At 34.6% G+C, this 128,248-nt stretch overlaps 11 protein-coding genes, 1 non-coding gene and 2 pseudogenes across 18 annotated transcripts; 7 read left to right on the forward strand and 7 right to left on the reverse strand.

Moving 5' to 3' along the window:
* Positions 1–1,641: 1,641 nt before the first annotated feature.
* LOC132269571 (heat stress transcription factor B-2a-like) lies at positions 1,642–4,189 on the forward strand. Its single transcript, XM_059770840.1, has 2 exons — positions 1,642–2,203; positions 3,722–4,189. Exons 1-2 carry the CDS (start codon positions 1,913–1,915, stop codon positions 4,055–4,057), a joined length of 627 nt encoding a protein of 208 aa, XP_059626823.1. The 5' UTR covers positions 1,642–1,912; the 3' UTR covers positions 4,058–4,189.
* Positions 4,190–8,173: 3,984 nt separating this feature from the next.
* Positions 8,174–15,789, forward strand: LOC132316523 (choline transporter protein 1-like). Of its 2 annotated transcripts, XR_009483930.1 has the most exons (11): positions 8,174–8,544; positions 9,862–10,220; positions 10,531–10,676; positions 11,116–11,299; positions 12,741–12,814; positions 12,894–13,007; positions 13,231–13,587; positions 13,842–14,102; positions 14,291–14,518; positions 14,905–14,978; positions 15,116–15,243. XR_009483930.1 is itself a non-coding variant. In XM_059814998.1 (10 exons), the coding sequence occupies exons 1-10, from the start codon at positions 8,348–8,350 to the stop codon at positions 15,299–15,301; spliced, it is 2,106 nt and encodes a 701-aa protein (XP_059670981.1). In that variant the 5' UTR covers positions 8,175–8,347; the 3' UTR covers positions 15,302–15,789. The 2 variants fall into 2 exon arrangements, 1 of the variants encoding a protein (XP_059670981.1); XM_059814998.1 differs by lacking the exon at positions 14,905–14,978 and having other exon boundaries at positions 8,175–8,544; positions 15,116–15,789.
* A 601-nt stretch (positions 15,790–16,390) lies between these two features.
* On the forward strand, positions 16,391–17,023 carry LOC132281527 (uncharacterized). Its single transcript, XM_059783228.1, has one exon. It carries the CDS (start codon positions 16,391–16,393, stop codon positions 17,021–17,023), a length of 633 nt encoding a protein of 210 aa, XP_059639211.1.
* Positions 17,024–17,764: 741 nt separating this feature from the next.
* LOC132281533 (uncharacterized) lies at positions 17,765–28,091 on the reverse strand (annotated as a pseudogene).
* Positions 28,092–44,715: 16,624 nt separating this feature from the next.
* Positions 44,716–50,783, reverse strand: LOC132316531 (uncharacterized). Of its 3 annotated transcripts, none has more exons than XM_059815011.1 (6): positions 50,218–50,325; positions 49,733–49,792; positions 48,617–49,546; positions 47,929–48,453; positions 46,778–47,239; positions 44,716–45,055 (listed from the first exon to the last, which is right to left on the reverse strand). In XM_059815011.1, exons 2-6 carry the CDS (start codon positions 49,757–49,759, stop codon positions 44,744–44,746), a joined length of 2,256 nt encoding a protein of 751 aa, XP_059670994.1. In that variant the 5' UTR covers positions 49,760–49,792; positions 50,218–50,325; the 3' UTR covers positions 44,716–44,743. The 3 variants fall into 3 exon arrangements, with proteins under 3 accessions (XP_059670994.1, XP_059670999.1, XP_059670991.1); XM_059815016.1 differs by lacking the exon at positions 50,218–50,325 and adding an exon at positions 49,898–50,037; XM_059815008.1 differs by lacking the exon at positions 49,733–49,792 and having other exon boundaries at positions 48,617–49,574; positions 50,218–50,783.
* A 1,076-nt stretch (positions 50,784–51,859) lies between these two features.
* Positions 51,860–60,217, reverse strand: LOC132316548 (allantoinase). 2 transcript variants are annotated; one of them, XM_059815027.1, is made up of 16 exons: positions 60,081–60,217; positions 58,809–58,902; positions 58,351–58,471; positions 57,421–57,494; positions 56,964–57,040; positions 56,541–56,577; positions 56,380–56,465; positions 55,939–55,998; positions 55,478–55,611; positions 55,142–55,268; positions 54,624–54,779; positions 54,422–54,532; positions 53,217–53,327; positions 52,541–52,639; positions 52,267–52,411; positions 51,860–52,148 (listed from the first exon to the last, which is right to left on the reverse strand). In XM_059815027.1, exons 1-15 carry the CDS (start codon positions 60,165–60,167, stop codon positions 52,283–52,285), a joined length of 1,503 nt encoding a protein of 500 aa, XP_059671010.1. In that variant the 5' UTR covers positions 60,168–60,217; the 3' UTR covers positions 51,860–52,148; positions 52,267–52,282. The 2 variants fall into 2 exon arrangements, with proteins under 2 accessions (XP_059671010.1, XP_059671015.1); XM_059815032.1 differs by lacking the exon at positions 60,081–60,217 and adding an exon at positions 59,621–59,862.
* A 4,620-nt stretch (positions 60,218–64,837) lies between these two features.
* Positions 64,838–76,451, forward strand: LOC132316561 (general transcription and DNA repair factor IIH subunit TFB2). 2 transcript variants are annotated; one of them, XR_009483931.1, is made up of 15 exons: positions 64,838–65,194; positions 65,696–65,863; positions 66,894–66,962; positions 67,438–67,531; positions 67,725–67,825; positions 67,963–68,008; positions 68,092–68,151; positions 68,443–68,511; positions 68,768–68,851; positions 69,272–69,355; positions 71,103–71,188; positions 71,914–72,004; positions 72,976–73,066; positions 74,731–74,811; positions 75,091–75,109. XR_009483931.1 is itself a non-coding variant. In XM_059815041.1 (15 exons), exons 1-15 carry the CDS (start codon positions 65,082–65,084, stop codon positions 75,390–75,392), a joined length of 1,356 nt encoding a protein of 451 aa, XP_059671024.1. In that variant the 5' UTR covers positions 64,839–65,081; the 3' UTR covers positions 75,393–76,451. The 2 variants fall into 2 exon arrangements, 1 of the variants encoding a protein (XP_059671024.1); XM_059815041.1 differs by lacking the exon at positions 72,976–73,066 and adding an exon at positions 75,258–76,451 and having other exon boundaries at positions 64,839–65,194; positions 75,091–75,165.
* Positions 76,387–76,459, reverse strand: TRNAV-UAC (transfer RNA valine (anticodon UAC)). Its single transcript has one exon. It is a non-coding gene; the product is annotated as a tRNA-Val (tRNA).
* A 422-nt stretch (positions 76,460–76,881) lies between these two features.
* Positions 76,882–78,651, forward strand: LOC132316588 (tetraspanin-19-like). Its single transcript, XM_059815063.1, has 5 exons — positions 76,882–77,125; positions 77,352–77,451; positions 77,659–77,739; positions 77,846–77,950; positions 78,051–78,651. The coding sequence occupies exons 1-5, from the start codon at positions 76,959–76,961 to the stop codon at positions 78,156–78,158; spliced, it is 561 nt and encodes a 186-aa protein (XP_059671046.1). The 5' UTR covers positions 76,882–76,958; the 3' UTR covers positions 78,159–78,651.
* A 95-nt stretch (positions 78,652–78,746) lies between these two features.
* Positions 78,747–82,135, reverse strand: LOC132316574 (sphingolipid delta(4)-desaturase DES1-like). Its single transcript, XM_059815051.1, has 3 exons — positions 82,021–82,135; positions 81,633–81,950; positions 78,747–79,823 (listed from the first exon to the last, which is right to left on the reverse strand). Exons 2-3 carry the CDS (start codon positions 81,780–81,782, stop codon positions 78,990–78,992), a joined length of 984 nt encoding a protein of 327 aa, XP_059671034.1. The 5' UTR covers positions 81,783–81,950; positions 82,021–82,135; the 3' UTR covers positions 78,747–78,989.
* A 964-nt stretch (positions 82,136–83,099) lies between these two features.
* LOC132316580 (E3 ubiquitin-protein ligase AIRP2-like) lies at positions 83,100–88,452 on the reverse strand. The gene is made up of 5 exons (XM_059815056.1): positions 88,114–88,452; positions 86,382–86,532; positions 86,226–86,292; positions 85,910–86,144; positions 83,100–83,592 (listed from the first exon to the last, which is right to left on the reverse strand). The coding sequence occupies exons 1-5, from the start codon at positions 88,191–88,193 to the stop codon at positions 83,382–83,384; spliced, it is 744 nt and encodes a 247-aa protein (XP_059671039.1). The 5' UTR covers positions 88,194–88,452; the 3' UTR covers positions 83,100–83,381.
* Positions 88,453–99,336: 10,884 nt separating this feature from the next.
* On the forward strand, positions 99,337–107,040 carry LOC132281540 (asparagine synthetase [glutamine-hydrolyzing] 1-like; annotated as a pseudogene).
* Positions 107,041–110,755: 3,715 nt separating this feature from the next.
* On the reverse strand, positions 110,756–112,904 carry LOC132281550 (CBS domain-containing protein CBSX5-like). The gene is made up of 2 exons (XM_059783247.1): positions 112,555–112,904; positions 110,756–111,605 (listed from the first exon to the last, which is right to left on the reverse strand). The coding sequence occupies exons 1-2, from the start codon at positions 112,902–112,904 to the stop codon at positions 110,756–110,758; spliced, it is 1,200 nt and encodes a 399-aa protein (XP_059639230.1).
* A 6,513-nt stretch (positions 112,905–119,417) lies between these two features.
* Positions 119,418–121,240, forward strand: LOC132316596 (stem-specific protein TSJT1-like). 2 transcript variants are annotated; one of them, XM_059815083.1, is made up of 4 exons: positions 119,418–119,745; positions 120,120–120,360; positions 120,479–120,599; positions 120,882–121,126. In XM_059815083.1, the coding sequence occupies exons 1-4, from the start codon at positions 119,534–119,536 to the stop codon at positions 120,896–120,898; spliced, it is 591 nt and encodes a 196-aa protein (XP_059671066.1). In that variant the 5' UTR covers positions 119,418–119,533; the 3' UTR covers positions 120,899–121,126. The 2 variants fall into 2 exon arrangements, with proteins under 2 accessions (XP_059671066.1, XP_059671058.1); XM_059815075.1 differs by having other exon boundaries at positions 119,426–119,745; positions 120,866–121,240.
* The last annotated feature ends 7,008 nt before the right edge of the window (positions 121,241–128,248 follow it).

The following is a 128,248-nucleotide window of genomic DNA, read 5'->3' on the forward strand; positions in this document are numbered from 1 at the left end:
CACTTGGCAGTCAAAGCAAGTTAGCTACCAACTCTATTTTTGCCACTTTAATTATACCCACAAAGCCCTGCTATGGTGCCTGCTGTTTTCATAAACTAAACTGTAAATGTAAAGAGGATAATTATTTAAAGTTTGAAAGTGATATTTACGCTCTCGCTCACATTAAAATTAATCGAAATTTTTTAATTCTTCAACTCCCACACAAAGATAAACGGTGAATACATTAATTGTTTCCTCTCATTTGTTGAACAAATTTTTATTTAATTTAATGTCTTATTTGAAATACTAGGTTTAGATGTCAATAATCATCTTCCTTATTTCACCAAAAATAATATATAAAAACAAAAAAAAAACAAAAACAAAACAAAAAAGTTTTAATCACAGCCATTAATTAACTTCATTCAGAATATGATAATGCTCATTCCCCGTCTGTGTGATCTATGAAGAGTAAGGACATCTAATACAGGTGAGGCTCATGGAATCAAAGTCTACCAATTATATATACACTTATATCTTCGTATTGTACAAAGCTTTTTTTTTTCTTCTTTTGGGTACTAAGCTTTATATGTTAATTATATGAGATGAAGAACACTGTTCCTTAAAAAATAAAATTAAAAAAAAAAAATTGAAGAAATTTTTTAATATATCTGACATCACTTTACCAGACAATTCCAAAGTTGGGTCAGAATTCGCGGCCCCCGCTTTCAGATTTCATTCCACACGTTGAATGCGTTGGGGGTAACATATGAGTGGACATAACTTCAATGCACCTAAACCCTAAATTCTCCATTTTACATTGATAATTTTTCTTTTCATTTTTGTCTACTATTAAGAAATAAAACATATAATTCCATGTTTGGAGTTTTGAACCTCAATCAAAGTACTATTTTATTAATTTTATTTTTTAATTGATACTCACATATACATATTTCTACTTAGATTCAAATCCTGACATCTTTTAAAAAAATATAAATTTAGTATTAGTTACTATTATATTAATTTAAAAACTAATTTTCAAACCATTTTATTTAAAGACTAGTCTCCATGGACATCAACAAATACAAAATAGAATATTTGACATTTCATTGATACATAAGCATTCTAAAAGGATACATGATTTGATAATTAGTGTATATCATTGTAGAATTGTAATTAGGTGACTATATATAAAAATAATAATCGTTCATGATCCATGATGAATGAAAACAATTTTACCTCCATCACGCCAAGAGTATATTTGCATAGTTCTTATGATGTAACTAAGGAAAATATCAAAATAATATATAATTAGAGTGATTGGTTGTTCCATCCGAAACATCTTGCATCTTATTCCAACAAGATGCATCTCACGATAATAAAAATAATAAATTAGAGTGATTGGTTGTTTGATCGAATTGACTTGAATAACATGAGATATAGTAGCTATTAAGTAGCATGAGATATGCTATAGTACCTATTAAGGTGTACAAGCAATTTAACCGTTAGATTATGAGTCCTACAATATGTGAGTCCTACAACGTGATTCACATGATCTAACGGTTGATCTTGCGTCGAATCGAGTTTAATATATTTTTTAATTATTAGTCTAAACTCTATATAAGTCTTTGGGGGTTAGGAGCACGTTATTGTAGTCCGTGTCACTGTCTTGAACCAAAAACATGAAACTTCCATTCTTCTACGTAGCCATTGAAACCTAGCTCTCTCCTATTTCTTATTAAAAATCTTCATTAAAAAAAAGTCCACTGTTTGGAATATTTGTGTTTTACGCATGCAGCAGTATTTTCTTGAGGGAGATCCAGCAGAAAGTGTAGATAAAGAAATGACACCTTCCACAGCACTAGTAGTTTCCAAGGAGGTGGTCTAAGCAGAAGGAGAGGTACTAAATTAAGGAACCGTTTGGACGCACTTAATCATGTCCACCGACATGGCCGACCGGGGGATCATTAGCCGGAAAGTTGGCCCGTGGCCCAAGTCAAAGTGTCCGGCTCCGTTTCTATCAAAAACATATGATCTTTTAGACGAAGAAGAAGAGATCAGAGGTACAGGAAGATCAGAGGCAAGTGGTGGCCGGAGGATCGTGTCGTGGAATGGCGAGGGCACCGGCTTTGTTGTGTGGTCTCCGGCAGAGTTCTCGGAGCTCATGCTGCCCAGATACTTCAAGCACAATAATTTCTCAAGCTTCATTCGTCAGCTTAATACCTATGTACGTCACACTCTTAATTTCCTCTCTCTTTGTGTGATGTATATACATGCATACACACATATGGATGATATATGTAGTTGCATTCACAAATATCATTGATCCTGCTTCAATTAATGCATACCAATAAAAACGGTTCATATTTACTTCATTACACATCTAATCAAACTTATTATGCTTACACAACCCCTCATTCAATCTTTTCAACAAAATTTAAATAATTAGATTATTAGGGTAAGTTTATTTATTTATTTTTAAAGTAAGCAACCCACACTATTCCTTTTGCCCACACTTGGGACATTTAGGACTTGAATCTATATATATCGAACCATCTCCGTTTTCTTCCATTTATTCTAAGGCGAAGATACAAGAATTCCTTACTCAAAATCAAAGAACTATTCATGAGTTGTTGAATAGAAATAAAGAATGCTAATCTTTGATAATTTTATTGATTATTCCATTGTTCTCAAAGGGTCTATTCAACCACTTAAAATATATAATGTGATAAAAGAATCAATTAAAAAGATTGCATAATTCTAATTTGAAATAACCTATTTTGATGAGAAAGCACCATGGACTGGTAGATTAGGGTAGTGATATTAATTTGCACTCCATTTTTTATTTTTTTGTTAGACCGATACATCAAATGGTAGAATAATGTGGAGAAAATAAGTTTTGAGAAGAAACGAGATGTCTAGCTCAAAAGTGCTTTTTAGTACAAGTTCTTGGAAAGAGAGGTAAAAGGACTAATAGGAGTCAAAAAGCATTACGATATCTCTGAGAGTAACAGAGATCTGAACCTCGTGAAAGTTTCAAATGTGTGATCTTCTTCTATCTCATGTGGGTCCCATGGTCAGTGTTTTAGCTCCATCTGGTCCCACTTGAGGAGGAGTCCGTCGTGATCCAAAGATCTCTGCTCTGAATTATTGGTGATGGACTAATTCAATCTTAATTACTTATTGGTTTCAACACATTAATTAATGGCAAGTGTCATGTTAGAATAATAAGTGTTCAAAGTCAAAATAGTAACACTCCGGTCAAAATAGTAACACTCCGGTAGGTTCCTTTTGTTTTAGGAAACCAACTTTGACTAAATTTCATCTTTTTTTCTCCCCTTAAACCGCCCCACTTGAATACAAACAAAAATGTCAGGTTCTTTAGCCCGTGGCATCTTCAGAATATAAAATTTTAAGATATCTCCTAATATAATATCTCAGTTTTCTCACTTGTTATATGTGGTAATGGGACGCACTTAATAAATTAAAAAATAATTTAGATTGAATTACACTAATATCAAATTTAATAATATAGTCTAATCATATCATAACATAACATGTCAAGCTAAAAAGAAGTAGACTCGACAAGTCGCTTATAGAATGCCGACTACTAAGTGAAAACTTTCTACTTCATTAGGGAAGGGGGAAGCGAAGGACAATGAATATGTACTTGGCATACATAGATTGTCACATGCATTTATTTTTGAGTTTGAGTCATCTGTCTGACTCTAACCTTGCAAAACAGGGTTTCAAGAAAACAGCATCGAAACGGTGGGAATTCCAGCATGACAAGTTCCAAAAAGGGTGTAGGCATCTGCTGGTGGAGATCAGCCGGAAAAAGTGTGAGCCCAGCGCCTTTCCGGCATACCTAAAAGCCTCTTCTGAAGAGAATGCAGCGTCGACAGCGGCGGAGGAGAACAATCGTCTCCTACTCATGGAGGAGAACAACAACCTGAGGAAACAGAGGCTCGAGCTACAAATGCAGATATCACATTTCAAAGCACTAGAGTTGAAGCTGTTGGAATGTCTCTCTCAGTACATGGGTAATCATGATCAATGCAAAATTCGGAGGCTATGTTAGATTTATATATATATATATGCTGAGTGAGTGAGTGAGTGACATGTTTAAAAAAAATGCCAAACAGTGTCTTGTAGTATTGTTCATGGCATGCTTTTCATCCAGCATTTTGATAATTTGATCATCAAAATTCAATGTTGGTAGTCAAATATCCATAATCTCATAAATTCAAATAATCTAATGAAACTTATGGGCTGATTTTTCTTTTACTCAACAAGATGGAAAAAACATTCCCTAAATAACATTTGACATCACAAAGGGAATTTCTTAGACTAAAATTTATATAAATCACAATGTCTCTAATTCGACTAATTTTGAGTCGAGAACAATATCACGATGCACTCATTTGGTCATAGACCATGTTTGCCATACAAATCCGAGAAGAGTTGAACCTGAAATTAATGGTACGGGTGAGACGATGTTTGAGGCGGGTCACTAATATTATTAAGAGGTTACATAAGTCATGATTTATCAAAATAAATCCAATCACGTAACTTACTTATTTAAATGATATTCTTTTTTAATTTGAAATGATAAACATTTTTGATAATTTTGTTGCAAAATTATCAAAAATATTTACTTAATAGTATAAGTTAGTATATGTTAATTTAACTAAGTTACTTTAATTATACAGATCAAGATAAGTAATTCTCACCAAGGAACTTGTGGTCCAATAATATATTTTTTATTTTTCAAAATGGATGGTGAAGATTGGGGTTTATAAAGGACAAAGTGGGTGTGTGAGTTTCTTGTTAATGACAATAAAAAAAAAATAAAAATTTATAAATACAATATTTCCTCACGTGAACTAGATGATTTCGAACTAGAGAAAGGGACCAAAATAAATAAATAAATAACTAAAAAGTCCCAAAATCCTCCCATTGCCCATCCGCCTCCTCCCCGCTTTCGCCTGCTCCCGACCATGGCCGCCGCCTCCTGCCACCTCCTGCCACTGCCCACAACCATCTCTCTCCTCTCTAAACCCATCAACAATATACCCATCCCTGTGACATGTATGAAACTCACTCCTCCTATACACACACACACACACACACATACTCTGTACTCATAGGGCTTCGATTTCTTCTTGTTTAGCTAGGGCGTAGCAAGCAGTAGTGAATATATGTATAATCAATGAATTTCTTAAGAACCCGAAACGAGGGGCTAATCATGGCAACCGACTCACTCTTGACAAAGGCGGAAGACGAGAAAGGGACCGTGATTCAATTTTCCTTTCTACTAATTCACATGGTATCTCTAGTGATCATAATCGCAGACCTAAGGCTTCAAAGCCAAAGGGCAAGAACACTTCTGAAGAGAGCTCATTATCCCATTTTAACAGAGATAGTGTGTCTACCTCTGGGGTTCATTTTGATCTGTACAACCATCCAGATTTTGTCATAAATTACGAGAATGCGAAGTTTTTCATCATCAAGTCTTTCAACAAAGACAATGTTCACAAAAGTATTAAATACAGCATTTGGGCTAGCACAACCCTTGGAAACAGAAAGTTAGATGCTGCTTATCGTGAAGCAAAGGGGATGAAGGGTCATTGTCCAATCCTTCTCTTCTTTTCGGTACGTTACTTGAAGTCTGAAACTCACAATTTCTTTGCCCTACTTGCCATAGCTGTTGGAACAACTTGGATGACTTGGGATTTATTGAAACTATTCTAAGCAATCAGATTCTTATCGAATGAAAAAAAGATAAAAATGAGACTAAATTATAATTGTTGGATAGAATACCTGCTAAGTAGTGAGCAGCTATTACATCAAACCCAGATTAAAAAAAATGAGAGAGAGAGGGAGATAACAATTTTAGAGAGAGGAAGATATCATGAAAGTAAAATTAAAATCAAAAGATAACAATTTTAGGGAGAGGAAGATATCATGAAAGTAAAATTAAAATTAAAATTATTAAATTTACTTTCTGTTTTTTACTTTTAAAATATTAAAAATAAAATCTACTTATTAAATATTATTAAATTATAATTTTACTCTTGAAAAAATTAAAAGTTAGAAAATGAAAACGTTAGTAAAATGACTCAAAAGTATTTTTCTTTGACTTTAAAGAGGTGGAGTGGAGTTGAGAAATTGTCAAGTACTTTGTCAATCTAATCTGAGCTCTGGTAATAAACTTATTCTTAATTTATTTCTTAATTTATTTATTTTTTAACACTGATAAACTTATAAGTTTATTTAGACTACAATAACTCCTTTCAATCTTATTTGGATTAGGATTAAACAAGTCATGAGTCATGACACAACAAAGATTTTTACACTGTCTCCTCTCAATCACTGAGAATCTTAAACAACTACACTGTCAAAATTCCTTTTTTCCAAACATTCATACCAATTTCTTGTATGACAACAAAAACAAATTATATATTTAAAGTTTGATGAGTACCATTGGGAGTCTTCACCCACACGAGCAGTAATATAAATCATCGTGTAACACTATTGCTATACATGCACTTTATAAATAAAAAAAAATAAAATAAAGGCTTAAGAGTAAAATTTCCTGAACTGGGAAACTTGCAACTGACTGAACTTTTAAAAATGCAAGAAAGTATGTAAAAAAATTACAGATCACCCATCTGGCCAAGTTCATGGGAATGTTGACCGTTAAAAATAATTGACTTATTTTAAAATACCATACTGTCCTTGGACGCATGAAAGGACTAAAATGCCCTTAATTTCCATCATCCAAAGGCAAGCTCACCGCTGCCATCACGCCGCGAAGCATCCTCGTCGGTGCATGATTCTTCTACAGAGCTGCGACAAGTCCATGGCAGAGAGCTCCGCCGACTGTCGTGGCCCGCTCCTTGCCGATATGTTCAGTCCATGCTCTCTGTGAAGCCATCACCGTCATCGAAGCTTTCTGTTGTGTTGCCCTTGCCATTTGTTCAGTCCACGTCTCGCCGGGCAGTATTTCACTAGTTCAGTCTCGCCGAGGTCACCGAAGTCGGCCATATTTCTTCCTCACCGAAGTCGATAGCGGAAGACAACGCTGAAGACCAAGTTGATGCCGTCGTTGTTCGCCTGCCTCACCGTCACCAAAACCCAAACAACCCCACTTGATCTGAACCCGAATGAATAATATAGCAGATCCCATAGCGGTGTTGATCTGACCACCAACCACAACCCACTACTGACCGAACCTAATTTTTACCTCCATCCCTACCACCATCACTAATCAGATCTACTCACAAACCCTAATTTCAAAGACAAATCCAACCCACAAACTTCGGTACATGATCACTACAACAATCACCATCATGCCGACCCATTCCACCAGATAATGGACCATCACAGTGAATCACAGTCGTCGATTCTAGGTCACCACCAAGAACCTCTATCTCGCTTCGATCTCTGAACGAAGACAATGATAGACTGAAATCGTTCTGTTCGAAGACGACGATAATGGTAGTTTTTGACAAGGTCACTGTAATTTCTCAGCCTAAAAAACTAGCAGAGTCTGTGAATGAGGGTTCGTAAGTGGTCTGTGAATGAGGGGCAGGGGAAACTATGAGGCGGCAAGGATATGGCGCGATTCCGGCGATGAGGTTGCTCGGTATCGAGATCCGTCCACTCGACCACCATTTTTTGCAACAATCTTGGCCGTATCCCTCGCCGTCACTGAGCCACAGATTGGGCTCCGGCGACTAGCAGCGGTGGAATAACGCCGGATCCGTCACTGCTGTGCCAGTCTCTGATTTGCGCCGAAATCACAAAAACTCACCGGATCCAGCGGGGATGGGCTGGTGGTGAGTTCATCATATGTTATATATATATATATATATGTATGTGTGTGTTTACACTGTTATCTCTTGTGTTTACCACATCAATAAGTCAATTCAGGGCAGCATCGTCTTTTTATTTTTCGGTGGCCTGGGCAAATTGTAACAAATTAAAAATTCAGGAGAATTTCTTATAGTTTCTGGAGTGAATTGCAAAACTCCCATGATTCAGGGGTATTTTAGACTTAATCCTAAAATAAATTACAGCTTTTTAAGAAGATTAAACGCTCTATGGACAAATATCGAAATAAACTCCTTTTAAGGTTAAAACCACCTTCTAAAGGGTCCCACTCCAATGAGGGAAAAAACAGGAAATTCCATACCGCTTGTCAGTGTTTTCACACACTGCCATACACTACATTCTCTATCAGTTTCTTCAAGCTCCCCAAATCAAACCTCATCTCTTTCCTTCTACTGTTACGAATATTGATACGCGCACAATTACACACATATTTATGAATTCGTATAACTGATATAGGCAAATTAAGGTGAGAATGATGGGGACTCCATTGGGCCCAGTGATAGGAAGGTACCCTTCATTGAATGGAAGTACTGATCGTGTGAGTGGGACTGAGATCATAATGCAAAATCGAAAATGCAGAGATGTTCCCTTTCTCATCCTCTTTATTGCTTTCTGGGTTGCAATGATAGTCAACTCCAGCTTTGCCTTTAATCAAGGTAAACCACTAAGGTAATAACCAAATTTCTCTCTTTCTACGCACACAAACACACACATTATCTGAATCACTAAAATGGGTATGCAGTGTTATGATTTACATATATGTGGTTTTTTTTTTTTTTTTTTTTTTTTTTTTTTTTTTTTTTTTTGGGTATTATCTCTAGTGTTTTGAACAACAATTTTGAATATAAAGTTTCCTGATTTAATGAACAATTAATCATTTTTAGGAGTAATTTACCTTTATAGTTGTGCAATTGTTGCGTTAAATCTGTCATCTTCGTGTATGGTTTGTAATTTAGTTATCCCACTTAGTTGGATGGGTGTTACAGGGATGGATTGACTGCAATTGAATTTGAGTTGGGTTAAAACCCTAATATTAGAATGGTGCTTTCAAAAATTTTAATCCCGGAGTTATTGCACGTTAGTTGTTGGTGTGGATTATATGTGACTTCTCAAGATTAAATTGTACATGTTGATTACGAGTTCCAAATGGCTACTATTTCCACCACATATACTGCTGATACCAATCCAGCCTACCAGAACACCAAATTTCATACTTAATACTAACTATTATCATTTTGTGTTTAAGAATGACAAGTGCAGATGACGTTAGTATAGAAGTTCATGAGAAAGAAAGAGTTTCAACTTATATCATGATTATTGTGCTACCACAAATGATATCCACCTGTAAAATCAGTTTATGGCTCAACTGTCCAACTCAATAAATGATTGTTTGGTTGTTTGATAATTTTACAATAAATACCTTACATATGAAATTATTAAGTTCTTGGAATATGCAATTGTTTAATTGTTGTTGGCAAGGATGGGATGCACTTTTAGTGCCTTCTAGAACAGATACATCTCAAAGAATTTTGTTTAAAGAGTTATTACAGCAAGACTTTAGATGAATTTGCTTATATCGGATTAAAGGAATTGCACTTGCCGCCCTTTCTTGATCATCCCATCCCTTCAAACACCCCCCTGGGCACAATGAGATGAAAAATTATATTGTTTGTTTGTCTGTGTATACATCCAAGTCAAAACATTAGTTCTGACACAAGTATCTCTGTCTCTGTCTCGTGATTCTGGTAGACTCACTAGCCAATGATTATAAACCTTATTGAATGGTTTCATGGTTCCTCTCAGTACAGTTATAAACATAAAAGTGAAAGTGGGAGGAATATAAATAATACACGTGCTCTGAGGTGTTGTTCATAATCAATCTCCCAATAATGATATTGACATACCCCTGCACATATATTTTTTTTATTTATTTATAAATATTCTTCTATCAGTTTCCATGCATTTTGACTGTGTATATTTGACCAGGTTAACATATGGTTTAGACTACAAAGGGAATGTATGCGGAGACAAGCATGCAGATCCTGATCTTCATGTATTGGAACTCAAATATTGGGTAAATCCCAACCAGGTCTATCAAAGTGGCTTGAAGAATAGCCAGTTCGACCTAGAAGATGCTAGAAGCATCTGCTTGAAGAACTGTCCTATCGCATCAGAAGATTCACTCAGATGGGTCTGTGACTATCCACAGGGAGATATTCACCTATCAATGGATCAATGGGTTCAAAGGAATTATGATTATTTCGATTTCCTTACGCCAGATATGAGAAACGCTTCCCTCCAACTTCAGGGTCCCTGTTATCCTGTCCTTTTTCCAAGTGTAAATGGTAAGTGTCCAAGTGTTGGTAAACTTGTCTGTTTCCATCACAGCTTTCATGCCAAAGTTTATAATTTGGATAGGCATGTGACAGCTGCCTTGGTCCATGAAAGAAAAGTTCAAGTTGTATCACGGTATCACCTTCCTCTTGTGTTTCTGTGTTTTCATTTTAAGCATCTATGTCAATAGTAGAGAAAATGGAGCCATTTTCAACTCAGTTTTTGTCCCACATCATCAAGTTTTTGTTTGTTTGTTTGTTTGTTTTTTTTTTTAGAGTATCAAATTACATGGAGATTTTATTTTGTTTTAATTTTCAACAGTTTTTTGGAGGTGCCAATTTATTGCACGGGTGTCAAATGTGTCTCTGCTGCAATGGCACCTGATGGGCGGAGTAACTATCAATGAAGATATTCTAATAGATAAATCAATTCACAAATCCATCAACTCTAGATCTTCTGTATTGAAGGTAAGGAACTGGAAGCCTTATAAATTAGATGAATAAATGAAAAGTTATTCTTACATTCCTATTTACTTTTTTACTCAATATGATAAATGCTTGAGTTGCAATGTACATCATGAGTCAGATTTTCTAGCATATGATAATAATTCTGTTATGGTGCTTCTGAGAATTTTATTTCATTTACGGAATAGAATAAAAGAGAAATTAATTCTTAGATCTTTTCTAGCCTCGTCTGTACTACAATCACAAAAAGAGAGATTTTATCCAAGTAGCCCATCTTGATATCTGATGCTATAGTCAAAACTCCAAAGTATCTGTCATTTATTGCAGTGACCAATACATGCTCTCATTTTTTCCCTGATTATGTGTTCTCTATCTTCTCGATCGGCCATAAATGACACATTTTCTGACAGTCTGAAAAGATATAATCTACTTATTTCCGCAGAGGTATGTTGCTGATATTGGAAAGGCATGGCCAGTACTGATTGTTTGTGGAGGAATCATACCGGTGTTTTTGTCTGTGGTCTGGCTGTTAATGATTCGACATTTTGTTTCTGGGATGACTTGGATAACAGTCTTCCTCTTTAATGTTCTTATAGTATCAGTCACCATGTTCTGCTACTTAAAAGGTCAGATTTATGTTTTGTTGCCTTTTCTTATTGCTATTATATTGTGTTAAGGCCTAATTTCAATTACTAGTACTGCGAAGTGCTCTATTATTTTGAAGGATTTATACTTAGTCTCCTTGGATCCTAAGATTGCATTTAAAGTGTAAAATAGAAACATCAATTAAATAGTAGAAAATATGGCTTATACTGCACAACATAATTGAAGGTAAGCACCAAACTCAATAGAATAAGGTGCAAGAAAACCACATCAACTATAGATTATTCACACCAATGAAAATATTTTAGTGATGGTCCTAACTGTCGCTTGATTTGACTTTCTTTTAACAAATTTTACAAAATCCATTAAAATAATTTGCTTTAATTAAACATTAGAACCTGGAGCACAACAAAGCAGTATTCAGCCATTGGACAGAGTGCTTACAAACTTCTAAAACCTATTATCGTGGGTTGATCTTAACTTATGTTTTCTGTTAAGGAAATTTGATTTGAACAGTATCCATTAATAAAAAACCTAATTTACGTGATTGGCAAGCATAGGATTAGTACCGGACATCTTACGGATCCCACACGCTAGACAAAGCAAATATTTGGATTATGGAATGGTCGCATGAATGGGTGATATTTGAACATCTGATTCTACTTCATTCCTGTAGAAAAGTTCTGTAACAATACCTGTAAAAAGCTGAGATCTTGGTCCAATATCATTTCCAAATATTATTTTAATTATGGGAACTATCCACCCATCTTTTGGCTAGTGTTGAACTTTGATCCTTTCTTGAGTGTTTTTAGGTTTTTGAGTTGATTCAAACTGCCAAGGCTAAGTAATTTAAGCTTTGGGTTTAGGTTCATATATATATATATATATATGAAATTGAGTTAATCCTTTCGGATAAAGCTTTGGCACTTCGCAGAACCTATTTTGTGGCACTTTAACAGACAAGAATCATCTGTTCGATGTTATATTATTAGATGATTCTATGTCATATTATACCTAATTAAGACATTAGCTCAAGCCCCCCTCACGTTTTTGGGACTATCGTCCTTATTTTCTTATTTTATTTTTTAAAAAGGTACTGCTTGATAAAATAAACAAAATTCCCCTGCTCATACATATCTACTGATATGCCGATGGTAAATAATTGAGCTTTTGGGTCCATATACCTTCTTATTTTATATTTTATTATTTACAAAATTCCTGCTTGATCAATAAAACAAAGTTCCTCTGCTGTATGCATGTCTACTGATATGCCTGTTGTAAATATTTTCCTTTCTGTATTTTCCATAGCCTGCATATTCACCACTTCTTAATAATATTGGAGTAAGGGATTCTAAATCTTTATGGAAAGTTGCAGTTCCAAGTTTATTCGGTTATACACCTCATTGATGCTTTGCAATCACAATTGGTTTAAAGCTGAATTCCATTTTTAATTTGTGCTTGTAGCTGGATGGATTGGGAATGATGCCGTGTCCCCAATCATTGGTAAACATGATCCTTATTATCATTTATCTGGGAAAGTAAGTGCCACATCAATAAGAAAGCACATTTATATGGGAGTTTCAATTTTTTATTTCATTTTATTCATTTTTTCTACAGGAGCTAAGTCACCTTCGTGGTGTTGCAGCTATTATGACCATTGTAATGGTCATCGCTGTCCTCTCTTCACTTGCGATTGTCAGGCGCATCCTTATGGCAACATCGGTCTTGAAGGCAAGTATAATGATAAAAAGTGTTTGCTAATAGTGTAACATATAAAAATAAAATTGTTTGCTAATAGTGAAATATTCCTTCTTTATTTTATTTTTTTCCTTGTTTATTTCAAACTTCTAAAGTTTGTTAGGTAGGTTTAAGATCCTCGTCTGGTTATATGAACTAAAGTGAGATTAACTATGTAGACCATGTAATTTTGTGACACCACTTGATTTATATGCAGGTTGCTGCCAAAGTAATAGGAGAAGTGCGAGCTCTCATTGTTTTTCCTATCATACCATATGTTATACTGGCAATCTTTTACATGATCTGGTTATCTGCTGCTCTCCATCTTTTCAGCTCTGGAGAAGTCCACCAAACTAACTGCAAGTCAAATTGTTGTGCTTATGATCTTGGTTCTAAGCAGGTGAACTGTGATCGCTGTTGTGGTTATAGCATCCACTACACTCCTCATATAGGAGTTGCCATTGCTTTCCACCTCTTTGGGTGCTATTGGGCCACACAGTTTATTATAGCATGTTCTTGTACTGTTATTGCAGGATCGGTTTCCTCTAATTATTGGGCTATTGGTGAAACATTGGTAAGCTGCTAGACCATATATAAGAACATCACTAACACATCATTATCTGCACAATTGATTCAGATAGCGCCGTTGATCTGAGTATTGGAGTTGTGGAAGTTCTGCATTGTAGTTGACAAATTTATACAAATTATTTGACAAAATTGGGATTATAAGCTCTTAACTCTCCCTCTCTCTCTCTCTCTTCAATTTTCTAACAAAAAAATTTATGCTCATAACCTCTCCAAGTAAAAGGCATTACTTTTTTCATGCAGCAAGAAGTTCAATTTCTTCCAGTCTTTTCTTCAATGAAGCGGCTCATGCAATACAGTCTAGGATCTGTGGCTATAGGCTCTTTAATTGTTTCATTCATTGAATCTATACGCTCTATACTCAAGTCAATCCGCCGGAAACTGAAAGTTTTTAATGCCAGACCTCAAAATTGGTTGGGAAAGATGGCATTTTATTCTTCTCAGTGCAGCCTTACATGTATCGACTGGAGCATCAATTCTGTGAACCGCAATGCCTACGTAACGGTAATTCGATCTCTTGTAATATTATTTTTCAGTTATAAAATCCTATATAACTTGATATGAATTTGGATTTGGTTATAAATTTTCAATATAAATTTTATTTAAACCAAAACTTGTTTTTTCCACTTAAACAAGTCATACTAAAACTTTTAGGGCAGTTGATTTTTTTGAATTTCTTCTTCTCTTTGCAGATTGCCATAATGGGTGAAAATTTCTTTACTTCTTCTGCAATTGCAACAAGGATTATCAGGAATAACATTCTTCGGATAGGGAAGGTGAATGTGATTGGAGACGTAATTCTTTTCCTTGGAAAATTATGTGTGAGCCTCTCAAGTGCTCTATTTGCTTTTCTCATGTTGGATACTCAAAAGTACAGATCTTCCCACAAGAAGGTCTCCTCACCACTGTTTCCGGTGCTTGTAAGTTTTCTATCATTCAATCATGTTTCAAAATTATATTTGATTCAACAGTGAATGAAATATGCAGCTCTTGCATATACTGGCTTGGACTAAGAAAAAATAAATAAATACTGGCTTGGGTCCTATGTATGGATAAAAAAAACATATCTAGAGATAAGAGTGAATAAGATTCAGATTTAGGTAGTATGTAGACTGCATCCTCTCTTCTCGTAGTTGTTATTGATATTTTTTTCTAAAATTTTACAGAATAGTTTGTTAATAACCATCTACTCCAAAAGCTTAAGCTATTAGAGAGGGCGCAACTTTTATATTTATATCCTTCAACACACCCCCTCACGTGTGGCCTTCTTTTTGATCCAACACGTGTTTTTCAATTTTTTAATTAGGGTGACGGTGGGGTTTGAACTCGAGATCTTTGGCTCTGATACCATGTTAATAACCATCTACTCCAAAAGCTTAAGTTAGTGTTTCATCTTGGTTCTTAGCACTTCAAAGATATTACGCTATCATTTATCTGTTATTTCCTTCCATGTTTTTTTAGATACTGAAAATGAATTAAATACCAGTAAAAAGTTGTTAATGGCTGCATTTATGCAGGTATGCTGGGCTCTCAGCTATGTTGTTGCAACCCTTTTCTTTGCAGTGGTAGAGATGTCTATAGACACCATAATCCTTTCCTTCTGCCAAGATTCTGATGAGCATCAAGGAACTGCACAGTATGCTCCTCCCCTTCTTATTGAAACTTTCAATAACCAAAATGAGTTGCAAAGATTGACCCAGTGATCTTGTGCAGATATGTGCATATTCATGTCATAGTTACCCAATTTGTTATATATTTTTTATTTTTTATAAAAAAAAATAAAAAAATGGAGGGTGTCCCTGTCCCTAGTGGGGCAGGATAAATCCCTTCGGAGACCCACAATCACCCCCAAACCATGGCTATCGGGTAAAACCACTCCAACTCGACTGCCCCATGGAAGTTCCAAATTGTTGTTTTTACCGCTCAAAAATGTATTGAGGCACCGTGTGTGTTATTTTTTCAGGCTTTGGTTTCCTGTTTTTCTGACTTCTCTGGTTTATTCTTTCTTTTTCTCTTTTCCACACCTTATATAGTGATTCTTGAACAAAATTATAGTCCATTTAAAGATGGAACTTTTTTTACCCTATTTTGACATCAGCACTTGCACTAAATTGTACTATTGACTTCATAAATTGCTGTATCCTTTGAAATATATCTTCCTTCAGTTACTATGAGTGGAAACATTAATCTATAGTGTGAAAAATGGCCATAAAGATCTAGAACTAAGTTGGGTGAAAATCAAATCATTTATCAAGAAATATTCGTGATATGTGGTGCATGCAACCTGTATTATTATTTACTGTATATCTTATTTATTGATATGTGATACTACCAAAGATTGAGTGAGCTGTTGCTAGCATGTTTTTGCTTTGGGTATAGTTGTGTTTTTTTATTTTCTTATTATGTTAGTATTTTACTAGTAATGTAATCAAATCCTATATATTAAATTATTCAGCTCAAAATTTGTACAATTTAAAATTTGGCGGAGTTTGGAAGAGAAAATGAGAATGCATGTGTGAGAACGGTAAGAGGTCTCTCATTCATGTTGGATCTGTTTCTGGGATTCCCTTATTTGGAAATCATAAAATTACGTTAACAGAACCTGATACTTCGCTCACACAAGCCTCATTTATTGGATTCTAAGAACTGCAATTCACGGTTTTGTTGCCTCCCCTATTTAGGCCTCTCTCTCTCTCTCTCTCTGAAACAAGAATTTAATGCAGTCATGGAAAACTTCAGGTATATAAGGCCTTCTAGGATTAGGTCACTCAAAGCACTGTGGTTAGCTAACAATGGCAGCATCAAAATGGGCATATATGGCCTTCATGATTATATTAAGCTTAGGAATCAGCTCTGCTTATAGAGTACCACCCACAGCCCCTTCCACCACCACCCCCACCACCGAGACCAGGCATGCTGATAAGCCTGATAGCCAAGAACCTAATGGAGTATGGTCATGGGGCGCAGGTATTGGTTTGACCCCTGGTGGGAGTTCTGTTGATGCCTCAGGCAATGGCCAGGGCAGTAGTGGGGTGTGGGGTAGCATTGGTGGTCAAATAAATTTTCCTGGGATTGGCGGTGGCAGCTGTAATGGATGTGGCGGTGGCGGAGGAGGAGGAGGTGGTGGAGGGATCACCATACCAGGATTGGGACCTCTTTATTGCGTACCGGCAAGTTGCTACAACAACGGTCATGGTAGTAATTGTAATGCAAATAATGCAATTGGTATAGGGTTTTGGTCAGCACAATCTAAAATGTCCACCGATGGAGGAATCAACACCGAAAATGGTGGGCCAGAAGGGTCCTCCAACACATCCCCCCATGAAACCAATGGCAAAGTTTCATCCGCAAATAACAATGGAGCCCATGGTGACAACTCGGCTCTTGGTCAGCTCTTGGAGCAACCCGTTAGCACAGGTCCTTAGGGTAGTTCTGGTGTAGGCATTTGTCATGTGGGTCTATGCATTGTAATAATAAGACCTCCTAGTTCAGTTTTAATTGAAGCCGCATTCAAATGGTGAAAACAAGTGCTCAAATCAATCATAGAATAATGGATGTATTCTTCACACACACACACACACATCAGATACTATTTTATGGCAAGGCCAACATTTCCCAATTAACTTGCAATAGGGATTGAGATGGCCAGCTCAATCATCTATTGCAAAAGTTTAATCTCACAAATACAAGCAAGTGGACCAAAATTTCTTACACCATATTATGTTATCTAAATCAATACTTCTGAATTTGTTACACTAGTTAAATGAAAACCTTGTTGTAAAATGACAGATATAGCCTTGAAATTCAGGGCATACCACTTTGCTTTCAAAGAAAACACAGTAAAAAAGAACAAGCCAGGAGGGAAAGGACTGTAACAATTTCCACAAGCCTCTCTAATGATTTTGAGGTCATCGGAACAGATCAAGGATCCATCCCCAGCTATTCCCCAGTGAGCACGTTAGGTCGTTTTTTCTTCATGGACTAAAACTGCTAACAAATTATTAAACATTTGAATACAGTCTTCACAATTTAAAGATAAATTATTCTGATGGTTAAAAAGTGGTCTCAGGATGCCGTGACCGGAAAATCTCCGAGATCTCTTCCCTGGTTTTCAAATTCATCATCCCCACCAACGGAAGACTCAGGCTCCTGGGGTGATTTCTCAATGGGTTTCTCAAAAACGGCCAACATTTTTCCGGCATAACAACTGCTTCAGCCCAACTTTTAATTTCATCTTTTAAAATGAATTAAATTTGCATTTTGACATCAATGGTTGATTTGTTAGAACTTAGCACAGATAAGAGGACCTTTTTTTTTTTTAATTTAATTTTTTTGAAAATTCCATACACGTAGGGATGCACACAGAAACTACAAGAAGCTGCATATTGTGGTACTGAAAAATATATACGTAGTGGTATATTACTCATGTATGTCAATATTTTCTGCTAAATAAACAATAGGAATCAGCTTAGGTGTCTTGCAATGTTGTAGTGAAATGCGATGGATATTGCCGCTCAATTTGAAGAAGCTGTCGTTAAAATTAAGTCTCAAGTATTTCTTCATCCAAATCGGTCCATTCTAGAAAAGCATTGGAATCCTCCTCCCTGCATCTTACAGATATCAGTCTGTCATACTTACACAATTCTGACGGGCCCACACCATGGACGTGGTGAACATCCACCAATGGTTATAAAGTGATTCTGGTTATACTTACACAATTATGACGGGCCCACACCACGGACGTGGCGAACATCCACCAATGGTTATAAAGTGATCCTGGGTAATACCATGGTCTGTGTCCTCACCAATCACCATAACCTCCCGAAAATAATCAAGTTCTCCGCGTATAAATTTATCATACCGCAGCAAAATGCACTACTTACCTTCCTTTTCAAGAGTGAGTGACAACTTGTTGCAGCATTTTTTTGGCTATTTGGAAGACCTCTGATACTGCTCTTATTCAGTCGGACCCTGATTTTTCCATATTGGACAAGGACAGTATCGTCATCATCTGCAGGTTCTTCAACTACAGTAGCCAACTTACTTCCTAATCCCTTTGCATGAACTTGTTCACCAAGCTGTGGTGTATAAGAGCGGACATCTGCATCTTTAACAGAGAAACCATCAGTAGGGCAACGAGTTTCAACAATGGATGCAATTGCAGACTCTGCTTTCTTGACAAGTGAATTGAACTGATCAGCTCTTGCAGATCTAAGCTGATTCTCAAACTCCTGATTTATTGTTTCTATCTGAGATTTAGCAGTCCTTAATTCTCGTCCAACCTGTCGGGTTTCCTTAGCCTTAAGAGCTACCTCACGCCCATCAAGATCTTCTGCCTCATGTCGGATCTTCATTTAAACAAAAGAAAAAAAGGAAGTCAAGAAAATAATAAGATGTCATTACGTAAAGGAAATTACAGTCTACGCGCTGCAATCAAGAAACCTCAATGACAATAAATTTTACATTAAAAAAAAATGTTAAATGTACATAATGTAACTTATAAGTGATAAAAGTGCAGTTTTGTTAGGAGAATGCAAAATGGTTCCTGTTGGCCTGTGTGTCACAGTAATGGCATATAAGCACAAAATTTCTGTAAAATCCATTCATGATAATTTCAAGAATCATGACCGTGACAATAACTGAACCACAGGCTCCCTAAAAATTGGCCATAACTGGCAATTATAAATGAAGTCATGTTCTCGTGGGTGGATGACATTCTGGTTGCATTACAAGCTTCAATGCCAAAGTTACTAATATAACAGTAAATCCCTCAAAGAGGACACTTAGAAGTCAAGGAAGCTTGATAACCAATCTTATAAACAAACACCTTACAAAACAGTCACACAGCACTGTAAATTAGCTGAAAGTGAGTCAGTTCAAATACTAAATTGACCCAATGCTTCATATTTAACACAACTCAACTAAGTCCAATCCCAATTCTTAGGTTGTCCAATGTGTATCTCATATTAAGAAGTAAAATGAAGCGTCAACAAAATACCTACAGGGAAAAAATTATAATGAGAACTTTACACTTCAGCTGAACCTTCATGTATAAAGGGATGCAGCTCGCCTTGCCTGAGATTCTAATCTGTTCCTTTCCGCTTCCGCTGCTTTTCTGGCATCAACCTCTCAACCCATATTTTGCCCGTTCAATTATTTTTTCATCAAAGTCAATTGATTTGGCAATAGTCAAGGCATTTGAGTCACCCATGCTTCCCCAAAGTATCTTATAGGTAGGTTGTAGAGTCTCCAGAGAAAATTCCATTGCTGCATTTTCAAATAGAGTGTCCTTTTCTTCCAGGCAAGATAAATCAGAATAATGGGTAGTCACCACAGCTAAGGAAACGCTATCTTTGAAATACTGCAAGATGCTAGCTGAAAGCGCCACACCTTCTGAAGGATCAGTCCCACTCCCAATTTCATCAATAAGGACAAGCGATTCTTTTGAGGCTACTTCCAAAATCTTACAAAGCCGTGATAGGTGCCCACTAAAAGTTGAGAGACTTTGTTCTAGAGACATCAATTGAAAAATATGAAGTTCAGAATAACATGAAACAGTTTTTACCAAACAGAAACAGAGAACTAAAAGAAAACCAGAACACACACAAACACATACATGCATACATATATATATATATGTAGAGAGAGAGAGAGAGAGAGAGAGAGAGACAGCTATTACCTGGTGATCTCCAATAACTGCAAGAACAAGATCAAACCATGGAACCCTTGGTTGGTTTTTAGTAGGCAAATACATACCAGCCTTCAACATGACATATGTCAAGCCCAGTGTTTTCATGGATGCAGTTTTGCCTCCCGTATTAGGTCCTGAAATCACAACTATTCTGGTTTGACATCCAATTTTGATGTCAACAGGCACAGGAAAATCCGATTCACCAGATAATACTTCAGAAATTATCACACATTTTCTCTCATCCAAGGCAACTGCACTCCTAGATTTAGATGAAGAAAGATCTGACAGACTCCTCAGAGAGATCACAAGAAGCAGTGGATGTTGTATTCCTTTGATGTCTACTGATAAAGAATGGCCAGTTCTATTAGATTTAAAACTCTTACAACTCTCTGAACTTAAAATTGGACAGACCCCATTAATCAATTGAGCACGACCAGCTCTGGCAAAAGCCAAGTCAAGTTCAATAATTCTATCCAACAAATATTTGATATCTATTTTTGCTTCTGCAATTCCCGATGTAAGCATGCTCAAAATGGCTTGTTCCTCAGCCTTCTCAGAGTTTTGAAAGCCTCACTTCCATGTTATTCAACTCCACTGCCTCTCTAGGTTCCATAAAGTATGTTGCTCCAGAACTGCTAACATTTAGGACTACACCATCTGGAAGCAAAGATTTGTGGGAAGCCCTAATACCAACACACATCCTTCATCGGCGATTAGTTATCAATGGTCTGTCAATGCCACCATCCTGAAATATTCAAGCTGATAACAGAGAATCTAGATTTCCCATGTTCCTCTTCTTTCAGACCTAATAATCTCCAAGTTCTCACTGGCTCTATCAAGGATTTTTGAAAAATTACAATCTATACAAAATCGTATTTTTTGCTCCAACTCCACCAGGAAATTGCAATTCTGGAGGATTTCAAACAGCGAAGAGTACCTGTTCGAATATAGACAACCTAATGAAACTGCCCATATTTTTAACTAAATTAGATTTTAATGCAGCGGTTCAGTCATAAGCTAAAGGAAACAAAAACTGAAAACTAGATTCCAAATGTGGCAATCCTTCAAAAACAACTTTAATTTTTGAACATTCTTACTGAGACACCATGACGGTCGATTGTCATTAGATAATGTATGCTTCCCCCAGATTACGTCAACTGCCAAACAAAAAACAATACCTAAGACATGCTCGGATAAAGAACTCTTACACACACAAATAGTTCAAAGAACAACTTTTGAAGCCTGAAACATTTTCATCTTACATATCTTGAACCATATTAAATTAGAAAGCTGACAGAATTTTAAACGCTTAATCCATCCAGAGAAGGCGCCAACTCAGAAACTTTTTGGTAAAGTTTTGGATATCCATTTCCGACATGGGAAGTGATCATAACTAATTTTGCAGGCATTTATAAATTGCAAGCTTGAAAATCAGTTAACAAATCGAAAAATTGCAATTCCAGAAATAAACTGCGTAATACGGTAATACACATAAATACACACAGATTTACGTATATATATATATATATATATATCGAGGTGTATGTAATACAAACTCAATGCAAGTAACAACAGATTCGTATTACCTTTCATAACAATCACCACTCAAAGAAGCCTCCTCCAACTGCTCGGACAAAGTTCTCGCCGACTTCAGTGTTCGCTTCACTGCGAAAACCTCTCCACTCCTGACCAATTCGCCGGAGACTGAAGAATTCACGATCTCCGACACGTCCTCGATTCCTGTAAAATCCAACTGCTGAGGAAGGGCCATCGTGGCGGTGGTTTGGTCCAGAAGCTTCCGGCTCTCCTCCAGGCTTCGGCTAGAACATTTTGAGCGGCGGCGAAGCCCATGGTGGTGGAAGTGAAGGCCGAGACTTGTTTGCAAACGGAGGGCCATTCCAGGGTTTTCAAGGTCTCGTTGTGGAGAGTCTGAGAGACTGACTAGGTGCGTCGACTCGGGAGTGGCGGACAGAGAAATGGGCGTTCTGATGGATCGGTGATTGACTATAAGGTGGTGATTTGGAAGTGTTTTGAACTTTTGATGATTGTGAAGCTATTCCAGAACTCCATTTGGGGAGGCTTTCAATTTCTAAAATTCATTCCACTAGATTCACTTTGAAGAATGCTTTGAAGAATGCATTTTGATGTAAAGAATTTAAAACAAAAAAAAAAAATTTAGTAAGTAAATTTGCTGGAGCCCTTTTAACTATTAACATAATTTAACTTCACAATTATATTTTTAAAAAATTATAAATAATAATAAAGAGTTGAATTAAAATATACAAAAAAAGGAATGAAAATTATAAATAATACAAAGGAGTGATAGTGTGAAACTACTAATGATACTATTAATTGGCACAGTAAAAATCCGGTATACGGGTAACCCAACCCATTCAACATGCTAAAAGTTTTTATTTTTAATTTTCTTGGCTACATAATAGAAGTTGAAAGGGATGGAAAAAAAAATCCAAAACCAAAGAAAGAGATGGGAGGAAAAATATCTCATTTTTATTTTTATTTATAACTATATTGTTATCTTATCCCGTTAATTTACTCATTTTATATGATTGTGTACGATTTTATTATTTTATTATTAAAAAATCATTTATTTTTAAAAAAAGTAAGTAAAATAAATAAAAATATCTATGAAACATGTTTTTAAAGTTTGATAAAATGGCGAACTGAAATTTGTGGACTGTTTGCTTGTTGATTTTGCATTTGCTAGGTTTGGGACATATATTGGAAAAACATTTTAAGAATTGTAATCATACACCAGAAAATAAGAGAAAAAAATTTGTCTTTCTAAAATTTTACATAAAATTTGTGCTGATTAGATGATCTAACGTAGAGTCCTAGATTCATGGTACATTTGAAAAAGTTTGGCACATTCTGGAGACACCTTTTAGTTGGACGTTGAAAACCTTACATTTTACGGAGATTTAGAGAAGGACACAAATGTAATTTTTGACTTTAAAGTTATTTTATACGATTTTTGGCAAATTTTTTAAAAGAGCTTTGATTTTGAAAGTGCTATTTTGAAATACGGGAAGAGTTTATGTATTTTAATAAAACTTTTTAAATGACAAGTGTATCAATTTTATTATTTAACAAAAAAAAATATAATTCTATATGTATCCCTATAAAAGTCCCTTTATTTTTCTTTCCAAACTCTAGTGTTACAGATCTGGCCTCTGCATTTTTTTTCCCCCTTAATTGGCCTCTGCATTCTCGCCTCTCCCCTTTCAAAACAAAAATATACATACATTACGTATCCCCTTCATACTCAAAAGGACGGATCTAATAGAGCATTCAATCGGAGGGAAACCCAGAAGAAGATTCTTGTTTGGCTTCTCTTCTTTGTTGTTCAAACTCCAATAAATCATTAAATTGCAGAATCCTAAGTAAATCACTAAAGGATGAAAACAATATATATATATGTGTGTGTGTGTGTTGCAATCTGTAATTCATTTTTTTTTTTTTCGCACCTATTGTCAAACTCATTACCATCCATCATATGTTTTTTCCCTTTAATTTTATTTTGTCTCAGTTTTGCTGTGGGTATACACAAGTAGTATGTGTATATATATATTATATGATTTACTTGATGATGGGTATAAAAAAAAAAAAAATCTCAAGACTAAGGCATAATAAAAGACGGACGATCACTACCAACAAACACAATGAAAATAAAATTCATTCTTTAGGTTTTTTTTTTTTTTTTCACCTCAAAATTGAATTGGGAAAAAGTGAACTTATATGGAAAGCATTGTTTTTTGTTTTGTTCTGTTTTTTTTCTGCCAACAAAATAAAGAAAATAAAATTCCTTCTTAAATTTTTTTTTTCACCTCAACATTAAATTGGGAAAAAGTGAACTCATAAGAAACGCATTGTTTTTTTTTCCCGGTAAGTAAAGATAAAGTTGTTTTTAGTTTCCTTTTTTTTTTTTTTAATTTATCAAAACACTATAAAAAAATAAGTTAAATATATATTACGTTGAAAAAAAAATAAGGAAAAAAAAATAATTAAATAATTGACTGTAGGAATAATTTATTTATAGTAGAATTAATTTTATTATTTAGATCATTTTATGGGCATCAACTTGGTATAAATGATTGATTTTTTAATGGCATATTGAAACACTGTTATAAAATTTCTTAAAACGCTTTTTTATTATTATTATTATTATATACATGGCTTATTACAGATAAATTGAATGAAGGGCAAGATTGTTATGTTAGTAGTAAAAGAGCTTTAGCAAACTCTTTGCCAAACAGATAAAAAAGCTCTTACAGTATTAAAAACTCTTCTATAATAAAGTTTCCAAACACTAATATATAAGTCAAATAAGAGTGATTACTTCTACTTCTCTTTTTCTTTGGTGTAAAAGGAAAAGTAAAAACTATGCCAAACGGACCCAAAATGAAGTGGTCTGTTTACTACTTTTGATCTCCAAGATGCTATTTTAACGTGCTCTAATGTGGAGAGGACAGGAATAATTATGGTTTATGCTTATACTAGTATTTGTTTAAGAACGACGAGACTGATGATCATCTCTTTTTTGAACTTTCATTTTGCCTGGGAAGTTTGGTGTTATTTGGATTCAATCTTTGGTTTAAAATTCTCCCTCTTGACTAATCAGTTTCAAGCTAGAAAATACATGTTGCTGAAAATGTTCAGCCAAAGAAAGCGAGATTTGAAAGCTTAGAAAAGTGTTCGAACCCACTCGAAGCGCATCTGATTAGTTGGAAATCTTAGTCAATTCGTGAACAACTCCGAGATTAAACTTTTGTAAAAGGTCAAATACAAGTCCGTAAAACCCCCAAAGTTGGAGTCTCATATGGAATGAAAACAGAAGGAAGAAAGAACTTGACTCCACTGCTCTACTCATTTCTTTCTTCTCTGCGTGCTTGATTTATGCATTCTCTAATTCTTACGTATGTTAAGGCGACAAGAAAGCTAGCATAATATGACATAATCTTCTCAAGCAAAATTGCCATCCTCTAAAGGAGGAGCAAAATTGTATATCGATTCGCCATCCTCACTAGTAGAATTGTATATCAATATTTTTTTTTTTTCATAGTTGGTACTCACACATACTATGATCTTTTTTTGAGACTTGAACCCCTGACATTCCTTTGGAAAGTAATAGTTTGATACCGCTAGGCTACTGGCCCGTTGATAATTGTATATCGATTCATCATCCTCAACCATAGGAATAGGAACAACATGAGCAACCTGCATATGATCCTGAGTAGGAGCAGGAGCAGATTCTCTAATTCCTACGTCTGTTAAGGCGACAAGAAAGCTGGCATGGTATGACGTAATCTTCTCCAACAGAATTGCCATCCTCTAAAGGAGGAGCAGAATTGTATATCGATTCGTCATCCTCACCAGCAAAATTGTATATCGATTCATCATCCTTATGAGCCTCATTAGGATCAATAACAGAAATGACATCATGAGCATCCTGAGTAGGAGCAGGAGCAATAACCTCTGTAGAAGCCTCATCATGAGCAATAACAGAATGAGCAACACAAGCATCATCTGTAGGAACAGGAGGATCAGCAACCTCAGTAGAAAGCTCACCAAAGGCTATGGTAAAAATCTCTCCAAGAAATGCTATGAGGGTGTGTTGTATGCCCAATCCATTGGTTGCCTGAAACAAATCCCACTTCGGTTAATAAAGGCTATAAAGTAAATATAATTGCGAAAGTAGATAAAATTCACAATTTATTTTCTATAAAAAAATTATTTAGTAAAAATATGGTATTCAGTCATGTCCCAAGAGTATTGTATTATTATATAACAAGAGCACAAATCTAGGTTTAAGTCTTAGCCTTCTCATCAATGAGATGTAAAGGCTAAGAGCAACCGGTTCAAGGGCTTGTTTGCTAGCTCTGGAGTCAGTGTTGCTAGTATGTGAATTGGTATAAAGCAAGCAATCTGTGGGACCCAGAGGAAAGCTAGCAAAGCACATCGCAACAGGTAACAAGTCCTTTGCGAGCCAAACAAGCCCCACATGCCCTGCAGCAACGGCTCTTGTCCCTTTTTCTTTTCTTTTTTTTTTTTCTTTTTTTTTTTTTTTTCTTTGGCCCACAAGCAACTGCTCTCTTCCCTTTATTTTTTGTTTTTTTTTTTTCTTTTGGTTTTTTTCTTTACAATTTCTTTTTATATGTAATTTATTTTTATTGTAAAAAAATAAATTTATGATTTTGATTATTCTATTTTATTTTTTATTTTGAAATAAATATTTATGATTTCTATTTCTTGGTCTTTAGAAAAAAATTTAAAAAAAATTTGTCAACAAATATATATGATTTTTTTAAAACAAAATATCATATTGTTAGAAATGGTTTTTTTTTTTTTCCTTAAGATTTTGATTTTTTTTTTTTTTTCTTTAAAATTTGTCAACAAATATATAAGAAAAAAATTGTAAAATAATATTTTATTCATCACAAACATACAATATGAAGAAATACATTTTACTCAATATTATCGTTAAACCTCTTCATTGCCAAATTTATTCCACAAATGCTCCATAAGATCTCTCCTGAGATCTCCATTGTTTTCTACATTGCGAATCCTACTGAGGCGAGTGGAGATGTGTGCTGCCAAAAATGATCGGTCTCGATTATATTGTGGAAGGTAAACCGACTCATCCGTTGGAGGTGTCCATTCCAAAATGTTAGTGTCGCCCTCGTCTTCTATGATCATGTTGTGCAATATGATGCACGTTTTCGTTATTTTGCTTAGGTCTTCTTTCTTGCAATAACATACTGGTCCATGTGTTATAGCCCACCTTATCTGCAACACACCAAATGCCCATTCAACATCCTTCTTAACGGTTTCTTGTCTTTGAGCAAACAATTTCTCTTTTGGTGCGGGATGGTTTGAATCAAAATTGCCCACTTAGGGTATATACCTTCAGATAGGTAATACCCCAACGTACGGTGATGTCCATTCACCTCGTAATTAACTGGAGGCATTGTACCATTAATGATACGATTGAATAATGGGGAATGATCTAAGACATTCACGTCATTGTGTGAACCAGCTATACCAAAGAAAGCATGCCAAATCCATAGATTTTTTTATGCAACCGCCTCCAATATGAGGGTAGGCTTACGACCTCTCCCCTTGTGTGTGCCATGCCACCCTTTAGGGCAATTCTTCCATTCCCAATGCATACAATCTATAGAGCCAAGCATACCTGGGAATCCTCTTTCTTCCCCTTCTTGAAGTAAACGTGCAATGTCGCTTTCGTTTGGCAAGCGTAGGTACTGCTTCGCATACAATGCAATTACGGCATCACAAAATCTCTTCAGGCTTTCGATCGCAATGCGCTCTCCAACCTTTATGTACTCATCACAAAGATCCGCTGAAATTCCATAGGCAAGTATACATATTGCTGCTGTCATCTTCTGTATAGGGGTGCACCCCATACGACCAATAGCATCGGGCTTCTGTTTGAAGAAGTTGTCATGAGTTGTAATATCGTTCAAAATGTGAAGAAACAACTGTCGTCGCATTCTAAACCGTTTACGAAAGTATTCAGGTGGAAACACAGGATTTTCGGCGAAGTAATCTTTCCAGAGTTGTTGTGCTGCATCCTCCTGATCACGTTTAATATATAGTCTCTTCTTTGGTTTAAATAATGCTTTTAGATTCTCAGGTGTAAAAATACCCAGAATCGTTTTGATCCTTTTTTGATGGAATTGATAAACCGTCTCCCAATCAGAATCTGATGAATTTTCTAAAGAATCAGATTCGGAGATTTGAAAAGATTGTGATGATGATGCCATTTTTTTTCTTATATAAAAGTTGAGAATTCAAAGAGGAGAAAAAGTGGTAGTGGAATCAAATAAGAGAAAATATGGACTTGAGGAATGAAGGAAGAGAAAATGGGCTTGAGCAATTACAAAAGACTAAATTAGTGGTTTATATAGTCGTTGGAATATAGCCGTTAGAAATATAGCCGTTGGAATATAGCCGTTGGGAATATAGTCGTTGGGTATACAACAATCTCTATAAATACAACACTCATTTCACTCAATATTCATCCTTCAGCACTCATTTCTCTCATCCTTCGACATTCATTTCACTAAATCATCATCATTCGACATTCAATGGATCAGCGACCTCCATTTAACAACCCTTATTTTTAACCAATATGGAAACTTCGAAATACCATCTCAATTCAATTCTGGGTGGCACTCTCAAGATCCAATCCATTCTGAATATACATCTCAACCCCAATTCCAAAACCAAATTTATCCAGAATACACACCTTAATTTCAAATTCCATTTTCTCACCCTTACACAACTCAATTCCAAAATCCATCTCAACAACCCCCATACACACCTCAATTCCAAAATTCCTCTCAACCTTCTCAATCACAGCCACCCTCAAAGAAAAAGGGTGGGAATTGGTCCGAAGAAAAAGATATAGTATTGTGCAAAGCATGGATCATGATTGGTGAAGATCCAGTGACGGGTACAGATCAAAGTATGGGTACATTGTGGCAACGAATTCAACGACATTGGATTAGGCAATTAGGAGACAAGATAACTGAAAAAAGATCACACGGTGCTCTGATGAACCGTTTTTCAAACTTTCAACGTGATGTAAACAAATTTTCAGGATACTACAAAAATGTCCACGACAATCCAGTCAGTGGTTACAACGAGTATGATATGGTAAGTTTTTACTTTGTACAATATTTTTTTATTCTTAATTTTAATCCAGCTTATTAATTTCAATGATTATTTATTTTTTATAGATGAATGCTGTTAGAGAACTATATAAACTTCAACTGAAAAAAAAAATTTAAATACGAGCATTGTTGGAATGTTCTTCGGGATTCAGAAAAATGGCAGATGCATTGAAACGTTAACGAAAATCCAACTACACGACCAATGAAAAGAGGTGTTGATCTTGATATTAATGAGCCAAGAAATTGGTCTGAATCGACTCCAACAACACCAGGTTCGTCAACTCCTACAGTATCAACTCCAGGGTCGGTAAATCTTGGTGATGACGATACACCAGTCGATTCTGAAGGTTCGAATATGTCACGTCCCGAGGGACAAAAACCAAGGAAGATTCGTAAAAAGAAAACGCCATCTCTTGAAGCAAGTATTCTTAAACAATTGGAAGCTGTAACAGCACAAGGCGTCATGTTTGGTGAAACAGGTGTGGAAGGAGAGCGAATGAGACTTCAACTTTCCATGGAGAAATAACGGACTAAGCAGCTGGCGATAGAATCAAATTTGGAGAAAGAACGGACTAAACAATTAGAAATAAAAACAAGAGAAATGATGGCTAAAATGGAGTTTGAAAGAGATATAATGCATCAAGATCCATCGAAGACTCTAACAGAAGCATCAAAGGCTTGGATCATTGAACAACAAAATCAAATCTTAAATAAACTAAATGGAGGTGGTGGTCATATGTAATTTATTTATATTTGTAAGAAAATACGCAATGTCTTTTTATTTTATTTATTTAATTGTGAGAAAATATGTAATGTCTTTTTTTATTTTATTTATGTAATTGTGAGAAAATATGTAATGTATTTTTTATTTATTTAATTATGAGAAAATATATTAATTTAAATGTATTAAAAGAAGTATTCTATTCAAATATATAATAAATAAATAAATAATTCGAGTGGTTGAAAAAGTAGCTGTTTTAAAAAATACAAGCAAAAATAATAAAATAATAGATATCAATTAATCCATACCGTGACTAAAATATAGCAATATATAATAAAAAAAATATCAAGTGGTTGAAAAAATAGCCGTTTCAAAAAATACAAGCAAACAAAAAAATAAATATGTTTTTAATTTTTTTTTACTCATAATATTAAATGTATTAAAAAAGTACAATAAAAAATAATAACGTAATAAATATCAATTAACCCATACCGTGTAAACATAATAGCAATATACTATTGCTAGCCACATCAGCACAATTGTTGACGTGGCTAGCAATCCAACAAAGCTTTGCTAGCACTATACCACTTGCCCTAAGACTTGAATGATCATATAATAATATAATAATTAAGTATGATAGAAAAACGTCCTCAGTATAGCGAAATAGGCTGTTGCCTCAAAGCGTTAGAGCGGAGGCTTGCTTACCAAGAAGCAAGTACTGAAGGTTTACAAAATGTCAGGTAAGTAGAACATCAGTCGATACTAGACCTATACTATACATATTAAATGTGGCCAACTCCAACACCAAAATCTGATTATTGTGACAGCTTAGCCCCATACTTGCATTGTAGTGGGCGTAGTCTTCTTGGCTACCAAATGAGGAGGAGATTCAGAAATAGTTTATCATCGATTTTTTAAGTTTTATAAAAGGTAAATAACACTCAGATCCCTGAGATTAGATCATTTATCGGCTAGAGTAATATTTTGATTTTAAATTTAACTTATATTTATTTAACTTATATTTGAATTAGTGGTTTAACATTTCATTTATATCCCAAATATCAATTTTTATTAGGTCATAGTACTTTTACTTTTCAGGCGTTAAATAACTATGTTTTCCTTTGACCTTGTTGACTATTTTCGTGACCAAATTATCCCAATAGACACCTTTACTCTGCTTCCTACTACACAGACTATCATCCCCAATTCACCCATTAATCCCACACAGTACTTTTGAGATATATACACACACATACAAAACAGCCATATATATATATATATATAAATATATATATATAGTATATACACATATATACAAAACAACCATATATATATATATACACACACACAAACGGATCGATGATGGGTTAGAGAGAGAGAATTACCAGTCCTCTCTATTGGGTGTAACGACAGGGCAGTTCTTCGACCACGCCGGCCTCATGTCCTTCATTTCCGCCATGTATGAACACGGACGACCTGGTAATTCTCTTTCTCTCTCTAAAATAATTTTGATTTAGATTTTCGTTTGTGTGATCTGATTATGTTTTTGTGCGTGTTACTTCTCTGTTTCAGTCGCTCCTGTTTGAAGAGTGTGACCACACAGTGAATCCGGCAAACGGAACCGTCAGACAGCTCTATTTCGTTTGTGTGTGATTTGATTGTCTTCCGACGCGTTTAAGCTTCAAGATCTAACTCTCACCTCGCGATCCAAGGCGCCGAAACGGAGACGCTCTGACTGCGTCTTGAAATTGCAGTTCTCCGATCTCGATCTCAGACTGGCAAATTTTCCGGCCAAACTGTTGACGGTGGCAGGGAATAGAAAAGGAGTTTCATTCCGACTGTCTTACTAATTCGCTTGTCGAAGACAAATCAATGTCTTTCCCTGAAGACTTTTGTCTTTTTCTGGGTAAAGTAATTCCTCTCTGCCGGGGGTATAGAAGGAGAAGTGGCATTCCTTAGCCAACAACCCATTTTTGGTATTTTATGTCACATATAGGTTGTAATAAAAGAGTATAGTAGTTTAGGAGATCAAGGTGGAGAACCAAAGCTTCTGAACTTCTTCTAGTTTCTTTTTTGGTGTAGTTTTATTAATTAGTTTCCACCGGAATATTGAAATTCGGTGAGTTCTTATATTTCACGGGGCACAAGATTTTCCTGTTTACCAAATTTCACGGGCACATACAAGGAGAGGCAATAGACGAAATAGATGAAGTAGAGGGGCATTTATGTCATTTAAGATTTAAAGTATTTTGTATTAAAATTTTGAGGGTAAAAAAGTCCATTCGGATGTGTTTGAGGCTAAAAAGTAAATTAGAGTGTAAGTGAAAGTTAAAACCAAAATCTTCATCTAGCTGAAAAAATGACTAATCTCAAGAGATGTCAGTGTAATTTACCCTTTTTTAAAAGGCATTGGGAATTAAACCTAGACCAAACATCCTTAGGCCAGTTGAGATTGGTTTTTCTTAATTCTTATTGTAGGTGCAAAATTTCGTCAACTTTTAAAAGTCAAAGAATAAAAGCTACACACTCAAAGAAAATAATAAAACAATGCAAACTAGAGACTGAGGTTTCAATGTATATCTTTTTTAAAGGCGAATACCTCTATTTATACAAGTTTTGATGGTAAAATTAGAGTTGGACTCGCATTGCTTGCCCTCACGAATCTTTCGTAAATGATGATTTCCTTATATAACTCTTCCACATAAGAGTCCTACTACAATTATAGTTCGGCTGGTTGGTGAATTCACATAGGTAGGCTATCCCCATGGCAGACTATGGATTGGGCCGAAGATATGGAATTGGCTTAATTTACTTTTTGGGCCGAAAGACCAAATCTTTCCATGCATTGGGCCTAACTCATTGGGCTTTTAAGGTTAGGTGGCCCAAGGAAATTATAGTGAAAAATGTATTTTGGTGACATGGGTTATTTTAATTGGATAGAGAGATTTTTTTCCCTGATACTTTGCCCCCAATTCCCTCCTAAATAGAGTAACAGTTCTTATTTAAAAGGGAATTGAATATGTACAATTGCTATAAGTGTAGAAGACGGTTTGGTTCGTGGCTATTGGCATTCTGTCTCAACTCCTTTTAAGGCTCTCGCTTCAGTGCTTGGACTTCTATCTTCTTCAGGTTAGTTTGTGTTCTCTTTATAATTCTGTAATATAAGTTCTAAATCTGCTCATGATCAAGTAAAAAGTATAGATACTAAGACCATGCTCTCGGCGTCTCCTGCCCTCATTAGATCTCCTCCCCCAAAAATCCTTAACCCCCATGATGTCTCTGGTGACTCCAGAGTGAGAGGAGATGATTCTTCACGTTAAGCGGAGGAATCAACTTTTAGATCTAAGGAAGCACTTTCTAAGGCCGAGAGGGATGTGATTCTGTCACTCCGTCCTCTCAAGGTCTCCATTGACTCCGTCATGGAGGAGTTTGAGATTCCAGAAGGGATGGAGATAGAAGAATACCCTTTTGACGCCGACTTTAGTTCCGGTGAGGGGGTCGCCGAAAATGAGCTACTTCTGTCGGTTGGTCATCTCAATGCCCTTCGTTTGCCTTTACATCCTTTTTATCATTTAGTCTTGAACAAGTTAGGGATTGCACCCCTTCAAATAAATCCCAACTTTTTTAGAATAATTTCCTCCCTTCTGGTTCACCGAAGAATAGAAGGGATTGATCATGGGGCATTGCATTGTATTTTATGCACATTTGTTGTGAAATGCCAAATTGTCATTGTTGAGATTGACTTGTAAATTAAATGTAAAGAAATCTCCAAGTATGACCCCAGTTCTCTCTTATTTCATTATGTGTTGCATGGCTCAAGGGAGTCCAAAGTTGACACCTTAGGCGACTTCTACTGAACCTCCGTGCTTACCCCTTCAATTATTATTTTTCAGGTCACGGTAAGGACGTGGTTGAGATGGACCCGTCACAAGTGTAATTAGGATTGATGAATATAGTTTTTTGTAAACTTTGTGTGATTAATGCTTAGTTGATATGTATTCTTTCATAAAGAATTGTAACTATGGCCATGGAGGCCTCATTATTTTGTAAACTTATTATTTTGGATATGATTCATTCTTGGGGATATGTATGTAACGGATTATGCCGATTTTTGATTTTTAAATGATGAATCAAAGACTCGTTTTGGTGTTTAAATGTGTTTGTCGTTGGGTTAGATGATGTGTATGGATTTTTATTTCATGTTTATGCAATTCAGATTGCATTTGTACGGGTTAGAAAAGTTATTTACTCGATTACTTCATTTCTGGGCATCATCTAACCGGTTAGATGCTCCCATCTACCCGGTTAGATGAATGGGGCAAAGAGGGGGTTAAATAGATATTTCTCCATCTAATTGGTTAAATGGAATCATCTATCCCGTTAGATGAATTGATATTTGCACATTGACTCCATATTTCAGTATAATCACCTACTTACCCCCAGACTTCAACAAAAGCATAGAATAACCATATAAAATGACAGTTTTACCCCTGATTAGTTATGAAGCGATAATAAATGTACCAAATGACAAGTTTACCTTTTTTGCTTATGTATCCAATGATGATGTGTAACTTAGGCCTATGTATTTAAATCCCAACGAAAAATGATACTTATAAGTCACAAGAACATTAGTGCATTTAGAAGTGCAAGACGAATTTTTAAGGAACTTGCGATTTTGTTATGGTGATTGGTCATGATTCTCAAAAGGGAAATGATATTTTTGACAACTTTAATACCGACTTAAAAAGTTTCATTATGGTGATTGGTCATGATTCTTAGAAGGGAAATGATATTTTTGATGACTTTAATACCCGACTTAAAATCGAATGAGGTAAAAATATGACGTGTTATTATAAAATTTCAACTTAAATAAGCATTATTACTACTCCGGTTTGTTTTCATAAAATACGTCAATTTTCCTTTCCTTATCTACTCAATTTTTCATAACTCCTTTCCTTATTTTTTCAGTTTTCCATAATCGTATCTTCTTTTTCGTTTTCACAGTATCTTTCATGGTACTCAAATAGAAAGAATTTGATTGGTATAAAATCTAGAACAAAAATTGTAATATTTTTTAATTTTTCAATGCTTTGCATATTTTCTTTAAATTCCTCTTTTTGTTTTTGTTTCTGGAGTCACATAGATCATTAGTTTTGATCATTATATCAATGAACAAATGAATATTTAATTATATATAGGATATGCAATCTTAAGTATCTATACGTTCGAGATCGAGATGCAATGTGATATATATATAAGTATCTATACGTTCGAGATCGAGATGCAATGTGATATATATATACAATTTGATATACATGGTGATTAAAATTTTAATAGTCAACAAAGATACTATATTAAGATGAAACCTAAAAAATGAAATAATAGTTAACAAAGATACTATATTAAGATAAAACTTAAAAAATGAAATACAACTTTTCAAATAGTTAATTACCTTATATTTTAAAATGAGTCCCGTTATATTTGACACATAAGTAGCCACATCGACTCGGTGATAAAGTAGTAGATTTTTATTTATCAAGTTAAATAGCACTGCTCTTCTTAAAATTGTCGTGAATGGATTTTGTGCAAATATGCCATTTCTATGACACATGGGCCAGCAGGGAATCGTTTTGCATTCTCCCAACAAAACTACACTTTGCAATTGTATCACTGGTATCATGTACATTTAACATTTCTTTTTGAGGGAAAATTTCTTGTCATCGAGGTTGCTTGATTGCAGCTCATAGTCCGTAATTTCCTCTACTTAATGACATCTTATTATTTAGCTGACCCAACTGCAGAAGTTGCTTAAACACCGGGTAATCCTAAATTTTTTCGGAAAGGCTAATCCTAATGTTATTATCATATTAAAGTTGATAAGAATTTAACTTTTCACTTTTCACTTTTCACATTCATTCATTCATTCTTTCCTTATCCCTCGTATCAACCACTCTATCAGTAGAGAGAGCACTTGAATAAACAGAAAAAAACTTCAGGTTTTAACATTGCTTAGTTCAATGTTAAAAGTTCAAGGTGGCAACTATTACATTTGTTTGAAGATAAAATATTTTTTAAAAAATAATTTTTTAGTTTTTGGTGTTTACTTGTCGTAAAATATTTACGAAGAAATTATAAAAATATTTTAACAAAAGTAAATTACTCATTAATTTTCGACAAATTATCTTACATGTCTCACTCGATGGACGCAACCTCAACTCAATCTACACGACTACACATTTGCCAAATATCAAAAAAGTAAAAATAAAAAAAAATTTACTTCAAAACAAAAAACCTAAAGTTGCCGTGAATTTTCATTATCATCCGGGAGAACAAAAAAAAACACACACACACACACACACAAATTTACCCAAAAAAATATAAACAATACACACCAATCTCAGTGCTGAGGTAAACCAATAATAAATGAAAATGTCATCTTTAATTATCAAATTTAATATACTTAGATAGATACCCACTTACCAAATCAGAGATAATAATTTAATTATTATTTATGATTTGGTAATTAAGTAAAATGTATTTATTTATTATTAGTTCACAACAACGATCTCCAAAAAAAAAACAGATAGTTGGTGTGCTCTGATGAACCCAAAATCCGACTTGTGGAAATTGTTACACGTTGGTTTGTTCATTTTTACTGCATTGTTTAAATACATTCATACCACTTTGCTTGCTAAGTGCGATGTATTGGAAATGTTATTGTAAACGAAAAATAAATATTAGAATTTTTAGCTACCATATTGACAACATTAGTTGTAAAAATTAAGACGATCAAAAATATTTCTAAAAAATGTTTTTTAAGGGACGACAATGGAAACACTTGTGGCGACAATGGAAACACTCTTTTCAAGTGCTGTGGAGGCGAATAAAGAGCTGACTAAGCAAAATGATAATTCATAACCAACCCAGGAGGAAGTTTCTCACGCCCAGTAAAAAAATTTCTTTGATATATATATATATATAGAGTAATGATCTCTTGCTCCTTATGGAGCAAGAAAATTCATCCGTACTTTTTATAGTGATCATTTAATCTAATCTAACGATTATTATAGAAACCTCCATACATCATTTCCTTTTAATATAAGACCATTGTTACTATTTATAATTTCTAAATTTAATATTTACATATCACTAATTACAATAATAAAAAGGCAATTACTCCCAAAAAAAATTGAAACCTCTTCTTCTATGGAAATCACGTCTCTCTCAAACAAAAAATTACAAGAGACAAGAAAAAAAAATAATAAAAAAGATATTTTAATCCATTAAATTTTAATTATGATTCATTTTTATTTACTTATGATTATAAGGAGACAAAGGCGGTAGAGAACTTGCAAATTCAATTTGTATGGAGAAAGAGAAAGTACTAAATTCAATTTGTATGGAGAAAGAAAAAGTACTCTTGTAGGTCTTTATTTGAAAGAGACGTTATTTTCAGAGGTGAAGAGTTTTCTATATATATATTTTTGAATAATTACCTTTTATTATTGTAATTAGCGGTTTGGTAAATGTTAAATTTGGAAACTAGAAATAGTGATACTGGTTTTGTATTAAAAGGAAAGAATATAGGTGGGTTTTTATAGTGAACGTTAGATTAGATCTAATGGTCTCAATAGAAAGTGCGGATAAATTTTCTTACTCCATGGGGAGCAAGAAATCATTACTCTATATGAGTTTTCTATATATATATTTTTGAATAATTACCTTTTATTATTGTAATTAGTGGTTTGGTAAATGTTAAATTTGGAAACTAGAAATAGTGATACTGGTTTTGTATTAAAAGGAAAGAATATAGGTGGGTTTTTATAGTAAACGTTAGATTAGATCTAATGGTCTCAATAGAAAGTGCGGATAAATTTTCTTACTCCATGAGAAGCAAGAGATCATTACTCTATATATATATATATATTAGATATATGAGTATATTTTATTTTTCAATGTTGCCAAGTGAAACTTGTAAACCAAATACCAAAAAATAAAAATAAAAATAAAAATATTTTACCACAAACGGAACCTAATTGAACCTCAAAAATACTTGTGCAAGAAACATAAAATACTTAAATGAAAAAATAATTTAACATACTCGTGAGAAAGTTAATATCCCCACCCACCTTCATGGGGATATTTGTCCCTATTTTGTTTCTTTTTTTGCCAAAAAAAAAAAAAAAAGTCTTGCTAAATTCTACCACCTCAAAAAAAAAAATTGTGGGTATTAATGCAATTTCGAAAACATCCTCCCTAACTTCTCTCTTAATAGTTCTCACAAATCAAACATCAGCCATCCATCCACAAATCAAACATCAGCCATCCATCCATCCTACGAAATTGCTATAGTACTTATAAATTAAAGAGATTAAAACACATAGGAAAGCAACATCTTTAATTTAAGACACATAGGAAAGCAACATCCTTGGAAAGCAACACCTGCACCTGCACCTGCACATGCTTCAAGCGCCTTTCCCATTTTTGCTTCCAAATATACACCGTAGCCGGAATATAACATGGCAAAACACCCAGAACAGATCTCAGGCGATTATACCTAGGGCTGCAAGTTGGGCTGGCCCAACCCAGCCCAGCCCCAACCCAATCTCAACCCGAATCGGGTTAGGTTAGGCCAACCCGAATTGTACCTAACATGGGTTGTGGTCATAACCCGAACCGAATATTTTCGGACGGGTTGGGTCGGGTTGACGGATTGAATTTTTTTTTTTTATATATATATATAATTTTTTTTTTTTTGGAAATTTATATATATTATATTATATATATATATGTATATTATATATTTTTTATTATATTATTATTATATATATATATATGTGTGTGTATATATATTTAGGGCAAATCGATTCAGCCTCCCCAATCGCCACCTCCAACTCTCTTCTCGTTCCCAACTCTGAACTTGCCTTCTCTCTCTCTCTCTCTCTCTCTCTCTATCTGCAACTGCAAAGTACTAAATCTACAAGAATCAGAATTTCGAAACCTATATATTTCAGTTTATCTATCTGTTGCAATAATCAAAAGTTCAAAACCGAATATTCTCAGTGTTAATTTTATTTATTTATTTTAAAACCCAGATGTGGTTCCTCCAAATCACCACCACCACTTGCCGGAATCTGATGCCAACTGCAGGGCTCCCCGTCCGCCTCCACCCGAAGAAGAAACCGTCAAAGAAGTGTTCTGCGAAGGTCTCAAAGAGACGGCCGTCCTCTGGCGAAATCCCCGGAGCGAGAGAGAGGAAACCCAGATCTCCGGCGAGGAGGCAGGCACCATCGCCGGAAAGAAGAAGCAACATCACATCGAGGCCGGCTCAGGATCAAACAACCACGACCAGACGGCTCAAGAAGAAGCAACCCAGATCTTCTGCAAAGAGAGAAAGAAAAAGAAGAGAGCGGAGAGAGGAGAGAGAAATGAAAAAAAAATAATAATAATAATTAATTTTGGGTTTTGGGTTACCCGAACCCAACCACCCGAATATGTCTGGATTTTGACAAAACCCAACCCGAACATAACCCGATTTGTGAATTGTATGACTAGATTTCAAAATTTCTAGATTGGGGCTGGGCTGGGCTGGGCTGGGTTAACCCGCCCAAGTTACAGCCCTAATTATACCCAATGTTATCCGGTCACCCTTTTCATTTCTGAAGAGGTACAAAAAATATGCCCCCGAGAGCAGCCCCACTGTAGCAGCCACACACAGCTCGGAAAAAACCCTCACCATAAGCATAAGAAATTGGAGAATTGATGCTCTATTACTGGTATTGCTTTTTTCATCATCCATGACCACCTTAGTAGTTTTACCTTTATCATCACCCATCACCACCGTTCTTCTCTGCAACTCTACAAACCAGGGTTTAATTTTGGGGCGCAGTGTCAAAAAAAAGAAACAAAATTATAATTTAAATAAGAAGAACAAAAAAAAAAATTACATACGTAGCAAGAGAAAAAGGAAAGAAAAATTTAGAAGACAATTTTAAAAATTAAAATTCTTAGGAGGGCATAATATAGAAATTAATTTTCTTATAAATGTATAAATTAAAATTAAAATTAAAATATTTTTATACTACAAGGTTTCATTCATCCTTCTCTCTTTCCTTCCTTTTAATCTGAGACCTATTTCCAGGTTGTTTAGCAATCCAGGTTCTAATTACTTTAGTTCCATAAATATTACAGAATGAATTTTCTTAAAAGACGTGTCTTAATTAATTATGTTGCCATCTAAAGTCCTTTTGTTTTATGCAATGCCATTCGTAAATGCACTCAAACTCGCTGCTTATCTTGCTTATGTGGCCTAACAAGGTGAAAGAGCTTCCCGGTATCTGTTCTTGTTATTACATATTTGCTGCAGCAGGAATCCCTTTCCATTTGGGGGTATATTTTCTTTTACTATTAAAGATGCAAGAAAATGTTGATCTATATTAGGAAAAAAATTTCTTACACTCCAAATAATCTATCTTTTTTTCTTTCTATCTTCTATTTATAGAAGCTTACACTTGTCCATCTTATATTTTGCCCCTAAGTTGCAGGTTGATGGGCCTTCTCCTTTATGGGGCGGTCCGTTTACACCAGACAGGCCTTAATGGAGGCCTGTCATCATTATTTTTGATTAAATACAAATTGGGCCTGAACTATGGACCTCTCGGATGTGAGCAGCCCAATCGGTTGGGTCTATTGGGCTGAGCCTGGTCCGGACCAGGCCCGTTCGTATTTCCCAACTCTTCATCTGCCTCTTTAATTTCGCCGAGCGAGATTAGTGTAAAATGACGACGACAAAGGCTGTGATTGGACCTGACAGCGTGGGGGATGTGTACAGGTGAGTTGGGTGCTTTGGTTTTTGAATTGCCATGATTGTTTTTGACTCCTAACTTCCCCCACATGAAGGCCTTAGACTTCTATAAATTGAAGGTGACTTTGCTCATTTCTCTCTCTTGTCACTATCAAGTACCTCTCTTGCAATCCCCGTACTCCAATCTTCGAGCTTTGCTGCCTTCTTCGTCAAGGTTATTTTTTTTTTAACCTTACACCCTTTTACCATGGGCATTAATGTCAAAGCCCTTCGCCTTCGTTGTAACATTCCCAACAGTGTCACCACCCGTCTTTACTTGGACGATGAGGGTGTCAGCGAAGAGCGAAGTCAGAATTTTAATTCAGAGGGGACACAGTACAAAAAATATATATATAATTTAAATAAGAAGAACCAAAAAATAATAATAATAATAATTACATACTATATACATCATTCTTAAATGCAAAAAGAAGAATGTTAAGAAGTAGGGGGCCAAAAAAAATTAATAAGAAAAAAAAAAAAAAAAAAAAAAAGGGAAGAAAAATGAGAAATTTGAAAGGAAAAAAAAAATAGAGTTTGAGTAAAGAAGGAAAATTTAATTTTTTTTATAAAGGAAATCAAAGGAATATTAAGAGTAAAAGAAAAAAGAAATAAAAATTTAGAAGACAATTTTTAAAATTTAAAATTTAAAATTTTAGGAGGAGCATTATATAAAAAAATTCTTATAAATATACAAATTAAAATAAAAATTACTATATTTTATAATAGGCGGGACTAGGCCAAGGCCAGGAGGGGCATGTGCCCCCTCTGGGTACACACTAGTTTCGTCCCTGGTGCCAACACCGGAAGGGACCTTGAAGATGATGAAATTTCAAACCTTCAATATCCTGCACAACAATAATGGTCCCCACATAAAGTTCAAATCCACAAATAAAATAATTTGGAACTCTAGCATCCTTATAAAAGTGAACCTACATTCATCTATGTTGCTTACCATCCATGCTCATATATATTCCATAACATTCCTCAATTCATTAGCAATTTCTCAAACTCGGATTTCCAAGGCATAAATAACAATTCTAACACATTTATGCATTTTTTGTCCTTTTTTTTGAAAAAAAAAAAAAAAAAAATTCTCATTTCATTCATTGTTTTCTTTTTCTTTTTTTCAATAAGAGTTTTGTGCAATGTTTGGATTCCTTAAACTCTCTAGAAAACCCATGTAGCAAGCTTTAGGTTAATGACTCCCAAACTGGCTGGTTATAGGGCATTAGGTGTTGAGACACCCCAAATAACTTAATTACTCGAGTTAATTAGGCTACGAATCAAAACTAACTTTCAACTTTCTTTTTTCTAAGTTCTCCACCTTTTTACATGAATCATCAATGCTTAATCAGGGCAGCCCTAAGATTCTAAATATTTTGATAGGCCCTAGGAGAACTTTCAAATGTGAGGCCCTTGAGTTTCACACGCACAAAAAAGAATTTTAAGAGTGCGAAATTTTAACACGATGTTTTTAAATTTTATACCTAATATAATTGTGCCCCTATGCATTGTGCATAAGACAATTAACTAATAACTATAAATCTATCACCACCAACAAATAATTGTGCGCATGTACATTGTGCATAAGACAACTAACTAATAAGTATAAATCTATCACCATTAATAAATAATTGTGTGTCTGTGCAGTGTCCTTAAGACAATTAACTAATAACTAAAAATTTTTATTACCACCAATAAATAATTATGCGCATGTACAGCGTGCATAAGACAGCTAATTAATAACAATAAATTTATCAATTAAAGAGTGCGAAATTTTCCCAGGCACAAAATAAAAAATGAAAGAGAACAGAAAATTGTAGCTCCTTTTACATTCATTGTTTATATAGCTACTAAAATTTGATGATTATATATGACAAAAATATGTGGTAATGAGGTATATATATATAGGAGGCTGAACTTGTAGTACTGAAGAAGTAGTGGGACTTTTAGGTTACATGTGTCATCCACCATCATATATAGCTTTCTCTTTCACTCTTTATATTAACTACACTGCACTTTGTGTGTGTGTTTTTTGGAGCCAATTACCCACAGTGATTGATTGATCATTGCTACAGAAGACCTGTGAAAATTAATCGAAAAAACCATTAACTTTTGTTTTGTTAAAGCCTGCTCTTGATTCCCATGTGTTTGTACATTCTGTTGGCAAGTGCTTTGACAGTATTATTAACTGAAATTCTAGCTGAGCCAACTTCAAATAACATCAATAATGGTGGTATGTATCTTCATATAAAAATAAAAAATAAAAAAACCCATAATTTGGCACTTTTAAGTATGAGCTTAGAGATCGAAAAGTTAATTATTATCTCAACCCACTAGAAGGGATCCTTAATTTTCGTGGGATTGAATGTGAAAACGCAAAAAAAAATTATGAGGAGAAGGGGTATGGTTGCTGCTGTTGTGAGATTGAAGTGGACTTGGGGAGAGGGAAAAAAAAAAAAAAGTACCTGCCATAGATTATGGACTCGATCGCCATGAAAGACACATGTAGAAAGGCACACATTTATTAAAATACTAAGAGAACCATAATATATTCATTCAGCTTTTGATAGCCATCACACACAGTGACACACACAAAACCCTAGCTACTTTTCACTATTGGAACAAAGGTAAAGGCCCGAATCAAACGAACAAAGTTGGAACAAATCAAATGATGAGATGAACGAAAGAAAGAAACATATATAAAAGATCGATTCATGCAAAAGGAGAGAGAAGAGAGAAGAGAGAAGAGAGAGAGAGGATGAACATACCTTGTCACCAGAGGAGGAGTGTCGAAGCAGATTGTGTCGTCTGAAACTTGCCCTAACTTATTTTTATTTTTTATTTTTTCCATCCCCTATGGGCCTCAAAATTTGAGGCCCTCTAAAATCTGAGGCCCAGTCAACTTGGTCCAGGGCCGGCCCCGTGCTTAATGAAGCAAAAGTGTCAGTTACTCGGTAAAAAACCAATCTAATTTTGTATACATACCTATCATTATGCCATGGTTCTCGAAATTTCAAAATTTACCAACTCATCTCAGTCAATTACAAAGTAATATCGAGCTTATACCCCCACAGAATGAATGTAAGTGTGCTTTTGAGATGACTGATGAATAGGGATAATATTTCAATTTTGACCAGGTTTGTTTCAGAAATGGGGGATTTTGAGCTTTTTTCCTTCACACATTGGGGTTTTGGTCTGATCATCACAACTGGGTTTCTGTTTTGAAGGCTGAGATATGAATGTCTGATGGGTTGACCTTGATCGGGTCTGAAATTGGGGTTTCTAAGTTTCGTTTATAGTTGCAAGTGTTTCTATTAACATCACGATTCTATTAGTTTTTTCACTCTTTTATAAGCATTTCATAGTTTTCTCTCTTTTTTGTTCTGTGTTTATTGTGGAAGAGTTGATGAAGATGTCTGGTTCTTAGTTTATTTTGAAGTTATTTCCTTCACACATTGGGGTTTTGCTCGCATTGTTACTATAGTTTCTGTTTTGAAAGGCTGAGATATGAATGTATTTTATGTGCTGAGATAGTTAATGTGATTATGATGCTTGTATCATATATATATATATATATATATATACTCAGACACACTAGTCTCTTTTGAGACTTGAACCCTCTTTTGGAAAGGAAGAAATTAATACCTATAGACTACTACCCGTTGGTTATTTTTTATTTTATTTTTTTTTCTAGGTGGGTCAGAAAGTCCAATTGCACCAACATTAAGATAAATAGCAAATGAGGCCAGATCTATGATTGATACGCCCGCCGGTGGATGCTATGAGATACTGCACGGTACTGGCTTTTGTTAATTACAAAAAAAAAAAAAAAAAAAAAAATGAAAGCTTTTTGAATTTTTGCTTTAGAAGTAAAAAGTATATTCGAAGTATCCGGATATGAATGGGAGATTTGAGTGCCTTCACTGACTTCTAATCCACCGTCTTCTTTGATGTCATTGTCTGCAGCACAGAGTCCATAAGAAACCTCTTCACCATTGCTGGCCTCTAAAATAGACACACTTAGAGTAAGGCAGTGGAATGGCACTAGTTGAAGTTCATGCTTTGGCATTATCAACGGATGATTTCACATTGGTAATAAACCCTAAAAAGCAGAGCAGTGAACTGCAGCTCTAAGCAACTACTTTTTAGCTGACTAAAAGAAATTATATTTCACTTTATATAAGCAACTGTACAACCATAGTTCATTGGACTTTCCTGTTCAAACTTTGCAATGCGGGGATGGTTTCTCAATATTTCAAGGGCGCATTCCTTAACAACCCCAGTGCCCATGCCATGTATTATAAACATAACTGACTTAGACCCTCTTGCAGCGATAGCCATGTTGAGGTGGTGAGAAGCTTCCTCCACTCGCATGCCACGTAAATCCACCGTGTTCTTTGATGTCTGCAGCACAAGTCCATAAGAAACCTCTTCACCATTGCTGGCCTCTAAATAGTCCCTCAGTTTTCTGCTTTGCTGGCCCTGTAAAATTAAAAACAAGTTTGATCGTTTTATCATTTTTTTTATTCAATTAAATACAATGATTCAAACAGATTGCCAACTACCAGCTATTTAAGCCCAATCCTTGATTCTATGAAATGGTGAGACGATTGATAAGATGGCCATATTTTACATCAAAGACACATATCAACTGAAAATGTCTAATCTGCATCAATCAAATCCCCAAGGAGTAGGTATTCTGGCTAGCTGCCGACATGGTATGGAAATGATTGTGTGGAATTAAGACAATACACAACTCAAGCACCATCATGCAAACATTGTTATGTGTGTGTAGATTATTTTCTGTGATAATGCTCGGTTAACTACTGTTCTCATTTAAAGGGTCAAGCACAAGATGCAAAACAATAATATGTTATCCTATAATAAAAGTGAAATTTATTCCCTAACTTTTGAATGGCAAAAGTGCCCCTAGCAATTTACAGATTTTGGTTCAAGTCCAAGAAAAAAAAATCAACTTGACACATATAAACCATTTATGTGTGCATACAATCATAACTTTAGCATAAAAAGTAATCTCTCAGATAAAAACCTCTAATCAATACCTTGGCTCAAGAACTAAATATTACCCTTAACATATGACCACCTCTTAAATCAACAAAGAAAGTTTGACCCTAACTCTTGATTGAACAAAATTGCTCTTATTATTTCACGTATTCTCAATTAAAATTTCTTATTCGGTTTTAATTTTGTAGATTAGACCAAGTCGCAGATAAGGATTAGGACCTTGGAGAGCTGTGAATGAGTGAGAGTCAAGGCAACTACCAAGGATCGGTGAAGAACCAAGAGGCAGCCAGTCTCTTGTTCCTCCAAGAAGACTGATTCCTTTGATTAAGGGACATCCCCTTTCTATAGGAGAAGAGGCACGTGCCGACAACTATATTACCATGAATCATGGTAAATGTTCCAAATGTCTTTCATCAAGGTATTTGATCATTATGTAAGATGAGGAACCTTAATGTATACACGGATTTTACTTGGAACTCTCAAAACACTTACTGGGTACTCATATTGCATCTTGGAGAACCCTCAAGCCAACCAAACCACATAATCCCATCCCAAGATTCCAGGAACCAAAAAGTTTGGGCCATGAAGTAATCATAGCTAACTCATGACATAGTGGTCATTACCATGGCTTTTACTTGAAGAATCCTCAAAACACCTATTGGGCACTCATATTGTGTTTTCAAGAACCCTTACACCACCAAAACCACACAACCCCAAGATTTCCAGAACAAGGTAAGGCCACAAAGAAATCATAGACTCCCTCACAACATAGAGGTCATTACATGCATGCACCGACACCATGACGCATGGACTACACAATGAAATGAATAGATTACATGCAATTCACTTGGACCATATAATACACTGGCCTGTGACACAATTGCATAACCACAAATTAATATCGTATAACATGCCATAGTCATTGGATGATTTACTTGCGTCTTACAGATATAAAATTATGACGGGCCCACACCAAGGACGAGGCAGTTATAAAGTGATCCTGGGTTATACCATGGTCTGTGTCCTCACCAATCACCATAACCAAAGGATCATTATCATTTTATTGTGATACGCCAATGGCATACCATAAAATAATCAAGTTCTCCGCGTACTGCAGTAATGATAAATGTGCCAAAGAACATATAAATTTATCATACCACAACAAAATGCAGTACATACCTTCCTTTTCAAGAGTGAGTTAGAACTTGTTGCAGCATTTTTTTGGCTATTTGGAAGACATATGATACTGCTCTTATTCACTCGGACCCTGATTTTTCCGTATTGGACAAGGACATTGTCATCATCTGCAGGTACTTCTACTACAGTAGCCAACTTACTTCCTAATCCCTTTACATGAACTTGCTCACCAAGCTGTGGTGTATAAGAGTGGACATCTGCATCTTTAACAGAGAAACCATCAGTAGGGCAATGAGTTTCAACAATGGATGCAATTGCAGACTCTGCTTTCTTGACAAGTGAATTGAACTGATCAGCTCTTGCAGATCTAAGCTGATTCTCAAACTCCAGAATTATTGTTTCTATCTGAGATTTAGCAGTCCTTAATTCTCGTTCAACCTGTCGGGTTTCCTTAGCCTTAAGAGCTACCTCACGCCCATCAAGATCTTCTGCCTCATCTCGGATCTTCATTTAAACAAAAGAAAAAAGGAAGTCAACAAAATAATAAGATGTCATTACATAAAGGAAATTACGGTCTACGTGCTGCAATCAAGCAACCTCAATGACAATAAATTTTACATTAAATAAAAATGTTAAATGTACATAATATAACTTATAACTGATAAAAGTGTAGTTTTGTTAGGAGAATACAAAATGATTCCCTGTAGGCCTGTGTGTCACAGTAATATGGCATAAAAGCACTAAATTTCTGTAAAATCCATTCATGATAATTTCAAGAATCATGACCATGACCATAACTGAACCACAGGCTCCCTAAAAAATTGCCATAAACTGGCAATTATTGGGGGGATGACATTCTGGTTGCAATACAAGCTTCAATCCCTAAGTTAATAATATAACAGTAAATCCCTCAAAGAGGACACTTAAAAGTCAAGGAAGCTTGATAACCACTCTTCTAAACAAAGACCTTACAAACAGTCACACAGCACTGAAAATTAGCTGAAAGTGAGTCAGTTCAAATACTAAATTGACCCTATGCTACATATTTAACACAACTCAACTAAGTTCAATCCCAATTCTTAGGTTGTCCAACGTGCTTTTCATATTAAGTAAAATGAAGTGTCAACAAAATACCTACGAGGAAAAAATTATTATGAGAACTTTACACTTCAGATGAACCTTCAGAACCATACCTCATGATAGATATTCATAATCTCCGAATAAAGGGATGCAGCTCGCTTTGCCTGAGATTCTAATTTGTTTCTTTCTTCCATTAACGACTGATATAGCAAACCTTTCCGCTTCCGCTGCTTTTCTGGCATCAACCTCTCAACCCATATTTGTGCCCGTTCAATTATTTTTTCATCAAAGCCAATTGATTTGGCAATAGTCAAGGCATTTGAGTCACCCATGCTTCCCCAAAGTATCTTATAGGTAGGTTGTAGAGTCTCCAGAGAAAATTCCATTGCTGCATTTTCAAATAGGGTGTCCTTTTCTTTCAGGCGAGATAAATCAGAATAATGGGTAGTCACCACAGCTAAGTAAACTCTATCTTTGAAATACTGCAAGATGCTAGCTGAAAGCGCCACACCTTCAGAAGGATCAGTCCCACTTCCAATTTCATCAATAAGGACAAGCGATTCTTTTGAGGCTACTTCCAAAATCTTACAAAGCCGTGATATGTGCCCACTAAAAGTTGAGAGACTTTGTTCTAGAGACTTCAATTGAAAAATATGAAGTTCAGAATAACATGAAACAGTTTTTACCAAACAGAAACAGAGAACTAAAAAGAAAACCAGAACACACACAAACACATACATGCATATATATATGTGTGTGTGTGTGTAGAGAGAGAGAGAGAGAGAGAGAGAGAGGTATTACCTGGTGATCTCCAATATCTGCAAGAACAAGATCAAACCATGGAACCCTTGGTTGGTTTTTTGTAGGCAAATACATACCAGCCTTCGACATAACAGATGCCAAGCCCAGCGTTTTCATGGATGCAGTTTTGCCTCCCGTATTAGGTCCTGAGATCACAACTATTCTGGTTTGACATCCAATTTTGATGTCAATGGGCACAGGAAAATCCGATTCGCCCGATAATACTTCAGAATTTATCACCCCTTTTCTCTCATCCAAGGCAACTGCACTCCTAGATTTAGATGAACCAAGATCTGACAGACTCCTCAGAGAGATCTCAAGAAGCAGTGGATGTTGTATTCCTTCGATGTCTACTGATAAAGAATGATCAGTTCTTTTAGATTTAAAACTCTTACAACTCTCTGAACTTAAAACTGGACAGACCCCATTAATCCATTGAGCATGACCAGCTCTGGCAAAAGCCAAGTCAAGTTCAATAATTCTATCCAACAAATACTTGATATCTATTTTTGCTTCTGCAATTCCCGATGTAAGCATGCTCAAAATGGCTTGTTCCTCAGCCTTCTCGGAGTTTGAAAGCCTCACTTCCATGTTATTCAACTCCACTGCCTCTCTAGGTTCCATAAAGTATGTTGCTCCAGAACTGCTTACATTTAGGACTACACCATCTGGAAGCAAAGATTTGTGGGAAGCCCTAATACCAACACACATCCTTGATCGGCGATTGGTTATCAATGGTCTGTCAATGCCACCATCTTGAAATATTCGAGCTGATACTCTCTTCAACAGAGAATCTAGATTTCCCATGTTCCTCTTTCTTTCAGACCTAATAATCTCCAAGTCCTCACTGGCTCTATCAAGGATTTTTGAAAAATTACAATCTATACAACATCCTATTTTTTGCTCCAACTCCACCAGGAAATTACAATTCTGGAGGATTTCAAACAGCGAAGAGTACCTGTTAGAATATAGACAACCTAATGAAACTGCCCATATTTTTAACTAAATTAGATTTTAATGCAGCAGTTCAGTCATGCTAAAGGAAACAAAAACTGAAAACTGGATTCCAAATGTGGCAATCCTTCAAAAACAATTTTTATTTTTGCACATTCTTACTGAGACACCAGGACGGTCGATTTTCATTAGATAATGTATGCTTCCCCCAGATTACGTCAACTGCCAAACAAAAAAGAAGACCTAAGACATGCTCGGATAAAGAACTCTTACACAGAGAAATAATTCAAAAAACAGCTTTTGAAGCCTGAAACATTTTCATCTTACATATCTTGAACCATGTTAAATTAGAAAGCCGACAGTCTTAAACTCTTAAGACATCCAGAGAAGGCGCCAACAACTCAGAAACTTTTTGGTAAAGTTTTGGACATCCATTTCCGAAATGGGAAGTGCTCATAACTCATTTTGCAGGCATTTTTCAACTTGTAAGCTTGAAAATCAGTTAACAAATCGAAAATTTTCAATTCCAGAACCAAACTGCGTAATACAGTAATACACATAAATACACAGAGATTTACGTATATATATATATATATCGAAGTGTATGTAATACAAACTCAATGCAAGTAACAACAGATTCGTATTACCTTTCATAACAATCACCATTCAAAGAAGCCTCTTTCAACTGCTCGTACAAAGTTCTCGCCGACTTCAGTGTTCGCTTCACCGCGCAAAGCTCTCCAATCGTGACCAATTCACCGGAGACAGAAGAATTCACGATCTCCGATACGTCCTCGATTCCTGTAAAATCCAACTGCTGAGGAAGGGCCATCGCGGCGGTGGTTTGGTCCAGAAGCTTCCGGCTCTCCTCCAGGCTTCGGCCTAGCCGAAGCCGACCACCTTGAGCGGCGGCGAAGCCCATGGTGGTGGAAGTGAAGGAGGAGACTTGTTTGCAAACGGAGGGCCATTCCAGGGTTTTCAAGGTCTCGTTGTGGAGAGTCTCTGAGAGACTGACTCGGTGCGTCGACTCGGGAGTGGCGGACAGAGAAATGGGTGTTTTGATGGATCGGTGATTGAGTATAAGGTGGTAATTTGGAGGTGTTTTGATGATTGTGAAGCTTTTCCAGAGCTCCATTGCAGTAGATGAAATTTTAATTTACAACGTTTCTGGCTTTTCTATACCGTATACTGTTGTGCTAAAAAAAAAAGTATTATGTATTGTTATCTTATCCGGTTAATTTCCTCCTTTTATATGGTTGTGTACGATTTTATTTAATTTTTTTATAAAAAAAAAAAATTATTTATTTTTTTAAAAAGTAAGTAAAAAAAATAAAAAATCTATGAAACATATTTTTCTGAACTATTTCCCCAACGTCCTGTTTATCTCTTTGGACTAATCCAATCAGTGTAGTGTTCACTAAAATATATATATATATATATATATTAGAATTTAGAAACTTCGAGCCTATTGAGAGATTTTCCAAGCATATATTGTGCATTGTTTTAAGATTTTTTCTCCATGAATTCTGTTTTTGATGATTAATAGGATGGTTTTCTTAATATCTTATAAATTCAGAGTGTTCGAATATTATCACGTGAAACTTTGTTCAATATTTGATTTTTATTATTGTTTCATATCAAATTCTTCTTTGGTACTGTGATCGAATCAATTGAGAATTTTAATATAAAGTTTAATGTTACCTTGATTTGGCTAAAGACATCCGACCAAATGGAACAATTCATCCTCGTCATTCCATTCTAGCAAATCTGAACTTATATTTATGTTGTTTGGACTTATATAAGTCTTCTGAGATTTAGAATTAGTTTCATCGTGATTTTCACAAAATCTACACCACCATTAGTAAACTATTTGAAATGGTCAACTGAATTAACTAGTCTTCTTAGGCCATCAGAAAAGAAAAGAAAAAAAAAATTAAAAATTCAAATTACGTATTATAAGAATTATAAAACATTCTTCATTGCTATCAGGACCAGTTCAGAATTATAATATCATAGCGTGGCAATCAAATTATGTAATACAAGAAAATGTGATAATGAAATTCCATTTATCAGTAGACAATAACCTCCTGAATCACAAGGGAAATTATCATATATAGTTAGCATATATATATATATATACACACCTTAACATCGCTACGATAATACAAATATCATATATATATATATATACACACACACACACCTTAACATCGCTACAATGATACAAATATCATAAGAGATTAAAAAAACAAAAAATAAATTATCAACCCAACTATCATACCAAGTATCTTAGAAACAAAGCAGCCATAAGTTTTTGTTATTTTTTATTTATTTTTTTATCATTAAATCGACATAGAGGCAAAAATATCATTTAACCCAACTATCCCACTGAGGACTTCTACAAATTAGTAGTTCGTTATTGTCTTCTTAAATATGTACAACCAGGACAAGTTTTCCTATATATATATATATATATATATATATATATATATCCAAAAATGCTCTTATGACTCAACTGTTTGATCCAAGAGAGTGATCAAATGTTCTGCTGTATTGCATCTGCCACCTTAACTTTAACCTGATTCAGCAATGAAGAGCAGTTTCAGACATTATCATAAAGCAGACAACTGAAAATTTGAAGCACAAATAAAGGACAAAATAATTAAGTCGAATTTCAAAGATATCATGAGAGCTACCTGCAACTTCAATTCTTCATGTTGCGAGGATTGGAACACCACAGGCATCAGGAGCGTGCTTCCCCTCTTTGAAGACAAGGTTTCCTCTAAGAAAAGTTGCCAAAACTTTACCAGATATTCTTGAACCCAAGTATGCAGAGTTACTCTATACAGAAAAATTGGAACATTTTAAAAGCTAGGTGATGACATTCGAAACTTTAAAAACAAGAAGTGGAGAAAGCGAATGAATGAGTTCAATTGCAAAAACATTAAGAGATATAAAACGAACGCATACAGGATGCTTAATGTATACAGGATGATCCTCATTCAGGTCAAACTCGGCTTCTGGGTCCCATACAACAATATCTGCATGGTTTCCAATTGCAATAGTCCCCTGCACAGGTTCATTATACCATGGTTATTAACCACCTAAAAACATAAAATTTGGAATCATGCACAAACTTCAAGTGAGCTTTCAGTAAGTCAGCCTAAATTAAATACTTATTTCATATGCTAAACTCTAGTTCTCATATCTGCACATGATGATTCAGCGAGCCAAACCAATCTTGAAACAGAGATTAGTTTCAAGGATTATCTGTCGGCTTTAATGTAGCAATTTCAGTTAATGGTGCAATTCAGATTGATTACTAACTATAATAAATATGATAGCTTCCGGGACTTCTTTAGGTCAGTGTTTGAACTTTGAACTATTTATGTTGCATGGTGGTGGCTAAGGAAAAATGGAGTAAATAAATTCGAAAGTTTCATAAAGAAGGAATTGCTACTTGCACCATTCATGTCATGTCAAATGGTAGTGGTTAAAACGAAAGAATTTTGTTAGTCTTGTAGAGATGAAAATGCTGCTTCAATAAGTCATTTCTTTTTGTGATGCTAAATCAACCCGATGAAGTTGGAAGAGCACTGATTGATTTTGGTGGATAAAATAACACAAAAACAACTGAGAGCATTACCTTCAAATCTTGGCCAGCAAGTTTGGCAGGCTTCTCACTCCACCATGAAGTTAACTGTTCCAAAGTGATTCCATATTTACGCCCATATGACCATGTCACAGGGAGAACAAACTGCAGAGACTCGAGAAAGAATAGCAATTAGTCTTTGGAACAAGTGAGAGAAAAAATCACATCAAGAGAAATATGAAGATAGTATGACTGACGTTTTAGAATGAAGTTATTCCTACAATTTATTCCATCATTTCACATAGATTGAATGCCACAATAGAACTTATGGACACTCATGTCAAATCAATATTGAATTTAAAGCCTCAAAGAATGCACCTCATTGCTCGCAGTTTATCATACTTCAATACTATAAAACTCGAGTTCAGATTTTCTCAAATGCAAGGCATGATGCATAGCAGCATAGCATGATTTATACCACATATAATAAGATTCTACATTGAATTTGAGTCTTAATTATATTTAGTATAATTTAATCTTCTAATGATCAAATTTATTTATTTATATTTTGGTAAATTATTAATATGCTAGACGTTAACTATAACAATCGTCCCTACATAGTATTTTGGGTCAACTTATGTTATTACATCTTCGCGTATAGTCTTTTATTGGGCATAGAATAGTCCTACTTACTGGAGTCAACAGTATAGAGTTTTTAGAGTCATAGTAAAGAGATAGCATTATCCATATAATCTTTTAATAGAATGTAGTAATGAGAATTTGAAGTTGTATTTGTGTGATGTGTTTTAATCCTTTGAGGATGATTGATAAGATTTTATTCGAGATGCTCAGATTATTTTCTTCTTCACTCTGGTTACTAATTAAAAGTTGTTCTATTGCTTTTGTGTATCATAAATTATGCTGCTTTAGAAAGAATTGTCGATGAGGCAAATCCACTATTTGAATGAAGCAGCTTTGGGAAGGTGACTGCACAAGCACGAAGTTGCATAAAGCATTCTAAGGAGGTCTCAGATCTTCAGTATCATGATAGCTAATCCAAAAATATACTCTTAAGGAGTTTGTCTCCTTACTGAAAAAAATATCATTAGCACATAAATCACCAAACTTATACTAACAGTGGCAAAATTCATATTAAAAATAAAAAACTTCTACTTATAATGAATGGAAAGCTTTTGCAGAAGATATATTATAATATTGGAAACAGGTTGTCGTATATACCAACAGTTAAGTGCACAAACCTGCAGAGAAGATATGCCGCCCCATGCCTTCAAAAAATTACCTTCGTCGAGGAGTTTGAGTTCTGGCACAGTTGGTGAATGATCAGAGCTTAACATGTCAATTTGTCCATCCTGAAATATAGTATATAAATTGAGTAAACCCAAATGATGGTAGAATGAGAAATGCCAAAGACAATATGCAATATCATAGAATTGAAAATACCATCAAAGCCTCCCACAGTCTTTCTTTATTGGCTGAATCACGGATTGGAGGAGAACACTTAAAACGAGTATCTCCATCTTTAATTTCTTCTGCTGAGAAGGCTAAGTAATGGGGACAAGTTTCAACAGTAATGCTATCGCCACTACTTTTTGCTTCCTGAACAGAACATATAAACGAGGATATATCTTTTAGCTCTTCATAAAATGTATTGTTAAAAAAATTTCCATAGAAAAGAAATGGAATTAAAATTGACTACGAAAGCATGTGTTAGTGAAAATAATGGGTTGTGGGAAACATAAGTTGATTAATCTGCTTAAATACGATGCATGCATAGATGTCGACTCTCCCTAAGGTCATTTAGATCCTAATCATGTTTGACGACTAATGTGGAGCTCACATGGATCAACTTTCAGAAGTATCTACAAAGATGCACTTATCACCAAAAAAAGTAATCCAATAGTGGTAGTTTGTAATTTCTATTACTTAATATATACATACCATAGGAAACTATGAATTACCTTAATAAGATCTAAAGAAGTTTTTGCATCAGACAGATGAACAACATGAAGATGAGCTCCCTCAGCGGGACCACCAGTTCTCGTGTCTTTTGATACTGTTAAGAGCTCTCTAATAGCTGCTTCTTCCCTAAATATAGAAGAAATGGGTGAATAAAGAATATCAAATGCCAAATATTAAGTCTTTATAGTGTATTACCATGTCCTATATCCGCACTGACAAGGCTTTACTTACTACGTGACCATATATATACAGATAACAAAGTGCACATATAAGTTGCATGAGTTTCAAAAGTCCACATAAATTTTGAGGAAGGGGAGGCAAGAGCAATATGGTACCATGAAGCAGGCCTAGACTTGAGATATGTTGAATACGACCGAGCGTCAAGGTCCAAGTATCCTTCGTGTTCTTGTTGTTTCTCTGCATGTACAAGTAAAGGTCTTCTGTACTTGGCCAATATAGACAGTCCTTCCTGCAGGAGAATAAATAAATCAGCTTTGCAAGAAAAAGGTATTTTCAGTGCAAAAACATGACACCAGTCAAATTGTTCATGTGATTAGAAAAATGAATCTGCATCCAAATAAAAAGTATATTGCAGGAGGCCATCCCACACAAATATGTGTATGTGCGTGTACGCATATCAAGTCATGGGAAAATCTGTTATTGAGACAACACTTTGTAAATGCATGTGATCAACTCTTAAGATGTAATTCAGGGGGAAAAAACGTTGAAGATGTTATAGCAACTCTAATTCATTTTACAAGGAATATCAGATGATTTAGATTAATCATCTTCATACCTTGATATGGCTCGCATTTGTCATGGGAAAGTCGTTGATCCCTGAAGGACACATAAAAGACTACAGAAAGAACAATCAACTGTCAGTATACCAATTTTTAAGGAACACTGTTCAAGATTAACGGCAATCAGTAAATAGAAATAAAGTAACAATCTTCATATAGTTTTTGGATTACAGAAAAGGTTTCATCAAAAAGCCAAAATGTTTACAGAAAAATTTATATCATCATCATCATCCTTGCCTTAAAATCCCGTATAAATGGGATCAGCAAAAATTATATATACTGCTGAAAATTTTTCAGGACATATTGATCCATAAGTCCATCAAGCGTAGAGTATTGTTCAAGGGGGTTGCACAACAGGTCATTTATTGCTTAAATTGACATGTTTATGTAGATATCATAGAAAAGTAATTTAAAACCTCCCTCAATTAGATGTATACCTTCAAACCAAGAGCACCAGCCTTTAGAAGATCCTCTAGAGCACTTGAATTAAATGCATTTTCAGGGACTAGACCTCCCCAGAAACCTGCAAATTATGGAATTTAGAAACAGTAGATTCTAAAATTATAATTATCTTTAGTCCCGAGTGCATATGACATACCAACATCAACATAAATCCTCCTTTCAGCAGCCTCGATCTGTCATGCAGGTGTCCAAAAGATTATCAGAAAAAGGCACTAGCATATCATGCTTTACTACAGCTGCTAGGATTATATTTATAAGCATGCATAAATTTGGACAAGTAAAATAGTGAATTAGTAATATAAAATAGGAAGTTGTCAGGAGCTTGCTCCCTGAGTGTTTAGCAGTGTAAGGGAGAATAGACTCGAATTGATTTTCGACTTGCTCCATTTGCCATTGTCAAAAACTTCCTTTTCAGGAGAGTACCATTCAAATGACGATGCAAATATCAAGGAGACTAGAATGATGATGACGGAGAAAAGATCTCTAGAAATGATTAATAGAAATCAGAGCCCTAAGCAGAAGGCAGAAGAGGAACTAACCATAAGTCAACCCTCCATACCTTGAGTTTAAGAGTTTCTTTGGAAACTGTAGAAGGGAAACTATTAAGAGGCATGTCAATTAATGTTGTTATCCCACCTATATAAACACAATAAAATATATACTTGTTAAGCAGTGCATTTAAAACACCAGATACAAATTGATTTTAGAAAGTCAAATGGTCAGATATTGCATCTAAAAGAACATGAACCAGCGAATGGAAGCAAAATGAACTAAACAAGTAAAAATATTGCCAATTCATTCCATAGATAACCCAATGCATCAGGATTTCTAAAGCAGTAGACATGTTCCTCAGCGTTTCTCCCCCTCACATGATTTAAAGCATTAGCTTAAGAATAATCTATATATTAATACTTCTTCCGAAGAAGATTGGTAGAGAATTATATATTATACATTCATCACAAAGAAAATGATTTTATTCTTTCACAAGTACCCATAAAGTACCAAGATCTACATACCAGCAGCTGCTGCTTTAGTCCCTGAAGGAAACCCTTCCCATTCTGCTCTTCCAGGATCGTCAAGATGTGCATGCCTGCCACAAATGTACCATATTTTGTTCATTTACATGGGCAAAAAGTTACATATCATGAAATTAGAATACCGGACAAGGAAATCTGAGGAATGTTTCCCCCTTATTAATACCTCTGGAAGTACTGGAACTTTTTATTCCAAACGAAATTCTATTAATTGTAAAAATAAGAATTCAAGACTATACACATTTTTTTTTTTAATACATGTTCATATATATGTTTCCTGTATTTCATTGATGTTTAATTTGTGACCTAGTGACTTCATATACTAAGAAGAAATTGCAGCCTCTCATTTCAACATACACTGTTCATAATTCTTTTATGGGCAATCGCCTCAAAAGAAGTGAACCAATTGGCAGGTATGTGGTAGGAAGAAACCAAAATATGCATCTAATCCAAAAAAGTGAAATAAAAATAAGCCTAGATTTAACATCAAACATGTATACCACATGAGCTCGCATTTCGTGGAAATCATAAACAAGTTTTCCTTGCACCATACATGCACAATATGAATAAGAACATGAGGAGGTACACTGGAATGTACAATGCAGAAAACTTCTAAAGCACAACGACATGTCTAAAAAAGCCCTTCTAAGGCCAGGGGAAAACATTTTTACAATGAAGCAGCACTCTCACACACTTACTGCAGCAGTTTAAATCTGATTCCCACTGCATTTCCTCATCTTTGAAATTTCTTATATGTTAATGTTTCTCACAATCTGTATAAAAACCATTAGTTTCACCTAGTTGTTCTTACCCAATTTTCACCATCTCTCTACAATTGAATATATATATATATATATGTATGTATATATATTTACAAGAAGATAATACGAGAAGATAGTTGCCACATCTTACACATCAATCAAACCAGGCATGACAACAGCATCCCCATAATCAATCACTTCTCCGCTGTTGAAATTCCCCTGCCAATCCTTTTCTTCAACCATGGATACAATGTTCCTTCCCTTTATCTCAACTGCTTATTTCCACATTTAATAAAATAAAATAAAAAAAATGATCAGCCGTACTTGGAAAATATTAGTCCTAAAAGTGGTATAAACTAGAACAATGAAATGGAATATCAAATACCAGGAAATGTAAATTTATTGAGTACAGATATATAGCCAAGAATAAACAGATAAAACACCTCATGCAACAAATAAACAATATTATTTTATAAATAAAGTAATAATAATCACTAACTCGTTCATCTACTATAACTGTTTCTCAAAATTAAAGAAGTTTATGAAAATCAAAGATGTATAGTCCTACAAGTTTTGCATTTGAACTACATAATCACTTCTTAAACAGACCTGATCCAGAAATGATCCCCTCTGGTGTCACAATTCGCTTACTTCTTATCCAATAATGGTTCTGAGGAATAAGGCTACACCCACTTTGAGATGGCTGTGACACAATTAAATTTTTTAGCATAATGTTTACATAGTGAAATTATTCAAATTGCAAGACTAAAATTGTGATTATAAACAGGGTGTTGATACCATCTAGAACCAGAGCAGTGCAAGTGAAATAGTGACTCGTGTGACCAAATTACTCCTAAAAAAAGAAGCAGCTAATGCATATGTGTGCGTGTGTTTGTTGTCCAATTACCAACAGCACAAACTAAAATGATAACTGTGATCCACAGAGTGTTCATGTTTATAAGATATATAGATACAAGTAATGAAGCATTAACATGGAATGAAGTGATAAGAAATCATTTTTAAAAATTAAATATAGTAGAAGATACTTATGATAGAAAAGGGTGGAAAAATTGAATCCATGTGGGCAACCCCGTTTGTACAGGATTAAGGTAAAGAATGATAATGAGATTAATATAGTTGTTCTTCCACTCCTGTAGCGACAACTTTCACTTAAAAAGATTGACACCCAACATAGGTTGATCAATTTAAAAGTGTTCAAGCAATCATAATTGATGAGCTTCAACCATCTGATTCCTATCTGTATGCCATAGAAATAAATTATATTTTATTGAAGATCATCAATTTTAATTCGTTTTTGACACAGTTGATGTTAAATTGAACCCATTACATACTTGGTTCCAAGCCAGAAAAGGTTATCAAATGACTTGGATAATGAATTTTCTGTTCTTTTTAGTGCTGACCGGGATAAATCTGCAGAGGTAGTGCCAACTGCTTTGTCCTTTTCTTTCTTGTCAGCGTCCAAAACTCCATTCCAAGTGTAGAAGCAAATGAAGTCAGTTAAGATTTCTGTTTCTAAACACTCATTAATATATAGCTGTCAACCGAAACCTGATACTGATTGTAATTATCAATTTGTCATCAAAGACATGCATATATGTATACACACATATATATTAGATATATATACAATATACACACAATATATATATACACACATATACATACATAGGGTAATATATGAATTATCTTAACAGATTGATGATGACATAAAATCTGAAAATTGAAACAAGAACATTATCTGTGCAATAAGAGCAGTAATCACACGAAACTTAAAAAGATAAAAAAAAAATTCAAATATGATTACAATAAAAAGAAGAAAGTAATTAGTAACACATAGGTAGGGAATTATGAGAATCAAACCTCCTTTGAAGAGCTCCGATAGTAAACGAGTAAAAAAGATGCAAGCAGTGGTAGCAAAGTTAGAAGCCTCCATTTCAACTCATCCATCTCTGCCACCACTCTCTCCTCTCCCTCTGCTGTTTCTGTCTCTCTTATATGTAAAGGAACCAATAGGGGGCCACTCCATCTTCTGTGGAAGCGACAAGTTAGAGGCCTAACCGAAGGGCCTGCGGCCCAATGGTAATAGTCACGGACTCACGGGGACAAATTAGGGAGTTTAAGTAAAAAATTAATAAATAAAAATTGAGGACAGGAGATTGCACTACCGCGGGTTAAACTGATGAATCACCCACCAATGGAATGATTCTGACCTAAATCATATAAAATGGGAGTGGAAGCGAATTCAAGAGCGGGAGTATAAGAGTGACAAAATTAAGTCATAAAAGTAAGAATTTGAGTTAGAATATGTGCGAAACGTGATAGCGAGAACACGGTCAGAACATGAAAGCGACACCTCTTGAAAAGGATTGTGTAACTTAGATTCTGACTTAACATTTTACTTTATTGGATGGAGACGGAGGAGATGGAGTATCAATAATAAATTTTGTTACCATAATAATAATGTGAAATTCTCAATTAATAATAGTATTTTACATTATTTTAGTATGCCTAATTTAAAAGTGTTGTTTGATTAGTTTAATTCTTAATAATAAAACACATATTCAATTAACTGAGTTTGACAATAGAATAAAATTTTAAGTTATAAAAACAATACTGAATACTAAAAATTTTAAAAATATATTTATTTTTATTTTTATTACTTAAAAACTTTAATACTTAAAATTTAATTTTTACTATTTAATTTTCAATTTTATCAAATAACACCCATCAAAATGAATTTTGTGGAGAGAATTTTAATTTCCAATGGGTCAGAGTATACAAAGTGATTACTAATTTACTTTTCGAAAAAAAAAAAAAAAAAAGTGATTGCTATTTTGTAATTCAAAGTTCACTCGACACGTGTTATGCCATAATTTGAGGGTGACTTAGTTACGTACCACCAAGTGGATTTGATCATCGTTAGCCTCTTGCTTTTATCGGTAGAAAATTAATAAATCCACGTTTGGATCCGTTGAATTGACAGTGTGGGCTTTTGCTGGTAGGTTTTGTTGCATCACCACTCGCATTTTTTGGGAAGTGGTGTGGTATCATCCTATCATTAGGGTTACAAGTTGGGCGGGTCTAATCCAGTCCAGTCCTAACCCAACCTCAATCCGAATCGGGTTGGGTTGGACTAACCCAAATTATACTTAACATGAGTTATAGTCAAAACCCAACCCGAATATTTTTGGACCGGTCGGGTCGGGTTGACGGGTTGAGTTTAAAAAAATTTATTTATATTTTTTTTTGGAAAATATATATATATTATATAGATATATATCTATATATTATTAAAAAACAAAAAAATTTTAGGGCAAATCATTTCAGCCTCCCCTGTCTCATTCTCAACTCTCTCTCTCTCTCTGCAACTTCAAAGTACAAAATCTACAAGAATCAGAAGTTCAAAACCCATATATTTCAAATCTGTCTGCAAGAATCAAAAGTTCAAAATCCATATATTTCAGATCATTTCAGATTGTTCAAAAAATCAAAACCCATATGTTTCAGTTTCCATCGCCGGCTGTTCCAGTTCGGGCCGTTCGCAAGCTTCAGCCGTCTCAAGCTTGCCCCCCTCTCTCTCTGCAACTGCTAACTTGTATGTATGGGTTTTATTTTTATTTTTGGAAGTGGCGGCGGCGGATCGGCTGAGGACGGCGGCAGAGAGAGAGAGAAAGAGAAAGAGAAAGAAAAAGAAGAGAAAAGAGAAAAAAAAAAAAATTTCGAGCAGAGAGAGAAAGAGAAAGAAGAAAGAAGAAAGAGAAAGAGAAAGAGAAAGAGAAAGAAGATAGGAGAGAGAGAAGAGAAAAAAAAAAAAAAAAATTCGGGCAGAAAGAAGAAAGGGAAAGAAGAGAGAGGAGAGAGAGAAGAAAAAAAAAAAAAAAAAAATTCGGGCAGAAAGAAGAAAGAAGAAAGAGACAGAAGAGAGAGGAGAAAGAAAAGAGAAAAAAAAAAAAAAAAAATTTAATTTTGGGTTTTGGGTTGGGTTCGGGTTGAGCCCGAGCCCAACCCGAATTGTCTAAGTTTTGACAAAATTCAATCCGAGAATGAACTCGATTTGTGAATTGTGTATCTAAATTTCAAAATTTTTAAATTGGGGTTGGGCTGGGCTGGGCTAACCCGCCCAACTTGCATCCCTACCTATCATACACGGCCAAGTGATCATATTTTTCGTCTAAGACCAAGTTTTGAATTATCTTGTTTAACATTGTTGTTGTTGGTGTGTGCATTTTCTTAGGGCGCGTGGATATACTATTATATTTAATTCATTATTCATGATCGTGATGTGAGTGAACAAGTGGAGAAGATTCCTTCGGATTCTTGAGGCGGTGAGATGTCATGCACCATTAAGGCTTTAGAGTTTGCAATAAAAATAGTTAAAAAATAAGAGACGATGGTGGATTGGAGTCATGTTCATCATTTTTTATCGATTCAAAATTTCGACTGAAAGGCAGGAATAATTGTTTTTATTCAATTATTGATATAATTATAAAATCTAAAGATAACATTCAGTTACACTTTTTATAGTATGCAAAATTTAATTTGCATACAACTATTTTGCAAAATTGTACAAGGTGCCTTAAATTGTCCTTTTTAGCGTTTACTGTACAACAAGACATTTTATTCAGTGACATAACTGATTGAGTATTCAAGCACTCTGAAGAAGGAGTATCTGTGTTGGAGTTAAAAAATAAAAAATAAATACACTTAGCCCTCCTTTGGTACATATGTATGAAATGGAATAAAATATCTATTTCAACCATTCTCTTGTTTAATATAAAATTTAAAGTTTGAATGATTATTTTCTCGAAATGAAAATTCATTGTTCATCTAGAGCCTGAACCGATGAAATATGGTTAATCTATTATCAAGTTAAACTTAAGAAAATCAAATTTATAACAAATTATTTCGTTCAAGATCGCCTTTCGCCACCACTACCATCACCTTCCACCTCCACTATTTAGAATAGTGATTATTCTTTCATTCTTATGTTATTTTATATTTGTAACCAAATAATATAATATTCCATTCATATTATATTCCATTCATGTGTATCAAACAAGTCAATAATACATTTGGAGATAATAAATATATATATATATATATTACTACCTAATATTTATTTATGTTTCCATCTTTATTTTTTATTATTCTCTAATTATTTTTGCTCCTTAGATCAATATTGTTGAAACTAACTTGGACTCGTGCAATGATATGGACGGATAGTACTATTGTTCTTACAAGTTCATGTACTACTTTTTTTATTTGTGTCAGCCCAGCCCAATTGAATTTATAGTATTTCTATATATAAAAAAAGAGTTATAAAATTTACAAAGGCCAAATCTTAAATATAAATTATATGAGCAAGTCCACAAATCATGGACATACCCAATCACAAAAGAAATCATAATAAAATATAATAAGGCATAGCCCAGCAAACCAGACATATTGTTAGTCCATAAAAGAAGACCTAAACTCTTCGTGTGTAAAACACTAAGGTATAGGTGGATGGATATCATGGATTATTATTGTTAATCTAGTGAAAAATTGATTTTTTTTTTTTTGTTAAAAATAATAATAATAATAAATAAATAAATAAATTGTTGATGACTTGATGGTTTCTTGTTAAATTGGGCAATTTACTATATAATAGATTAATAACTAGTCAGGGTGGAACACATATGTCTTACTTTCTAATGTGAATTTATTGATAAAGAATATATATATCTTGCATTCTTGCAAGTGTTTGTTTTAATACTTGTATGAAACATACTTTTAGTAAATTTTTTTATTGTGAAAACACGTTAGAGTTTGAAAATATAAATGTGTTAGAAGATTATGAATTATTAGGTTTAATTGAATGCATGATGCATAAAAAATTTGTATTTAGAATATGGATAACACACTAAGCTATCATGAGTTTAATCATTTTTAGCTCTCCCTGTTTTGTAATTATGGCTCTTGACCTTTAATATGAATGCACACAATCATAATCATCCACAGGCTCCTCTCGTCCAGAATTACAGGACTTTCATTTAAAACCATGAAATAAAATCCAGTATGGTTAAAAGTAATTCATATATAATAATTGTTTTAAAAATTCACAAGGTAATCTTAAGAGGGGGGGGGGGGGGGGGGGGGGGTTAATTAACAACAAATGAGAAGAGTACTTAAGAAAATTAAAATGAAAAGGATAGTGTTTGTTTTGGAGGAAATTTGATGTAATCGCCGGTGATAATCTTTTTGAAAGGGAGCACATTGATAATTAATACGTGATCGAAAATTGAGTTTAAAAATATATTTTCAAATGATATATTTTTTTATAATAATTTAAAAATTGTCTAGAAAATTGAACCAAACAAACCTTCTCTCTCAGTGTTAAATGTTACGTTCGCTGGGCCTGTCCGGAGTCCAATCTGGAAACCCAAAGGGGTGTCCGTTTTCAGTTAGGGATGGGAACTAGAAAGTAATACATGGGCCTATAGGACAATTAGGGCTAGGTTGGGCCCATCACCAATAGCAGATATGGGCCTGGCAGCGCCCGAATTTTCTTCTCTCCTGTGAGTCCCATTTCCATTTTGTCATCTCTGTCAAATAGAAGCCTAATGAATACACATATACATACAGTTGTGTGTGTGTGTGCCGAAATATAGACTCGAGTGAATCTACCTGAATTGAGAAAAGCAGCGAATTTTACATTAATATCAACAATTCAAAATCACAATTACTTGCAAATCATTTTATTGATTGTTACTTCCTCAACACACGCATTTATAGAATTCTAATTCTCAAATTGATTGGAGTAGAGACCTCTCTCCATTCAGTTTACGCTTTGATCTTCGAAACAAAACCCTAATTTACAGGATGCCTCAAGTCAAGATCATCGCGAAGAACTTCATGGACATGGTCGCCTCACTGCCTGCGATGAAGCTCGACAACCTATACAAGAACGCCTTTATTTGCGAAGCTATTCTCAGGTTTCCTCTCTCTCTCTCTCGTTTGTCGATGCAGCCTTTTGTAAGTTACTGAATGATCATATTATCGCTATTTTTTGAATGTCTAGCATGAGAATGTGATGGTTTGAACATTATTTTGATCGGGTTTGGTTGCTGGGAAAGTGGAGGAAAAGAAACAAAAGCTGAATTTTCATATAGTTGTTTTTGGATAAGTTGACTGGAATTTTCGTTATTTTGGGTACTATATGAGTAATGGTGTAGTTTGAAATTGCTTGTGTTACTATAACAAGCAAAGGAATCGAGAAATAAAACTTACCTCATGTGCTTGCTTAAATTGTAATAAACATCATTGACAGTATGATATCAAACTTTTTTTACAGTATTCATTATGTTCTAATCTTGGTGGGCTGCAATTAAGAATTCCTCTAGAGTTTAATGAACAAAGTAGGATATTTAAGTAATTAATGATTCATTACTCAAGATTGGCAATTATACTTTAATTTGTGGGTTTCTCGTGCTTAGGTCTTTGCCACCATTAGCCAAAAAGTATGTTTTGCAATTACTGTACATAGATGTACCAGTAACAGCCAATTCAATGGAAGAGTGGGTGCTTGCAGACGGATTCTCAAAGCATAAAGTAGCCATTGATAGATTGATTCAATTGAGAGTATTGGCTGAAACTGTTGACAGGTATGCACAGCATCCTTGCTTGTTTTTGTGGTAGTCTTAAATTTTGGTAGGCGGTCTGTACACTCTTGCTTATCAAATGACACATTTTCTATGAACTACCAACCATTATGTAAAAACCCAGGATAATACACCTATACAACGATGAGTTCAAATACTTGCTACTTATGATATGTATTGCTATAATTTGGATGGAAACATGATTACATAGAATATATGTGTATGCATGCATTATGAGCAATAGGAATTCAAATAAAGTAGAGTTCTACTTGCCTGTTTGATTATCTCTCTCTCTCTCTCTCTCTCTCTCTCTCTCTCTCTCTATCTATATGTGTGTGTGTGTGTGTATATTTGGGTTTTTACACATTAGATGGTATGGACACATACACTGAAGACCTATAGATGCGCCAGTACAATAGGTAGATTAGTTTGCATAGAAGGTGAGAGGCAAAGAGGGTGACCAAAATTATCATGGGATGAAATTATTAGAAATCATTTAAAAAAACTAAATATACGGAGTGAGGTGACTTAGTAAGAGAAAAGAATAGAGAAAAATATATGTATGTGGCCGACCCAATTTAAGATGATGATGATTTGGTACCCAAAAAAAAAAAAGAGAGAAATGAAAAAGATGATGTTGAAGCAAGATGGAACATTATTTTTTAATCTGATTGAGCATAAAGGAAATAAACATGAAATGGAGAGTGTATTGCACGGTATGACCATGCTCTTGAATAGTTACTAAAAATGTTCACGTGGAAGGTTAAAACTGTGCCCTCTTCTTATTCATTCGTTTTTGAACTGAAGCATAAAACTTCATTTTTCTTCTTATCCATTAAACTTTTCCGTCTACCAAACCAGAGATAACATGTATGCTCTCCTTTTCCTCCCCTAACCAAACATGGCATTAATAGCATAGAATGGATGCTTTGAAAGTTTGAATCTTGTAATAACATTATTATTTTTTACTATTTGAATTTGACCCTGTATTGTTTTGCCTACCTATTAGCTGAAGTTCTTATTTTACTGGCAGGAAAAAAGAAACCACTTACAGACTAAATCCAACATTTCAGGCTAACCTCCAGAAGCAATTGGTACATGGGTAAGCTTGAGATACATGTGTGGTTTTTATTTTTTATTTTTATATAATAACTGCTATATGCTTTTGATGTGTTTGTTCATTCTTACTCCCTTTTATTACACTCTTTTTTTTTTTTTTCTTTTTTTTTGATTAAGTGGTTTGCTTTTTCTTTTTATTTTTACACAGTTGGCTGTAACTTTATATTGAATATCCTTTTTTCCTTTTTACTGTATTTATTTCCTTGAGTTCATTGTTAATGTATATCAACCACTCGAGTTAGTGAGATGTGACTTGCAGTATACTTGAGCCAAGTTCCCACATGTAAGCTTTTGTGTGTGTTCTTCTGTCTACATTTTATCTTTGACTTGAATAAACCTGAAATCATTATCCTGCTCAGCATATGTTTGACTTATTATAGTTTTAAAGATGTCTTACCCTCATAGGTGGTGTTTTACTTGAATGAATACATGGATGACCTTTGAATTGGATGCTGCAGTGGAGTTTTGCCAAGGGAATCGATGCCTTCAAATATCACAGTGAGGCTCCCTAGTTTGGAGGATCTAGAGGCTTACGCAATTGAACAATGGGAGGTGTTGTGAACTCTATCTATACTTTTCTATTCCGTGTCTCATTTGTGGATGAGTATTCAAGGATAGGTTGGCTAGTTCCTACTTGTCATGACAATATGTCTACAATGACAAGGTGTACTTGGTTTATACAACTGGTCATTTTCAGTTTATGATGTTTTGGTCTCTTTAATGACTTGCAATTTTGATGAACCAGTGTTTCTTGCTGCACCTTATAAATTCCACCCTAGCTGAAAGGACGACAAATTTCAGCTCTTCTATGATGAAAGTTTTCCAGCGAGGCCTTTTGAGTCAAAGGTGTTTTTACTCTCAATATGTTTATCACATCTTTCTTGCAAATTTTCCAAGCCTCACTTTTTATTTGTGTACTCTAGAGAAAGAGGATATAGTATCACATGTATAGTTTTATGTTTGTATTTGTGCCTTTTCTGCAGAGACAAAGAGACCCCACGATTAACTGAGAGTGGTTTTCAGTTCTTGGTATGAATTACCTTAACTGTGTCCTGATTGCAGTTGTTATGAAATGTCCTACTAGAAACTGTACTGATCTTTCTCAATAACAGCTGATGGATACAAATGCACAGCTTTGGTACATCATCAGGGAATATATCACCAATGCTGAGGTGTGTATTCTGGAAGTCCAAAAAATGTGCAATGCATTCTGTTGTTTCTATCCAAAGCAAAACAAAAGAATTAGCAGCTTGCTACTTGTCAATGATATTATTTCCTTTTATCCCTTATCATTGAATCAATATTTTTTTCCCCAACTGCATCTGTTGTTTCTATCCAAGGGGAGGTAAATTAGCAGCTTAATATTTGTCAGCAATATGGTTTCATTTTGTAGGTACGTTTCTCTAGTTAGTGCTTTAATTATGATATTCACTATCTATTTTGTATTTCTCATTTTGGTGTAGGAGCGAGGTGTCGAGTCAGCAGATTTGATATCATTCCTGCTGGAGCTTAGTTTCCATGTCACTGGGGAGGTATTAGATTCACATTGTTTATTCATTATTGGTATCAATTGCCTTGTTAAAAGCGCTTGTGAAGTATTTTATTTGTTGTAAAACTGTGTGCTAGATGCTGTTGTACTTTGTTGGCTCATAATAACCTCCTGAAAATTAAGCATCCATTTGATGAATATAATTTTGCGACACAGTGTTTGACTTTCTCGAGGTATAAAACTTTTTTTTGCAAGGCAGTTTCTGAAAAATGGTTCTGGTGCTGGGTTTTCATGTGTAGGCATACAATATGAACACTTTGACTGATTTTCAGCGAAATGCAATCAAGGACCTTGCAGACCTGGGACTAGTCAAGCTCCAGCAGGTAAAGCGTCTACTATTTTAATTATGTAGGACCTGCTTGGTTTAGTTTTCTAGAAGCAGTTTTCAAGAACTCAGAAAAATGGAACACTGTAGAGAACTATAAAGACAATTATCTTTAAAGAGCTCTTTTTTTAACTGAGCTTTCATAAACCACTTTTCAGAAATCAACCAAGCAGGTTTTTTTACAGTTTTCTGATTTCAGTTCTCTGAAAATAGATAACTGTTCTAAAAATAACTGAACAGTTCTCAGAAAGCAGAGAACTGCCTTTTATAGTTCTCTAAAAACAGTTTTCTGTTTTCTGAGTTCTTGGGAACTGTTTTTAAAGAACAGAACCAAGCAGGCCTGTAATGTTTCATTATTTTGCCTTTCACACGTGAAGTGTTTCTTTACTACTATTCCTTTAAATTTGTACTTGTCCAGGGTAGGAAAGAGAGTTGGTTCATCCCCACAAAATTAGTTACCAATCTCTCAATCAGCCTATCGGATTCCTCGTCAAGGAAACAGGTATCTCTTGGGATTTAACTTATCATGAAACTACAATGGATTTGATTATGTTAATATTCTTGATTTTTCTGTTTTTCTTGGAAGTACTTGCACTTGAAAGAGATTCAAAGAACTTAAATCGCCCCTTATATGGTTAATCAGTTTTTATTTTGGCAAACTTACTGCTTGATAGAAGTCATTGTTTATCAACTAGGTCAGATACATTATTAACTAACTAATGTGTTCATGGCCCTACTTTAAGCTTCAGTATTGCTCAGAATACTGAAGGCTGCAGCATAGCTTGGTTTCTGTGATGTACCTTGGTAGCTGCTGATGAACTGTAATGTGTGAAAACAGTATAAAAGTTCTGATGAAACAAGTTTTGAAAAATGAACTGGATGTCCATTAAAATATTGAAAAGTTATTCTTGTAATTTTAAACGTTAATTCACTAAAATACCAAATTACATGTTAGGATGGTAGATTGGTAGAGTACATTAAAAATTTGAAAAGTTCCTCTTGTAATTTTAAATATTAATTCACTAAAATACCAAATTATATGTTAGGATGGTAGATTGGTAGAGTAAATTAAAAAATACACTTCATAGCGTATCATATGGCCAAAAAGTTTGTTCTCTATGGTTGATTACATTATTGCCATTAGAATGAGATATAAAAATAGGGTTGAGATGACACCAGCTCATCTTTATGATATAAGGTCGTTAAGTTTTGTGTTGGAAAGATGGTTTTTTTGGTATACTTAGCATTTAGTTGAACTTATTTTTGTTTAGTGGTTTAGCATTTTGGAGGTATACTTGTTGATGTGCAAGCAAGAAGAGGAGCTTTCACTATGGTTTGTTAGAGGGATTTATATTCATCTTAACAGTTTTGTTGGATTTGTCGCTGGATTCTTGTTGGCATCTATATTCTTCTCTTCTGCTGTATACTAACCTACTAACCACCCCCACCCCCCACAACCCCACCACCCCCCCACCCCCCCCCCCCCCCCTCCCGCGCCCACCCTAAATCCCCAGTTGATGTCTCAATCTTGAGACAGATTTCCCTTCTATATTCTTCTTGTCTGCTGTCCTCCCCACAATCACCAGTGTTGTTCTTATCAGGTGTTGGGGTGGGGGGGGGAGGTATATTTTAACAGCTCAGAGATGTCTTTCCAGACAAAGTGTTCTGCTTTTTGCAAGGAAATTTCATCTCTCTGGAATAAGAAATTGAGTGATTTGCGTTTGTTTGGTTCAGATTATCTCTCTTGGTTTTCTGTCTATTTTGCCATGGTCAGTATGGTGATGCCAAAGTGGGACATAAGAATTAATCTGCCTTATTTGTGGGGCACATGTAGTGGTGCAGGAGGCAACATAATTTCTTACAGCAGGGAGATGTTTTAGCCAAAATTTTCTATTGCATAACCATTTGACATGTTAATATGTTTTCTAACAGCTCTGACTTATCCAAAAAAAAAAAAAAACAACAGCTCTGAAGAATGTCATCGAATGAATCATGTCTATTAGTCGGAATTATTTGTTTTTGCTTAAGGACCATGTCCATTTTCTTAACCGGTGCAGTCTTTGGCCATCATTGTACATGGACAACCCATCTTTTCTTAACCTCCAGTGGTGACTGGTGACTTTAAATGGATATGATTTTATATTTCGTAATGCATTTGAAAAGATATAAAAGAAAAATAAAAAGAAACATATGGAGTCTAGTGGCAAAACTACTGACCTTTTCTTTTTCTGCCCCCCATCCCCCTTCAGGGATTTGTCGTTGTGGAAACAAACTTTAGGTTGTATGCCTATTCAACATCCAAATTACATTGTGAGATCTTGCGCCTCTTCTCCAGGTATTGCACCAATTTGTTTGATAGATAGTTTGTGTGCTTTAAGTAAAAGTTATCTTCCATCATGAAAAATGTATAGCTATTGCAATAGTACTTTGCCTGTTAATAGGAGTGTTCAAAAGTCATGATATATTTTATATTGATTGCTATAAATTATTTTATCCATTTTGATGGAAACTTTCATAAATGATACGGAATGAGTAATGCTATTGAGGAAACTTATAGAAGAAATCCACTCTGAAATGATTAAAAAGATATCCAGTCTGTAAAACTTTCTTTTCATTCTTAGCCAGAAGTTTGCTTATAAACATTTCCGGACCTTGCAGGAATGCCACATTTATGCAAAATTATAGTGCACTTTTTGGAACCTTTCTTGTTTTTCTACAAAGCTACTAACATTGTTCGGAATTCATGTAACCAACCCGAAATAGTTGTACTTTAAGAATTTTTGGTAGAAAGGATTTTCGGCCTACTTGTTCAGAGTATTAGGATCCAACTTCCAGGACATATTAGTAAAGAGCTAAAACTATCCAAATTCGCGATTTCATAGAAATCTTTTTTTATTTTTTATTCATTCGAATTTACTTTAATTGTTTAGCAATGCTTCTCATCATGCTTCATCATTAGATACTTGCAAATAAACATTGTCACTTGCTTGCTTGGCTTGAGAAAGACATTGTTTTATAACTTCTCATTCATCTCTGAACAGAATAATGGTGAAAATGCAGGATAGAATATCAGCTTCCAAACCTCATTGTTGGTGCTATAACAAAGGAAAGTTTGTATAGTGCTTTCGAAAATGGCATTATGGCAGAGCAGGTAAACATCAATTTCAAGTTGGTCCATAATATCTTCTTATACTTCTTAAAGTATCTTCACAGTTCATTCGCCTGATAAAGTCTATCTCTCAACAATTATGACATGGGTTTCTTAATTTTGCTGCCTAGGTAGTCTAGTTAGTAAATTTGCCAACAACGTGTGAATTCTTTGCTTTTTATTTGTTAAACATACACAACTTTCCCTCTAGTTTGTTCCACTCAATCGCTCCTTAACCTTTTTCACCCTCACCTTCCTTATTATTTCAGTCTTTTATATTATTGAAATGAAAATATAAGAGAAAAATAGTATACGTGTGATTGATTTTTTAGTCACAAACTTTTAAACAAAAAGTATGTACCATATTTTACTAACTATACGCGTACTCTCTATAATAGTAAAATACTGTGGAAAAATACGTGGTCGTAAATGTAGGAAATATATATATATATATATATATATATATTTTTTTTTTTTTTTTTTTGCTTAAAAACCTTAAAAATTTTGGCATAAAAAAAAAATTCGTCATTAAAAGTCCGAGCCCACATATACTATCTTTCTTCTCTTATGCCTTGTATATTTTCATTTCAATTTGTATTTTTTTACTATTCATTCCAATAATATAAAAAAATATAAATAATAAGGAAGTATGGAGTGTATATACATTTCTAGAATCAACTTTGCTGAATTTACTAACTACGCTAGGTAGTATGCGTATGCGCTATTCTCTCTAAGCATAAAAACAACTAAATCAGTCTGTTCGGTCCATCTAATCCGTTTAATCAATATTGAGCTATAACTTATAATTAGTGGCATGAAGTTTTTAGAGGGGTCAAAAGTTCATTTTGGTTTCTTCTCTTGTTTGAAGAGACCGGAAATTTTCAATTAGAGTTCTAGAGGGCTCCAAACTAATACTATGATTTTAACTTCTGTTTTTTTTTTTTTTTTTTTTTCTTTTTTCTTTATGATACAAGTTGAAGAAGATTTATCATGAGGGTGCTGTCATTGAATGAAGCCTTTTTAACCATTGAATTGAGAGGCTATCCTCACAATTTTGCGCTCGAGGTTAGTGAAAACACCATCATTGTATCTTTTCTTATCCTTAAAATAACATGAAAAATGAAAAAAAAAAAAAAAAAAAAAAAAAAAAAAAAAAAAATACAAACTAAAAATTAGGAAATACAATCTAAATCCCGGGGAAGAAAAATAGAGAGAAGCACACAGCATGCCAAACACCAAGAATCCCTTATTTTTCTCTCTTGAGTTATATTGTTGTGAATAATAAATATAAGTGGAGAGAGAAATTAAACAAGAACACAAAGGTATTACATGGTTTAGCCTTTAGGGCCTACATTCACGACACAAAGAGGCCAAAGGGCTTACATCATTGTTATAATATTCTCTCTTAATCTTTCTGTACAATGATCACCTCTATTTATAGTTAAGAATACGAACATGTGATAAATATGATATAGGAAAGATTCCCAAAATCATCTCATGATTCACTCATATCAATATTCTATCAAGGAGTGATTTAAGGGCTTAAATCACTCTTATAATGATATTCTCCAAACATAACATCTTCCAACACTCTTCCTCAAGTTGGAGCATGTATGGAAATAGCTCCCAGGTTGCATATCAAATCATGAAACGGATTTTTTTCCACAATAAAACTGCTGGAGACATGGCAAAGGCGAAGAACAATGATACTGAACACACCAGTAGCCCAATCAAGTCACAAATAGTACTGAACACATTTTGAAAGCGAACAACAATGCTACAGAACACATCGGCAGCCCAAACAAGTCACAAATAGCACCAACAAACCCTTAGCGCATTTCAGACGCAAAGGGAATACCCCAAAATAGGGGTCCGAACCTAGGTAGAGATCCTCCCTACACTGTCGCACAGACCAAGCGACTACCACAGGGTTTTTCAGTAACTAGGCAGTCGTAACAAGAGCGAAGAGAGAAATTAGGCTTTGTATAATTATGTAAATAATAAAATTTAAGTGAAGAGAGAAATTAAACAAGAAAAAACACAAAGATATTACTGGTTCAACCACTAGGTCCTACATCCACGGCACAAAGAACCCAAAGGGTTAACATCATTATTGTAATATTCTCTCTTAATCTTTTTATACAATGACTACTTCTATTTAATAGGTGTGAGAATACAAACAAGTGATAATTATGATATAGCTTATAGGAACGATTCCTAAAATCACTACCATGACTCACTCGTATCAATATTATGTGAAGTGATTTTAGGGCTTAAATCACTCCTATAATGATATTCTCCAAACATAACATCTTCCAACATATATAACGGATTACTTTTTTACACAAAATTTGGTTTGTCTAAATAAGAATAAAAAGATCCAAATAAAAGTTCTCTATTGACTTTGAAGGGGCTGCATGGAAAAGTGTGTACTACTGTCTTTCTTCCTTCTCGCCTTACAAAGTGTGCCATTGGTAATGATTTGCCTTTTTCGGTGATTGCTAATCTAACTGACACCCTAGTCATAATGCCACCCACGGCTTTTTTTCCAATTCCATTCCACGACTATATGGCGATTCATCTCAGCTGCTCCTTTCTGGAAGCTTGCAATGGAGTATTTTGATTCTGAAGTTAAATCTGAAAAAGAAAAAGAAAAATAAGAAAAATTATTTGTTTCTTTTCTCTAGAAGTCATTTTCCTCTTCAAAATTTTGAATTGTGGATTTGCAGATAATTTCTTTTCTTCAGCAGAATGCACATCCCCGAGTTGCAGAGAGAGTACCCTCTGTACCAGAAAATGTCACTGATCAGGTTTTGAAAAAATTTCTTTATTGTTTCTCAAATGTGTTTAACTAAACTGAATACTTTTGCTTCCTTCTTTTGGTTCAATTATGATACTTGTTGTCTCCATCATAAGTAAATTCTGTCTGCTCGTTGGTCTGTCATCAAGTTCTTGGAATAGATTATATCCTTTTGTCAAATGATAACGATTTCCGAGTGACTCACATGCAATGTTTCAAGAACATGCATGCATGTGTGTGTGTGTGTGTGTGTGTGTGTGTATTATTATTTTTTTTTTTCTTGTGACAGATAAGGTTGTGGGAATCAGATCTGAACAGGGTTGAGATGACACCAGCTCATCTTTATGATGAATTCCCTTCGAGGGTAACAATCAAAAACATCTTTACCATGATGTTATTTATTGTGTATTTTGTCAATTCCTTATTATCTTATGAATTTGTTCCCTTATCTTGCAGGATGTCTTTGAGGCTGCTTGTGACTTTGCTCGGGAATATGGCGGCGTTTTATGGGAGGATTCAAAAAGGATGCGCTTGGTAGTGAAGGCAGAGATACACATGCATATGCGAGAATTTCTGCGTCGCCAAAAGTAATAGCATCGAAATTGAGTTCTGGAGAGGATATTTTTGAATGGGAATTAGATACCTAAAAAGCGTAGATTTTGTCAATAGTACCAAAAGAATTGGAAAAAGAACATGAAACATGTTATACATGCATTAGCAAGTTTCTATGGTTTGACCAAGTCAGTCTAGTGAATCCTTTTACTTGAATGCTCACAATTCACAATGCATCTTGGTATCATTATGAAGTGATTCGCCCATCTGTGTTTGGGTGTCTTTTGGAAGAGGTAGTCCAACTACTTCTCTTATTCAGTGCCATTGGCTACCAAACATATTAGCCTCATTCAGTCCGCATTTTATAGCAGCAGTAGAGGAATTATGTAGCCCTGGGGATTATTTTAGACAATCTCGCAGTTTAAGCTCATATGATGAGCTTCGTGTGATGCCTGTATGATATTGTTTGGTTTGTGAAGTACTTATTTATTTTGGTAAGAAGAATCAATCTATCTTGAACTCTCGAATGATTAGCAAACTCTGAATGTCATTAGTACAAATCCAATAGGCAACAACAAAATAAAAGCGACCGACATATGGATCTGATTGGCACGGTGATTAGAAATTTTGAAGGAGTGCGAGCATACCCACAGCCACAGTGGCCTTCAGTTTGTGTGGCCATCGTAAATGAAATAATTTCTCAAATGGTTGGAGCTGAATGAAGAATTTGTTAGAAGGCCTTTGTGTTGTCAGGTCATTTCTTGTCCCTCCCAAAGGAGTTTGAATTGATCCCTTGGCTTGTCATCATCGACTTTATAGCAAGTGTAATAATACCATAAAGTTAAAATTCATCATGTCTTCTCACCTAGTGTGGGTCCTCTTGGGATGGAAATGATTTCAGAAAAACTAGAAATGTTTTTGTTTTTGCTAAATTATTCTGCTAATGAAAATTGAATGTTGACAGTACTAGAAATTTTAAAAGGTAAAATTAAGTTTTGGGGAAAAAAAAAAAAAAAGAAAAAATTTGAAATAATGTTGCTGCCCAGGATCGAACTGGAGACCTTCAGTGTGTAAGACTGACGTGATAACCACTACACCACAGCAACATTTGTTGTTTTATGGAGTAATATGAATTTAGTTAACTGAATAATATAAATGTTTCCCAAACTTGTAAGCATAAATCACACAGCTCAAACAAAGGCTTTAATAGTCAGTGGCCATTCCAAAGCATTGTACTATATACGACACCCCAAAAATAAAATTGAACAATAAACAAACCTTGAATCCAATATGGCTAAACCCTTGATCATGTCATGTTAGTAATTTTTTTTTTCAGTTTTGTGAGCAAAGGGATGCTATCATTGTTTTACTTTCTAAAATGTGCCCCCATCACTATTTGCAGACTTGACAATTAAACCAACAACAAAAAAACAAACAAACACAATTTCTCGGAAATTTCCTTTGCTTCCACTCACTCATTAAAGTTTTTATTTATAATTCAATTTGTGGAGACAACTTGAAAGAAAAATGGAAAATGGTTAAGAAATCTTACTTGTATAATTATATCTAGTCATGCTTTGATCAATGTAAAACTGGCATCTTGAGATGGTGAGAGTTATGAAAAGTTGCATTCAGTCTTCCTTAAAACTAATGAATTCGATTATAGCAATCCTTGGGATTGTAATGATTCTATATAGTTTGTGTATGATTAAAGTTTGGCAGAAAGATGCTGAGGGGTCATCAGTTGATCATCACAATTCTACTTTTCCCTGGTAAAAGCTCTTTCTCCAACTTGTGCTACTTCATTAACACACGCACAAACACAAACACACACACACTACCACTTTTAAGCTGTCATTAAACAAAATTAGTAGCATAGGCTATTTTTGTTGAATATTTAAAGAAATTGTCTTTTTGGTTGAATATTTTTTAAAGTTCTCTCACTTTTGGTACTAGGTAATTGAATTTTTATTTTCTTTTTTCTGGGAAACAATGCAGGTTTATACATGCTTTTCTTGGCATTGGCATCAGCTTGTGTGCAAGTACATGCCTTGGTCATTTTGCTGCAGATACTGCAAATGCATATTACCTCTCTTGTGTATCCTTTCTATTGAGCTTTTGCTTCACCTTTCCCTCTTTCTCTAAGGCATCACCTGGGACTCAAAATCAGGAAGAAAGGAAAGGAAATGAAATTATAGAGAATTTCGTTTTCTATTGTTTGGTTGTGTTGGAAAAACTGTGAAAAAGAAGAGATCATAATAAGAGTGTACTTCATTTATCTTGGCTGACCTTAATTTAGCATCAGTACATGCTTATCATCTTCTCGCTTCTCCTAATCGAGACTGCAATTGTATCAGATGTATTTATAAATTCTGACTGGGACAAGGCATGCATTCCTCACAGTTTTCCTCTTTCTTCCCAATTTCTCTCTTCATTTTCGCATCAAATGTCATTACTTCGTTACCATCATAACTCACTGTGGTGCTTTCTAGGACTTGCCTGATGATCCATCAGGAAGGTTTGACAATTTCAAAGATTTTGTGAAGTCCAACATCGACGTTTGTGTATGGATTGGGTTGTTGATTCTTGTAGCACAGGTACTACGTTCATGTGTCATGTACTCGTGTTCATGCTATGAGACTGCATAGCTGCTTTTCAACTAATCTATAAAGCTTTTCTATACGCGTGTCGGTGCAGGGATTTTCAATCTTGTTCGCCCTGGTTCTAAGAACTATCCAAGAAGATGAGGTAACCAGCCATGAATTCACTCCATCAAGGCTTCCACTTCTGCAGCATCCTGTCTGAACAACTTCTGAATGTTAACGTCTCCAAGAATGAAGCCCAGAAGACCATTATTGAATCAAATAGTATTTTTGTTGATTTTTCATTATTATTACTAATTCGTAGTTCTATGTCAATGCGTTACTCAGCATATATCCTGGAGATTAGAGATATAACTGGTGTTTGGAGAGACCGACCTCAGAATAATCATTTATGAGAAAATCTGGTAAAGTAATGTTCATATATTTAATGCCATAAGAAAAAATCTGGATATGCAGTTTAACAGTTTGAACTTTGAATCAGTTGGGTGACTCAACTCAAGGCAAAAGAAGCCTTGGAAAGTTTTGAAAATAATTTGAGGAAAGAGGATTGAGTATGAAACAGTTGAATCCAAGCACAGGAAGAGGGAACTTGATCTACCATTTTGAGAATTGTGTTTTCATGTTTGTGTAAATCCGAAAGATTAAGAAAAACTGTAAAACATGTTTTTGTTTTCATTCTAATCCACAAAAGCACATTTTCTTAGAAAAGCAAGTAAAGATGCGCAGAACAGAATTGTCAAACAATAGGCATAGAGAAAGAGAAACTGAGTTTTAAAAGATGAGACATAAATTGGTAGAAGAACATCTTTCCATTTCACATGTCCCAGCAACTTAAATCAGATGAGAAAAATCATGGAAACGAATGAATTAACAACTCACTTCTTAGTCTAAAAACTACAGCATATAAAACCACCTCTCAAGAACTCTACAAATAATGACAACTGAGAAACAAATAGGTAGTGGTATATCACAGTATCTTCACTAAAACTAGAAGGAAGAGGGAAAGGGGAAAAGAATAATAATATGATTATACCTATTCAGATTTCTGGGTGGCCTTTGTGGACAACATTCTCTTCATCCGGCTATAGGGCCCAACTGTACGTTCCATAATATACATGTAAATTACTTGGCTCCAAGAATTATACGACTCTAAATCCTCATAATACTCTGGTGCAATCTCCTTCACCTTGTGAAGCTTACTTCCTGAAATCCTTGGAAAATCATGATGCTCATTGTGGTAACCTACGCTCCATGTCATAAGATTTAAGGGACCGTAGTAAGAATATGTCTCTTGGTCTGTCTTAAAGACATAATGTTCGGAGATAAAATGACCAGCCATTGGGTGCATCCCACCCCCAACAAATGTGGAAAGGATCAGATAGCCAAAAGATTTCCATCCCCAAAAATAAACCATGGCAGCATCGAGGCCCAGTTGAATGACCAAATTGATGAACTCCCATATGCCAGGGGGTTTTGGTTTCAGAAACAGAGGCCTGAGAGCATAGAAGAAAAGTTGCAAGAGTACCCATATGATTTTTGTGACGACATTTGTCACAACATGGGCTTCAGCGAGGCTCGGGATATCCATGTCTACACCATCCACTCCTTGGAAGCGATGATGCTCAAGGTGGTATTTTTGGAAGGTCACAGACATGGGAACACCAATGGGGAGGTTAGCAAAAATCCCTAGCCAACGGTTGTAGACTGGAGTAGAGAAGGCGAGGTTGTGACTGAGCTCATGTATGGCTAAGAAGAGGTTGTGGTTGAGAAAAGAGCCAAAGAAGTAGGCCACCGTCAATATCTTCAGCCAGCCTGCATTTTGGAGGAAAGTAGCAGTCCACAGCTGAAGCAAAACAACCAGAGTAATCTGCAACACCAGTGTTACGAGGATATCAACAAAAAATATCACACCTAGTAGACATAATCACTTGAGTTCAAATATGTTATACGGCAATAATGGTATATTAGGCTCATGATTTTTAAATCAATGAACAACCATGACAAACATTGGGAACTAAAAAAAGTTTCGAAGAAGTTTATCCTCCAAAAAGAAAAAAAAAACAAAAAAAAAAAAAATTCATGTTCTTGTATCTTTTCATAAACTCTTAACTTCAAATATTAAGGGTCATTCATCATTGCTTTGTGCAACCACAAAGCTTGGACTGACAAGCGTAAGGACAAGAATTCGAGTTTGAGAGAGCCACTTTGCATAATCTCTCTCTCCCACCACCCCATGTAGGTTGGACATACACCAGGAAATAAGCTTTTGTGGATTTAAATTTTTCAACGATATGTTAAAACAAAGTTTCATTATAATAACTACATGTCAAGGATTTATTTTTACTTTTTGGTTCTTTAGGTAATCACTTCCCATAAACCTCACATTTCCAGCCGCCATCGATATTTATGCAACAATGGAATGGAAAATTTTCTTTCTACCAACTTAAGGGGAAAAATCAATATAAAATTAGCAAAATCATTGAATGCACATTTATTTTAAAAAATAAAATAAAATCTCAGCAAAAGATGAACCAAATCAGAGTGGCAATAAAAGCATATAATAGATAACAACATATTCATCCTAATCTCCCTTTCAAAAAAAAAAAAATTCATCCTATTCTCGCAAAAAACTTAATTTATCTTTCTCAAATAAGTATGGGCATTGTATCAACACCCACGCAATGCAAATTTCCCATAGCCAATAGATTCTCCCAATTTTATTGAATATTTCTCGAAAATATCACAGTTGACTTTTTTTATTTAATGAAGAGCAAGAATTTGCCATTCAGTTAGTAGTAAGTCACTCGAGCTTTCAAATGTGCTTCAATGTAATTAGAAGCATATTACTATGGCAATACATCCATGGTCAAACTAACAAATGATATAATTATCAATGTTATTACTGGATTATGAACAATACCATTACCAGTGCAAAGAAAAGAAAAAAATAAATACTCAAGGCATATTATGTATCAGGAAAAGCCACTCCATATCTCAAATTATGCATCAAGTAAATCAAAATCTGAAAAATAACTATATTTCGAAATGAAAAAAATAATCACTTTTTTCATGGTAATGCTATGGCTGTAATAGCCCCTTCCGGATGATGGATTTATTTTGCGGAATCACAATGTGTACATTCAATTCAACAAGATTTCCTAACTTAACCCTTCGGAAAATAATACATTCAATAGACACGAAGGAATAACAGTGAGATTTAGGAATACATTTGCAGGGAAAAAAAAAAAGTGTGTATATTAGATGCAAATCGTTTGCAGGCCCCTAAACAATTTTAAACCAAAATAGATGCACCAGATTCAAAGTTTAGTAAAAGCCATAGACGGAGCTTCTCGTGGAATGGAAGAGAGAGGTTATGAACATCATCACACAATAGGAAAAATTACGAAATCCGTCAATGATTAACCAAAAAGGTATTAAATTGATTACCTATATTTGTATGAACAAAGTAACTGCTCAATTCCATTCCCAGATAAATAACAAACAGACAATGTTTTGAAAACTAAGATTGAAACAGACCAAATAAAGATGGAAACTTTATGGTGATAGATAGTCAATCACGCACATTTTGCAGATTCAAAACCCAAATAGGGACGACATCAATCCAAGCAAATATAACTAAACATACATACATACATATATATATATATAGATGTACCTTGAGGAAAGCCCAGGGATCAGGGCCGAAGAGGTGTTTGATCTGAGGGTAGCGAGAGAGGATCTGTCGGCGACGAGAAGCGTGGGGCTCATCTGTGTAGGACCAGAAGAAGTCCGTCGCCATCACTCCCTCTCTCTCTTCCCCTCCCATCTCCTATGCTCTTCTTCTTCCTCCGCGCCTGTCTGTCTACACTCCCCCTTTCTCTCTCACTATATATACGAATGTATAATATAGGAGACTATGAATAGAGTATATCCTATTTTTGAAAATTTCTTCTCATTTATTGTGAATTTGAATTATATACCCATTCCTTATCTGCTTGTAGAAAATAGTTGGTAAAGAAATTCAAAATTGCTAAAACGTAGACACCTTGTTATAAAGGGACCACGTTCATGATCTCTCTGTTCACTCACGGATGTGGTAGGTTTTACAGCTGGGATGGGGGGACGAGACTCAAATTTCAATCTCCCCGCTCCCCTCTTTGCACGTGCTTTCTTTGTTCGAATGAACAGCACGTCCAAAATTAAATAGGGTCAAGTTGTACGAGTATTGAGACAGATGGAAATGTTGTTTGTAATGGAGGGTCAGGTCATGTGGATTCACATGCATCATGTTTGGATGATATGACTGCTATTGCGCAATGGCACCTGTCATCATAAATAAAATAAAATAAAGAATTTCCGAATAAAATAAAGAATTTCTCGGATGACAGATTGACGAGTGTGTTCAGACTATGGAGTGGCTTCAATTATTATTTTTATCTCTGCTATCTGTATTCATTCTCTAACAATGTTGTGTGTGTTACAAAGTTGCTGCTGCTCCATCAAGTCTTGAGAATTTCCCTCGAACACTTTTGCCCATAAGAAAGGAGAGCTTAAAAAAACAAATAAATAAAATATTTGTATACAAATTTATGACTATAACTGTAATTTGTACCACATTTCCTTAACCAACAAAAAAGAGAAGAATATCCCTTCAATTTTCCAACCTATTTATTTTATTTGCCACCGCATGTAAAATCCTTCATCAAAATAAAATGACTATGCATACATTGCTTTATTAATCAAATCATCTGCTGGAGTCATTGGGTACTAGCCCCACGCACAATGTTAATACGAGGACTAGAAATAGGGAAACTTTTTCCTCTGCTTTTGATTATTCTAGGCCGAAAATCCATACCAGAAACTATACCTGAAATTCAAATCTCAAATCTCAAATCTCTTCACGATCACGCTCTATTTGATCGAAAAAAATCACGACCACTAATATGTTTAGATTATACAGTGTTTCTGCAAAGAAAAGCTGCACCAAATACGCGATTTACATCAAACTAACAAAGGGGGCAAGCCCAATTAATAGAAACTGTCTTGAACTGTGAATATATCTGGATGTAGAATATAACTTTGTCCAAACAGAGTTAAAACTAAATTAATGTCATCTGTACTTGTACATTACATGAACGGGAAAGAAAAAGAAAACCACCAACCAACTTTTATTCAAGCTGTACAAGCATTTACAGTTTCACTAAATACAATTTATAGACCCCTTCTAATTAGACTATCTCAGCTTCAACCCCCTGCCCACAGTACCTCAGGCCGGGTTGTTCTATTAAAAAGCAGAACAAAACACTGCATTTTTTTTTTTCACCTAAATTGACCGAATGAATGTCGGTCCTTATGTAAATAAAAGGAACATACAAAATATTAATATGAAGGCTGCATTTTAGATGTCAGGTTCGTAGCCAACTGCCTACCTTATATGAGAATCATAGGTGTCAAAAAGCGTATCGGGAACAATAAGAGGCAGCTTATCTATGTACATGAAAAGCCTTCTAAGATTCTCCCGTGTTAGTGTCGCCGTGTCAACTACATCCCTGCTGTCCATGAATACCCAAAGATCCCCAGAATTTACTCTCTTCAGACTGTCACGGCAAAAGGGGCATGACTGTGATCTTGTTCTCCTGCAACAGTATATAGCAACAAATTTTTAGTCTCGTTTATACCATTATATAGATGAATTGATAAATTTCGCAATCTTAGCCCCAAGAACATTTAGAAGGATTAATGGACTAAATAAAAGCAAATGACTTCCAGAACAGAAACCATCAAGTACCACATGTTCAATCACCATAAAATTTGTTCCATCCAACCAGCATGCTTTCATGAAGTAATGTACATGACATGGGGAACAGAAACTCGAGTCTTAAAGAGGAAAAAGCATCGGATTTCTAGTATTCTCTCATCTCTGGCATAAAATCAACCATGGATATTTTGTCATCACCTTTTGGTAGTCATAAAAGATCAATCAGCCAATATGGTGGATCAAACAAACAAAAACAAATAGAAATTTCCTTGTTTATTTAATACGAATATTACCTAAGAAATTCGTTTTAAACATCATCCAATTTCAGCAATTATCATTTTTTAGACCAAATTCAACAAGAATCCACAAGTTAACATCATCCAACCATATTAGATTCACATATAAAAATGATGTAATGGCTTTGTGCTTCCTTTGAGGCTGCCGCGTAATGCCCCTGATTGTCAAATTAATACCCAGAAAGGGGAAAAAAAGAAAAAGGACAAAAATAATCTCCATTTTAAAAGAGAGAAACCCCACTATCATAGCTCTACATCAACCCTGCTTAAAAACTTAGATCTGTATGAGTCCATGCAACCATACATAGTTGACTTTGAAAAAAGTATAGGGCCATCAGAGTCCATCATAGTAGCAGTTGGCTTTGCTTAATCATTTTATAGCCTTTTCAAATCAACCATAGTCCAATCAATCAAAATTTGCCAATAAATTATCTCTGATAAATGTAAAAGCTCTCTCCCCAACATCCGACATCATCTATAATCTACTTTCAATTAGATTAAAAATAATAACGAGAGGATGTCACTGAGGAGGAGGAGAATAATTCGGCATTCATGTAGAGGGAAAATAGAAAATATATAAATAACAAACATGTACTGTACCTTTCCTCTAGAGGAAAGCTAACCAGAAAATGACAGACATTTAGTAGTCTGCTCAAACATATAGAACCTACTCGAACAAGAAAAGTTGGTTGTCCTCCAAAACTATTTATAGCAAATGAAGATAAACTCTCAATAATCAAGGTCCGTCTCCCAGTTCTCTTAAGTAAATCACACGAAACTCCATATGTCATCTCAGGTCATTGTGACTCTGTCTTACCCCTTGAGAAATAAAAAACAGTATTATCACATAAAACAACAGTACCCAAACATCTCGTAGGGAACTGCTGTATTACCATTTCTTCTAATAAAGAAACTAAATCTACCCCATGTAATGTAAATTAACTTAAAGACCAGTAGTAAATATGTGAAAACAGGGATTTTCATATATCATACTGTATTAGGAAATCTTACTTCCAAAAACAATTACATAAATTAATTAATTTGTTTCCGAGAAATACAAGTCTACAGAGCAATTATAGAGCAAAAGCAGTGTAAATATAGAAAACACGTACATAGAGAGACCTAAATTAATGATCCTTTATTGCAATGCACTAACATATTCTTTTTTCTTTCTACAATCTTGAATTGTATCCTCCCGTATTGAGATTTCTGGTTTCATCTTTTTATGGTTCCAGATAGTTCTAATAGTTCAAGTTAGGTTGCTCAACAGTATCATTAAAAACTTTGATTAATTTTAAAAGAAACCAATTGATTTAATCTCAACGTGGTCCCAATTCTAAATTTTACAGGAAAAATAACAAAACTTCCAAGGTGTAGTACATTAACTTTATCATTGTGTTACCCTTGAATCAAATAGAGGAAAATTCTCAACCAGCTTGCGCAATAATAGTATCTGTGGGTTACCCTTTCTTTAGCACATGCAACACACCAACAGCGAGATTTTCTCAAATTGTTAAAATAAGGGTTGTAAGGTGATTGGCAAGCCAAAGGATAAAGCTTAAATAATTTTATACTATCCCCTACCAATCTTAATGTGTGACCATTGCTATCCTCACAAGAAAGAAAGGAAAAAAAAACTCATACTCTGCCTTCATCAAAGGGTAATTTTTTTTTTTTGGGAGGTAGCAACACACGCACGCACCACATTGCCCCGTGTGGGGCTTGACCCGCTCACCTCCCCTTTGAAAAGAGGGAGGGATAGTAATCCAAAAAGAAAGAACAAACAAAAGAACACAAACAAAACAGTTCAGAATGACATCTACTCAGTGATAGTAATCCAAAAAGAAAGGAAGAAGGGAGAGAAGAAAGAGGGAGGGAGGGAGGAGGGAGAGAGAGTACCACTCGCGGTAGCATTTCAAGCACATGGCGTGGTTACAGTTTGGCAAAACAATCTTGCTGTTCATCTCCATGCAGATTCCACATTCTTCTTCTCTTTCAAGGTCTAGATCTGAATATTGCTTGTGTTCTTCTTCATCTCTTCTTCTGTACCTTTCCATGCATACTGCCTTCTGTTTTTTATCTTCTGTATCAGTAACTCCCCTTTGAAGTTGCAGTAAAGAGGGATAAATAACCGCTGCCCGCAGAAAGTTCATATATCAGAAGGAAAATGGAGACAAAAGGCAGCAGCAAAATTATTTCATATGCAAAAACTTACCATAGAATTCTCTAATACTTGCTTTTCTTTCATGGGTAGACATGCTTGTGCTGCCATCAACATAGACCTATAGCACGAGGCAGCAGAATCAGCAAAATTTATGATTGGCAAACATTTCATAAAGCTAGAAATCCATCCGTACAAACAAGTTTCAACCTTGTAAATCAGGATTCTCAACAGTCCAAGGGCACCAGCAAGGTGGCAGTCTGTCCATTGAACTAGAAAAAGGAACAAGTGTGCAGCTGGACTGTATGACATTCTCATCTGAAGGCAGGCACCATCATATTCCCTAGAAAAATCAGACGCCCTGCACCACACATTGCAGTATAAGAATTCCACAAAACTTTAATGGAAAAGATAGACCAGTTTAGCTAGTTAATCAAGTCAGTTATAGAAAATAAAATGATTAGAGACAAATTTTGGTAAAAACAAAAGAGACTATACAAGCCTAGACTATCTGCTTATGTAGGAAAAGCCATGCCTCATTCCATAGATAATAGTTCCTCTACCCAAAAAGGAATAAAAAAGCACATATAGAGCATCAGAGCATGAAGGAGTGTAGAAACTTAACATCTCTATTCTCTTTCTCCCTAAAACTGGATCTCTTAACAACTTCAGGTTTTTGTCAATCAGAGAGTTGATGAAACAACTACTCGAAAGTTACACAGTACAATATTCTATGATTCTTCAAATACACTGGAAATTCTAAATGAATGCAAAAATCATCCTTAATTTCAGTTGTCTACAAATGGACTGGTCTAGACTCTGGCATTACAAAAAGAAACTAAAACTACAAAACATGACAGTGCATTGAAGGGTAACATGCAGATTAGGGCCACGGGCCACCGATTAACTTCAAATGGCATATTCATTTGTTAGCATCCAAACCAGCGGGTCAGGCCACGGCCAGTAGACACATTCCTTGTAGCTACACTGACCATATAATGACTTTCCACTGCAAACCAAGCTGGCTGATGATGAACCACATGTGGGGGCCGTCTTGATTTGAGTAATTTATTTGAGTAATTTGAAATGTCTCTGCTGACTTGTTACAACACGTATATATCACCCCACTTCACACAAGCGACTAAAAAAACCTTGGCTCCTAGTGCTTCAAGATTTCAAATAAATTTTAAGAAAAATATCAGATGGAACAGGTTGGCCATTTAAACTCGGGTGAACAAAGTTTATCATGAATAAAATTATAACTCCCTTTCAAGACAATCATTTCAAATATTTCAGGGAATGACCTTAGAAAGTAGAAAGACATGCTTCAATGTGGCTTGAGCAACATAATCACCAGAATCATTTCCACAACTGAAGTAGAACAACCACACCTTACACATTATCCAGCAAGGAGGCAATAATAGAATAATCACAACCACACGCTATAGACACAAAATAGATAATTAAGCTCATCATCGTCTTTTCTCTTCTCCTAAAAGAGTAATACTAGTAATAATAATAATTGAGACATTAACCAGAAAGCCTATCAACAACATTAAAAACACCATCTTTATCTTGAAGACAACCAGTGAATAAACAAACTTATAAATACCACATTTTACGACCTCATTCCAAATCAAATTAAATTACAACCTCGGTGGTAGAAAAAAAAAAAGAAAGACTTACCAAAGCCCCTGATATTTTAAATTGAAGCCTAAAAGAGAGTTTCAGAGAGAAATCAAACCCTCTTATATCAGAAAATTAAGTAAACTAATTCTAAGAATATCAGAACGACGACTAGAATTTCAACCCTTGAAATTTCTATTCCCATTTCAACACAATTTGAAGAAGAAATTAAACAAACAAACAACTCTCTCGAGCAAAAAATCTTTTATAGGCATATATAAACAACGTAGAAAGAGAGAGAAACTGTTTCACTTACAGTGTATTGGCGTGCTGAATATCGGCTTCAAGAACTTTGAGAGAATCCTTGAAAGACTTCCGCATGGAGGCTACGTACATCTCCTCTTCCAAAACAAAATTTTCCTCAGAAACAAATACAGAGCATCGATAGATCGTCTCTCTCGCTCGCTCCCTATCCTCCTCCCCAAACCCCCAACACTTTCTCTCTCTAAAACTTTACCTTCTTCTCTCTCTCTTGATAATTTAGGTTCTGCGTCCTTCTATACTCTTCTTCAAGGAGAAGACGAAGGACTGAGAGGGTGTCTCTGTCGATGCCACGTGTACAGTAGGTGGTGTTACGGAGGCGTCAAACTATATTAAAATATACTATATTAATTAATATATATATATATATATATATATATGTCGATGATAGCATCAAAATAAATGAATACATGACCCTGAGTATGTGAGAGTGTGTGACGCTCTTATCCACTCTCTACTTTTGTCTGCCACTTTTTCATCCATATTCGCTTGCTTTTGCTCCACGCACAGTTGATTGTTATGCCTCATCTCTTACCCTTCTTATTTCCTCTATTTTCAAAACTGCCCAACTTCTTTCTTAATTGCTATTTGTAGATCCAATTAATTATTGAATTAATTATAAAAAATTAAATTATTCGAGACAGTTAGACTCATTATAAGTTATAATAATTGGAAATTTCTTCTCTTTTTAAGGGCGGGCCGAAAAGTGATGTTTGAGTTAAAAATAAAAACTCAAATGCCATATTGTCCAAAACTAAACAAATAATATAACTTCTATATGTGGGAAAAACTTAATTGTAATTGTAAAAATTTATCAAAGTTCTAATCAATTAAGGAAATTAAATTAAAAAGAGATGAGAGCAATTAATTGTGATCCAAAAACTAAACTAAACAATAATATAACTTCTATATGTGTGGTAAAACTTCATTGTAGTTGCAAAAATTTAAAATTCAAAAGAGATGAGAGCAATTAAAAATAAAAAAATAATAATAATTTACTAAAAAAAATTAATTTGTTGTCAAGTTGGTAATGGATTATTCAAAAAATTCATAACAAATAGAAGGTACCATAAATCGAATTGAAAAGAAATAAGATAAATTAAAACTTAAAGAAATTTTCTAATTACTAAAAAAAAATTAATTTGTTATCAAGTTGGTAATTAATTACAAAAATTCTCATAATAGAGAAAAATAATTGAAAAAATTAAAAATTAACGCAGTTAACAGTCTAACAGGAACCAACTTTTACTTATTATTCTCTTTTGAAACCCTAGAAGCGAAACAACAACAATTCTAGAAGCAAAACAGATAAATTAATTCAAAATAAGAGAAATTAAAAATTAAATTTTGTTAATTGAAAAAAATTAAATGTGTTAATTGAACAAATTCATAATAGAGAAAAGGTTACTAATCAATTATTGAAAAAAAAAAAAAAAAATCAAATCAAAACATAGAAAATGAATTGAAAAAATTCACAAGAGAGTAAAAATCCTTAACTTTTGTTGAAATATATAAATATTTTTATATAATTGTGGAGCAAAATCCTTATCCAATTATGGTGATCCATCAATTTCCTACCAATTATTAATATTAATATACTTGTGGAGTAAAATCCTACACCAATCACGGTACCTTATTTGATTGGTGTATAATTTTACTCTACAATTATATAGAAATATTTATAATTAGTAGGAAATTGACCAATTATATAGAAATATTTATAATTGGTAGGAAATTGATCGGATCACCATGGTGGAGGATTTTGCTCCACAATTATATAGAAATATTTATAATTGGTAGAAAATTGAATGGAACCAAATTAATTGCATGGAATAGAAAAGGTAGCAGAAACCAAATTAAAAATCTTAAGTTTGCGTTTACAATTATCTCTTAATTATTCTTTCTCCTAATTCTTCTTCAAATCAAAAGTGAAATTTAATTGAAAAAAATCACAAGAGATAAATAACCGACTGAATATTTTATTTTTTAAAATTGTAACTTGGAATAAAAAAGGTAACAGGAACCAAATTAAAAATCTTAACTTTGCACTTACATTTTTCTCTTGATTCTTCTTATACAACAACTTTAGAAGCAAAACAGTATACATTGAATTGAAAATAAGAGACATTAAAAATTAAAAGAAAAGACACTAGAAGCAAAACAAAGATTCATTTTATACAATCTTTTTCTAATTAGATTTTATTTAGTAGTTTAATTTTTTAATACTATTTATAGTAGTTAAAATTAAAAAGAAAATCTAAAAAATTGAATTACAAAATAAATTAATTTATGTACCATCCTTTTATTGAATCTTTTTCAAACTAGATTTCTTCAGTAGTTTGATTTTTTTATATTATATATATATATATATATATATATATATAATTGAGTAAAAATTAGATTTTATTCAGACTAAATATTCCTTTCATTGAATCTTTTTTAATTAGATTTTCTTTAGTAGTTTAAATTTTTAATATTATATATTTATAGTAGTTAAAATTGAAAGGGAAATTAAAAAAATCTAATTACAAAATAAATTAATATATGTACTAAAACACAATTTTGTACTGAAACTCTTTGTAATTTTAATAATGGTATAGATTTAGATATAAATATATAATTTTCAAACTAATAAAAGATAGAAAATTCATTTAGAATTAATTAGTTTTTTATTATGAATGAAAGTTGATTTTTATTTTATTTTTTTATAAATTTATAGCATTTGAAAGTTGAATTAACCGAAATGAAAAGGTGCACCACAGCTCAGAGAAGAGAGCAGGATATATAATTTTCAAACTAATAAAAGATAGAAAATTCATTTAGAATGTAATTAGTTTTTTTTATTTTACATGAAAGTAAAAAAAAATTATAGCATTTGAAAGTTGAATTTTCCGAAAGGAAAAGGTACACTACAGCTAAGAGAAGAGCAGGTGGGTCGGTTTGGGGGTAGGTGGACATTATTTAAATTTGATTGTCATCTGAAAATTACTGCACCTGGACGGCTCTTTATTGAGAAATGCCAAACCAAGTCCAAAAGGTACCTCATCTTCTTTTTGTTTAGAGCGCGTGGTATCTCCTACACGATCCGCTCCTAAAAATCTTATCAATTGCGAAAATGCCACTGTCGTAATCCAACAATGCAGATCCTTTCGGGCCAATAAGTCCCTCCCGTCAACTTTCATGTCCAACGCAGAAGGATAATTTCGGAATATATTTTGGCAATAAAATATTTTTTTCTTAATAAAAGAATTTCAAATTTGGAGGCGCGAAAGTATAAAAAAAACACCCTTATGCTCAGTTTGGTAGGCAAATTGTACGGTGGCAATGGAGCATAGTGAGCTAAATTCTACTACGTTTCGTTAAAAAAATTTTCATACTAACTTCAATTTACTCCGAAATGAATTTATAATTTTTTTTTTCTCAATTAATTCATTTATAATTAGTATACCATACTTGTTCCTATCCTAACAAACAAAGTACCGACTCTGACTCACATATTCCTTCTAATAAAAGTGGTATAATCAGTACATATTTAATTGAGGCGGGACGGTTTCATCAGTAAATCTGACCCGCCCCACCCCAAGCCCGTTTAGAATTTTCAATTTTTTTATCATATTCGTCCCAAATAGATTTATGGAGCTACCAAATCCATCCCATTAGAGGCGAGGTGGGACGAAAACCCAACGAGTTGGAAGAAATTACCATTCCTAGCAAATTGGATGAAATATAGAAGAAAAAATATAAATGAGACATTTCTAGAGAAGAAATGTGTTATTCCATATTTTTTATTAGGTTGAATGGAAGAGAAAATAATTTGATGATACTGTTTGTTAGGAGAAGGAAGAAATAATGTTATTTATAAGGAAAGTTTTGTAATTTAAAAACTTTTACAAAAGTCTTGCCTTTTTTTCTTTGCGTCTTCCTTCCGTAGTGATAAAAATTTATGAAGGAGAATGGATGACTAATCCTTCTCTTTTCTCCCTGCCTTCTCTACCAAATGAAAAAAAGTTTGTTTCTTTCTTTTTATATTCCCTTTACCCAACTTCATTCATTCCTACTAAATAAAGCATTATACAGGGTGAAGTATAAAAACACCCTAAAATTTATATTTTGTGCAAATAGCACTCTTATCAATTTTTTTTTTTACATAAGTTTTTTAAGTTTTAAAAAATATGGCAAAAAAAGGCTTAATGTTTATGATCTGTCAGAAAATGAGCACATAACTATTTTAAGTTATAAAATTTCTAAAACATACTTTTGCTCTCCCAAAAATTGCCCTTAGTTTTTCACCTTTTTATTTTTATTTTTTATTCAATTACATAAGAGTTTCTTACAATTTCCAACAAGTCCCTTATTCACACTGTTCTATATGCATATTATACTAGTATTGAATGTCTGCGGCCCAATTTAGAATAAGATGAAAAAGAGTTTGTAAAAGTTGACCGTATCTGATCCATTCTAAACCCCTACGATAATGAAGTCTCCGGCACTGATTAACTCTTTGAAGACTTTTTAATGTGCATCATTAGAGTAATTCCAGAGTTAAAATAGGGCCATTCATCAAATTCAGAGACAATATGAGAATCATTAAAATTTAGAGAATAAGGTAATTGATGAATTTTTGGATTATATTAAATATGAATATGATATGACTGATTCACCAAAAATGAAAGTAAAATGATTGATAAGTCCACTAGCCTATATGTGATTCAATGCCTAGACCAATAGGAGAGTCACATGGTTACTAAATCTTGCTATATATGATTCGACACCTCGCTAGGGAAAAATTATTACATAATTTTTGATAATTATGAATTCGCATAAATAAAAATTAAAATAAAATTGATATATTTAGATATGTGTCAATTGTTGGTGATTGATGGAAACCATGAGTGCCATAAAAACTGTATCAAGCTATGTGTCATTAAGGTTATCCTAACCCATTTAATTTTCTGAACCATGCCTTGACCACCTAGCATTCAAGTCCCAAGGTCAACATTCAAAATATTCACACCCTATAAATTCCATGAATCATGTTTGACCACCTAGCAGTCCAGCACTAGCATCTAATCTATCACATGAATCTCTGAAGGTTTTTATTTGCTTTCCTTGTCAAAGAAGCGATGGGAGTACTCATAAACTTTTTCCTAAAAGTAAGAGCATGAATGATTACTCACAACTGGCACTACTAACAACTCTGAACTGGACCTGCAAAAATGGCTAGTGTTAGATTTGTAATAGCACAAGAATTGACCTAAATGTACAGCAGAGGGGGCATTTAGGTCAACAAAAAAATTATGAATGTACTGATAATTTTGGGAGTCAGGGAGTGCAAGTGACAGATGAAAAAAGATATTTTTTGGTGGGTCATAAACGAGTCGAAAGTTTAAACTTAAAACTGGGGATGATTTATATGGTTTTAGCTTCACAGGAGATAGATTGGTGCTGTCCAACTCAGCTGGCAGCATCACAAACATTATCTTCTAAAGTACATTCATTCGTCTATGCATTTATACACACATACACAAAAATGACATATGTTTAATTTATGATGAGAGACATATGCTCTTGTCTGTTTTTTATTTTTCTTCTCATGCCATAATATTTAAAAATATCCCAATCCAAGACTGCAATCCAAGACTGCAATTAAGGTCTGTCCTTTGCCTATTTCTTCGCCTATGTTAGGGGACAATATTTATTTGAACCACAAGCGTTGTTTGGATGACTCATAATTTGTTAAACTAAACTTGCATAATTCTATTCCACAATGACTTGTGAAATAAAATAGTTTACGATAAAGTCCACTAACACTTCCCGGAGTTTACTAAAAAGATACACAGATGCAACTTATTCTATTTTAGGACAAAGACATTCCTTAAAGTTTAATATAACTACCAAAGACACCCCAATAGAAATAAATTGAAATTTTTGTCCTTTGACTTCTATATTGACTAATTTGAACGTTGAAATTAGGAATGTCAATTTTTACCGCTCCGTCGGGGCCCCGTCCCGTTCCGCCCCGTTAATAACGGATATGGGAACACGTATTATACCGTTGGGGCGGACATGGAGACAAATTTTGTACCCGTCGAGGGTCACGGGGCGGGTAAGGGTTCAATATACATATCCTAGGGGCCCCGCCCCGCATATACCTATATTTAATATATATATATATATTAATAAGTTATTTTAGCGGCTTACCCAACCCATCTCTTACAATCCTAATTTGGGATGTAAACTTGGTATTAAATTTGCTTTTGTTTTGGTTATGGTGGAAGTTGGAGCTTAGAACTTCTTGTGATTTGGTTATATTAAACTTTTATTTTTGTTTATTATGTTCTTTGAATTATGTTATGTGCATGTTATTTTTTTTATTTTTGTTAGAATACATAATTTTATTTATGTTGTGTCATTCCTAGGCTTTGCACATTTAAATAGCAGGAGTTTAAGTTCCAAAAAGTAGGAGAAAAAAATTTGTTAGTGGGGCGGGCACGGGGGCACAGTATTTCCTAACGGGGCGGGGTTGGATATCAAAATTCAACCCGTCGCGGGTCTCGGGGCGGTCATGGACTTGACAAAAATTAAAAGGGGCGGGCGGGATTTAGGAAAACCCGCTCCAAACTCGCCCCGTTGCCATCCCTAGTTGAAATGACCCTTCTATCCTCTATTTACAGACTGGTCCCATTTCTGTCCTTCTCTCTTCCTCCTCGTCGCTCCCAACACCAACCGACACTAATTCCACTCCACCACTTCTTTAACCTTCCATTTTTTCTTTTTTCTTTTATTTTATACACACACACACACACACACACACATATATATATATTCACAGATACATACATATATATCCACACACACGTAAAAAATAATTATATATATATATATATATATATATATATATATAGATATAGTTTAGAGCCCTTGCTCGATACCACTAGTAATATCAGTATCCAACTGGCCGATTCTAGGCTTGTAGGATGTCTGTGATGTTAACGATGTAGTTGATTCCGTTGCCTATCAAGAAAAGTCAGTTTTCTTTTTGCCCCTTTGAACATTACTTTGAAGGAGCTGCTCAGATCTGTTCGTTGACCCATTGGACGCAGCTTCGCCGGCGTCGGAATCTCTGGCCGCCATTGAAATCACCAATCTCTTGTTACAGTAGGGATTCACAGAGGCCGAGTTCACCCAGATCGAGCCGAGTTCCGGTGAGGTCAAGAAGGTGGCGGTGGCGGTGGCAGAGCTCCTTTTCGGCGTCTTCTTTAGTGGGTGGTGATTACGGAGGTCGAGGGTGAAATGGATCAATTCTAGATGCGGGTAAACGGGATTGGTCAGCGGCACAGGGACTACCGGCTGTGAGCCCTCTATCGGACGTTTTACTGAATTTCGATTTATACGATTTCGATCGAGCATTTTTCAATTGCTTTACAAGTCTGAGATTGGTTCGATACCTAAATGAATTCTTGTGTTGTGCGCGAATCCCCTCCTCTACAGCCCAAGGGATGTGAGACTTGGGGCCTGAAAAAGAGCTTCTTCCACGGACACAACAGAAAAACAAGTAGTAAGAGGACAGGGGTTGGGTAGGTTGTTAAGTTTTTTCTCCACCAGTTTCTTAATGGAATGAAATATCCAACGCTCACCCTATTAGCGCACAATTGGAAAACAGCTCCTATGCCCATTTGCGGTGACTATGGAGGTTGGGGGTGGTGGTGACTCTGGTTGTTTGTATAGAGAGAGAGCGAGAAAGAGAGATGAGAAGGGTAAGTTGGTCATTTAAGCATTTTAATATTTTATAAAGGGTAAAGTGGACTTTTCATATGCTTTAAGGCTCTGTTTGGATGATGAATTTCACAAGGGGGTGTCCTTGTCCAATAATTGTCAAATTTTCATCTGCATGTCCTTACCCCAAACCTCAGAGCGTGTGAGTGTACTTAACCTAATAGTTTAATAGGCCACGTAAAGCTTTAAAGTAGGTATTCAGTGCGCCGGTCAGATTAATGGAAGAGTAGATTAAGCAATAAAATAGTTTGATAGGCCAAGTAAAGCTGTACCTCTAATTTTTTCCTCCACCTCGGGTTGTCTCGTGATACCTTCTATTGTTTGGCCTGCAACAGTACCTTGACCAACCCCAGGTCCAATAGAAGTAAGTCTTACACAGCAGCAATAACGGAAGCAGAAATCAATTGATTCATGTGATGAGTTCCTCACACCAAAAACAAGAAATGGTTATATGTGCATAATATGCATCGGCGCATACAAATCTTGGGCAACACTGATTAACCCGTTGCACCGAACGTCAGGCACGGATCCACAATAAAATAGTTTGATATATATATATTTTTTGCATTTTATATTTTAAATTTTTGAAAATTTATGAAAATGCCCCCACTAAAATTACAATTCACCCTACTGGAGTTTTTTTTTTTTTTTGCAATTTATACCTCAAAATTTTTAGAATTTATGAAGATGCCTCTACTAATTTTTTTTTCCATTTTGTACTTCAAATTTTGAGAATTTATGAAAATGACCACACTAAAATTACAAAAATAGACCCACTATATAAGTTTGCCCCCATAAATTAAAAAATCTCCCCTCTCACAAAATTTTCTAAGTTCGTCACTGCTGGACGTACTGAATATCTATCCCAAGTAAAGAGCTCATATATGATTACTGTTACAAGTGTTCCACATCCGATCTGGATGATGAAGTGAATGGGTTGTGTGTAAAATTCAAAAACAGTGATTGGTGTAGTAATTTTCACGCCGTGGATTCAAAACCCTGTAATTGTTAGAGATAATTATGAAATGCTAGTAAATGAAATTTTGAAGGATGCAGACTTAAAATTACCATCGTATTATTTCACTCTAAAGTACCTTAAAGAATACCATGTTGATAGTCAATGTTTCATAATCACTTCGAATTTCTCCACACTCATAATTTAGTTGACTACAAATGAGTCTGTTACCCTCTTTATATAGACATTCTATTCTTTAATGAAATTTCTAAAACTTTTCATTTAATTATTAGGATATTTTGTTTCTCTAATCTACAAATTCTTACCCTCTCTAATGCGTGAAGACCCATAATTACCCTGAGCTATAATATTTTCAAACTTGTAAATTCTTACATTCTCTAATATTGTAGAATTCTTCATCTATTTGTAACACTTTACGATTACCTAGGCAAATGTGGGAGATTTTAGAAATCGAACCCCATATATGTCGTGGAGAGACAGAATTCTCCTTAACATTTGCATGTAATTTGAATCAAAAGTGGAGAAGGAAAGAAGTGGACGAAACTTAGTTTGAATTTTTGTGCAATTTATTGGCAATTTTTTCAAAAAAAATAAAATAAAAATATTAATACTTTTTTTCGAAAGATAAAATTATTAATACTTAATAATTGGAAGATAGGAGTGAGAAAGATTCTACACATAAATGATCAAAATCGAGGTAACATTTTATCTCCTACAATTGAAGAAAGGGTTTTGATTTTGACTTCTAATCGTTTGAAATGCCGGAATTTTGAGTAAGCTAGCCTGATATAATATGATTTGTGATGAAGCAAAAAAAAAAAAAAAAAAAAAAAAAAAAAAAGGTTAAAATTGATCAATTGAATTTGACGAAAATAGATAGTGTAGACAACAAAAATTATTTTAATCCAATGACAATGATAAGACGAGAAGGCTGAGAAAAGACTAACAAATGCTTACCAGCAAAAAGAAAAATGACCCCAATGCTATCAGAGAATAGAAAGTAACTAATTATGAATTTGGATATGAGGGTGACTTTAGTTCCTTCTCGTCTTCAGCAAAATCGGATGATCTTTACTTTAATTCCATACAAATGGAATTGGCTACATGAATTATTTCTTTAATTTTTTTCTACTACATCTCATTTCCCGTATTATATATAATATTTTAAAATCATTTCTATTAACCTTATCCCATGTTTTTCTTTTCCTTTCTTACCTTCTATTACAATTACTTTACCTCATTCCACTTGCGCAGCAACATTAAGCTGTTTTAATAGTATCTTATTAAAAAGCCAACATTCTTTAAAACCATCTACAAAATTACTCTCTAGAGCCCATAGACATGAAACCCACGAGTTTATTGGCATTCGGCCAGTTAGAAATATATTATCTTCAAGGAGAACTAAAATTAAGAATTAGCCATGAGTTTATAGATTTATTTGCAAGAAATGATCCCTTGCAATATTATCAGAATACATATATTGAAGTTTTGAACTTATTGGTTAGGCAATTTTAATTCAACTAATGTGCCCTCATTTTCAGTATTTGACATACTTTTATAAATTTCAGGAAACATCTTTTGATGCTGACAAGGTGTTTTTGGATGTGTCCCATAAATTTAATGACAAGATGTCCAAAAAGCAATGTTTAATTAAGTGCCCGTTGATATAATAATTTGCTCTTTGTCAAGGAGTTCATGAAGTTGATATGTTAATAACTTAATGCTAATCGAAAATCAGAAACTTAATATAATCATTTGTAGCTATGATCGCACCTATATGGCCAAGAAATAGAGGCAAAAAGGCTAGGTGAAGACTCGGACAACTTCCATGTAAGCGAAGCCATCGCCTAATTTCTTCTTCAATGTTTGTGTGTATAGTAATGTGCTAGTCTTAGAAAGTACGGTATGAAATGAACAGTCAAATTAATGTCAAAATTTAAGTTTATATTTCATTAATACATCCTAAAATTTTCAATTAATGGTATTACATATTCTCCGTTCATGGGATTACACTAATTAATAATCTCAGTATTCACATTTGTACATTGAGACTCAAATCTCTCACCTCGTATCCCTAAGCTGTTTCGCCGTCACTTATAAGTTCATGTGTTGCCCAAACACCAGCTATGCGTTGAAAAACTTTCAATATTCCAGCAAATGTCATAATTCAAACCAAAGTATGGTCCTCTTCGACAACCCAAACGTAGTTGACACGATGTGTGATTTGCCTGAATCATCACAGCCATTAAAGAACTCCATAAATGGCACACGATAACCCCCGACCCCTTCCTTGAATTATACCTATTACTCCCAGGCCCGAATTCATCATCCGAATAACAAACAGGAGATGGTGATGAGGCACCAAGAGAAATTTCTTCTATAAATTCCAGCATTCTCCTCAGGTTTTTGTGTTCCAACCTCGCCTTCACCAACTAAACCAAGTCCTCCGGCAGATCACCGCAGTCAATGTATGCCATCAATTCACCAACTGACAGAGTTGGAATTGCGGCAGATGCAGTCTCATCACAACATGAAAGTATGAGAGGGGAAATCTCGCCTATCAATTTGCTATCGTCATTAATGACCGCGATAGATGTTTGTTGAGTGAGGGCGTGAGAGATGAAGGGCAATGCAGAGAAGGCCGAGTCGTGGTAATGGACGGTCAGGATGTTGGTGTCAATAATGTTGAGTGATTCGATGGCGAAGGTGGGGATGGGAGAGAAAATGGTGATGGAGTTGACGAAGAAGCGGATGACATCTTCTTGTGTTAACTAGCAGAATTCGCGCCCTTGGTGAAGTCTGTAGCCAAATGAGGGTGGTTTGTCAAGGAGTTTTTTTCCTTCTGAAATGATGCTTGTATGGTTTTGTGTTGGGACAACAAGGTTCTGGGCACCCTCAATGATATGATCTATTGCCTCCAACATCATCTAATAAAAATAAAACTTTGCAGATTGTTTTGTGGTTTGGATGACATATACATCATATTTTTGGGGAGCTTAATGTCACGCGCTTAGAGTTTCAGTACCACTCTAGCTACTCCCGTGCGGCACCAAGACGTTATTTATACTCTCGCAAGGACTTGGTCAGCCTAACTCCCGTGCACACCTTAGCCAACACACTCCCCTTGTGCGCTTGCTAATGTTGTAGTGGCCCTCACCCTTTCCTCACTTGGCTTGCACACTCACACACACTAAGGTACTTAAGTTGGCAAGGAAAAAATACTTCTATTACTTCAAAGAATACTTTGTACAAGGCTAGCACTCAAACTCTCTATAAGGCTCTCAAGACTCACTCTAGGACTTGTTGCCTAGAAAATGAAGTCCTGCTCCTATTTATAGGCATCCCCATCCCTAATGGATGGCTAGGATGCATTCTAACCAACGGTGGAGATCGATTCTCTAGAAACTTCTCCTACCTTTTTCACACTTCTATACTTATCTACTAGCATCTACAATATTCTAGAACTCTCCATACCACTCCACATAATTCTGGAGAACTCTAGAATATACAACACATATCTAGAATCTTCCACACAACTCTAGATAACTCCGGAAGACTCTAGAAATTCCACTCGCCATGTAGTTGCCATGCAACATCCTCCTCAGCGTCTGCTTGTCGCCTGCGTGGCACAACCTCTATAAGCGAGGCGTGACATTCTCCCCTACCCATTTCTGTGACGCCATCGTCACGGTTTCTTTAGCTGACTTAGCCTCTCGCAGGTCATCAGCATTTGTGCATATATCTTTGGCCCAAACGTACGCGCCCCCTTCGAGAGATGTGGGGTCCTCACGGGCTCCATCGTGTTGACTGCCACCTCTGGACTCTCCTTCCGGCCCACGAGCGACACCATGCATGCGGCCTTACCTTCCTCACCTCCAAGTATCATCAACTCACCAAGGCATGGTAGTGGCGCGACGTTGTTCCTGTCCATGAACTCCAGCCCCAGCACCATGTTGTGGTCGTCCATCTCCGCAACCTGGAAGTCGGCCTTGCCCTTCCATTCTTCCATGCATAGCTCCACCTCCTTGCACACTCTACTCATGAATGCCTCCTCAGAGTTGACGGCCTTGATTTAGCCCTCCGTCTTGCACACCTCCAAGCCAAGTCGTTGCGCCTCCTGTAATACCCCTAATTTTAAAAAATGATAGTCTGGGCATTTTTTTTAACATATTTAAAACTTTATTTTATTATCTTTATCGCATTTTTATTTAATTGGTTATTTGAACTTTGACTTAAATTGTTTTATGTGATTATTTGGTTTAATTGTTGTTTACCTATGTGTCATGTGTTTTAAATTGAATTAAGTGTTTTTAATTATTTAATTGGGTTTTTAATTGAAATTAATTAGTTAAGTGGATTTAATTATGTAATTGTTTTTCATTTAATTTTGCTTTAAGTTACAGTTAACTTTGGGGTTGGAAATTTCACGCCGTAACAAAAGTAGTTTCATGGGCCGACTAGGTTTAGAATTAGGGCTCTGTCTCTGATTAAACACGGATTAGGGTTTATGTTTTTACGCCTATATATATATGGTTACTCTGTATCAAGGGTTGGAAAAACAAAACCCTATTCACGTACCCAAGATACAGAGAAGGAAACAGAGAGCAGTTGTGGGGAAAACAGAGTGACGCTTAAGAGGAAGTGTACAGAGAGGACCAAGGAGGTTGAGTAAGGATTAGAGACTGAGTTATAGGAAGCTTGGCGGCGTTCAGAATTGCCGGAACACTTAGAAACGACACAGGGATTTCAAGATTGAAATCACAGGCGAGTTCTTCTCTTTCTCCTTCCCTTTGGCTTGTGTTCTGTGCACCTAGACAGTCTCTAGGAGATTAATTGGCCTTAAACTGAACCATGCATGTGTGATATATAATTTGCTTGATCGTTTTATCTGTGCAAAATTTATTTACAAAATAATTATAGCGCGTATGTTTTCTTGACTCGGTTTTGGCATAACGTCCCACTGTTCTAATTTTTATTTTGAATCTTACTGAAATCAACCAAGGTCTGACTGGATACCAGACGTAAGTTAAGACTTCAAATTTAAATTGGAGAAAGAACAGAGGGGTTGGGATAAAACTGATCTTGCAATTTAGTTTCAGTGCCGTTCTTCAACAACGCTAGTTTAAATGGCCTGATTAAACTCTGTAATTGCTTTCAAAACTATTGTAAACAATCTTGGGGAATGCTTCTAGACTAAATTACGAGTCCTAAGTTTGGTTTTAAAAACTAACAGAGGGTTAGGAATAAGCCGGAGAAGGAGCACAAGAGCTGAAACACGCACCGGGGACGAAGGCTCACACAGGAGGTGAGAGCCGGCTCCATGGAAGTGGGAGCCGGCTCCCACAACAAAGTGGAGCCGGCTCTAGGAAGTCCTAGAGCCGGCTCTAGGTTGGAAAAGAGCCTGCTCCAAATTCTGGAGCAGGCTCCCTTGTTATTTTTAATTTCTTTTACGATTTTTTTTTTTATTTTCTACATACTATGTTCACTGTTGGAGCATGGAGACTGTTGGAATGAATTTGGAACTTTACAGAGGGATCAAGGAATGAATTTTGAGTGTTATTAAGACCCTAAATTGAGTAAAGTTTAATTCTAAGTTGTCGGGACAAACAGTGTAAAAATTAAGGCACTTAACAAATGGAAGTTGAATTAATTGTTGAAATAAAATTCAGCAATTTGATGGAACATAATGTGTTTATAAAACTTGTTTTAGAATGCATTCAAGTGCATGATAAGGTCCTTTAATTATTAATTTTGATCTATGCATGCTTAGGAGGCTAGTTGCTGAATTATTAAATTGTTTACTGCAACTATATGGTTAATGCTTGGATTTAAACTGCTGAAATATTTAAACAATCTTCTGAATTGTTTTAACAATTTATTGGTTAATAATAGGATTATTTAACCTATTCACATGCATGATGGAGTCCCTGACATATTAAATTTGGTCTATGCATTCTCTGGATGTTAGTTGTTGATTTGTTAAATCGTCTCCTACAACTATATGGTTAAATGCTTGGATTTAAATTGCTGAAGCTTTAAATATTTTTCTGAAATTATTTGGATGGTGGTTTTTGGTCTGTAAATTATTGAACTGTTATATATGTTGTAATTTACATGGATATGGAGGATGGTATGTACCGGTATGGGACGGTGACATACTAGGGACGGTTTAGCTCAAAACGCATAAACCTAACCTAATGGATTAATGGAATGGATTGAAAGATATCGAATCCTAATTGTGACTAAGTCAGATCAGCTGTATCCAAGTTAGATGACTTATTGGATTAACGAATGGTAGTTAAGTCATATCAACTGAATAAGTTGAATGACTAACTAGTTAGTTTATTGTATGTTAGTTTAATAAATAGTTTATTGAACTGCTTACCCTGGATTTGGATAGATTTTATATATATGTTTATGGTACCACGAGTTGAGCTTGAGTCTCAGACTCGTTGGTTAGGGTGCGTATATGCAGTGGATGCGTAGCTGGTTATGATAGGTTGAGGTGTACCCTGTTAGGTCTAGGTATTCATGCCCACCTTTGGGTGCGTATTCGCATGTTGCCTTCTATTCAGGTTGAGACCCCTATTATAGACTAGTGAATGTCCCTTAGTGTGGATATATTTATACGTATGGACTAGATAGATATTGTGAGGTGTCTACGGTGTATCTGCGTATCGGGTCACTGTATGGATTGCAGTTAGATTAGAACTTACTCATGGGTCTGACCCACTCCTTTATTATTCTTTTCAGGTACATGACGGTTCCAGCCTTAGAGCTTGATCGTGCTTGTCGAGGACAGTCTCACCTTTATCTGATTACGTAGGACTTCTCCCGATATTTCTAGCATTATCTATTTTCAATTTTCAGTTTCTGTTGAACTTTTGGTTAGGGGTCCATCAGTGGATTCCCGAGTTGTAACCTTGAAGTTTTAGAGGATTAGAGTTTCAATTTTCAGTTATAAATGGAGGATTTTATAATTAATGTTTCTTTCGGTTATTATTCCATCTTTATTATTTCATTTTGTCATCTGTGTTGGCTTTAAAATACTTTAATTGTTTGATATTCCCTCGGGTTTGGGCCTGGGCCTGATCAACCCGTGTCTCGGATCCGAGGGGTATCGCACCTCCTCCTGGGTAATGAAGTTGTGTGTGGCGCCCGTGTCCACCAACGCTTGTACGGCTTTGCCACCAACCTGCGCATCCACATAGCGTACCCCAGCTACCTTCTTTGCCTTGTCCTTTTTCTTAGTGTCATGCGCCATACTACTTAGCATCTGCATAGCCCCAATGCACCTATCTTCATCGCTGCCCGCATTGTCCACCTTACCCTTGCCCTTGTCCTTCACAAGGGCACTCATGGTCTTTTTGTTGGGGCAGTGTCGCAATAGGTGCGGCCCTTAGCACAACTAGCACTTCGGCGGCGGCCACTTGCCCTTGTCGCGGCGCTCCCTTTTGCCACTAGCCTTGGACCTTTCTCCATGGTCCTTGGCCTTGTCATGACGTGAGCGTCTCTCCTTATCACTGTGCTCATCATCACTGGACTTGGGCGAGCCCCCTTTTTTGAAGCGTCGATCTCCCCCACTTTTGCTGTGGTCCTTCCTGGGAGATGTGGCTCTCTTGTTATCACGCCTAAAGTCTTCAAGGCGTTCTGTGATAGCCATTGCGGATGCCAAGTCTCTAGGCTCCCTCCTCGTAAGCTCCGTGGCCACCCAAGAGTGTAGCCCATCTATGAACAAGCACACGCGTTGCCGCTCTGGGATCTCCAGCATCAAGTTGGAGTACTCCTTCATATACTCCCTTATGCTGCCCTTCTGCTTCAGGCGCTTTAAGTTGATCATGGCGAGGTCCTCAACGCAATCAGGGTAGAACTGCCTCTTGAGCTGCCTCTTGAACTCCTCCCATGTGTCAACCGCTCTTGCGCCTCTACCGATGAAACGCTGCCTCCACCATAGAGCGGCAGTGTCCGTGAGGTACATAATGCCTATCTGCACATTCTCCTCATCGTCCTCGAATTCCATGCACTCGAAGTACAGCTCCATGTGCCAGAAGAAGTTGTCAATCTAGCACATTCCTTGCCCTATCATACTCTTTGGGCTCTGGCACCTTCTTCTTCTTTGGCTTCACCACGACCTCACGCGCTTGGGAGAACTCCTTCTTGCACTCGGCAATCTCCACGCGCAAGTCGTCTACCCGATCATGCAAGTCCCTTTCCTTCTCTTGCACCTTGTTGGCGATGCCATCAATCAGCTCGTAGAGCTCCACCATTTTTCTCTAGAGCCTGTTAAACTTGGTCTCCGTGTAGACTAAGTGTGTGGTAAGCTTCTCCTCTAAGCTTTGCTCCAAGACGTAGACTTGGTGGTCTCCTCCGCTAGCCATGTCTACTCCACAAAGCTTCCTTGACGACCCTGCTCTGATACCAACTATCACGGGCTTAGAGTTTCAGCACCACTCTAGCTACTCCCGTGCGGCACCAAGACGTTGCTTTTACTCTCGCAAGGACTTGATCAGCCTAACTTCCGTGCATACCTTAGCCAACACACTCCCCTCGTGCGCTTACTAGTGTTGTAGTGGCCCTCGCCCTTTCCTCACTTAGCTTGTACACTCACACACATTAAGGCACTTAAGTTGGCAATGAAAAAACACTTTTATTGCTTCAAAGAATACTTTGTACAAGGCTAGTACTCAAACTCTCTACAAGGCTCTTAAGACTCACTCAAGGACTTGTTGCCTACAAAATGAAGTCCTATTCCTATTTATAGGCATCCCCATCCCTAATGGATGGCTAGGATGCATTCTAACCAAAGGTGGAGATCGATTCTCTAGAATCTTCTCCCACCTTCTTCACACTTCCATACTTATCTACTAGTATCTATAACATTTTAGAACTTTCCATACTACTCCACACAATTCTGGAGAACTCTAGAATATATTACACATTTCTAGAATCTTCCACACAACTCTAGACAACTCCGGAAGACTCTAGAAACTCCACTCGCCATGTAGTTGCCATGCAACATCCTCCTCAGCATCTGCGTGTCGCCTGTGTGGCACAACCTCCATAGGCGGGGCGTGACATTAAGCAACCTATGTGGTCTGAACAAGCAATATGGGTTATCAAAGAGTGGCAATGAGGTAACGTTCATGATAGAGGCATACCGGACCCTCCGGACCAAGGCCTCTATCCAGCCCATCAGGTCCTCAAGGAGCTGGATGGCAGTTTTGGGTTTGTGGTGTATGATACCAAGGCTGAAACTGTGTTTGCTGCACTGGTAAGATTTTCTTCACTCTCTAAAGACGACCAACTCAAAATGCTCTTTAAATATATGGATTTGTCCTGCCAATTGTATAATGTGGTGGTGACAGGGTGCAGATGAGAGAGTGAAATTATACTGGGGTATTTGTGCTGATGGGTCTGTTGTAATTTCTGAGAATTTGGAGGTCATCAAAGCAAGCTGTGCCAAGTCATTTGCGCCTTTCCCAACTGGTATGTGCTCTCTCTCTTTTAGTTAAGACGTGTGAAGGAAGAAATCAAGTAAACATAAGGCATGCATGAAATTATTGGAAGGTAGAAAAATGTTCTATGTTTCCTGAAAAACATAGCAAAACCTATTTGGATGGTCTCATTTGTGCAAATTCATGCGTGAACTGTGATGGACCATTAGCCATGGTTCGAGTTCTGTAGTGGACAATTCGTGTGAAATTTTTTTTAAAAAGAAAAATGAAGAAAAAGTTGTGAACACTCACAAATATATCTGGTAGGAGCAAATGATCTTAATTTGAATTTGGATGAATGCACGGTGCATGTACCATAGTGAAGGAGGGCTGTTAAGCTTTGAGCATCCGTCCAACAAGTTGAAGGCGATGCAGAGGATAGACAGTGAGGGGGTCATATGCGGAGCCAACTTCAAGGTTGATGACTGTTCAAAGATAAATAGCATGCCTTGGGTTGGAAGTGAAGCCGATTGGGCAGCTTGAGGACCTATGTCCTAATGGATTAATTAACATCCAAACCAGGGTGCACCTTTTTTTTTCTTTTTTATTTTATGGTTGTGTCTATTGCTGTCATGTTCATCTTTTCATTCACCTGATTTCAGTTTTTGTATTCCTCATTGTATATTATTAACTTGGAATTGTAGACACGTGAGTGAATTAAATTTATGTTTTTAAAGTGTTGTTTGTGTCCAATTATTACAATATCATGTTTCATTCTCCTTCATTGTAATATCCAAATGAATCCCCTTAAGAGTCATTTACTATATAGGTCAATAATGAAATTGGAAATATAGTTTCAATAAAAGGCATACATGTCAGACATTAAATTTCATCAATCACAAAACTATTTGAAGATCATCAAAGAAAATAAGAAACAAAATGAAAGAAACAAACCCATGCTAGAATAACTTGTATGATTCATTCGATCATATTCATTTTTGAGAATTTATGAAAATAACCAAACTAAAATTATAAAAATAGACTCACTATATAAGTTTGCCCCAACAAATTAAAAAATCGCCCCCTCACAAAATTTTTTGAGTTCGTCATGGCAGGACGTACTAAATATCTATCCCAAGTAAAGACCTCATATAGACTACTGTTACAAGTGTCTCACATCAAATTTGGATAAGAAAGTAAATGGGTTGCGTGTAAAATTCAAAAATAGTGATTGGTGTAATGGTTTTTACGCAATAGATTCAAAACCCTGTAAAAAGAATATCTAGATTATTCATCATCTTAAATAGTTAGCTTCATTATAGCAAAGAGAGCTTATGAGTTATATATCGTCAAACCCCAGATGATTATGGATGATTGATTCCACTACGACTGTCTGTTGAGTAAGGCAAGCCCAAAACTCGTCTTTATAGCCCAATTGTTTTCTGGGCAGAGATTTGTTTTTTCGATGATTGAACTGAACTTGGCAAAATACATCATTCATTCGGACTAGCCCAAATTGATTCGAAACTCTGCTCAAAATAGAGCGAGTCGCAATAGTGCCTAAGCATACATATTTGGGCTGGGCTTGAGCAACCTCAGCCCTTATCTTCCGGTTGTTGACAGGTCAACTCCACTAGTCAATAGATAGGGACTCGAGTTCCAATTTTTTTTTTTTTTGAATTAAAATTTTGCCTTGGGGTTCTATAGGTGCCTTTTAAGGTTATGATTAAGATTTCTTCCATTATTGTGTTTTTGTTTTTGTTTTTATTTTTTATTTTTTATTTGGTTTGTTAATGGGAAAATGTGATAGGTTGGTTAGCGATGAGGGAAAAAAAATATATTAAAATTTTTTTATTTAAAATTATTTATAAATACATTTAGATTATTTTTTTTAATAAAAAATCATTTTAAATAGTGTTCTATAATTTTTGAGAATGTAAAATTTGGTTTTTCAAAACTTAGATTACATATGACAGATTTTTTTTTTTTTTTTACTGTAGATACATCTCGTTCATAATTGCTAATTACTGTGGCCGGGCACCCCGTATACTAATTGTTAAAAGTAATTGTGTTGACCCATACGGACTTTAAATTACCATGGTAATATTTCACTCTAAAATATCCCATAGCATGCTGATGGTAGTATACATGTTGATAGTCAATGTTTCTTACTCATTTCTAATTTCTAAAAGTTAATAATTTAGTTGAGCCTGTTACCCTCTTTATATACCCTTAACTATAATATTTTTTAACTTACAAATTCTTACATTCTCTAATGTTTTAGAATTCTCCATCTATTCATAATATTCTACGATTGTCTAGGCAAATGTGAGAGATTTTAGAAACCGAACCTCCATTTATGCCGCAGAGAGACAAAATCCTTCTTAGTGTTTGGGCGAAACTTAATTTTATTTTACGTAATAATTTGGAAGATGAGAGTGAGAAAGAGAGAGATATTCGAGGCATAGATGATTAAAATCGAGAAAATCTTTTATCTCCTACAATTGAAGAAAATGTTTTGATTTCAAGATCTAGTGGTTTGAAATGCCCAAATTTCAAAGATACTTCTAGTAAAACTGATATAATATGATTTGTAATGAAGCCAAAAAAAAAAAAAAAAAAAAAAAAACTGCTAAATTTTTCTAGAAGAAAAAAATTAAAAATTAAAATTAATCAATTGAATTTGACAAAAATAGATAGCATAGACAGATTATTTTTATCATTTCATGATGAAGGATGATAAGCTGAATCAAGAAATCCAATTATTATTTTTATCATTTCACGAAGATGGATGATGACGGTGCCCAGAGGCCGGGCCATGCTAACCCCTAGATTTTTCTTTTTATACCTATAATTTGTAAAAATTGATAAATGCCCCTTGGGACTCACCAGTCCACTAAATTTTATTTTATTCTATGTATATAATCTGTAAATATTTATAACCCCCTAAAATTTATAAATTTACCCCCAATAAAATTATCTATTTCTATAAACCACTTTAAATCTTTATTTCTTTTCCTTCTAATTCTTCAAATTTATTTTTGTTGTCTTTAAAAACTTAGGCATTCTCTTTCTACAATTAAAACTTTTTTTTTTTCTTCAAAGTTCTCTCATATTTTTTTTTTCTTCTTCTTAAAAATTCCCTATTTCTTTTTAAAAATTTACTTATTTTTTTCTTGCACTCATGCATAATTTATGTGCAACAACCTTCTTTTTTTCTCTTCTTATTCATTTTTGATTCACTTATTCTAATACAGTGTTACACTATTATATTTTCAACCTATTTTTTGCTATAGTTAGATGGAAAAAAAAAAAAAGTCAGGCTTAATATGCCCTTCCTAAAACCAAATTCATGGCTCCGCACCTGACGATGCCGGCATGCATGTCAAAACTAAAGAATCTTTTGGCAAGCCGGATCAAGAAATCCAATCAGAATTATAAGACGAAGAAGGCTGATAAAAGACTAACAAATGCGTACCCAAAAAAAAAAAAAAAAAGTTGACCCCAATGCTACCAGAGAATAGAAAGTAATCGATTATGAATCTGGGTATGAGGGTGACTTTGGTTTCTTTTCGTCTTCAGCAAAATTGAATGATTATCATTATCATCATCCTCACCTTAATTTTATATGAATAAGATCTGCCATATGAATTCTCCCTCTCATGTCATTTCCTGTATTATATATAACATTTTAAAATCATTTCTAATAACCTTATCCCAAGTTATCTTTTTCGTTTCTTGCCTTCTGTTACAACTAGCTTACCTCATTTTACTTGCCCACGGCAACATTCAGCCATTTCAATAGTATCTTATTAAAAAGCCAATATTCTTTTAAAACCATCTACAAAATTACTCTCTAGAGCCATAGACATGAGACCCACGAGTTTATTGGCTTTTGGCCTGTTGGAAACACATATATTTATCTTCATGGAGAACTAAAATTAAGAATTAGCCATGAGTTTAGAGATTTATTTGCAAGAAATGATCCCTTGCCATATAATCAGAATACATATATTGAAGTTTTGTGCCCTTAAGATTTTGAATTTATTCGTTAGGCAATTTTAATTCGACTAATGTGCCCTCATTTTCAGTATTTGACATGCCTTCGTGAATTTCAGGAAACAGCTTTTGATGCTGAAAAGGTGTTTTTGGATGTGTCCCATATATTTAATGACAAGATGTCCAAAAAGCAATGTTTAATTAAGTGTCCGTTGACATAACAATTTGCTCTTTGTCAAGGAGTTCACGAAGTTAATATGTTAATAACTTAATGCTAATAGAAAATCAGAAACTTAATATAATCATTTGCATTGAACAGTCAAAATTTAAGTTTATATTCCATTAATACATCCTAAAATTTTCAATTAATGGTATTACATATTCTCACACTAATTAATAGTCTCCTATTCACATTTGTGCATTGTGAGACTCGAATCCCTCATCTCTTATCCCTAACCTGTTTCGCTGTCACTTATAAGTTCATGTGTTGCCCAAACACCAGCTATGCGTCGAAAAACTTTCAATATTCCAGCAAATGTCACAGTTCCGACCAAAGTATGGTCCTCTTCGACAACCCAAACGTAGTTGACACGATGTGTGATTGCCTGAATCATCACAGCCATTAAAGAACTCCATGAATGGCACACGATAGCCCCCGACCCCCTCATTGAATTATACCTATTACTCCCAGGCCCGAATTCATCATCCGAAGAACAAACAGGAGATGATGATGAAGCAGCCAGAGAAATTTCTTCCATAAATTCCAGCATCCTCCTCAGGTTTTTGTGTCCCAACCTCGCCTTCACCAACTGAACCAAGTCCTCCGGCGGATCACCGCAGTCAATGTACGCCATCAATTCACCAGCTGACAGAGTTGCAATTGCGGCAGATGCAGTCTCATCACAGCATGAAAGTGTGAGAGGCGAAATCTCGCCTATCAATTTGCTATCGTCGTCAATGACCGCAATGGATGTTTGTTGAGTGAGGGCGTGAGAAATGAAGGGCAATGCAGAGGAGGCCGGGTCGTGGTAATGGACGGTCATGATGTTGGTGTCAATCATGTTGAGTGATCCGATGGCGAAGGTGGGGATGGGAGAGAAGGTGGTGATGGAGTTGACGAAGAAGCGGATGACATCTTCTTGTGTTAGCCAGCAGAATTCGCGCCCTTGGTGGAGTGTGTAGCCAAATGAGGGTGGTTTGTCAAGGAGCTTTTTTCCTCCTGAAATGATGCTTGTATGGTTTTGTGCTGGGACAACAAGGTTCTGGGCACCTTCAATGATGTGATCTATTGCCTCCAACAAGCTGAGAAATTTATTTAGCAAATGAAAAATGATATCAAGCTTAAGCTCTTTATAAAGCATAAATTTGAGGAAAGATTTGATTTTATCCAAAACTATGACAACTGCATGTATAGAAAATTGGAGGGTTTTTTTTGTTGTCTACATTGAAACTTAGTTTGAATTTTTTTTTTTTTTTTTTTACATGATTCTACTGCAATCCTATCTACAATTCTTATCACCCGTTATTCAATCACTCTTTACAATAAAGTCTAATATTTTATTTACTAATTTAACACCTTACTAATAATTATATATATTTAGTATTATAATTAAATATGCTTGCAATATTGTAAGTCATAATAATATTAAAAGTTATAATAGAAAATGCTTATGTATAATGGTATAAATTAAACTATAAAAGACACAAAATTATATTGTAATAGTAGTAGTATATACTATATACTTACATAACTTATAAAAAACAAAACCCCGAATCCCTCACCTACGCAGTTATACCCACTGTTTTTAAGAACATTGTTATTAGAATATCGATCCACTTGGTTTACTTCATATATATTTACAATTATATCTATATCTATAACACATATAGTATTTATAAATAATTACGATTCAAGATGACAATAGTGAACAAAATTTTTAGGGTAATTGTTGGACAACTTGAAACGACATTAGAGAGTAAACACAACGCATGCTTACATCAACCCAAAAATGCGTCAAAAAGTGTATCGTAATTTCATAGGCATTTATTATTATTATTTTTTCAGTAAAGAACTTCATAGGAATTTGCCATGCAAAAACTTCAAAAAAAAAAAAAAAACGTCGGGAAATTAGCAATTCGGTAGTACTACAGCTGAAAACATGCAAAAAACCAATCTAAGTACAAATCAGATTGAAAAAAAATAAAAATAAAAAATAATAACAATAACATAATAATTGATTGAAATACAAACCTAGATTGTGGCTCTAAATGCCTAACCAGTCCATGGACTTTAGGCAGAAGAACAGAGACTGGCGATTGAAGCGCAATGGAAGGATGCAAGAGATTCTCTGATCTGCAAAGAAAGCAAATGACATCCACCATGCATACCTTGCCAACACATCGATACTCGCCATCGAAATCAGCACTACTCCTGGTCCTCGGCAAGCGTTCAGAGCTCCATATGCTAATACATCTCTCGCCTGACCTCTTTAGGGCCGATAAAGCTTCGGCGACGGTGGCCGAGATCGGTAGCGACCTCAGCGCCGGCTTTCCAAGGCACAGCTCGGACACATCGCGACTCAGAAAGCTCACAGCTGCCATTCAAGCAGGAATTAATTCGAATCTAGAGAGAGAATTAATGCACTAGAGAGAGAAGAAAAACACAGGAATTCAGAAATGAGTTGGCAAAGAAGAAACGAAAAGAAATATTTATAGTTCGTTGTCACCGGAAATAGCCGGTGACTTTTACTGTTCCGGTTATAGTTGGTCTAAAATTACATTACAGCTATATAACAGGTTTTATAAGAATATTCTCTGAGTGATTTTCTACTATCTTTAGGTAAAAATGCACTTCAATACTTCCCTTTTTATTTATTTATTTATTTTTAAATGCATGTTTGTGTTCATTCAATGTTTTGTTTGGTTTGAAAATTTAGTGAAAACAACAAAACATTCCGGTTAAAAAAAAGCAAAGAAACACAAAGATGTTTCATTTCATTTCATTTCAATAAATCTAGAAATAACCATCTAGTTCATATTTTCTATTATAATGAAATAATGGTAATAGATTCTATTTCCATCACTGTTTCCTATTCTTCACTTGGTTATAATTGTCAAAAGAAACTTAAATTATTTATAATTTAATATACTCACAAATTATTTATTTATTTATGAAAATAATTTTAAGAATAATAAAAAAAATATATGAGAGTTCAAATCTGATGACTTCAAGAAAAACAAAAATATTTATGGTATGTTCGATTGTTATATATCTTTATAGTGATAAATGAAAATGAAAATATAGGAAGGAAAAAATAACAATCCATGTACATGCACTTATTATTAGTCATAAGGGAAGAGGGGAGAAAAAAAAGTAAGGATGATATTAATTATGAGAGAGAATAAAAGAAAAGAAAGTGATTAATAATCTTTATTTATATTTGATTAGATAAAAGAGAAAATAAAAGAAAAAATAGTATTTTTGTTTAGATATGATCGAGAGAGGAAAGAAAAGAAATGATAACAATCAAATTATTATCATGTCCTTTTAAATAGATGGGATTTGAGTGGAACAGTAATTTTTTCCTTTTAATTGTTGGGGGCAATTTTAAAATTATAAAAATACTACTTAAATACTATATTTTATCTCCTTATCTTCTCATTTTTTAAGAAATAAAAAATGAGAAATAACTAACCCTCCTATTCTTTATTTTCTCTCATTTTTTTATTAACCAAACACGTACATTCTCCCTATCATTTATTTTCTCTTCCTGTCACCTATCCAAACCAACCCTAAATCATTTCTTTATGCACAGTGTTGTTGATCTACTAGCAATCATTCTACAAAAATCAAGGGAGCATGAATGAGGTTGAGAGCACTTGGACGGGAGAGTCTCAAAACCAAAGGTGTTCAATAAATTGATTCTTGGAAGTGTAAAGGGGTGTGAGCGCTTAAGTTAGAGTCCATTGTACTTTGTTTCAACTATTATACGTGGATTGTTTCGCTCAGGACTACGAAAGTCCTCAAGGTTTTATTTTTCAGGATGATTGGTTAATTTTCACCAATCAGGGTTTCATCGCTAAATATCTGTTATCATCTCTCAAATTATATTTTACTTGCCTTAATTGATCATCATTGTAGGTATATTAACCAATCACGAAAATTGAGCAAGTTGGCCTATTCACCCAAAATCATTAGACTAGTATTTCACAACTTAATCAACTAAAAGTTTTCGCACCTAGGGGTGCACAAAATAACCGGAACCGAAACCGTTTGTCCTGGTTCTCACTGTTCCGGTTCCGATCCCAGTTCCGAATTTAGGAACCGTGGACATACGGTTTCGGTTCCAGCTCGTGGGAACCGGTAAGAACCGGAATCATATATATATATATATTATATAATTATATATATATATATATATATATATATATACCTATTTTTTTAGTTTTTTTGCCCTAAATCTGAGCCTTAGCCTCCCCGGCCAATCGCCTCTAATCTCCATATCAATTCTCTCAACTCTGAACTTGCCCCCTCTCTATAACTGTAAGTCTGAAAACTACAAAATCTACAAGAATCAGAAGTACAAAACCCATATATTTTAGATTTGTCTGCAAGAATCAAAAGTAATCCAATTACAAGGATCGCCGAGGTTCCCTCACCGCCGCACGATCAACCACTGGCAAGAACTTCAAGATCAGCCCACTCGGGGATCCATGAAACCATGTTTTTTTTTCCACTTTAATTCATATTTCTATGACTACTAAAATTTGAGTTTGCAAAGACTAATCTCATTATTGGTTTGAGCTATGGTGTTTAATTATTGGGTAGTGTATTTCTTTTTCTATTGTCCCCTGTTATTTTATCTTCTAATCAGATGGTGTAAATCTTGGATTTTGATTTTCTACTCTTATGCAATTATGTTTCCTTCAGTTGCCATAAGTTCATTATCATGAACACTGGAAATTTGATGTCTGATGGATCTTTTTATTTTTTTTAACTATATATTTTTTGTTTTTTTCCTCTTTGAATGTGAATGTGATCTTCATTACTGAATTGAAGAGGAGTTAATTTGTGTTAGAAATTTCGTTTTTGAAATTTTAATAAAAACGAGTGGCATCGGTGATGCTATTTGGTTTGCTAAATTTCCTTTTTTCTGGAACCTCTTGTTGTTGGGAAATTCTAAATAATTTGTTTGCCTTCTCCTTATTGCTATGCCATCAATTGTAACGGTTCTCATGGAACCGAACCGGTTTTATGGTTTGGTTCTCATCTATACGGTTCCGGTACGTTCAGTTTTTAAGGAACTGTGTGCACCTCTATTCGCACCGCGCTACTCCCAACGTTACCACATCTATTAATATTTAGGCAAACTACAATGACCTCCCTTGAGATTTTGACTAATTGCAACTAAACTCGAGGTTTGCCATTTTGTTGCAGTGTGACTTCCTGAAGTTTTCCCCATTTTGCAATGACCTCCCCCAAGTACAAAAAATAATATTTTTTATTAGAAAATTAGTTTGAAGTGACTAAAATGCCCATCAACAACGTAAAAAGATGCTATTACCCTTGTAATGTAAACAAATGACAATAAAATTGGACCAAACTACTCTCAAACCACAGACTCACCATTGTCTCTCTCTCTAGCTCATCTTCTCCCCTTCACTGAAACCATCAATTCTGCTGGGCTTTGTATGTTATGATATCTTTCTCTACCAAATTTTTTTTTTTTTTTTTTTTTTTTTTAAATTTCTTACTTTGTTGTTGTCGTTCTTTGAATTTCAAACCCTAATTCCTTTTGCCCAATAATCTATAGATTGAAGCTAATCACAATAGGGGCAATCGACCCTTCCTTTTTTATTTACTCTGTATTAAAAAATAAATCTGAAACAACATCAACAGACCGTTGATTCTCCGCTGGCATTGGAATGATTGCCTGTGAATCAGGATCGAAAACCTAGACATTATCGGACTGGTTGCCGAAAACAGATAGGAAAAGCTCGGAAACCTGATAGAATTCAGAGTAAACGTCGTTTTCTTCGGTGGAATTGTTTACCAGGGTTTGAGAGAGCGTTAGGATATGTGTTTGGATCAGAAAAAGGAGTGTTTGGCTGAGATTGAAGGAAATAATAGGGTTATGGCTTGAAAAATGGGGAAATTGATGAGGTGGTTCATCGAGCGGCTCCAGTTTTGGTTCAATTTTAGGGACGATGGTTGTGATGGCGACGACGACGGTGGTGGTCATGGTCGATTGGTTCCGATTGGGTTCCAATTAGGTCATGGTCGATGGATCGGTGATGGTGATGGTGGTGGTGTTGGGTTAAGATGGATCGGTGGTGGTGGTATTAGTTTGAAATTGATCGGCGATGGTGGTGTTCTTGGTTGGTGGTTAGAGGTGGTGGTGTGGTCGGAGGATGGTGATTGTCTCCGACGTGAACTCGCAATGCTCTATCTAATTCAATTGTGTGCTTGGTGGCGATTGGTGTCAATGGTGATAGTGTAATAGCAGAGAAGATAAAGGGAATATTGGGGAAAAAAAAAAAAACAGAAGAAATATTCTTTTGGGTAAAAGGGTCATTTGCTATTTTAAAAATATTTTAATCACTTTTAACTGTATGTTGGGAAAGGTAAATAAGTAAATTTAACATAAAATCTGACAAAGGGAAGTTTTTGCAACAAAATGGCAAATCTCAAGTTTAGTTGCAATTAGTCTAAACCTCAGGAGAGGTCATTGTAGTTGACGGTCTCTGAATTTCAAAGGTATGGTTTAAAATTTCCAAAATTTTCTCTATTTTATTTATTTATTATTCTTCTTAATTTCTCTTTTCTTCTTTCTTTTGTAGTACCATGAACATAAAGAATTCTATTTTTCTACATATTCTTTGTTAATTCTGAAACAAAAATAAAGAAGGACTTCATTTTTTTTCGTTGTTCTTTCTATCTCTATTTTGTTATTTTTTTTAACTAAAAAGTAAACTTTTCTACTAAATTACTCAAACAATTAAGTAAATAAATTGTACTTTTCTCTCTAGACTAGGCTTTATGTAGAATCCCGTTTCTAACAACTTTTAGAGAGTAAAAAAAATTGATGTAATATTAACAAGAAGAACAAGTTATCTTGTTTTGCTAAGCTTATACAGTTATACACTCCTGCAATACTTTTTACATTTCTCAAAATATTTATTATGCAAGGGTACATGTGTGAGGGCAACAAATATACTTAACAAAAATTATAACGAAGGATAGAAACGATAATCGAAATGCTTTTGATACCAATTGAGAAATATGTTGAAAATAGATTATATTTTAAAATTTATATGGCAAATTTGGCAAAATGTAGATAGATTTGTAAACGGGTTAGATTCGGACCTAATTAGTGCTGATTCGATCCGAATTCAATAAGGTCCAACGGATATTTTGTAAATCAATTCATATCCGATTTATTAATAAATAGATATTCGATTCGATCCCATAAAGTTGTGTGTATATTTTTTTTCTTTTTTGTTTTGTAAAAATAATTAATGTCAAAAGAGAATAAAAAAATTGGGAATAAGAAAAAATAGAGAGAGTGAAGAAGGAGAGAATAAAATAATGATAAGAATATTTTGATAATATAGAAATATTATATAACATAAATATATATTATATATGTTTAATATATTATTGTATATAATATATAATATATTATTTTGAATCGAATTGCTATGGAATTCCATTCATCATAATCCATATCTGATTTGTTTAAGTAACGGATTATCAAATTCATTAACAGGTCTAGTGTAGGATTCTTGTGTTCATGGAATACCTATATTATCATATATGCATTTATTACTTGCACTATTATTCAATATATACATTAATTACTTAAATTTCAGTGTGCTCTAATTGTATGGCGTTGGTATACTACCACACACATATATATATATATATGTTTGAAAATATATTACTAAAAAACTTATCAATTAGAGAATATTATAAATAAATTACGGATCTATTAGTGAGAAAAGTTAGTTTATTTATTACATATATCATTAATGGAATAAAGGAATATATTTGCATATGAATTTAAATAAATAAAAATATATAAAATATATATGTCATGACTTGATATAATTTTATTTAAACCTAATATACATGCGCTTTCAAGACGCTCCCGCTTTAAAAAATTTTAGACTTTAACGTTTTGGCGCTCTCACTCTATGTGACTTAGGTCTAGATTTGCTATCATCTTTTTGCCTATAATATTCAAATTAAAAATAGGGTAAGTCTGTTAGAAATACTACTACTATTATTATTTGCAAACACCTGCCTAAAATGTCAGATAATTCTCAAATTATAAAAAAAAAAAAATAAATAATGCTAAGTGGTACAAAAAAAAAATAGGTTATTGACATCTTGTTAATCGTATCACAAAAATATAAAAATACCTTTTAGTGAATGTAGTTTTGTCAATTCTTTCTCTACAATGTATTCTCTTATGTTTTTTCTTTTGACAGAATCCTCCTATTTATGCATAATTTACAAATGAAAGAAAACTGAAGACCTAGCCAAAATCCAGTGTTTTTTTTGGGGGGTCAAATTCTATAAAGTCTTCTAATTTTTCGTTTCAACATATGGTTGATTTTATCCACGTGGATAGATGTAAGTAACATGAGAAACAGATCCCATTTTGCTGACTCAGATCACTGTCACTCTCGCAACTAGTTGTGGATAAGATTGAAGACCAATTCCTCAAATATCTCAAATAAAGTAGGTATTAATTTCCATGTGTATCTACAAAAAAAACAAACAAAAAAAAAAAAACAAACTGTTAGTAGTTAGTGCCACCATCGATTTCCTTGCATCCACGCGGTTCTTTCACCCCCCTATTGTAGATATAGTCATATAAAAATCTCAAGCATAATATATATATATATATATATATATATAAAGATATTATAATCTAGTAACCTACATTTCTTAATTAATATACAACCATTCAATTCGAGTTTTTACGGTATAAATAAATATTAAGTTGAGGCTTAATTATGAATCTAACATTGATCCGTTGATTTGGATAACACTGCCACGTATGTCTCTGTCACACACACACATGCTATATATACACCCATTATTATTCTTCTAAATTCACATACGTTTTCTAATCCACTAGTACTTGTGTGTTTGTTGTTGCGTTGGTTTAGTTGTGTTTTGAAGTTTTGTTTGATTGAAAAGAAGAGAAAGAAAGAAGAAGATGTTGGGTGTTTTTAAGAAGAATTTGGCAGATGCACCACAAGAGCTGCACAGCCCAGCAGCTAATGATTCATTATTAAAGCCCAAGCTTCCCCAAGAGACATTGAAGGATTTCTTATCTTGTCATCCAACTAATGCTTTCTCTATTTCTTTTGGGAACAATGCTTTGCTTGCTTATGCCCCACCTCATCCACCATACTCCATTCATCAAAGGTAATCTCTCGATCTCTCTCTAGATCTGCAGTTTCTTCTGGTTCGTTTTATGCATTTTGTATTTGTTACATGAAAAATTGTACAAATGTTAACGGAGTAAGGGAGTTAGAGGTTAAAAAGAGAGAAAATGATGTTGGTGAGTTTCGAATACGTAGCACCCCACTTTCCCTCCACAGGGCTTCGATTATAGGTTATTCATTCGAGAGGGGTTGTAGCAGTGCTATTGTCAAAAGAAAAACATTCTATATTACTGAAATGCCCCTTAAGATATATATATATATTTTTCTTTTTAATCTCATTAATTAATATATTAATAAGAGAACTCTTTTTTTTTTTATTTTTAAACATCATCTAATAAAAATAAAACTTTGCAGATTGTTTTGTGGTTTGGATGACATATACTGCATATTTTTGGGGAGTTTAAGCAACCTATGTGGTCTGAACAAGCAATATGGGCTATCAAAGAGTGGCAATGAGGCAATGTTCGTGATAGAGGCATACCGGACCCTCCGGGACCGAGGCCCGTATCCAGCCCATCAGGTCCTCAGGGAGCTGGATGGCAGTTTTGGGTTTGTGGTGTATGATACCAAGGCTGAAACTGTGTTTGCTGCACTGGTAAGATTTTCTTCACTCCCTGAAGACAAACTGAAAATCATTATTCTTCTTTAAAAATAGAACAGTTGCCTTTTGCTTCACTAACCGTTGGACAATTTGTATAATGTGGTGGTGACAGGGTGCAGATGAGAGAGTGAAATTATACTGGGGTATTTGTGCTGATGGGTCTGTTGTAATTTCTGATAATTTGGAGGTCATCAAAGCAAGTTGTGCCAAGTCATTTGCGCCTTTCCCAACTGGTATGTGCTCTCTCTGTTTTATAAGTTAGACATGTGTGAAGGAAGAAATCAAGTAAACATAAGGCATGATATTATTGGAAGGTAGAAAATTCTGTTTCCTGAAAAACATAGCAAAACCTATTTGGATAGTCTCATTTGTTCAATTCATGCGTGAACTGTGAAGGACCATTAGCCATGGTTCGAGTTCTGTAGTGGACAATTCGTGTGAAATTAAATATATATATATATATATCTGATAGGAGCAAATGATCTTAATTTGAATGCAGGATGCATGTACCACAGTGAAGGAGGGCTGTTGAGCTTTGAGCATCCGTCGAACAAGTTGAAGGCAATGCAGAGGATAGACAGTGAGGGGGTCATATGCGGAGCCAACTTCAAGGTTGATGACTGTTCAAAGATAAATAGCATGCCTAGGGTTGGAAGTGAAGCCAATTGGGCAGCTTGGGGACCTATGTCCTAATGGATTAATTAACATCCAAACCAGGGTGCACCTTTTTTTTTTCTTTTTTATTTTATGGTTGTGTCTATTGCTGTCATGTTCATCTTTTCATTCACCTGATTTCAGTTTTTGTATTTCTCATTGTGTATATTATTAACTTGGAATTGTAGACACGTGAGTGAATCAAATTTATGTTTTTAAAGTGTTGTTTGTGTCCAATTATTACAATATCATGTTTCATTCTCCTTCATTGTAATATCCAAATGAATCCCCTTAAGAGTCATTTACTATGCAAGTCAATAACAAACTGAAATTGGAAATATAGTTTCAATAAAAGGCATACATGTCGGACATTAAATTTCATCAATCACAAAACTATTTGAAGATCATCAAAGAAAATAAGAAACAAACCCATGCTAGAATAACTTGTATGATTCATTCGATCATATCCATTACCGGGTGTTGGATTGTGAGTTTGTTTGATGGACATAAACCAATGTTTTATGTATAAGGCGGCTAATGCTGTAGCCATGGATGAGAAAGTAGGCAACTTTAACATCTCTTACATGGTCACTGCTTGACCAAATTCATAATTTTAAACAACCATTTAAAATTAATTTTTGTAATGTTTCCAAAGAGAGCCATTCCATATGATGATCAATTAGGCCTTTCATACCCTGAAATTGGGGTATATGAGAAGGACAAAAAAGGATCCCAAGCGGAGAATTATAGCAACTGTATGTCTATGTCTAAAGAATAGACAAAACTTATTTGAATCTAAGAATTGGTATACTATACGGTCATTTAATTATTTTCATGTCCAGCTAACATAAAACCTCTCCACATATTGTACAACATTTCAAATTTGCAAGCTATCATCTATTTCAATTATGCACTTCATCAATATTCCAAATCCCTGCTTTGGAATAAAACCAGAGTCTCTTTTTATCTCTCGTATATGGCCTTTTGAAAGTGAACTTTTTCAAAATCAAGTTCACGTTTTTCAGACATTGTTCCGAGGGTTTATTTTTATATCCAATGATGGAGGCCACAAAGTTTTCAACATCCATCCAAGAAAGAATACTTTATGGAAAATGGTGGACTCTATTTAATTGGATATTTTTTTGACTTCCATTGTTTCAGCTTTAAGGAGCCGTACGTCCAAGTGTCAACCAATTCTTCTTTATGACTGACTAGACGTACACAGGAATAATGAACCATTTCTTCTTTATGACTGACTATACCTACACAGCCTAGAATAATGAATGTTTGATGTCAAAATATTAGGGTCACTGTTTGTTTTCGCAAGTTATAAAATTTGAACAGGACTAGTTTAGTACGTCTGCTCCAACTAATTTATTAAACAGGTTATACATATTCTCTCGCCCTAAATAGGAGTTTATGTTTAAAAATTAGAGTTTTTAAGGAGACATATAATTAATATATTGTTCTTTTTTAAAATTATTAAATTATCTTTTTTAATTTAAATATATATAATTACAAAGTTTAAAATTTTTTAAAAAAATAAAGGATAATGATGAAAATATAATGAAAATATGATTTGACTTTTCAAAAAGGACAACTAATTTAAAACATATAAAAAAAGAAAAATGGACTATTAATATGGGACGGAGGGAGTATAATTCATTTAATAACCTATTTACTATTACTAAAATAAAACATTATATTATAATACTCAATTAAACACTAAATACTAAAAAAATATAAATTTCAATCCAACCAATTTACTTAATGTTCTCTAATCTACAAAAAAAATAATAATAGTAATAATAAATAAATAAATTATAAGTCACAAGTTTAGATAGTTATTTTGGACTTAAATATAAATTTGTTTATGGAATGTATAGTTAAACGGGTTATATGAGTTAAACTCCTTAATTCAAACACAATAAGATTAACTAGACGGGTTAATAATATATTTACGACTTGAACCTGTTTAAGGTCAACTTAAACCCACTTAACTCGTGTCACGTACGAGTCGTGTCAAACTTTATTACCCCCAAAAAATATATAACTCATATTTATTTTTAAAATAAATAATAAATATATGATTTTAAAAAAAAATAGTGGGGTAAAAATGTGAAATGGAATATTTTTAAAAAATTGAGTGGGGGTATTTTTGAAATTTTATTTGAAGTAATAACGTAAATTGAAAAAAATTGAGTTGGGCATTTTTTAAATTTTAATTGAACTATAGGTAATAATGTGAATTGGGGAAAAAACAATGGGGGCATTTTTAAAATTTTAGTTGAAACTATAGATAATAATATAAAATAAAAAAATCAAGTAGGGGTATTTTTGAAATTTTAATTAAAATTATAAATAATAATGTAAATTAAATAAAAATTCAGTGGGGGCGGGCCTAAATCGGGTCCGTGCCTGTATATACAGAGTTTTAGAACAAAAAAAATATTAGGAATTAATGATCTGAGAAGTGGGACAACTCACTGGTTCAGACAACACGACACTAATGTACATAATATGACAAAACTAAAGTTTTGATGTAAAAATCGCAGACCCATTGAACAGAAAGCCCCAAGCTAAAATCAAAAGGGTCAAACAAGGACATTCCATCATCAATGCCCATCCACTTCCTGATTTATTGCTCACCACGAGCTCGCTGGTTGGGGGTACCAGCTCAAGCGTATTCTCTTGCTTCGCTGGTTGGGTGTACCAGCTCAACCGATTTGGATAGTCTCATTTGTGTAAAAATTGTACCAGAGTACCCGAATTAAAAAATAAAAATAAAAAACCGTATGCCCACACATGTATCTGATACGAGCAATCGATGATTAATGCAGGGTGCATGTACCATAGCGAAGGAGGGCTGTTGAGCTTTGAGCATCCGTGGAACAAGTTGAAGGCGATGCAGAGGATGGACAGCGAGGGGGTCATATGCGGAGCCAACTTCAAGGTTGATGAATAGCATCCCTAGGGTTGGAACTTGGAAGTGAAGCCAATTGGACAGCTTGGGGACCCATGTCCTAATGGATTAATTAATTAATTAAGATCCAAACCCTTTTTTTTATTTTATGGTTGTATGTATTACTGTCATGTTGTTTATCTTTTCATTCACCTGATTTCAGTTTTTGCATTCCTTCTCATTGTGTATATTAACTCGGAATTGTAGACACATGAGTGGATCAAATTTATGTTTTTAAAGTTTTGTTTGTGTCCAATTATTACAATATCATGTTTCATTCTCATTCATTGTAATATCCAAATGAAACACCTTAAGAGTCTCATTTGCTATGTAAGTCAATAACAAACAGAAATTGGAAATATAATGTTACACCCCCAAAAATTCTAACACAAGAATTCTTGTCTTATACTAAAATTTGATACGTGACTCACATCATTCATCTATCATAATTCATGATAAAATCAGTAAGAACACATTTTATTTAAAAATTCATCAATCTAAAGGAAATCTATTACATCCCCAACTAATAAAAATTCCACCAACTAAATGAATCTTATTATAAAGTGTTTGCTAAGAAACAATAATAAAATTAATATGTGGAAATCCAGAAAATCTCCTTCTCCCATTGAGCCTCCTTTACAAGCTAAATCCATGTGTACCTGAAAGTAATAAATGGGTGAGCTCACAAGCCCAGTAAGAAATTGCTAAACACTATCATCGTTCAATAAGTCAATACTTACTTATAATCTGTATATATATACATGTATAAGTGACCACGAAATATCTACTAATCATCGTCATTCTATAATATAAACTCAACCTGTGAACTTGTAACCCATCTAGAATTTAAATTACTAAAAATTTCACTTATCTCACATGAGCCTCTGGCTCCCTTCAACCAGTTAGCGTTCTATTGCCAATACCTCACATGAGCCCCTGGCTCCACTCCAATTAAATGGTGTGAATTGTGTAGTCCCTGACTACCAACTACACACGTGACTGGGTTGTACGTCTACTAGCCTAGATGGTCCATGACCACGTCCACATACTAAGGGCATCTTTAGCCCAATGGCCATAAAAAAAGAATAATTCACTCCCGTAGACAGTTCTTGACTGCGCTCAATAAACTCATCATTGTGTAAGTCCCAAAATATCACTCCAACTAGTTTAATCACTTCAATTAAACACTGAATACATTTAAATAATTCATACTCGTAATATCATGAGTTTATCAAATACCTTAATTAATAATTAATTAATAAATATCAACATACCAGTACCAACTCATAATCCTAATTACAATAAGTTGCAAACTTAAACTCTAAATTTCAACCTCGATATCATATGTTCTGCCATTACCATAACTTTGCAAACTTAACTCCAATAATTTAATACTCTTAATCACTATTATCAATTCAAGTGATGATATATGACGGTCTAACACATATCAGAGAGTCCCAAGCCATGAACATAACTATATCTAAATAACCAATAACTTGTACTCCATTAGTACTCCTATAATTAACCTATGTGATCCAAACTTAAAGGTAGCAATAAGCATTAGTCTTGTAATTCCGATCTAACTAAACTTTCTTCCAGTCAGTCAACTATTGAGCCAACAATTTGAGCTTTCATTGCCATGCCCACTTTCATCCATATTCTAAATATGATTCATTAACTACTCCAACTAATAATAGTACTCATCATTACATGCAATTATCTCAGTAACACATTATCACATGTATTTCCTATACCTTTTTCTACACTACTGACCTAATTAATCAAATATACATTAAGGCTACAATTAAAAATGAGCCAAAATACTAATTATGAAAGTCAATACGCATCACTGTAGCCATTCTCTGAACTTACCATTGATACACAACTTATATGTAAATGATAATAATAATTTAGTAGCATAGATGTACATTCCAGCAACCAAAAATTGATTGGTTAATTAAACACCTGCGCCACCTATATATGTATGTAAATAAATACCATCATATATTTCCAAATCCTTCATCATATCCATGTGCAGCACATACACCACATCATGAGTTCATAGTTCTTTATTTAATAATTATCTCCAAATCAATGATTCAACATTCAAGTACTGGAGTCAATCAGGTACTAAAAACTCTAAATAAAATGATTTAATCAATAAACACGATTAATCATCTTTCGACACTACTTAGATTCCGTGCGTGTATACACACACACACGTACTATCACATCCATGTAATCAGAGACTATTCCAATTTAAGATATTTTGACTACATACAAAAATATCAAAATTCAGTTTCTAATATCCATGCAATCCTAAATAACATCAAAATAATTACTACTGCAACCTTCCGCACAGAAAACTACAAATAGATATGAATATATAAAGTAATATTTATAAATAAATATATTTATTAATTATAACATGAGAATTCTAGCTTTAACTGATAGCATATTAGGTTGCATTACATATAAGAGATCAAAAGTAAGAATTAACTCGCTTGACTTTTCTTCGCTTCACAACAACGAACGCGTAAAAATCCTCAGAATAGCAATATAGGTTAAAACTTAAGACAACTAATTCTAAATATATACATATATATAACCAGTGGTTGAGTTCAATAAAAACTCTTTAACGCTATCCCTGTCAAATAACCTATGTCAAATAAACTAATCATTACTTATCATAGCTTTATCTCCTTTATATATATATATATATATATATATATATATATATATATATATATAGTGCTAAAAATCACAGTTGTTACATATAGTTTCAATAAAAGGAATGAAAGAAACAAAAACATGGTATAAAAACTTGTATGATTCATTCAAAAGTTTATTTGGACTTCCCTCAAATCTCGTTCACTATTTATATAGTAGCATTTTAGTTTAAAAATTCATGAAATTGAACAGATCTATTAGAAAGTAGATAATTCTAACATATCTCTTACATGGTCACTGTTTTAATTCCTGCAAATGACGAAATTCATAATTTTAAACATCAATTAAAAATAATTTTTGTAATGTTTCCAAAGAGATACATGATGATAAATTAGGCCTTTCATACCCTGAAATTGGAGCATATGAGAAGGACAAAAAAGGATCCCAAGCAGAGAATTATAGCAACTCTATGTGTATGTCTAAAGAATAGACAAAACTTATTTGAATTTAAGAATTGGTATACTATACGGTCATTTAATTATTTTCATGACTAGCTAACATAAAACCTCTCCACATATTTATTATGTTTGAGAATAAGATATTACTGTACAACATTTCAAATTTGCAAGCTATGATCTATTTCAATTATGCACTTCATCAATATTCCAAACCCTTGCTTTGTAATAAAACTAGAATCTCTTTTTATCTCTCAGCTATGGCCTTTTGAAGGTGAACTTTTTCAAAATCAAGTTCACATTTTTCAGACATTGTTCGGAGGTTTGGAAAAATGATGGAGTCCACCCGAAAGAATACTTCATGCAAAATGGTGGACTCTATATAAGGAAACTATTTAATTGGATAATTTTTTTTACTTCGATTATTTCAGCTTTAAGGAGCCGTGACTAGACCTCCTACACAGCCTAGAATAATGAACCATTTCTTCTTTATGACTGACTAGACCTACACAGTCTGGAATAATGAATGTTGGTAGTCAAAATATGAGGGTCACTATTCGTTTTCGCAAATCATAAACAAAGACTGTTTTACTAGATACCTCGCCTTGAGCTGGACTAGTTTAACATCCGTGTTAAAAATTATTAAATTAATTCGACTAGTTTATTAAATGAAGTGTATTCGTATAATTTATTTATTATTATTAAAATAAAATATTATATTACTTAAATTATTAATAATTTTCAATTAAACAATAAATACTAAAAAAAATATAAATTTCAATCCAACCAAATTACTTAATGTTCTCTAATTTACAAAAAATAAAAATAAAAAAAAATTTTAAGACACAAGTTTAGATAGTTGTTTTGAATTTAAATATAAATTTGTTTATGGAATGTATGATTAAACTGGTTTTATGAGTTAAACTCCTTAATCTAAACACAATACGATTAACTAAATGGGTTAATCGTATCAACTTGTTTACAATCTAAACCTGTTTAAGGTCAACTCAAACCCGTTAAACTCACATCATATACGAGTTGTGTCAAATTTTAACACCCCTAAAAAATATATAACCTATATTTATTTTTAAAATAAAATAATAAATATATGAATTTTTTTTTAAAAAAAAATAGTGGGCTA

Source organism: Cornus florida, unplaced genomic scaffold, assembly GCF_030987335.1.
Source record: "Cornus florida cultivar Cherokee Brave unplaced genomic scaffold, ASM3098733v1 CherokeeBrave_3.0.0_Hap2_Chr01, whole genome shotgun sequence".
NCBI lineage: Eukaryota > Viridiplantae > Streptophyta > Magnoliopsida > Cornales > Cornaceae > Cornus > Cornus florida.

Excerpts from the sequence above, each read along its gene's own strand:
- LOC132316561 (XM_059815041.1), top strand. The coding sequence starts at position 65,082 with ATGCCTCAAGTCAAGATCATCGCGAAGAACTTCATGGACATGGTCGCC. Across the intron at positions 67,826-67,962 it reads CGAGGCCTTTTGAGTCAAAG|AGACAAAGAGACCCCACGAT; the intron begins GTGTTTTTACTC and ends CCTTTTCTGCAG. Across the intron at positions 71,189-71,913 it reads ATCTTGCGCCTCTTCTCCAG|GATAGAATATCAGCTTCCAA; the intron begins GTATTGCACCAA and ends GTGAAAATGCAG.
- LOC132316523 (XM_059814998.1), top strand. The coding sequence starts at position 8,348 with ATGATGGGGACTCCATTGGGCCCAGTGATAGGAAGGTACCCTTCATTG. Across the intron at positions 8,545-9,861 it reads AATCAAGGTAAACCACTAAG|GTTAACATATGGTTTAGACT; the intron begins GTAATAACCAAA and ends ATATTTGACCAG. Across the intron at positions 10,221-10,530 it reads CCTTTTTCCAAGTGTAAATG|TTTTTTGGAGGTGCCAATTT; the intron begins GTAAGTGTCCAA and ends AATTTTCAACAG.
- LOC132316548 (XM_059815027.1), bottom strand. The coding sequence starts at position 60,167 with ATGGATGAGTTGAAATGGAGGCTTCTAACTTTGCTACCACTGCTTGCA. Across the intron at positions 55,999-56,379 it reads CTGGTGCTCTTGGTTTGAAG|TCTTTTATGTGTCCTTCAGG; the intron begins GTATACATCTAA and ends TTCTTTCTGTAG. Across the intron at positions 54,780-55,141 it reads CTTCTTTAGATCTTATTAAG|GAAGCAAAAAGTAGTGGCGA; the intron begins GTAATTCATAGT and ends TGTTCTGTTCAG.
- LOC132281550 (XM_059783247.1), bottom strand. The coding sequence starts at position 112,904 with ATGGCAGCTGTGAGCTTTCTGAGTCGCGATGTGTCCGAGCTGTGCCTT. Across the intron at positions 111,606-112,554 it reads CATTTAGAGCCACAATCTAG|CTTGTTGGAGGCAATAGATC; the intron begins GTTTGTATTTCA and ends TAAATTTCTCAG.
- LOC132316574 (XM_059815051.1), bottom strand. The coding sequence starts at position 81,782 with ATGGGAGGGGAAGAGAGAGAGGGAGTGATGGCGACGGACTTCTTCTGG. Across the intron at positions 79,824-81,632 it reads ATCCCTGGGCTTTCCTCAAG|ATTACTCTGGTTGTTTTGCT; the intron begins GTACATCTATAT and ends CTGGTGTTGCAG.
- LOC132269571 (XM_059770840.1), top strand. The coding sequence starts at position 1,913 with ATGTCCACCGACATGGCCGACCGGGGGATCATTAGCCGGAAAGTTGGC. Across the intron at positions 2,204-3,721 it reads TTCGTCAGCTTAATACCTAT|GGTTTCAAGAAAACAGCATC; the intron begins GTACGTCACACT and ends CTTGCAAAACAG.
- LOC132316596 (XM_059815075.1), top strand. The coding sequence starts at position 119,534 with ATGTTGGGTGTTTTTAAGAAGAATTTGGCAGATGCACCACAAGAGCTG. Across the intron at positions 119,746-120,119 it reads CCATACTCCATTCATCAAAG|ATTGTTTTGTGGTTTGGATG; the intron begins GTAATCTCTCGA and ends AAAACTTTGCAG. Across the intron at positions 120,600-120,865 it reads ATTTGCGCCTTTCCCAACTG|GATGCATGTACCACAGTGAA; the intron begins GTATGTGCTCTC and ends ATTTGAATGCAG.
- LOC132316531 (XM_059815008.1), bottom strand. The coding sequence starts at position 50,705 with ATGGAGCTCTGGAAAAGCTTCACAATCATCAAAACACCTCCAAATTAC. Across the intron at positions 48,454-48,616 it reads CAGATATTGGAGATCACCAG|TCTCTAGAACAAAGTCTCTC; the intron begins GTAATACCTCTC and ends TTTCAATTGAAG. Across the intron at positions 45,056-46,777 it reads ACTCACTCTTGAAAAGGAAG|GGCCAGCAAAGCAGAAAACT; the intron begins GTATGTACTGCA and ends TTAATTTTACAG.
- LOC132281527 (XM_059783228.1), top strand. The coding sequence starts at position 16,391 with ATGGCAGCATCAAAATGGGCATATATGGCCTTCATGATTATATTAAGC.
- LOC132316580 (XM_059815056.1), bottom strand. The coding sequence starts at position 88,193 with ATGTACGTAGCCTCCATGCGGAAGTCTTTCAAGGATTCTCTCAAAGTT. Across the intron at positions 86,145-86,225 it reads AAGTATTAGAGAATTCTATG|CGGTTATTTATCCCTCTTTA; the intron begins GTAAGTTTTTGC and ends TTCTGCGGGCAG. Across the intron at positions 83,593-85,909 it reads TTGAAATGCTACCGCGAGTG|GAGAACAAGATCACAGTCAT; the intron begins GTACTCTCTCTC and ends ATACTGTTGCAG.
- LOC132316588 (XM_059815063.1), top strand. The coding sequence starts at position 76,959 with ATGGTGAGAGTTATGAAAAGTTGCATTCAGTCTTCCTTAAAACTAATG. Across the intron at positions 77,740-77,845 it reads TAAATTCTGACTGGGACAAG|GACTTGCCTGATGATCCATC; the intron begins GCATGCATTCCT and ends GGTGCTTTCTAG. Across the intron at positions 77,951-78,050 it reads TGTTGATTCTTGTAGCACAG|GGATTTTCAATCTTGTTCGC; the intron begins GTACTACGTTCA and ends GTGTCGGTGCAG.